Source organism: Artibeus jamaicensis, unplaced genomic scaffold, assembly GCF_021234435.1.
Source record: "Artibeus jamaicensis isolate MK-2021 breed Jamaican fruit bat unplaced genomic scaffold, CSHL_Jam_final contig_311, whole genome shotgun sequence".
In the NCBI taxonomy this organism is placed as follows: domain Eukaryota; kingdom Metazoa; phylum Chordata; class Mammalia; order Chiroptera; family Phyllostomidae; genus Artibeus; species Artibeus jamaicensis.
The window spans coordinates 1,194,376-1,336,961 of record NW_026521717.1 but is presented as its reverse complement, the minus strand read 5'-3'; the positions used below and the strand labels follow the sequence as shown (position 1 = coordinate 1,336,961).

Sequence of the window (142,586 nt, the reverse complement as noted above, 5' to 3'; positions counted from 1 at the left end):
TACAGATTCAAAAGCATTAGAAATAGACTCCACTTATGTAATAACACAGAACGTGACAGGAGATAACATTGTGGCCATCTGCGCAAAACACAATCTTTCATAGTCTTCCCTATGGCCACAATTCATATTCCTTTTACATGCAAAACAAACAAACAAATAAAAAACCAAAAACAAAAAACATGTCACTGTTGCCCACAAACTCCCTAAAGTCTTATTCCAATATGATTATTGGCTTGAAGTCTAGGACCTTGTCATATAAATCAATTCCAAGTGCAGATAAAGCTCCTCAGTGCTAAATCAAAAACATACATGAAAATCCAACAGGCTTAGAATAGTCACAAGAATTTTGCCAAGCTGAAATATTTACACTATAAGATATCAACTTACTTAATATAAATCTATAATAGTTAAGGCAAGAGGATATATTTGTGAATAGTCAAGTAGACTAAATGTAATACAGGGTCCAAAAACAGACCCCTATATATAGCTCCAACTTGATTTTTCAGCAAAGATGCAAAGCAAATGAATGGAGATGAAACGTTCTTTCAATATTTGGCAAGAGAATAAATAAATTCCTGAATGGACAAAATTTAATCTTAAGCCATCTATCTCAGCAAGTGTTCAATTTGCTTTTGTTGTGTAATACATAGGTTAAAACAACCACCAAAATTTAGACACTTAATATAATGGTCATGTATTAACTCACTATTCTGTGGATCAGCAATTTAAAGAGAATTCAGCTGGGCATTTTTTCTGCTAGTCTCAAGTGGGATCATGTATACTTTATTAATCAATCAATCAATCAATTAATCAATCTATTCTCACCTGAGGACCTTTTCTTCATTGCTTTTAGAGAGAGTGAGAAGGGAGAGAGAGAAACATCCATGTGAGGGAGAAACATCAATTGGTTGCCTCCCTAATGTTCTGGACCAGGAATCAAATCTACATCCTAGGTGTGTGCCCTGACTGGGAATTGAACCCACAAACCTTTAGTAATGGGACAATGTTCCAACCACCTAGCCACACTGGCCAGGACAAGGGTCATCCACATTTGATAGCCTCATTCACACGTCTATATACTAGAATGAGGGATAACTAAGCTCTGTTTATCTTATCATGTATTATATTATCCTACACTTGTTCATGTGACAGAAGATTAGAAAAGTAGAAAATTACAATGCATAATCATTATTCAAGCCTTTGCTTGCATCACATTTGCTAATGTTCCATTGGCAAAAAAACAAAAACAAAATAAAACAAAACAAAACAAAAGTCACTTGGTCAATCTGGATACAGGGGTTAGGAAAGAGACTCCACCTTTTTGATGGACATGCTATCCCATTGCAAAAGCATGGATGCAGGGCAGAAAAAGTTCTGTGGATATATTTTTATAATCTGTACACTGATAGAACAAGAAGACAAAATTATTAAGGCTATAAGATTTGAATAATACAGAAATATTGCATTCATGACTAATATTTGGAAAATTTGTACTGAATTTAAAAATATGAAATCTTTTAAAGAAAATGTGATACACTTATAAAAATTGATCACATGCAAAGTTACAAATCTAGTCTCATCAAAAAAAAAAAAAGAACTGCTCTTTTATAAACCTTGTTTTCAGGTAAAAATGCAATAAGCAATATTTTCCAAGGACATTTTTAGAGATTTTTAAATGTTTCTAAATAATTCATTGGTTAAAGAATAATTCATAAAATTAGAAAGTGCTTTGAATGGAATACCAAATACTATGATATAACTCATGTGATGTAGCTAGAGTGATATTTAGATGAAAACTTTAGAATTAAATGCATATATTAATAAAAGAAGAATGATGATTAAGTAATGATCTGTATCAATGCCCTCAAATAAGTAAAAGGAGGAAAAATTTATCAAGAAAAGGACAAGGAAGGAAAAAGAACAGAAATTAATGAAATAGAAAACACAGATTCATTAGAAAGGTTCAACAGAAACAAATATTAGTTCCATAAAAATATTATAAAGTAGATAAGTTTCTTTCAAGGTGGACTCCCCCCAAAAAGACAAAAGCATACACTATTTAGGAAAAAGTTGAAATAATTACAGCTTTACTAAGATTTAAAAAATGGAGAACTATGACTCATTTTTATGTAGCAACTGTAACCTTGATAATAAAATGAGACAGGAGTAATACAAGAAAGGAATTAATGTAAATATCCCTTATGAATATATATGTAATCATCTTAAGTAAAATATTAAAATGTGTCTGTGAATCATAACCAATAAATGCAAGAATACTTTGATATTTAAAAAACTATCAGTGTAATTAACCATATAAACAAACATATGAAATGGAAAATATAGGATTATCCCAAAATAGGTAGAAAAAATATATTCTAAATTTCAACCATTGACATGAATTATATTGAAAAAAACTGTTTTACACAAGAGCAGTAAAATTTTCTTAACTAATTGAAAGGAATCTAATAGACCTACAGTAAATATATTATAATCAATAATGAAATAGTAGTAACCCCCAAAGTAACAAAACAAGAACACCCATTATCACTATTATTAACCTAAGGTCCTAAATGTTCTGATAAGATAAGGAAATAAGGAGTCTAGGAAGTGGAAATGGAAACAGATAAATTTTTTTTTATTATTTTCAGATCAATGCAGAATTTTACATGGATTCAAGAGCAAATATAGGGACTTCTGGCCAAGATGGAGGCATAGATAGACACACTGTGCCTCCTCACACAACCAAAATAAGGACAACAACGATTTAGAAACAACCAGTTTCTAACAGAAACAACCAGTACTGACAGAAAACTTAACTGTATGGAAGTCTGACAACCAAGGAGTTAAAGTAGACACTTTCATCCAGATCAGTAGGAGGGGCAGAGTTAGGCAGCTGGTGGAAATGGGTTGTGGCAATCGGTGGCTGGCAAACCCAGGCATGCAGGCGGTGGAGATGGCAGATTGTGGAGGGGCACAGTGCACAAGGCAGCTGGTGGACCAAGGCGGTCCCTCATTCACATGCAGATAAACCAGGAAAAACTGGGGAGCAAGACAGACTGTGCAACCCAGGGTCCCAGAGCAGGGAAATAAAACCTCAAAGCACTGATTGAAACACCTGTGGGGGTTGAGGTGCTGGGAGAGACTCCCAGCCTCACAGGAGAGTTTGTTGGAGAGACCCACAGTGTCCTAGAACGTACACAAACCCATCCACATGGGAATCTGCACCAGAAGGGCCCAATTTGCCTGTAGGTAGTGGGGGAAGTGACCGCAATCTGACAGAGAGTGGATCGAGCACCATTGTTCCCTCTGGAACCCAGGCCCCACATACAGTATCACAACACAGCCACTGGGTTGCCCCCCCTAGTGAACACCTAAGGCTTGCCCCTCACTATGTACCAGGCACGTCAAGACAAAAAAAAATGGCCTAAATGAAAGAACAGATCAAAGTTCCAGAAAAAAATACAACTAAGCAATGAAGAGATAGCCAACCTATCAGATGGCACAATGGCAATCAGGATGCTCACAGAACTGGTTGAATTTGGTTGCAAATTAGATGAAAAAAAATAAAGGCTATGCTAAGTGAAATAAAGGATAATGTACAGAGTACCAATAGTGATGGGAAGGAAACTGGGACTAAAATCAATGGAATGGACCAGCAGGAAGAAAGAAACATCCAATCAGAAAAGAATGAAGGAACAAGAATTCAAAAAAAATCAGGAGAGGCTTAGGAACCTACAGGATATCTTTAAATATTCCAATATCAAAATTATAGGGGTACCAGAAAGAGACCAGGAAGAGCAACAAATGAAATAGTTATTTGAACAAATAATAAAGAAGAACTTCCCCAATCTAGCAAAGGAAATAGACTTCCAGGAAGTCCAGGAAGCTCATAGAGTCCCAAAGAAGTTGGACCTAAAGAGGAACACACCAAGGCACATCATAATTACATTACCCAAGATTAAACAGAAGGAGAAAATCTTAAAAGCACCAAGTCAAAAGGAGACAGTTACCTATAAAGGAGTGCCCATAAAACTGTCAGCTGATTTCTCAAAAGAGAACTTATAGGCAAGAAGGGGCTGGAAAGAAGTATTCCAAGTCATGGAAGGCAAGGACTTACATCCAAGATTACTCTATCCAGCAAAGCTTTCATTTAGAATGGAAAGGCAGATAAAGTGCTTCTCAGATAAGGTCAAGTTCAAAGAGTTCATCATCACCAAGCCCTTATTATATGAAATGTTAAAGGAATTTGTCTAAGAAAAAGAAGATAAAAAACATGTACAATAAAATTACAGCAAAGTCATTATTATTAACAACCACATCCAAAACAAAAACAAAAACACACTAAGCAAACAACTAGAACAAGAACAGAACCATAGAAATGAAGATCACATGGAGGTTTAGTAACAGGGGAGTGGGAGGAGGAGAGAGGGGGAAAGGATACAGAAAATGAGTAGCATAGGTGGTAGGTAGAAAATAGAGGGGGGGCAAGAATAGTATGGAAAATGCAGAAGCTAAAGAACTTATAAATATGACACATGGACATGAACTAAAGGGCAGGAATTGGGTGGGAGGGTGTTGTGTGCAGGGTGGAGGGGAGTGAAGGGGGAAAATGGGACAACTGTAATAGCATAATCAATAACATATATATTTTTAAAAGACCAAATACAGAATTAACTTACATTTCTAAGTCAGCAAAAAACATATTAAAGCACAATAGCAAATTATTATTATGCTACTGGACATACAGTGAAGTCCAAGTATTTGTAACAATGATGAATGGAATAGAACATAAAATGCAGATCCATAAAGTCATTAAAAAATAGGCATGAAAATATGGGACTTTTAAAATAAATAAAAAATAGATTGTTCAATAATGGTGCTGCACAAGTTGGTTCGTTATAAGGAAAGAAATGCTATTAGACTCCTATTTTACACTGTATAAAAGCAATTTTGAAGTATATTAAGGACCAAAGTATGAAAACTAAAACTTTAAAACAGAAGAATATATAGGTAGATTTTTTGAATGTTTGGGCAACAAAGAACACCATTGAAAAATGCAGTAGGTAGGAGTCAATCACGTTACAGGTAAAGGATTAGTATTTCAAATATTTAAAGGACTATAAGCTAAGAAAAAGATGATCTAGTAGAAGAACAGGGGACTTCTGGTCAAGATGGAGGTGTAGGTAAATATGGCTTGCTTCCTTGTACAACCACATCAAAATTACAACTAAAATGCAGAACAACCATCACTCAGAACTGTCAGAGATCAAGTTGAATAAAAGTCCAACAACTATGGAATGAAAGAAACCACATCCATCCAGACTAGTAGGAGGGGTGGAGAAACAGAGAGGCAGAGACATGGAATGGGCTGTTTCCACAGCCATGTGTGGTGGATAAATATCAGGAGAGATATCTCAGGATTGAGGGGCCTTGGCCCACACCAGAACCCCCAGTCCAGGGTTCCAGTGCCAGATAGGTAAGTATATAACTTCTAGCTGCCAAAACCAGCAGAGATTGAGTGTGTGAAAGAAACTGCTCAATTCCTGAGCAGTTCCTCTTAAAAGGGTCTGCACACATACTTTCTGACTCATTCCCTCTGAGCTCCAGCACCAAGGCAGCAGCTTGAAAGGCACCAGTGGCACAAGGGGAAGTGTCTGGCATCAGGGCAAGAGCTGGGGGACACCTTTCTTTCAGACAGAACTGCAAGCAGGAGCCATTGTTCCTTTTCAGAGTCCTACTCCTACAGAGCCACAGAACTGTTAGGTGGGTACCATTTCTAAAACTTCATCAACCTGGCTCTCACTTCATGCACTGTCCTAGTGATTCCCTGAGGTCCTGTGCCAACCAACTTGCAGGCCTATCCAAGCTGTTAACAGTGGCTTTTCCATATGAATGGCTTGTCCTGGCTCATGTATCAGATCTTCCTAAATCCTCTCAAACTAGCAACAGCAAGCCTCAATGAGCCCCCATCCCTCACACCTCTTGCTAAGTGGCCACAGGCCCAATACTAGTGGCAACTGGCCTCAGTTTGCAGCCTGTTCTTGCTTGGGTACTTCAAAGATCTTCACAAGTAGCAACCATCTGAAGATCACTTTATAGCTTATGCCATGTGGCCCCAAATAATGAAGCTGACCCTGGCATCACCTGGAACCCTAGAGACTGCACACCCAGTGGACAGCTACAGATCACATCAGAGCACCACCACCCAGCCACCTCCAAAAGTGACACATTCAAGGGGCAGACTCAGCAGGCTCCAGAGCTCTGCTGAAGTTATGTACTGTTCCATGGAGTGGGCTCTCGTATAGCTGATCCTCCATGGAAGGCAGAGGTTGGTGGTCAGTGGTCCTTGCAGCTGACTGGCCTGGGTAAATCCCTCCCATAGACCTGCCAAAAGCAATCAAGGCTCAACTACAAGAGATGTATTTAGCCCACTTGGGGGCACACTCGAGGACCCAACTTGGGTGATAGGGGAGGCAGTGAAACTGGACACCACAGGACACCTACTACATTAGGCCTTGCTACCAAGACAGGGAGTAATAGCAGCTCTACCTAATACACAGAAACAAACACAGGGAGGCTGCAAAAATGAGCAGACAAAGAAACATGGCTCAAATGAAAGAACAGATCAAAAGTCCAGAAAAAGAACTAAACAAAGTGAAGATAAGCAATCTATCAGATACAGAGTTCAGAACACTGGTTATAAGGGTGTTCAAGGAACTTAGTACCTCGACAGCATAAAAAAGATCCAACCAGAAATGAAGGATATACTTACTGAAATAAAGAATCCATGGGCCACATGAAGCTCAGAATGGCTATGAATGCAGCCCAACACAAAATCATAAATTTACTTAAAACATTATGAGATTTTTTTGTGATTGTGTGTCACAGTGTATTGAATGTGTGGCCCAAGAAAACTCTCCTTCTTCCAGTGTGGCCCAGACACACCAAAAGTTTGGACACCCCTGATTTACAGTGAATTAACAGTAGAGTAGTAAATGATGCTGAGAATCACATCAATGATTTGGAAAATAAGAACTCAAAATAACAGCCAATCAGAAGAACAAGAAGGAAAAACAATCCAAATAAATGAGGATAGTGAAAGGCACTTATGGGACAACTTTGAGCTTACCAATATTCTCATCATGGGGTGCCAAAAGGAGAAGAGAAAGAGCAAGACATTGGAAATGTACTTGCAAAAATGGTGAAAGAAAGCTTTCCTAATTTGGTAAAGAAAATAGACGTGCAAGTCCAGGAAACACAGAGTCCCAAACAAGTTGTACACAAACAGGCTCACCCAAAAACACATCATAATTAAAATGCCAAAGGGTAGGGATAAAGAGGCTCTGAAAATGAGCAGGAGAAAAGCAGTTAGTTACCTACAGGGAAGTACCTATGAGACTGTCTGCTGAATTCTCAAAATAATTTTGCAGGCTAGAAGGCATATGCAAGGAATATTCAAAGTGATGAAAAGTAGGGACCTAGGGAGATTGCTCTACCCAGCAAAGCTATCATCTAGAATTGAAGGGCAGATAGAGAGTTTCCCAGACAAGAAAAAAATAAAGGGGTTCATCATCACTAAACCATTATTATATGGAATGTTAAAAGGACTGAAGAGAATGATGAAGTCTCTGAATAAAATGGAAATAAATACATATCTATCAACAGCTGAATCTAAAAAACTATGCAAACAAGAACAAAGACAGAATCGTGGATATGGAGAGCATTTTGATGGTTGCCAAATGGCAAGGGAGTTTGGGAAAATGGGTGAAGAGGTGAGATTATTAAGTACAAATAGGTAGTTACAGAATAGCCATGGGGATATAAAGTACAGTATAGGAAATGAAGGAGCTAAGGAACTTATATGCATGACCTATGGGCATGAACAAAGGTGTGGAATTGCCTGAGGGAGTAGTAGCTGCTTGGTAGAGGGATACAAAGGGGAAAAAACTGGGACAACTGTAATAGCATAATCAATAAAATAAAATTTAAAAAAAAGAAGAAAAAGAAAAATAGGGAGATGATAGTAAAAAACGATCAGGGAGAAAGTTTTTCTCAAGGGAGATAAAATGGTCCATAAACATCAACAGGTGCTCAATTTCCCTAGTTATCAAAGAAGTACAAAATAAAATCAAAACAACCAATTCCACTGAATCCATTAGATAAGAGAAAATGTACATCAGGTACTATTAAGTGTTGGTTCTGGCTGTGGGGTAATGAACACTCATGTACTGCTGACAGATTTGTAGACTCATGGAGGCTCCTGAGAGAGCAGGAAGCAGTGATGCAGTCAGGCTGTCACCTGGAAAAAGATGGCAGGAAATTCAAGGAGTTTTGATTTACAAGAAGACTATTTTTGGAGGTATGGGCAGAGGAGGTGTTACCTATCCCCCCAAAAACAGGAAGGACAGGGAGAGGGAGTGTAGGTTGCTGGGACCCAGAATAAATGAACCTTGTAGAGGTTGTCTTGAGGAGCTGTGTCTTTCAGTTGAGGAACAACAATACCAATCTTACACAAAGTAGAGCCAGGTGAATACCTGGACCTCACTCTCCCTCAGGTGTTCTGCTGGGGTTCCCTGTTAGACATACTTATCAGGAGCTGAAGGGTCCACTGCTGTCATACCTATTTTTAGCTTCCCGGGGAGAGGTTTGGGTGGAGAAAGTACCAGGTGGGGGATGACAAACAGACATACCTTGCAACATAAATAGTTAGTGAAACTGAAAATATTTGTGCCTTAAAAGTATGTACAGTGCAAAATTACTGAGAATAAATCAGAAATAACTCAAAATTTTATTAATGGGACAACAGGTAAGAAAAACATGCAAATGGACATATGATGGAATATTATAGATTAGTTAAAAGAACTAATTATATCTTCATTTTTTAACATTAATGCATCTCAAAACAGGGTTAAAGGAAGAACAAATTACAAATGAGGCAACATAAGTATTAACTCTATTACTTGGGAATGCCTTTGGCACTATAAACAGAAACCACAACCCAACCACAAACCCAACCACAGTGGTTTACAGGAAATAGGGGTTTATTTTCTCACACAGCACAGTTAGACCATCCAGAGCTGGTGCAGCTGTTCCAGGACATACACAAACAGGGTTCTCTCACTGTTCTTGGTCTATGGCTCCACCTTGCAGGTAGATACCTAGGGCTTGCAGGTTTTTGTAGCAGCCCCTTTTGTGTGCTTAAAATTGGATTACTTCAGGTTATTTAGCAATTCCAAGTTAACCTGACTTTCCATCCATGCCTTTAGTATTAGTTGAAGTATGCATTAAGGAGAACAACATTTTAAAAATCAGATGAATTTAATGAATAAAAAGCTGAAGAAATGTATACCTCCTAGATGGATAAGCTCTGGTGCCCATGTGTTGTGTAAATGTTTCAGGGAGATGAGGTTCTGTGTGGCTGGAGAAGGTGAAAGTGTATTAGGGTAGGTATGAAGCAGACAGTCTGAGAATGAGTCATACACCTCACACCTCCACCAATATTAACCAATGGAACAACAGGAATTCAAACTACAGCTTTCTCCACTATCACATGTGGGTTTAAAAACCCTTTATAGACAAGTGGTTTCTACTTCTAACCTGCAGCTGATTGCACATTTCTGCATTTGATACTGGTGCTCAATCCATTGAGCCACAGCAGCCAGGGAGAATTTAAGCATTTTTTTTCTCATGAGTGAGGTGTTTAATCTTTCACATTTTTATTGTTGTTTAAGTAGAGTTGTCTCCATTTTCCCCCCATCACTCTCCACCCCAGCCATCCCCACCTCCCTCCCTTGATTCTACCCCCCTTGGTTTTGTCCACGTGTCTTTTATACATGTTTCTGAAAACCCTTTCCCCTTTCCCCCCATTATCCCCTCCCTCCTCCCTTCTGGTTACTGTCAGTTTGTTCTTAATTTCAATGTCTCTAGTTATATTTTGCTTGCTTGTTTCTTTTGTTGATTAGGTCCCACTTACAGGTGAGATCATATGGCATTTGTCATTAACTGCTGGGCTTATTTCACTTAGCATATGCTCTCCAGTTCCATCCATGTTGTTGCAAAGGGTAGGAGCTCCCTCTTTCTTTCTGTTGTATAGTGTTCCATCACATAAATGTACCATATTTTTTAATCCATTCATTTACTGATGGGCACTTAGGTTGCTTTCAGTGCTTGGTTATTGTAAAATTGTGTCACTACATGATAGAAAATATTTTCCTTAAAAGAAAATGTATTCTTTTAATAAAATAAACCATAGTGCTGGCAATTAGAAATATCTGACTTCTTTCTTATGTAGAGTACCATTTTTGGTGTAAGGCACTTCAATAAATGCTTTATGGTGAATAACAACAATAGACGTTATAGTGGCTACTATTTATTCAGTATATGCCACATACAACTCAATGTGGAAAACCTTTATTTGCCTTAGTTCTCTTAATCCATATAACAACTTTACAGGTTTAATTAAATTGATTTTTAAAAACAGGTTTTGTTGTCCCCTATGGGGGGAAAGAGATAATGGGGGAAAATAAGGGAAGGGCCATCAAGGAACCTATATAAAGGATACATGGACAAAGACAAAGTGGGTAGGACTGAGGGTGGGAGGGGGATGGGTGAAGCATGAAGTGAGTAAGAGGAGGTAATGGAGACAACTGTACTTGAACAACAATAAAAAAAGAAAAAAAAAGAAAGAAGAAAAACAGGTTTTGTTGAACTAGCTAAATTACTGGCATATAGTAAATGCCCAATTAAAAGTAATTATTTATAGTATGTTTATCATCATCATTCTCATATTATAGATGAAAAGGTGAGACTTAAGAGTGCTTAGGTCTGAAAACTGCATGGCTAATAAATGGCAGAGCTAAAATTGGAACTCAGGTCGGTCTGGCCACAAGTCTGCATTAATTATGAAACTATAACTAACTATAACCATTTCTCTGTCATTGCATTTGACACTTTAACCATAACCCGATCTCAGGTTAATATTTTTTATCTTTCAGCTTAGAATACTGAATTTCAGAGAAAATAATTATTACTAATAGTATTTCATGACTCTTGCAAGATGCTGATGGTCAGTGACAGCTTCCTTAAAAAGCAAATATGGAGGTGAAGATCAGCATGCAGGATATTGATTAGGGAGCCCTCTGGAGAGCAACACCTTTGCAAAGAAAGAGAAGGAAGCAGGTTTGGCCTAGGGGAGATGATGGGCTGTGATATAATCATAATGAAGGCCTCCGCCAGCCCTACCAGGAGCTCTGAAGCAGGATGGTCCTTCAGAGTTATCCTGAATTGGGAAGACGGCTCCTGAAATTGGGACCTTTAAGTTCCTATATTAATTAGTCATTCCTGGGAATAGGACCTGCTAATAGGAAAGGCAGATTTCTTTACTAGAGAAAATACACCAAAAGGGTTATCTGCTAGCTTTCCTTTAAGCAGTGGTGGGAATAAGTCCTTTATTCCTGAACAGAGATCTGGATCCACTTCATAGCATCCACTTAAGTATACAAAACCTTACTAAGAAGAAAATCCACAATTTTTCTTTCAGTCTATGATATTATTCCTGTTTTATGTAGAAACTGATTTAAAGACTTTGCATAACAACTCTAATCTTCATTTCCACATTTTATATCCAATCTTGGTAAACCATAGCTAACTATGAGTGCTACTGTAATAATTCCATTAGCATGACAATTGATTGTAATATTACCACTAACATAATGGTTTATTGTAATATTACCACTAAGTGGATAGTTACAGTATTACTACTAAAGGTTACATTGGGGGTGGGAGATATTGTACATATGCAACTCCCAAAGTTGGATTACCACTAATAAACCTTGAATCCATGTTGAGTAGTTTACTTTAAATCTGGTCTAAATCTCTTCTGTAAGATTTCACACATTAAGAACTTTGTTTATTTTCCTTTCCATAGCTGTTTTTTGTAGGAGGGCATTGGCTAAAGTTGAGCCCTACTCCCACAAGGAAAGATAAATGAATCTATCTCCACATTTTCAACTGTGGAAATTTTTTAAAAGTGCTCAACCACACCCTATCCTATGAAACAGTCTTACCAAATGGTTTTAAAACAAAACAAAACTTATATCCTTAAAACACCAGGGATCCCATTTTCTCTCTTAATACTAGACACAATATTTAGGTTTTCTGATCATATAAAATATATAATGTATGGGTATAGTTTCTTAAATATACCACTGGGCAAAAGTAGGTTTATAGTTATGATTATTCAAGACAGAGTTTATTGTATTAATTTATTTGTATTCTAAATGTAAACTGACTTTTGCCCACCCCTGTATACTAAACACTTAGTAATTGTGTAGAGAGTTGAAATGTCATTACTAGTTTCCCCAAATATCATAAATATTGGCAATAATTGAACATTAAGAACAATTCTCCTATCAGATCACCTGAATGTGAGATCAAACACAAAACTGCTTAATGAGGGATTCAACACTAATGACCACCGATGTGCTCACACTAAGCCCCTAAGGTTTTATTCTAATTTTAGAATTCTAAATTGGACCCATTTCTGAAGATGGCATTATTCTGATTTATTTAGTCTTTAGAGATAATCTTTTTTGCAGACGAGGAAACCTAGACCCAGAGAATGCACAAATTATTGATAACAAGGCCAGAACCCAGCTACCTTCTGCTCCATCTCACTGTCAGCAAAGAGGTGAAGGGCAGGTTAGGGGTTGAGAGGGAAGAGGCAGCATGTTAACAGTACACACATACTCCAAAAGGAAAAAATATAAAGATGATTAAAGTGTTAGAAAGATTCCAGGAAGGAAGGAAGTTCATGGAAACAATTATGAAAGATTAGTTGAGAAAAAAAAGGTGAATAATACTGTCTTTATTGAGATAAGTCCAGAGATGGTGTTACTCTTAAAAATGTCCATATTGTATTTATTCTCCCTCCAGAAATGTGCTACAGTATTAAAACCTTATTCATTTAAAATACTGATAATGTAAACTTACAGGTAGAGAAGTATAATAGAGCATTGCTCAAATGCTTCAGAATTAGTGTTTCTAATAACTAACAAATGTGTCACATAAGTCCAGTATAACATTTTTATTGGCACTTGAAATAAATGTATTACTCACTAGTGTATGTGCCAAAAGGAAAATCCCCACCCTACTTCCACCCTACTAAGCCACAAATGATTATTTATTAAGTAGTGACAGAGTAGCTTGGAGTGCAAAACAGAAGTCATCGTAGTTATCTGTGTTCTCAAATATTAACTTTTGCAGCATTAAGATCAAAAAAAGTTTGGCACTATAAAATCATCCCATTAAAAAAACCCTCAATTTTGATCTGGTACTTAAAATCATAGCTGGCTTCGTTTTTTAAAGATATCCTTTTAGACTTCTAAATATACCATTTCCCATATTTAATAAATATAATTAATTAAAATGAGGTGTCAGCTGAAACACCTTCCACAGGAAAGTTTTCAAAATTAAGAGTGTAGCTTTGCCTTACTCATCATTCATTTAGTCCTAGTATATACTGGTCAAACCTAGGTGATCTTTGCCTTTTGTTTCCAATAGCTTGAGGTAATCTTAGAATTTCAGTATCCTATGATATTAAACTAGAGCCAGGTAAAGTTCATGTGAAAAGTATATACCTAATGTTTCTGGCTTTGAAAAAAATCTTGCACACGGATTTGGGTGAACCACTACACTAAGTACATAGCAGATACCCTCGACATATTGGTTAAGGAGTTTCACTGACAGTATGAAAATGTGAGGAGCTCCATGGTTGTACTCTCTAGAGAAACAAGCAAAACTAAAGAAAGCTATAAAAATACAACCTTTATTTGAAGTCTCTGGAAAGAGTCCTAAGGGGTCAGAAAAGTATGAAGACACAGTTATTCAAAGAAACCTACTAATAATACTGAACCATGACCCATTCCCTCCCTAACTGCCAGCCCTCCACCCCAATCCCAAATCAGCTCCGTTTGGCAGAGTAATTTCATTCTGAGCATAATGTAGCCAAGAATATGGGACGACTCCTCTCAGCTTCCAAACGAGGGCTAACATATCTCACCTGAAGGATAAACTGAGAGTATTTCATAACCCCTCCAACTCTAAGCTTACATGGCTAAATTCTGGTAATTGTGTCTGAGAGGCAGAGGGCTCCTTCCACTGAACCCAGTAGGATGAGGACTACTCAGGAATGGCAGGCCAGAAAATTGAAACTGTGACCTCCCTTGTCCCAGCTCACTCATAGAGCACAAGCAGTGGGAAGCAAACCCAGAGGATCACAGACTAATGCCTTTGCCCACAGGGAGAAGCAGTTCATAAGAGAGCATAAAAGTTCTCCCCAAAGGAACTGACTTTATTTGAAAAAGACTGTGGAGAAAATTAAGCCTAAGGGTATACTTGCAGACAAATCTCTTAATTAGAAGCACAAGCTAAACTGTAGGTCAGCCAGTTTAGCAGAGAAAATCAGGGAATGAGACAGCTAAGAAAGGCCCTCCTCTAGTCAGAATAAACTTCAAAAGGTAGCTTTAAAAACCACCCCTGCCCAGATTTAACTCTAACAGACTGCTGAGCAATTCACACCAAAACAATGTCAAAAACAATAAGACAACCAACCACTAATTGGTGGAACCAGAGGGTGGGGTGTAATATCAAATTAGGCCAACAACTTTCCAGAGGGATCAGGAAAAGAGCTAGTCAAAAAGAACTCTGTTAAAATCACTATCCTCCCAGGGTGACTGTGTGCCAGAGTGTACCCTCTGAGAAGTGACATCGGGGGCTTCCTACTTTAGGGCAAACAAACTTTACTAAATAGTCCTGCCAAATCACTCAAGAAATAAATGAACAAACAACCACAACAAATATTCATTGGGGGGAGGGAAAGAACAACTGTTTTCCAGAATTACTATATTATCTAAAATATTCAGTTTTTAACAAAAAGACATGAGACATGAAAAGAAACAGGAAAGTGTGATCGATGCACAAGAAAAAGAGCAGGCAACTAACTGTAAGCACATCATGTCATATTTTATGAAAACTTCAAAGAAGCCATTATACATATGCTCAAAGACCTAAAGTAAACCTTGCTGAAAGAAGGAAGTATGAAGAAAATGTCTCATCACAACCCTGGCCCAGTGTGGCTCAGTTGGTTGAGCACTGTCCTGTAAACTGAAAATGTCTCATCATAGAGAATATTTATAGATAGAAATCATAAAAAAAGAACCAAATGGAAATTCCAGAGGTGAAAAGTACAATAACTAAAATAAAAATCCACTATAGTGGCTCAACAGTAGATGTGAAATGGCAGAAGAATCACTGAAGATAAAAAGAAAGGAATAGAAAAATACATTCAAAGAAATAATGGCTGAAAACTTTCCACATTTGATGAAAAATCTTAATCTACACACATAAGAAGTTAAATGAAGTCTAAGTAGGATAAATACAGAGATCCATACCCAGACACAGGATAATAAGAATGCTGAAAGGCAAAGACAAAGAGAAGACCTTGAAAGCAGCAAAATGACTTGCTATGTACAAGGGAACCCCAATGAGGCTAACAGGTAAATTATCATTAAAAACAAAACAAAACATGGACTAGAAAGCAGTAGGATGGCATAAAGTACTGAAAGAAAATAAAAACCTGTTAATTTGTAATTTTATAATTAGGAAACCTTTCTTTGAAAAATGAAGGCAAAAATAAATTTTCAGCTAAATAAAAATACAGAATTGCTCTGCCCCTACCCTACCCTGGCCACAGTGGCAAAGGGCACCCAAATGCGCTCGTGACCCCAGTGGTGCACCACCGAACCAGCCAACCCCCCCACCCCCACCCCACCGCCGCAGCAGTGGAGGCCCCTGCACGCTGGCACAGCTGCTCTGGGACTACGTTCCCACTGCAGCAGCAGAGGCCGGGCTCTCACACCCACAGACCCAGGGACAGCACACGCCCAGACCCACAGCCCAGAGGCTGCCCATCTTGCCGCAGAAGCGCAGGCCAAGTGCTCATGCCAGCAACCCTGGGGACACAGTGTGCCAGACATCCACCTGCCAGAGGCACCTTGCACCCTGCCCCACCACCGGGGTGCAGCAGCAGATGTGCGCACCTGCATTCCCTGAGGCAGCCATGGTGGTGCTCCCCACCCTCCTGCGTAGGGCCAACTGGCTCTCTAAGAGGAAGGTGGAGAAGTCTGGGCAGACAGCAGTAGGGCTCTGGGAGTCAGCAATCCCCAGAAAGACTTAACTCAGTGAAGGAGCCAAACTACTCTGAAGAGACTCTGAGTCCCTAGCACCTCGGACAGCAGAGTGAGAAGGTGGTATGTGAGCTGCCCCAAATTGGTGCACCTCAAGGACAGCAAAACTGGTAGACACATGGCATAGGCTGGGCCTAAAGGGCACTGGGAGCCTAGCAGTGAAATTTGGAACTGGGCTGGAGGCTGGGCAACTGCAAAGAGTGTGACTCAGACCTGGGCCCCATCTTCTCAAAACCACAGAAAGGGAGAAAAGCAAAACCAATCCCCCTTCAGCCTGCTGCAGCCAGGAAGACCAGCAGAACTGGCTTGGCTTGTTTAAAGAGAGCAGGAGGCTTCTTTTTTTTTTTTAATTCCTCCCTCCCTCCCTCCCTCCCTCCCTCCCTCCCTCCCTCCCTCCCTCCCTCCCTCCCCCTCCCTCCCTTCCTTCCTTCCTTCCTGTTTTTTAAATTTCCACAAGTGAGACAATAAAACCTAGAGCTGTGAAAGAAATACAGACCCAAAAAGGGGTCATCCTAACAACTGAGACAGTGAGATAAATTTCACTTTGCTACTCCAGAGAACTTGCAAGTTATTGTATATTATATTATTATGTTTTCATTATTTTACATCCTTTATTTTATTAGTATTTTTATTTCTCTTCTGTTTAGTCTTCCCTTGGTTTGTTAAATTGCATCATTTGATTGGTTTACCTTGTTTTCTTTTTAAGAGAGTATTTTTAGTATTCCATCTTTCACTTCACTTGTGTTCCAACAGCACACCACTCTAGGTCCTGTATTTCCTATTCTTGTTTCAGATCACATAGACTCTGTCATATGATTGTCGCTCCATTACTATTGTAAATAATAGCTATTCTATACAATTATAAATACTACACAGCATCCCTCTCAGGTTTTAGCCCACTTCACTGTTTCCAGAACTTTATTACTGTTGTGGTTAACTCTATTCTCCCACACATTACACCTATTTTCTATCCTTTATCCTCACTTTACCTCATAATCTGACCTCCCACAAGCTCACTGCTTTCTAGATCCAACTCACAGTATTCCCCCACTGTAACAAGAGTCTTATCTTTTTCTACCCTTTTAAAAAAGTGGCTAGTTGGGTGAAATATCACAGTTAACACTATACATATCCAAAGGATCTCCTACCTCTTCTCTATAGGTTAGTACTTTAAATACCATAGAACGCACTCCTGCTGTCTTAAACCATTTTGCCTTTCCCCTCCAACTGATCACAAAAAAGAGTAGGTGGGAGCTGTGAACACCAGTATACCTGCTGGAAGAGGAAACTCACCAACAAAGGAACTACCACAGATAACAACAGAAGAAGGTGAAGGAGGAAGTGGAAGCCACACTAACCTCCACCCAGAACCGATCTGGAAATACAACTAAGTGGTGGAAAAATTACCCAGAACAAACAACTGAACAATAGTGAGAGAGAAGCCTCAAAACCTCAGACAGACAGAAGAACCAGCTTCATCACAACCTGTCCACACCTGCACAAAAGAAACAAGACGTAGTGGACAGACTGACCTTCAGTGAACCAGTTGGAAGGAAGGACCCACCAAAGAAAAACCAAACAAAAATCAAAACCCAAAGAGAGCCAACATAAATGACAGTCCAAGACCAGTGAGCTTAGGAGATCAAGAAGACTGCACCACTGAATCTCACAGGTCTTCTACCATAGTAGTTCACACCACAAACCCAGGGATTCAGAAAAGATCAATTTAAGAAGCAAAAGCAACAAGAAGAGTGTCACAAACAATGGAAAGACAAAGAAATAACCCCCAAATGAAAGGAGAGGAGGGAGCCTCAGAAAGAATGGTAAATGAAATAGAGACAAATCAACGATCAGATATTGAGTTCCAAGCCATGATTATCAGGAAGCTCAATGGGCTCACAGAGAATTACCAGAAACTACAGGGAAACTACAATGAACTCACTGCAAACTAAATCAACATGAAAAAGGAAACAGAAACTATCCACAAAGGCCAAGAGGAAATGAAGAATACAATTTCTGAATTGAAGAACACAGTAGAAGGAATCAAAAGCAAGCTTGAATGAAGCAGAGGATCAGATGAGCAAAGTGGAGGACAAGCTAGAAAAACAAACACCCAGAATGAGCAAGAAAAGGAAAAGAGGCTCAGAAAGCATGAAGAGGGGTTAAGGGAAATGCAGGAAAACATGAAACATAATAATATCCTTATAATAGGGATACCAGAAGAAGAAGAAGAGCAAGGGGTAGAAAACCTGTTTGAAAAAGTAATGATGGAAAACTTCCCTAATTTCATCAGAGAAAAAAGTCACACAAATCCAGGAAACATAGAGTCCCAATCAAGAGGAACCCAAAGAGGCCAACCTCAAGATGCATCATAATTAAAATGGCAAAATTTCAAGACAAAGAGAGAATCTTAAAGGCAGCAAAGGAAAAACAGGAAGTAACATATAAAGGATCCCCTGATAATGTTAGCAGCTGACTTCTCAATGGAAATGCTCCAAGCCAAAAGGGAATGGCAAGAAACATTCCAACTAATGAAAGCCAAGGGCCTGCAATTAAGACTACTCTATCCAGCAAGGCTCCGAATTAAAATGATTGGCCAAAATAAGGAGCTTCCCAGACAAAAGAAGCCTCAAAGAATATACCTCCTCTAAACCAGCTCTGCAAGAGATGCTCAAGGGTCTGCTTTAAGAACAGGAAGAAAAACAGTGAGAAAGGAACACAGATACAAAAAAAATGGCAATCAATAAGTACCTATAAATAATAACCTTAAATGTAAATAGATTGAATGCCCCAATCAAAAGACACAGAATAGCTGAATGGAAAAGAAATCATGACCCACACATATGCTGCCTACTAGAGACCCACCTCAGGACAAAGACCTACACAGATTGAAAGTAAAGGGCTGGAAACAAATTTTCCAAGCAAATGGACAGGGAAAAAAAGCTGGGGGAGCAATACTCATATCAGACAAAATAGACTTCAACAAAAGGGCCATAAAGAGAGACCCAGAAGGTCACATCATAATACTCAAGGGAAGAATCCACCAAGAAGACATAAACATTATAAATATATAGACACCCAACATATGAGCACCCAAATACATAAAGAAAATTTTGGAGGACTTCAAAAAAGTTATTGACAGCAACACAATTAGAGTAGGAAATTTTAACACCCCACTGTCAAAAATGGGCAGATCTTCCAAACAAAGTCTCAACAAAGATACTGTGGCACTGAACAATTCCTAGATCAAATGGACTTAACTGATATATATATAGAACATTTCATCTCAAAGACTAAATACACATTCTTTTCAAATACACATGGAAGATTTTCTTTTTTTTTTTTTAAATATTTTCTTTATTTATTTTTCGAGAGAGGGGAAGGGAAGGAGAAAGAGTGGGAGAGAAACATCAATGTGTGGTTGCCTCTCATGCGTCCCCTGCCGGGAACTGGCCTGCAACCCAGGCATGTGCCCTGACTGGGAATCGAACCGCGATACTCTGGTTTGCAGGCCCGCACTCAATCCACTGAGCTACGCCAGCCAGGGCCACATGGAAGATTTTCAAAGATAGACCACATGATAGGAAATAAAACAAGCCTCAACAAATTCAAGAAAACTGAAATCATATCAAGTATTTTCTCCAACCCCAAGGAACTGAAACTAGAAACCAACCTCAAGGAAAAAACTCAAAAACACTCAAAATCAGGGAGATTGAATAGCATGCTATTAATGGGTCAAGAATGAGATTAAGGAAAAAATCAGAAGGCTTCTGCAACAAATGAAAATGAACTCACAACATTCCAAAACTTAAGGGACACAGCAAAGGCAGTCCTGAGAGGGAAATTAAGGTGATAAAGGTCTACCTAAGAAAGATAGAAACATTTCAAATAAACAACCTAACCCTACGCCTACAAGAACTTGAGGAACAACAACAAAGACAGCTCAGAGCAAGTAGAAGCAAGGAAATAACCAAGATCAGAGCAGAATTGAATGACAGAGACTAAAAGTACAATTCTAAGGATCAATAAATACAAGAGCTGGTTCTTTGAAAAGATAAAGAAAATCGACAACCCTTTAAGCAGGTTCATCAAGAAAAAAAAAAAGAGAAGACCCAAATAAACACAATCAGAAATGAAAGAGGAGAGATTACAACTAATACCACAGAAATACAAAGGATTGTAAAAAATTACTATGAAGAACTATATGGCAAGAAATTTGAAAACCTAGGTGAAATGAACAAATTTCTAGAAAAATATGATCTCCCCAAATTGAATGAAGCAGCAAGCCTGAACAGACCAATAATAGCTGATGAAATTGAAGGAGCAATCAAAAAACTTCCAACATACAAAATCCCTGGACCAGTCCACTTTGTATGAGAATTTTACAAAGCATTTAAGGAAGGACTAACCCGTATTTTACATAGATTATTTCAAAAAATTCAAGAAGACAGAAGACTCCCAAACTCTTTATGTTGCCAGCATCATCCTAATCCCCAAACCAGATAAAACCAGAACAAAGAAAGAAAATTTCAGGCCAATATCACCCGTGAAAATAGACACTAAAATCCTCAACAAAATATTGGCAAACTGCATCCAGCAATACCTTAAAAAGATCATACACCATGATCAAGTGGGATTCATCCCAGGGATGCAAGAATAGTGCGATATTAGCAAATCAATAAACATAACACATGACATAAAGAGAAAGACAAAAATCACATGATCATATCAATAGATGTGGAAAAAGCATTTGATAAGGCACAGCACCCATTTGTGATAAAAACACTCAGCAAAGTGGGAACAGAGGGAGAATCCCTCAACATAATAAAGGCCATATACGTGAGACACACAGTCAACATCATACCAATGGGAAAAACCTAAAATCTTTCCCACTAAGATCAGGGACAAGACAAGGGATGCCTGCTTTCACCACTCCTATTCAAGATAGTACTGGAAGTCCTAGGCACAGCAATCAGGCAACAAAAAAAAAAAAAAAGAAAGAAAGAAAAAAAATGCATCTAAAGTGGAAAGGAGGAAGCAAAACTGTTATTGTTTGTAGGTGACATGATAGTGTACATAGAAAATCCTATAGACTCCACCAAAAAAACTATTCGATCTAACAAGAGAATTTGGCAAAACAGCAGGATACAAAGTCAATATTCAGAAATCAAAGGCATTTGTGTATACTAACAATGAAACATCAGAAAAAAATCAGGAAAAATCCCATTTGCCATAGCAACAAGAAAAATAAATTACTTAGGAATAAACCTAACCAAAGATATAAAAAACCTATACTCAGAAAACTATACAACACTGAAGAAAGAAATTAAGGAAAACACAAACAAATGGAAGCATGTACCATGTTCATGGACTGGAAGAATTAACATCATCAACATGTCCATACTACCCAAAGCAATTTATAGATTCATCGCAGTCCTTATTAAAGTACCAATGACATATTTCACAGATATAGAACAAACATTTCATAAATTTATATGGAACTATAAATGACCCTGAATAGCCTCAGCAATTTTGAGAGAGAAGAACAACATAGTTGGGATCATTAATCCCTGATATCAAACTGTATTACAAGGCCACTGTAATCAAAACAGTCTGGTACTGGCATAAGAACAGACACATAGACCAATGGAACAGAATAGAGAGCCTAGAATTAAACCCAAGTCTCTATGGTCAATTAATATTTGCCAAAGGGGACAGCAACATAAAATGGAATAAAAATAGCCTCTTCAACAAATGGTGTTGGGAGATCTGGACTGCTACATACAAAAAATAAAATAAAATAAAACTCGATCACTAACTTACACTATACACAAAAATAAATTCACGGTGGATAAAAGACTAAAACGTAACTTGTGACATGATAAAAATCCTAGAGGAAAACATCGGCAGGGAAATCTTAGACATTCCATGCAGCAACATTTTCACTGATATGTCCCCTAGAGCAAGGGACAATAAAGGAAAGAATAAACACATGGGACCCTACCAAATTAAAAAGCTTCTGCAGGTATAAAGAAAATAGCATTAAAATGAAAAGAAAAGCAACTATGTGGGAAAACATATTTTCCAATGATACCTCAGACAAGGGTTTGATCTCTGAAATATATGAAGAACTCACACAACTCCACTCCAGGAACACAAAAAATGCAATTAAAAAAATGAGCAAAAGACTTGAATACATACTTCTCCAAGGAGGCCATAAAGAGGACTTGGAGACTTGAAAAGATGCTCAGCATCACTAGCCATCAGAGAGATGCAAATTGAAGTCACCTTGACATACCACTTCACACTGGTCAGAATGGCCATCATAAACAAATCAACAAACAACAAGTGTTGGAAAGGATGTGGAGAAAAGAGAACCCTAATGCACTGTTGGTGGGAATGCTGACTAGTACAGCCACTGTGGAAAACAGTATGGAATTTTCTCAGAAAACCTAAAAGTGGAACTGCCTTTTGACTCAGCAATTCCATCGCTGGGAACATATCGTAAGAACCCTGAAACACCAATCCAAAAGAACCTATGCACCCCAATGTTCATAGCAGCACAATTTATAATAGCCAAGTGATGGAAGCAACTTAAGTGCACATCAGTAAATAAGTGAATCAAAAAAATATGGTATATTGACTCAGTGGAATACTACAAAGCAGAAAGAAGAGGCTCTTACCCTTGGCAACAACATGGATGGAACTGGAGAGCATTATACTAAGTGAAATAAGCCCAGCAGTGAATGAGAAATACCATATGATCTCACCTGTAAGTGAAACCTAATCAACAAAAGAAACAAGCAAGCAAAATATAACCAGAGACACTGAAATTAAGAACAAACTGACAGTAACCAGAGGGGAGGTAGGAGGGGATAATGGGGGGAAGCGTTTTCAGGAACTATGATAAAGGACACATGGATAAAACTGAGGGGGAGGGTTGAAGCAAGGGAGGGTAGTGGCTTTGGCTGGGGTGCGGGGGAGTGGTGAAGGGAAAATGCAGAGAATTGTAATTGAACAACAATACAATAATTAACAAAATGTTAGGGTTAGGGTTTAGGGTTACAGTTAGGGTTAGGGTAAGTAAAAAAGAATTGCTAGGAGACCCACCTTACAAGAAATACTAAATAAAGTTCTTTAGACAGAAAGTACACCTAGTTAGAAATCTAAATCCACACATAAAAAACTCCAAAAAGCAGTGGTAAAGGTAATTATGTAATTATGAAAGACAATATAAATGTATCTTTCTTTTCTTAGTGACTATATGTTTATGTGTGTACATATTTATTTGTATGTATTGTTGGTCCTTATAGAAATGTATTATATTTGAATATAATACATCTAGGCACAAAGAGGTAGATAGGAGTAGAGTTGTAGTGGAGTATGAAGATAATACCAGATGTTAATTTGAGCCTACAGGAACAATGGAAGAGAACTAGAATTGGTAAGTAAGAGTGTAAATATAACACTCTACAGGGATAAACTTGATTATTTTTTTCTTTCTAAGATTTATTTATTTTACACTTCCGGCCAAGATGGAGACATAAGTGGAAATACTGTACCTCCTTGCACAACCAAATATAAAGACAACAAAGACTTAGAATAAAAAATACAACCAGAACAGACAGAAGATTGAACTGTACCAAAGTCTGACAACAACGAACCATTCATCCAGACCGGTAAGAGGGGTGGAGTCAGCAGCCAGCAGAGAGGGGTCCCGCTAGGAAAAGGTGGTGGTTAGCAGAACTGGGTGCAGGGAGGAAATAAGCAAACCCAGTGAGGCCCGCAAGGCAGTTGGTCAATTGCAGACACACATTTGTGTGCAGTTAAACCAGGGGAAAAAAAGCAGTGAACCCAGGGCCCCAGCATGGGGAATTAAACCTAAAAACACCGACTGAAAAAACTTTTGGGGGTTGAGGTGACCGGAGAGGCTCCCAGCCTCACAGGAGAGTTCATTGGAGAGACCCACAGGGTAATAGAATGTACACAAGCCCACCCACTCAGGAACCAGAACCAGAAGAGCCCAATTTGCTTGTGGGAATTTGAGAGAAAGTGGAACAAGTGCCATTGCTCCCTCTCTGACCCTTTCCCCACATACAGCATCATAACCCAGCTACTGGATTGATCTGCCCTGGTGAACATCTAAGGCTCCATCCCTCATACATAACAGGTGCAAACAGACCAAAACAATATGGCTCAAACAGAAGAACAAATGAAAGCCCCAGAGCCAATACTTTCAAGCAACCAAGAGATAACCAACCTATCAGATGCACAGTTCAAAACACTGGCAATCAGGATGCTCACAGAACTGGTTGATTTTAGTCACAAATTAGATGAAAAATGAAGGCTACACAAAGTGAAATGAAGCAAAATTCACAGGGAACCAACAGTGATGGAAAGAAAACTGGGACTCAAATCAATGGGGTGGACCAGAAAGAAGAAACAACCAACCAAACAGACAAAAATGAAGAAACAAGAATTCAAAAAAATGAGGAGAGGCTTAGGAACCTCCAGGACATCTTTAAACATTCCAACATTTGAATTGTAAGGGTACCAGAAGGGGAAGAGGAAGAGCAACAGGTGGAAAACTTATTTGAACAAATAATAAAGAAGAACTTCCCCAATCTGGCAAAGGAAATAGACTTCCAGGAAATCCAGGAAGCTCAGAGAGTCCCAAAGAACTTGGACCCAAGGAGGAACATACCAAGGCACATCATAATTACATTACCCAAGATTAAACAGAAAAAGAAAATCTTAAAAACACTAAGACAAAAGGAGACAGTTACCCACAAAAGAGTGCCCATAAAACTGTCAGCTGATTGCTCAAAAGAGACCTTCTAGGCAAGAAGGGCCTGGAAAGAAGTATTCCAAGTCATGAAAGGCAAGGACCTACATCCAAGATTACTCTCTCCAGCAAAGCTTTCATTTAGAATGGAAAGGCAGATAAAGTGCTTCTCAGATAAGGTCAAGTTCAAAGAGTTCATCATCACCAAGCCCTTATTATATGAAATGTTAAAGGGACTTATCTAAGAAAAAGAAGATAAAAAAGATGAACAGTGAAAGGACAGCAAACTCACAGTTATTAACAACCACACCTAAAACAAAAGCAAACTAAGCAGACAGCTAGATCAGGAGTGGAGCCACAGAAATGGAGAGTACATGGAGGGTTAGCAACAGGGGAGTGGGAGAAGGAGAAGGTACAGAGAATAAGTAGCATAAATAGTGGGGAGAAAATAGACAGGGGAGGGCAAAAGTAGTGTGAGAAATGTAGAAGCTAAAGAACTTAAGACACGAACTAACGGAGGACATGAACTAAAGGAGGAGAATGTGGGGGAAGGGGTGTGCAGGGTAGAGGGGAATGAAGGGGAGAAATGGGACAACTGTAATGGCATAATCAATAAAATATATTTGAAAATATTTTATTTATTTTATATTTTAGAGAAGGGAAGGAAGAGACAAAGGGAAAGAAACAATGTGGTTGCCTCTGGCACACTCCCAACTGGGGACCTGGCCTGCAACCCAAGCATGTGCCCTAGACTGGGAATCAAACCAGTGACTCTGATTCGCAGGCTGGCACTCAACCACTGAGTCACACCAGCTCGGGCTTGATCATTTTTCTTGTGTTTAAGACATAATCTCACCTAAATAAAAAACTTTAACACTGTACTGTTTGATTTGTGACATAATTTGCACATTGCTATGGAAATTATGTAATCTGCATAACCATGGTAGTACAAAAAGGTGGAAGACATAATAGAGCTATATAGAAGTTTCTATATCTCATTGGAATTAAGTTAGTATAAATCTAATGTAGATTCTTGTAAATTTAGATGTATATGCTAAGCCCTAGCACAACCACTAAGAAAATAACTCAAACATTTTGGTGAAAAAGATCATGAAAGATATTTTTCTATATGAGCCATATAGAAAACAAACATAAAATGACAGATACTTCTGTCCAATATACCAATAACAATGAATGTGAGTGGATTAAAACAATTCAATCAAAAGGCAGAGTTTGTCAGACAGGATAAAAAATAAAAAAATAACTCATTTTTAACTGTGTGACATTAGGTTAGGGTTGGCAAACTATAGCTTGGTGTGCTGAATCTGGAAAACCACTCATTTGTATAAATAAATTTTATTGTACCACACCTGCATCTATTAATTTATGTACTGTCTACAGGTGCTTTTGTACTACAACAGTGGTAGAAGTTGTGACACAGACTATATGGTCTGGAAAGTGTACAACATTTACTATCTAGCACTTCACACACAAAAGTTTGCTGACTTAACTGAAAGAAACCTTCTGTGGAAGTACCTTAATGGATTCTGTTTTCCAGGACAATAAAAAGCAATGTCCTCATTTAAGAGTGAGAGGAGGAGAAGGCTTTAGAAGTTTGAGGACAGAGAAGCACACATAATTATCCCCTGAAAAGTTAGTGAATATGCCAGGGAAATGTAGTAGATGCCAGAGAGCACTAAACATATCACATAAGAATAGTGCCAAGCAGATGTGGATTGCTTTTGACATGCAAATAAATATATTGAGAACCCCTGAGAAAGAAACCCAGCCACTGTAACAGACAGACTATAAGACTTGTTCCTTCAATTGTCCCCTTATGGCCAATAGCATTTAAATACCTACAATGCTATCTTACAATTTCTGAAATTCCCATACATAGTTGGTCCTTGCCTAAATAACAATTAGAAAGCCCCTCATGTGTGAGAACCTATCAAAGTCTAATGCCTCCCTTTCTTACTTCATAGTGGCGGTATGAATTTTCCTCTAGTTCTCTCTTCATTGGGTGTTTATAGATTCAGTCCACTCTCTTGGCTATATATCATAATTATTAATGTGGGTTGTCTTTTCCTTATGAATATAATAACTGTGAGCAATTATTTTTTTGACTAAACTAAGAAATTCTCCTGGTATCTCCTCTTTATGAGAACACTGTCAAGTCAAAAAAATTCTTGCAACATTTTCTGTAGTAAAAGAAAAAAACTAGTGGCAAGTAAGCATGTTTCTCTTTCAAAGATATGTGCATCCCAATAGGTGCTTTTCATGTATTATTTGACTTCCCAAGCTGGCTGAAAAGCTCTAAGGACATTTCTGATCTCAACCAATTAAAAATTAAATATCAATTAAAAAAATCTACTACTTACAAGTGCATAAAATTGAGACTTCTGCCAAGATGGAGGCATAGGTGGAAACACTTTGCCTTCTCTCACAACCAAATTTAAAAACAACAAAGTTTTAGCAATAAAAACACAGCCAAACCACAGAAAATTGAACTATACGGAAGTCTGACAACAACAAACCCTTCAGCCAAACCAGTAAGAGGGGCAGAGCCAGGAGCAGAGTGAGGTCGGGCAGGAAAGATCCACTGGACCAGGCAGGCGACTCAGGCCACCAGGCCGGCAGGCAGTGGGCAGATCCCAGGTATGGAGTAGCAGCAGGCAGACCCACTGAGGGCTGATTGTGGTCACACATTTGTGTGCAGATAACCCATGAAGGAGCGAGCAGTGAGACTGAGACAGATCATGCAGGCCCCAGTGGTGGGAAGCAGCAGAGGGGGACTGCTATTGTTCCTCTCTGACCCCGCCCCCACATATAGCATCACAACCCAGCCACCTGGGTGACCCCACCCTGGTGAACACCTAAGGCTCCGCTCCTCATACTTAAAGGCCCAAACACAGCAAAACAATATGGCTCAAGGAGAACAGCTCAAAGCCCCAGAGCCAATAACTCTAAGCAATGAAGAAATAGCCAAACTTTCAGATGCACAGTTCAAACACTGGTGATCAGGATGCTCACAGAACTGGTTGAATTTAGTCACAAATTAGAGGAACATATGAAGGCTAAACTAATTGAAATGAAGAGAAACGCACAGGAAACCAATAGTGATGGAAAGGAAACTGAGGCTCAAATCAAGGGAGTGGACCAGAAGGAAGAAAAAAATGACCAAACAGAAAAGGATGAAGAAACAAGAATTCAAAAAAATGAGGAGAGGCTTAGGAACCTTCAGGACATCTTTAAATGTTCCAACATCCCAATTAAAGGAATATCAGAAGGGGAAGAGGAACAGCCACGAGTGGAAAATTTATTTGAACAAATAATAAAGGAGACCTTCCCCAATCTGGCAAAGAAAACAGACTTCCAGGAAGTCCAGGAAGCTCAGAGTCCCAAAGAAGTTGGACCCAAGAAGGAACACACCAAGGCACATCAAAATTACATTAGCCAAGATTAAAATGAAGGAGAGAATCCTAGAAGCAGCAAGAGATAAGGGGACAGTCACCTATAAAGGAGTTCCCATCAGACTGTCAGATGATTTTTTCAAAAGAGACCTTACAGGCAAGAAGGGGCTGGAAAGAGGTATTCCAAGTCATGAAAACCAGAGACCTACAACCAAAATTGATCTATCCAGCAAAGCTTTCATTTAGAATGGAAGGGCAGATAACGTGCTTCTCAGATAAGATCAAATTCAAGGAGTTCATCATCACCAAGCCCTTATTATATGAAATGTTAAAGGGACTTATCGAAGAAAAAGAAGATAAAAAAGATGAACAGTGAAAGGACAGCAAACTCACAGTTATTAATAACCACACCTAAAACAAAAGCAAACTAAGAGGACAACTAGATCAGGAGTGAATCATAGAAATGAAGATCACATGGAGGGGTTAGCAACAGGGGAGTGGGAGAAGGAGTAGTGGGGAGAAGGTACAGAAAATAAGTAGCATAGACGGTAGGTAGAAAATAGGGGGAGGGCAAGAATAGTATGGGAAATATAGAATCTAAAGAACTTGAGACACGTGGTCATAAACTAAAGGGGTGAAGGTGAGGGGGTGCAGGATGGAGGAGAATGAAGGGGGGGAATAGAAAAACTGTAATGGCATAATCAATAAAATATATAAAAAGAAAAAAAACAAGTGCATAAAATTAAAACTTAGTTTACAATATTTCTTTCTGTGGTTTTAGGAAGGTTTCTATGGAATTTGTTTTGAGACAAGAAGAAAAATAATTCGTACTGAGCAATCTTGTAAAAAATTGAAAGTTCTAGGAGAGATACCTTCCTCATAGTAAACTACTGTAATTAAGTCAAATAATCAGAGTGGAAAGACACTTATACACTAGATAAAATAACCACTATCAAATATTTGGATAATATTTACTCTACTGATATTTTACCTATGAAGAAAAATTTAATCACAATAAATGCTGCCCTACCTATTCTCAGTCTATAACCTGAAAATTATAGTGTGTGTCATGGGAATAAAAATGTAGTCAGATATGTAGATGAAATGGACTTTACAGTATATCTTTCCCCATAGTAGCTAATTATATTTGAAGTACATTAGGGAAGATCACTATTTTAAGAAATTCTGTGATAAATCCTTTCAGAAAGCAAATACTCTGTTAATTTTCATTTTAACAGTTTACCCTTGTATTAGAGAGATGTAGCGTTTGGTTTGACTAGAGGAAAAAAATAGTGACCTATGTTGCCAATGGAAGAAATATGATCACCTTCAAGATGAACTGAAGTAGACAAACAGGTAGTGTATCTGTCACTTTCCTACAGTTTTATTAACTAAAATTAACATTTATTAAATACCTTCCATTTACCTATGTACTATGCTAGTAGTGAAACATGTTAAAACAAGTAACTATTCTGTTCATATTCCAGTTTAGTACTAAAACTTGAACCCATTTACATGAGGAATATCAGAAAAAATATGTCCTGCTGTGGCACTTAGGTTAAAATGTCAAGTACCAATTCTTTACAATGAAATATGGTGGAATATATTTTCAGAAAGAGAATGATGATTCACATCTTCCTTCTTCAATATAACCAAGAGCAGAAATGGCTACTAATCATAGTTCCTTATACTGTTTGCCCTTCCTTTCCACAATTTTCTCCCTTTGATTGATGTTTACCTTTCTGTGATTGTAAATCAACTGCATCTTTTCTAAGTATGGTATTAAGTCAAGCAAGATTTAACTATTATAGTCCCTGCTAAATTAGGCCTACCCTTTGAAATACATTAAAATATGAATATTCTGACTTTGAGAAAAAAGAGAAATTGTCTATTACTTATTTAGCTTGATAGGAGAAATTATATGCCAAATGTAATTCATTTTCTTAACATCCTCAAGAATGTCACACCGCAGCACATGCCACTATGTAAAACAGTATGGGATTTCCTCAGAAAACTAAAAATGGAACTGCTTTCTCTAGATTTTTAATCTATGATTTGAAAAATTTACATTTGATCTTTATCCTTTAAATTCTATAGAATACTTTCAAAGCTAGTAATTTATGTTATATAACTACAAAACTAAGTAAGAAATTCCTTATTACATGATAATGAGAGGGAAAAATAAAGACTAACAGAAAGCTGTTGATTAACGAACACTGGAAAATTTGAAAGATCCATTGTGACAAATGAACACACTTTTTTAATGTCAAAGAATATCAGATAACTTTTATTTTGAATGTGATTTAGAGTCATAGAATCAAACTTAAGTATCACTTATAACTTACTGCCTAATCAAAATTAACATAAAATAACACAATGCAATATACATATCATGCATCATGGAAATGTACACTTGGAACCTACATGACCCTGGGAACCAATGTCACTCCAATAAATTTAATTATAAAATTAACATAAAATATAACAAATTACATTTTAACTCAAACTGACAAACACTTTCTAAAGAAAAACTTCCTGTTCTATGTTATCATAATTTTTCCTGTGGAGTATTGGCAAAGAATATAGTTATACTGGGCCACAAATGGTTAAAAGTAACATTTTTTAAGGTAATTTGAATAAAATATACATATATTACTCAAAGCAAATATTAGGATTATTTTCTCTGGAAAGTTAGCTTGCAAATGAAAAGAAGAAATCCAAATCCACATACTGTAATAGCTGTCCTCTTCAAAATTCTACTATTCCTTGTAGATACTTCTTCTATTAATGGCATATGAGTTGGATCATTTTCTCTTTCATTTCGCAGCTAATATTTTATATGAGAAAAATAATTAATGTATGGTATACTAAAAGTAGAAATATATTTGATTTAAAAATGAATATAGTATTTATTATATTTATTTCATCCATATATTTATTAAATTATACATGTTAAAGCATGATTTAAACATAGCCAATGCAAGGTTCTTATGGAAGATTTAAAGTGAACACATGTTTTTAAATAGTCTTTCACCAGGATTCCTTTACAGTAAATCATCAGTTTCACATTAAAACTAATTGCTCTACAGTTACTATGTTTTAATATTTTTATTATCATGATTAATACCATATATTAATATGAGATAATGTTAAAGTTTCTATTACTACCTAAGAAATGACGTGTAATTTTTTCCTTCTGTATTAAATATCAATAGATTTCTTACAAAAAAGTTAACCATTCTTATACCTACACTGTATCTGTAGGTATATTTTTATTTACAAATATAAATACAAATATACTTGTATATATTTGTATTTAACAAAATCTGTTAAGATTTGATGCTAATACTAGAAATTTAATCCCTTATTTAAATATAATTGCAGGAACAAACATCAATATAATCCTAATTGGTTCTTCTAGTACTTTTCTGCAACGAAAGTACATGACCCAGTTTCTTAACTTCTACGCACAGACCTTCCTTGCTAAAGTAGAACCCCAACTCGTGTGTGTGCATGCCCATGAGACAGTGTAAGAGAGGAAGAGGGGAAGGTGGGGGAGAGGGAGGGAGAGGGAGAGGAGACAGTTGTTGAGCAAGAGTAGAAGAGGGAGAATGAACAGAAACCAAAAGATCCTTGAATGATAAAAACAATCAGGCACATTTATAGAGTGATATTTACTAGAAGCATCTGTGCTGGAGTGGTGATAAATACTTTCATCATTAGCAAGAACAACTACTTCTAAAATCTACACTGTAAATATTTAATTTAAAAAGCCTGTAAAATTAACTTTAAATTTATAGTAGATATGGACTTCAGTGCCAATCTCATTAATACTGTATTCTTGGTCTAACTTCCAAATGGCTTCATTCAGCAACAGATTCCTTTTTGACATTGATGCTCCATTTACTGAATCCTGAAACACTCATTCCTTTTATTAACCAATTACTTAGAATGACCCTTTCTGACAGGAGCCTGTCAGTATGTTGGTTTGAAAGAGAGTGATGTGGTGCTAAAGTCCAGCCTTGACCTCTCCCACCCTGTTACCTCCTCCATATACTTATGATAACTCATATGGTTCTTTTAAAAAATTCCCTTCAGTTATTATTGGTAAACTTGGAAATAGCATATAGTAAACAGGCACGATAGCATATTTCCAAATCTGGAAGCCTTCAAATCTCCTATGGTGATTACTATTTATGCAATACTAACCCAGAAAAAAACAATGCACTAGCTTGCTCCAAAATGAATACTTCCCTTCCCAAAGAACTGTGTCTACTATTGTTATAATCCAATAAATGTGTTTTCAAGGCTAGTCCTCACAGAGAAATGTACAGATTCCAGGTAAAGAAGGTTACAGAAAAAGGCCTTCCATTCAGCTAAAGAAAGCTAAAATTTCTGTTTATAGCACACATTATTTAAATAAATGCAAGTACCTGGTTTGATTATTTATGCTTTAGAGTCAAAATCACCCCTTAAAGCAATGTTTCTTAATTTCATTCCCTTAAGAAAAATCTGATCTCTCTAGTTTCATCTCAATCTTCTAACCCCACCCCCAACATGTTTTTAGTTCATCTTGAAGAAACCAAGTAATCAGCAATGTGAGGAAAAGATGTTGGGGAATTCCCCACACTAAACATTAAAGGCTAATGCTCTGCAGAAAACATTTTTATAGAAATCCTTCCCAACTTCCCATGGATTCCCATAAAAAATACCACACTAAATAAAATCAATACTATTTTCCTTAAATGCTTCCACATGATGCAGGGAGTGAAAATGAATAGTGCTATAATTTTAATGTTCTCAGCATATCAGGCTCTCCCTAGCCTGTGTAGCTTAATTTGGCTGACATACAGAAAGCAATTTTGTGTTTGTTGAATGGACAAATGTGAGAAATAATACAATCTCTAAGATGCCCTTCTCTGGAATGGAGTTATCATCTACAACAATTTTGAAATATATTGCTCATTTGCTCCCTTTGAACTAACTTTATTTCCCTATTTTTTTGGTACAATTTGCTTTACAAATTTCTACTCACTTTTTATTTTTTAATATATTTTATTGATTATGCTATTACAGTTGTTCCATTTCCCCACCCTTCCCTCCCCTCCACTCTGCATACCCTCTCTCACCCACATTCCCCTACTTTAGTTCATGTCCAAGGGTCATACTTGTAAGTTTTTGGCTTCTGCATTTCCCATACTATTCTTACAATCCCCCTGTCTATCTTCTATCTACCATCTATGCTACTTATTCTCTGTACCTTTTCCCCATCTCTGCTCCTCCCAGTCCCCTGTTGATAACCCTCCATGAGTCCTCCATTTATGGTTCTGTTCCTGTTCTAGTTGTTTGCTTAGTTTGTTTTTGTTTTTGTTTTAGGTGTGGTTGTTAATAATAATGACTTTGCTGTATTTTATTGTACATGTTTTTTATCTTCTTTTTCCTAGATAAGTCCCTTTAACATTTCACATAATAAGGGCTTGGTGATGATGAACTCCTTGAATTTGATCTTATCTGAGAAGCACTTTATCTGTCCTTCCATTCTAAATGAAAACTTTGCTGGATAGACCAATCTTGGATGTAGGTCCTTGCCTTTCATGACTTGGAATACTTCTTTCCAGCCCCTTCTTGCCTGTAAGGTCTCTTTTGAGAAATCAGCTGACAGTCTTATGGGATCTCCTTTGTAGGGAAGTGTCTCCTTTTGTCTTGCTGCTTTTAAGATTCTCTCCTTCTCTTTAATCTTAGCTAATGTAATGATGATGTGCCTTGGTGTGTTCCTCCTTGGGTCCAACTTCTTTGGGACTCTGAGCTTCCTGGACTTCATTGAGGAAGTTTTTCTTTATTATTTGTTCAAATAAGTTTTCCACTTCTTGCTCTTCCTCTTCCCCTTCTGGTACCCCTATAATTTGGATACTGGAACTTTTAAAGATGTCCTGGAGGTTCCTAAGCCTCTCATTTTTTTGAATTCTTGTTTCTTCACTGTTTTCTGATTGGATGTTTATTTCTTCCTTCTGGTCCACTCCATTGATTTGAGTCCCAATTTCCTTCCCATCACTATTGGTTCCTTGTACATTTTCCTTTATTTCATTTAGTGTAGTTTTCATCTAATTTGTGACCAAATTCAACCAGTTCTGTGAGCATCCTGATTGCCAATGTTTTGAACTGTGCATCTGATAGGTTGGCTATCTCTTTGTTGCTTAGTTGTATTTTTTCTGGAACTTTGGTCTGTTCTTTCATTTGAGCAATTTTTTGGTCTTGATGTGCCTATTACATGTGACAGGCGGAGCCTTAAGTGTTCACTAGGGTGGGTCAACCCAGTAGCTTGGTTGTGATGCTGTATGTGGGGGTGGGGTCTGAGTAGGAACAGCAGCGCTTGCTCTTCTCTCTGCTGGCTTTCAGTTACCCTCCCCTGCTTCCCACAAGTGAATCGGGTCCTTCTGGTGCAGATTCCCATTTGGGTAGGTCTCTCCAATGAACTCTCCTGTGAGGCTGGGAGTGTCTACTGGCACCTTAACCCCCGCAGGTGTTTTCAATTGGTGTTTTGAGGCTTTATTTCTGAGAGTTAGGACCCTGGGTTGCACGGTTGGCCTTGCCCCCCAGTTTTGCCTGGTTTTTCTGCAGGCAAATGTGGGACTGCCTGGTCCACTAGTCCCCTTACATGCTGTGCCCCTCCACAATCTGCCACCTCACTGGGTCCACCAGCTGGTACCTTGTGTGCCTGGGGTCCACCAGCCATCTAGCCTGAAGCCCTCTCCACCCTGCCACCCAACTCTGCCCTGCGGCCCAACTGCACCTCTCCTACTGGTATGGATGAATATGTCTACTTTAACTCCTTGGTTGTCGGACTTCCATACAGTACAACTTTCTGTCAGTACTGTTTTTTTTGTTTTTAAACTGTTGTCCTCATTTTGGTTGTGCTAGGAAGCACAGTGTGTCTACCTATGCCTCCATCTTGGCTGGGAGTCTTCTACTCACTTTTTTAAAAGACTACTTTTAATTGGAATATCTGTTAATAGCTAGAATGACAAATGACCTGGAACATGTATAAAATTTATTTTGAGGAAAATTTTTTTGTTGAAAATAATGAAATACTAAATTAAATAATGAAATATTAATTTTATTGATTTATACTATAAAAATTTAATGTGTAACCTAATGTTCACCTCATATATTTACAAAACTTTATGTATACTAAGCTTATTTATAAATAGTCTTAAAAAACTCAGAAGTAAGTTCTTTAGTCAGGTGAGGGTATTTTTGTTTCTTACTTATCTTCAAAAGAGTTCCTTATTTGAGGACCTTAGATTTTGCTACAGCCTATTTTTATTTATTTATTTATTTATTTACTTATTTATTTATATTTTAACTATTGTTCAAGTACAGTTTTCTGCCTTTTACACCCATCTCAGCTCACCTCCCTCCCATTTCTACCCCTGCCCTTGTTATTGTCCATATGTCCTTTATACTTGTTCCTGCGAACCCTTTCCCTTTCCCCCCATTATCCCTTCCCACCTCCCCTCTGGTTACTGTCAGTTTGTTCTTAATTTCAATGTTTCTGGTTATATTTTGCTTGCTTCTTTGTTTTGTTGATTAGGTTCCTGTTAAAGGTGAGATCTTATGGTATCTGTCTTTCACCACCTGGCTAATTTCAGTTAGCATAATGCTTTCCGGTTCCATCCATGCTGTTGCAAAGGGTAGGAGCTCCTTCTTTTCTTAAAGGGAAAAAAAGTCACCTGTCTTTGAGGCCAGATGTATACTTGTATGTGCATATGAAAACAAGATTTAAAAAGCCCATACTTTAAAAAGTTACATTACGAAAGATACTATATGAGGTCTAAAAAATAGAATATTTTATACACAATCCTACTTCATTAACACAGCTAATAAACTTTCATTTTGGTAATATTTTACCTGCACGTTTACATATAAGTAAAACCTACAAATATAACTTAGTATCTTTAAACAAGTTGATAGCTGATTTTCATTATTTTCTCATCTGGCTGCACATCATTATAGTAAAAAAAAAAAAGGGTACCATAATTTATTTAGTCATTCTGCTAGTATAGGATATTCATGGTATATACAATTTTGAAATCATTTAACTGCTATTGAAAGATACAAATATTTTTATGGTTCTTGGCAGACCTTGTCAAACTGTTTCTGAAAGAGGTTGTGACATTTGTCTCACAGAATGTCAATTTGGTAAACTCTAATAAGAGATGGGTAGAGATACATTTATCCCTGCTAACTTAATAGATGAAAATAATATATCATTGCTCTTCTCATATGCATTTCTTTGATGACTGACAAAGTTTGTTTGCTATGTATATTTCTGCCATTGGAAACTGTCCTCTTTCCAATAGTTTATTGGGAGCTTAAGTTGCTCTTGTTAGAATTACTTCATTATCTAATACACTAGGCTGCAAATCATTTCCCCCCTTTTGATGTTAAATACATACCTTCTGAATTAAGTCTTTTAGTTTGCAGACCTCTTCACTTAAATCTTCAACATTACTAGCCAGTTCCTCACAAACTGAAGTAAAACTCTGGGGAGAAGCCCATTCAAGTACTATCTGTTAAAATTTTAAAAAGTTACAACTTAGAGATGGGAAACAACTTTCAAACATTAAGTCCACAAAAATTAGATGTTAAATTATTTAACTAAAAGGCAGTTTTTGTTCAGGATAAATCCTGACACCAAAATGAAGTCAGTAAATTTACATAAACAGTCAAATCAGTTTCCTGAATGCACTTAGTAAATATATATAGTATATACATATAACTTATATTATATAACTTTATATTATATAACTTTATAACTAATATTAGAGACCAATATTAGTAATAATATTTATGGCAAAAATAAACACATAAAAGTTTAAGAATGACATGATTCCCAAGTCAGTGTTACATAAAAATCACAGGAAAACGAATACATTAAATTTTTTTCGCTATTTATTTATTTTCGCTATTTAGCTATTTATAGCGAATAAATAAATAGCTAAAGCCAAATCACAAGAAAAACTCTCAAAAATCAGTTTGTATTTATGAGTTACTTACATTTTCTCTAATTACAATTTCTGCCCTCCTCCCACAACCACATCAAAATTTGATGGTTGTACAGAACAACCATCATTCACAGCCACCTGAATCTGGCAGAATGGAAGTCCTACAACTAGGGAATTAAAGAAGCCACACTGAAACTGGTAGGAGAGGTGGAGATGCAGAATGAGCTGGTTCCATACCCAATTCAGGGGGACAAAAATCAGGAGGGATCGCAGCTGCAGAGGTCCCTTCTGAGGAGCAAGGTGTGCTACCTCAAACCAGGCCCCCAGCCCAGGGTTCTGGCTGTAAAAACCAGTAGAGATGGAAGCTTAGGGAAACAGAGGGCTTCTAAAGCCCCGGGAAGTCCTTCTAAACAGCCCATTTACAGACTTACTCAGACATACTACCTTTGAGCTCCAGTGCTGGGGCAGCAGCTTGAAAGGTACCTAAGATGTATGATGAGGAACTGAACTGTCTGGCATCAGGATGAGAACTGCAGGGTCAGCTTTCTCCCAGATGAAGTGCTGGTTAGAGGCCACTGTTCCTTTAATAAGCATTCCTCCACACAGAGGCAAGCAGGTGCCATATCTGAGACTCCATAAACCTGGCTAATACTGTTTGCCCTGCCCCGGTGATTCCCTGAGGCCCTGCCCCACCTAAATTTGGGGTCCACCCTAGTGGGGATACACACTGTATACAGCGGCTTTTCCTTATGAATATCCTGTCTTGGTTCATGGTTCAGACTTTCTTAAAATCTCTCAAACGATTAGCATCTGGCCTCAGCACACCCTGTACCTCTCCCTAAGTGGCCCCAGGCCTAGTACTAGCATTAGCTGGTTTGGGTTGACTTCTTGGCCTCACCTGGGCACCTCCAAGTCCAGCACAAGTAGCAGCCATCTGCAGATTGCTTTTCAGCTCATTCTGTGTGGCCCATACCGCACAGAGGCAGTGGCTGACCTTGGCCTGCACTTCCCAGGAGTCCTCAGAGCCAGCACACCTAGGGTCAGCTTCAGACCACATCAAAGCACCACCACCCTACCACCTCCACAAGAGACATGCTCTAGGGGTGGACTCAGCAGGCTCCAGAGCCTTGCTGAAGTAAGTCCTGATCTGTGGGGTGAGCCCCTGTACAACTGATTCTCTATGGTGGTTGGAGGTCAGTGGTTTGCAGCCTGTCCTTACAACAGATTGGCCTGAGGGTAAATTCTTCCCATTGACATGCCAACAACAATAAAGGCTCAGGCTACAAGATGAAGGTGTACACAGCCCACACAGGGGGTGCAACTTGAGTACCCAGCTTGGGTGATGGGGAAGGCTATGCCACTGGATCCTAAAGAACACCTACTATGTTGAGCCATGCTACCAAATCTTGGAAACATAGCAGCTCTACTCAATACATAGAAACAAGCACAGAGAGGCTACAAATATGAGGAGACAAAGAACCATATCCCAAATGAAAGAACAGAACAAAAATCCAGAGAAAGAACAAAATGGAGATAAGCAATTTAATAGATGCAGAGATCAAAACACTGGTTTATAAGAATGCTCAATGAGCTTAGTGAAAACTTCAACAGCATAAAACAGTTAGATACAAAGGATATAGTAATTGAAATAAAGAATAATTTACAGGGACCCAACAGTAGAGTAGTAGATGAAGCCAAGAATCAAATCAGCAATTTGGAATATAAGGAAGCAAGAAACACCCAATCAGAACAGCAAAAGAAACAGTAATCCAAAAAATGGGGAATAGTGTAAGGAGACTTTGAGACAACTTCAAACATACCAACATTCACATCATAGGGGTGCAGGAAGGAGGAGAGACAGCAAGAAACTGAAAACTTATATGAAAAATAATGACAGAAAACTTTCCTAACTTGGTGAAGAAAACAAACATATAGGTCTAGGAACTGCCGAGAATCCCAAACAAGATGAACCCAAAAAGGCCCACATCAAGACACATTATAATAAAAATTTCAAAGGTTAAAGATAAAGAGAGAAGCTGAAAACCAGCAAGACAAAAGCAGTTAGTTACCTACAAGGGAGATCCCATAAAACTGTCAGCTGATTTCTCATCAGAAACTTTGCAGGCTAGAAGGGACTGGAATAAATATCCAAAGTGATAAAAAGTAAGGACCTACAATCAAGATTACTCAATGCAGCAAAGCTACTGTTTAGAATTGAAGGACAGATAAAAATCTTCCCAGACAAGAAGAACCTAGAGTTCATCACCACCAAACCATCATCAATGAAATGTTAAAGAGTCTTCTTTAAGAAGAAAAAACCTGGCTAGTGTAGCTCAGTGGATTGAGCATGGGCCTGTGAAGCAAAGGTTCGCAGTTTGATTCCCAGTCAGGGCACATGCCTGGGTTGCAGGCCAGGTCCCCCCAGTAGGTGACACATGAGAGGCAACCACACATTCATGTTTCTCTCCCACTCTTTCTCCTCCCCTTCCCCCTCCCTAAAAATAAATAAATAAAATATTTTTAAAAAAGAAGTGATGTGAAAACAATTAAGTTCATTTAAAAAAAAGATAAAAATATGAATAATAAAATGGTAATAAATACATACCTATCAACAACTGAATCTAAAAAAAATGAACATGCAGGACAGAAACAGACTCATAGATACAGAGAACACTTTGACAGTTGCCAGATGGAATGGGTGTTGGGGTTATGGTAACATGGTAAGGGGATTAAGAAGTACAAATTGGTTGTTACATAATAGTCATGGTGATGTAAAGTACAGCATAGGAATTATAGTCAATAATATTGTGATAACTATGTATGGTGTCAGATGGGTGTGAGATTTATATAGATGATCACTTAGTAAGTTATACAATGTCTAATTACTGGGGTGTACACCTGAAACTAATAAAATAATGTATGTCAAATGTAATTGAAATGTAAAAAATGATTTAAAAACAAAAGAAAATTTTCCTCATTAAAAATCCTTATATTAATAGGGTTTTTAATAATATTCAACCCTCTGGTTTGTTTCAACTTTCACTTGGGTTTCCTGTCACTTTTTATTTTAAACAATTAATTCCTTTAAGAACAAATGGTAAGTTCAATACACTGATCAATTTAATTTTTAGTGTGACTTTCCTCTTCTTGAGGGATAGAAGACTTTTTTCAATTAATTAGTACATAAAGGAATAATATTAAACATATTTACTTACTTAGAGCTTATGTAATTTTGTAAAGAAAAATACAATTTTACCAGATCACTATTGTTTACTGAATTATCATTGACTATCTGGAATATTCTTCAGCATTCATATTTTTCTCCACTTAGTAAGTTTTGTACAATACCTTGTGAGAATTTACAGGCAACTCAGTAATGATATTCTGTACTGCTGTTATTAAATGGCCACATTGTTTGTTCAGTTTCAGAAGAAAGTTGAGGAACTCATCACCACTTAAAGAGAGGAAACAAAGAGAAATCACTCATAGGAACCATTTACTTCATTCTACCGGGCTACTCAATGTCTACTCATAACATTTATTAGATTCTCTAAAGTGTATTTATAGAATAGCTAATAAATACCGGCAACTGAAATAGACACTGAGCATACAAAGCAAACAAAATTTCTGATCTTGGGCATCTCCAAGTTTGGAATGTGGGGCAAACACACAATTGTATTGTAATATTATTATTCACAGAGTCATATGAGGAAAGAATATTAAAAGTACTGATTTTGAGTATTTTTAAATGTATTTTTTCATCACCATTTATCCCCCATACCCAGTTCCACCTACATCCATCCCCTTTCCCCCCTACAATCACCACACTGTTGTCTGTTAATGAGTTCTTTTTCTTTTTGTTTTTTGTTAAATCCCTCCAAAGATACTGCACTAGTTATTTTACATTTAATTCCTCTTAACAATTCCTTTAAGATAGATGTTGATAACCTAAGTTTATTGTTGAGGCATCAAAAACTCAGAAATAATTAGTTTATTTAGTATAATGGGACTAGAACATTATGAAATACTGAAGAAACTGAAGGAGCTACAAATAAATGAAAGCATATACTATGCTTATGGATAGGAAGAATTAGTATTGTTAAAATGTTCATGCTACCCAAAACAATCTATAGATTCAACAAATTCCTACCAAATACCAATGGAATATTTCATAGAACTAGAACGAATAACCCTAAAATTTATATGGAACCACAAAGACCCTGAACAGCCAAAGAAATACTGAAAAAAGAATAAAATTGCAGGAATCACACTACCTGACATCAAACTACACTACAAAGCCATAATAATCAAACCATCATGTTACTGGCATAAAAATAGATACAGAGATCAATGGAATAGAGCAGAGAGCCTATATCTATATGGTCAATTAATATTTGACAAAAAAGGCAAGAACATACAATGGGATAAAGACAGTCTATTTAATAAATGGTGTTGGGAAAATTAGACAGATAACATGCAGAAAAATAAAACTAGTTTGATGTAGTTCCATTTATTTTTTCTTTTGTTTCCCTTATCCAAGGAGATGTATCAGAAAAAATATTGCTATGAGCAATGTCCTAAATTTTACTGCCTATGTTTTCTTCTAGGATTTTTATGGTTTCAGGTCTAAAATGTAAGTCTTTAATACATTTTGAATTTATTCTTGTGTGTGGCATAAGAAGGTGGTTTAGTTTCATTTTTCTGCACATAACTGTCCAATTTTTCCAACACCATTCATTGAATAAACTATCTTTAGCCCACTGAATGCGTTTGCTTCCTCTGTTGAATATTAATTGAGTATAAAGGTATGGGTTTATTTTGGGTTCTCTATTCTGTTCCAATGATCTGTGCCTGTTTTTATGCCATTGCCATGCTGCTTTGATTACTGTGACCTTATATTGTAGTTTGGTATTAGGTAGGGCGATTCCTCCAACTTTGTCTTCTTTCTCAGATTCACTGTTGCTATGTGGAGTCTTTTGTGGTTCCATATAAATTTTTGAAATAGTTCTGTGAAATATGTTATTGGTATCTTGATAGGAATTGTGTTGAATCTATAGAATGCTTTGGCAAAGGAAATCATCAAGAAAAGAAACAGAATACCCACTAATGGGAGAACATATTTTCTGATACATATGATAAGGGTTTAATATCCAAAATTTATAAAGAACTTATAAAACTCAACACCAAAAGAACAAAAAATCCAACTAAAAATGAGCAAAGGGCTGGAATAGATACTTCTACAAAGAGGTCATACAAATGGCTCAATGTCACTAATCATCAGAGAAGTGCAAATAAAAACCATGATGAGATAGTACCTCACACCAGTCAGAATGGCTATTATCAATAAATCAACAAACAACAAATGCTGGTGAGGATGTGGAAAAAAGAGAACCCTTTGTACTGTTGGTGGGAATGCAGTTTGGTGCAGCAACTGTGGAAAGCATTATGGAAATACCTCAAAAAATTTAAAATGGAACTGCCTTTTGACCCAGTGATCCCACTTCTGGGAATATATCCGAAGAAACCCAAGACACTAATTCAAAAGAACATAAGCACCCCTATGTTCTTTGCAGTGTTACTTACAATTGCCAATAATGGAAACAGCCCAAATATCCATCAGTAGATGAGTGGATTAAACAATTATGAAATATTTACACAATGGAATACTACTTGGCCGTAAAAAAGAAAATTTTATACTTTGCAATGGCATGAATGGACTTGGAGAACATTGTGCTAAGTGAAATAAACCAGTCAGAGGAAGACAAATACCATATGATTTCAGTTATATATGGAAAAAATTGAACCAAGAAGCAAAATAGAGACAGACTCAGAAAGAGCAGGCTAACAGCTCTGGGGAGGGGGGCTAAGGGAGTGGAGAGATTGAACCAAAAAAAAAAAGGACTCATGGACATGACAACAGTGGGGCGACTGTAGGATGGAAGGAGCCATAAGGGTGATAAATAGTAATACAAAAAATTATTTAAAATGAAAACAAAAGTGTATATTTATTTGTTATAAGGAGGAATGTTCAATAAAAGTTGATTAAAAATTAAACTAAACCTTTCCTTACACCATATACAAGGATAAACTCAAAATGAATTAAAGACTTAAATGTAACTAGAAACCATAAAACTCCTAGAGAGAAACAGTAAATCTCAAATATTTCTATCAGTAACATATTTTCTGATATATGTCCTTGGGAAAGAGAAACAAATGGAAAAATAAACAAAAGGACCTACATCAAACTACAGAGTTTTTTGTACAGCAAAGGAAACCATCAATAAGACAAAAATACAACCCACTAATGGGAGAGGATATTTGCCAATGAAACACCTGGTAAGGAGTTAATGTCCAAAATTTATGAAGAACTCATTGAACTCAACATCAAAAATCCAACAATCCAATAAAAAACTGGCAAAGGACTTGAACTGACACTTTTCCAAAGAAGGCATACTGATGGCCCATAGACATATAAAATGATGTTGAGTCACTAATCAGAGAAATGCAAATTAAAACTATAATGAGATACCACCTCACAGCTGTCAGAATGGCCATCATCACCAAATCAACTAACGAAAAGTGTTGGTGAGGATGTGGAGAAAAGGGAATCCTACTGCACTGTTGGTGGGAATGCATATTGGTGCAGCCACTGGGGGAAGCAGTATGGAGGTTCCTCAAAAAAATTAAAATGAAACTGCTTTATGACCCAGCAATTTCACTTCTGCATATGTTATTGGAAGAAGCCCAAAACACAGATTTAAGAATACTGTATATACACTTCTATGTTTACTGCAGCAATATTTACAATAGCTAAGCTATAGCACAACACTAGTGCCCATCAATGAATAAAAATGATGTGGTATGTATATACAACAGAATATTACTCTGCCATAAAAAAGAATGAAATCTTAACATTTCTGACAGCAAGGATGGACCTAGCAGGCATTATTTTAAGTCAGTCAGAGAAAGACAAATACCATATGATTTTACTTATGTGTGAAATCTAAAGAACAATAGAAATCAACAAAAAGAGAATAGAAACAGACTCATAGGTAGAGAGAACAGACTGATGGGTGTCTGTTGGGAACCGCTCTGCCTGGTTTCAGGAGTTGTAACTGCCCCCCATGGCTAAGGCTGAGTGAGCAACCTCTGGACTACGAGCCACTAAGGAGAAAAAGCTTATCTCTGGCAGCAGTGCTGCTTCTGCTTTATCCCCTGTCCCCAACACTTGGTCAATTAGAGACGGGTCAGACCCCACTCAAAGGGGGGGAAACCTAAGCCAGACATGATCACTTGGGAGGCCCTCAAGGAAGGACTCGGGGGCTGCAACAAAGAGGGAGTAATGGACCCTCGCCCCCCAGCTATTCTGACAGCCTGAGTCCCCATTTCTGTCTGGGAGAAGTACTTCCTGGCTCTAATCCACTTAAGGCTCTAAAAACCTATGATGGGGAAGGTGGTGCAGCCCTTTGCCAGCTAGAGCAAGTTCTGGGGTGATCAAGCATAAGAAAGAGTTCCTAAAGTCCTGTAAAGCCTGCTTTGCTAAGAGTGCTTTCATTCATATGATAAGGGTCTGAGCAGAAAATGAGTATGTCTCCCAAAGTTTTTGCAACCCCCTTACCTGACAGACACTGACTCAGACTAAGCCCCCAGATTTCTCTGAAATGTTATCTATTGTTTGATCCTTGCCACCTGACAGTGACTGATGAACTTTACCTGTATTCCTGTGTACTACAACCTAATAAAAGCCATTGAAGAAGAGGTTCTTGGTCCTTCTCCTGTGAGAGATTGAACCACCTCTCCTCCCCAAGCAGATCATGTCTTGGTAGTGTTTACTTTCATCTGTGGCAGACAGGGGGACTTGCTGGCCAAGTTGCCCCCACCAGTTGCCAAAGTGGAGGGAGGTTGGGGGACTGTGAAAAGCTGAGGGAATTAAGAACTACAGACTGGTAGTTTTAAAACAGTCATGGGAATATAAAGTACAGCATAGAAAATGTAGTCAATAATATTATAATAACAGTGTATGCTGCTAGGTGGGTATTGGAAATATCCAGGGAAACATTTGTAAAGTACACGATTGTCTATCCGTTATGCTGTATACCTTAAACTAATATAAAATAATATTAAATATAAACTGTAATTGAAACATATAAATATCAATAAAATATTTTTAAACTTCATGAACATACTATATGTAATCAAGTAACTAACAATCAAAAGTATCTGATGGCTGCTTTATAAAAGCAAGTTAAAATAATAAAAGCCAATTAAAGTTTAAAAATTTAAATAAGATCTTGCTCTACATAGCAAAAGTAGTATTTATAAAGGCATTTTCAAAACAAATATAATTCTTCATTTCACTTTCTTTCTGATCTTTATTCAAAACAATAGTAGTCATGACTTATATCAATTGTTTCCATGTAATATTTAGATAAGGTACACTGAGTGCTCTTTAAATACTCAAATTTCATTTATTATCAATGAAAAGAATGAATAATTACTCAAAGAGCAATTCATTAATATCCTGTGTATTTTTTATTTAATGAGCTCAAGGAAATTAAGATCCATTGAGAACTATCACTCAAAATACCAACTGAGCCCTGGCCAGGTGGCACAGTTAGTTGGAGTGTCATCCCGTACACCAAAAAGCTTGTGAGTTTGGTCCCCAGTCAAGGTAAATACCTAGATTGTTTGTTAAATCCCTGGTCAGGTTGCATATGGGAGGCAACTGTTCAATGTTTCTCAGAGCGATGTTTCTTTCTCTTTCCCTTCCTCTCTAAAATTAATAAACACATCCTCAGGTGAAGATTAAAAAAATATAAACTGAGAGGAATTGTATAATTCTAGATAGGCCCTTTACACATATATATGGAACAGAAACTTATCAGTTCTTATTCAGAAGAAAGAATGGTAAGAACTCAAACACAGTTCAAACAAGCAAGTAGTATTATGAACAAAATTACAATCTTAATAAATAAAAGGAAAACATATACCATTCTCGTAACCTATGATGTTCAGAACCACTGAATATGGATAAGGATAGTTAAGTTTAAAAAAACACAACTTCAACTTCCGCCAAGATGGTGGCGTAGGTGGAAGCACTGCACCTTCTCACACAACCAAGTTTAAAAACAACAAAGTTTTAGCAACAGAAACGCAGCCAAACCACAGAAAATTGAACTACACGAAAGTCTGACAACAACGAACCCTTCAGCCAAACCAGTACGAGGGGCAGAGCCAGGGGCAGAGCCAGGAGCAGAGCGGGGTCGGGCAGGAAAGATCCACCGGACCAACCTGGGTGTGCAACCCAGGTACACCAGCAGCCGTGGGTGGATCCCAGGTGTGGAGAAGCAGGCGGACCCACTGAGGGCTGACCAAAGCCACACAGTCAAGCACAGATAAACCGGTGAAGGAATGAAGCGGTGAGACAGACCATGCAGGCCCCAATGGCGGAAAGTGGCAGAGGGGGCCGCCATTGTCCCTCTCTGACCCCTCCCCCACATACAGCATCACAAACCAGCAATCTGGGTAGCCTCTCTCGGACCCGCCCCCACATATAGCATCACAAACCAGCAACCTGGGTGGTTCTGCCCTGGTGAACATCTCCTCACACATAACAGGCACAAACAGATCAAAACATGGCTCAAGAACAACTCAGAGCCCCAGAGCCCATAAATCTAAGCAATGAAGAAACAGCCAAACTTTCAGATGCACAGTTCAAAACACTGGGGATCAGGATGCTCACAGAACTGGTTGATTATAGTCACAAATTAGAGGAACATATGAAGGCTAAACTAATTGAAATGAATGGAAATGCACAGGAAACCAATACTAATGGAAAGGAAACTGGGACTCAAATCAAAGGAGTGGATCAGAAAGAGGAAAAAAATGACCAAACAGAAAAGGATGAAGAAACAAGAATTCAAAAAAATGAGGAGAGGCTTAGGAACCTCCAGGACATCTTTAAACGCTCCAACATCCAAATTATAGGGGTACCAGAAGGGGAAGAGGAACACCCATGAGTGGAAAACTTATTTGAACAAATAATAAAGGAGACCTTCCCCAATCTGGCAAAGGCAATAGACTTCCAGGAAATCCAGGAAGCTCAGAGAGTCCCAAAGAAGATAGACCCAAGAAGGAACACACCAAGGCACATCAAAATTACATTAGCCAAGATTAAAATGAAGGAGAGAATCCTAGAAGCAGCAAGAGATAAGGGGACAGTCACCTACAAAGGAGTTCCCATCAGACTGTCAATGGATTTCTCAAAAGAGACCTTACAGGCAAGAAGGGGCTGGAAAGAGGTATTCCAAGTCATGAAATCTAAAGACCTACAACCAAGATTGCTCTATCCAGCAAAACTTTCATTTAGAATGGAAGGACAGATAAAGTACTTCTCAGATAAGATCAAATTCAAGGAGTTCATCATCACCAAGCCCTTATTATATGAAATTTAAAAGGGACTTATCTAAGAAAAAGAAGTTAAAGAAACATGAACAGTGAAAGGACAGCAAACTCACAGTTATTAACAACCACACCTAAAACAAAAGCAAATTAAGAGGACAGCTAGATCAGGAGTGAACCAAAGAAATGAAGATCACATGGAAGGTTAGCAAACAGGGGAGTGGGAGAAGGAGAAGTGGGGAGAAGGTACAGAAAATAAGTAGCATAGACGGTAGGTAGAAAATAGATGGGGGGGGGGCAAGAATAGTATGGGAAATATAGAATCTAAAGAACTTGAGACACATGGTCATAAACTAAAGGGGGGAATGGTGGGGGAGGGGTGTACAGGGTGGAGGGGAATTAAGGGGGAAATAGAACTGTAATGGCATAATCAATAAAATATATTAAAAAACCACAACTTTATAGTGATTCATCGTACACTATGTTAATGAATGCCCACCCGAGAGCTGTAGAGGATTTTCCCTATATGCACTTACGTGGCAACAATGATAATTCAGTACCTATTCAAACAATCAAAAATATGCAGATATGGCATAGGTATGGCAGCTTGTACTATTTGATGAAATTATCACGTAGGTTCTACTTAGCCAAATACTCTAAGGGCTCTCTCTGCCAGAGGATAATATTTCCTGCCCCAGTGACATACAGTTGGCCATGTGACTTGCTTTGGCAAATAAAATATGACTGCAAGTGTCTGTTTTGTACAAAAGCTTTAAGAGTGACTGATTGCTTCTGCCAGCAGTCCCTCATAAAGAGGGACCTTAAGAGAATACCTCTCTTTTCCCTTTGATACAAGAGCAGCATGCCTTGGTTGGAGCTGTTTCTCTAGCTTGTTCTCAGAATAATAACAAGGGGGAGGGCCACTGGCAGCTGACATACCATACAGGTGATTAAGAAATAAACTTTGTTACTACTACTCATTTAAATTTAGAAGTTATTTGATACTGCAACATAACATAGTATAAACTGCCTAAAACAACAGTCCATATTTTAAAAATGTGAAGTCAAGTATTAGGATAAAACTTATACTTTAAATAATGGCACTCCAAATAAATGTACTGTGTGCTCATTATAGAATATCTTAAAAAGTTAAAATTACCACTACTCTGATCATCCAAGATAATAATGACTGATAAACATTTTTTCAGAATGTTTTCTTATAATACGTATTTTCTTTCAGTATTTTTCTTATGCACATACACAACTGTCATTATACCTCATACTCTATTTTATATTGTGCCTTTTATATTCATTGTATTTTCCCATGACATTAAGTCTCAAAATAATTTCAATGACAATAAAATAATTATATTGATGCAATGTAATTCAATAATTTCTCTAATGTTAAATATTTAGTTTCTGGTTTTAGAATGTTTATAAACGATAGATGTGAACAACTATATTTTTACATAAAATTTTGTATCTATTCAGACTTTTTCTTTTAAGGGAGAGTTTCCTTAATGGACATAATTCTGAGATGCCTTTGAAACATTCTAGTAGATGTCAGATAGGTTCAGAGAAAAAGTCTGGGCAGAAACTGTTGAAAATGTCGAGACAGGAATGAAAACAACTATTGATATATAAAATATCTCAAAGTTACAACAGAATGGTTATTAATTCTTGTAAATTGCATTCTATAAATCTATAAATATACTAAGGCCAAATGTAGGAAAAAAGTAATGTATGGTGCATGTGGTTCTGTAGAGGAGAGTATTTTAGGAAATTTAACACATAGAAGAAAAGCACCTTAAGAATAAATCAGTAGCTAAACTGTCAAAATCACATTACCAGAAGATTATAATCAATCAGTTCAACTTTTCCTGCTGTTAGTTTTCTTATGACTTAATGACTAATTTCTTCTTTAAAGAACGGCTTTGAACAAATGGGAAGTAAAACCTTTTCCATAACAGCATGTAAACAAAGTCTATGGTTTAATAACAAGGTCAAATTCCTGAAATATATGTCTGCCAGCTTTACTTTTTAAAAAATATATGTCTGCCAGTTTAATAAGTGAACCATTCAGGATTCTGCACATTCTTTAAGTGTATTAAATCCACAAAAAAATTCATACAGGCAATTCTGCCATCATACAATTGAGTTATATTAACACATTTAATTTCTAAGTCAGTATATAAAACTTAGAATAATACTTCATAGAAACAATAAAACAAGAAAATGAACAAAGTAATCAAGGTTTGCTGACTTTTAAGCCCTCACAAAAGAAATCTTTAGAATGTATTCAAATATTTAAGAGCTAATGTTATTTCAAAACAATTATGAGGCATTATTTTAAAAATAGGTCATCTTGCTATAAGCAGATATATTAAGAGAAAGGGAAATAACTGTACTTCGTATTAAGTTTTCTAAAAAATCTGGGTCATCTAAATTATACCCTGAAGACTTCTATAAATTTTAAAATAGTGTGGAAATCTATTTATGTGTTTAATGTTTATTGTAGTTGCAATGTTAGCTTTAGGCAGATTAACTAGTGATGTACTGCTGCAATTTTAAGTATTACATTTTGTAGGATACAACTTTGATGAACCTCAAGGAAATTAGGCTGACTGAAAAAAGCCAATAACAAATACATCCTGTATGACTCCATTTATATAACATTCATTAAATAACAACAAAATAGACAGCAGCCCTGGCTGGTGTGGCTCAGTGGATTGAGTGTCGGCCTGCAAAACAGAGTCACTGGTTCAATTCCCAGTCAAGGCACATGCCCAGGTTGTGAGCCAGGACCCCAGCTGGGGGTGCATGAGAGGCAACCACACATGGATTGGATGTTTCTCTTCTTCTCTTTCTCCCTCCCTTCCCCTCTCTCTGAAAATAAAACAAATAAAATTAAAAAATAGATAATAAGTTATTCACTGCTAGCAGTTAGGGATGAGGGGAAGAAGATGTGTAGCTATAAAGGTGTAGTATGAAGAAAACTTGCAGTAACTGTGATACTGTTTACATGAAGCTACAATATGTAATAAAACTGCAGAGAACTATACATATACAAATAAGTACATATATAAATGATGAAATATGAATGAGCTATGTGGACTGTACCAATATCAGTTTTCTAGTTCTGATATTTTGATACTGTAATATCTTATTAAGCAAGATATTAACACCGGGTGAGATGGGGTGAAGGGTACATGGGACCCTCCTGGTATATACTCCTGTAAAGTATCCTGTGACCCTATAGTCACTTCAAATAAAAAGTTAAAAGTCTTTACTGCTCCATAATATATCAATAAAATAAAAAATTCTTTTCAAAATAGATTTTAAATTATATATTACTAATAATCAATACTTGACAAGTTTATAATATTGAAAGTGAACTTTGTAACACAATGAAACACCAATGAACACCAATGAAATTGGTAACACAATTTCTTACAGAATAAAGCTGAAGACAGAGCTGAGTTACATGAGAAACACTTTCTTATTGCCCTCAGTAAAAATATCACTACTTTGAATTTTCAATTTGACACTTAAAATGATTTAAAGAGTATAAGAGTTATACTATGAAAAACGTGGAATATATATCATTCATTTAACAAAATGCAATTAAAAATAAAACATGTTTTTATGTGAGTTAACATGAAGAGGCATTATTTTTGCTTCTTGGTAAACTAACTTTTTCAAAATTGACTTTAGAAAGTATCTCTCATTTTAGAACATGGTATTGCAATATGAACTGGTTCCCTGGGGAGATGATGGCATCAAGTAAAACAACCGAGACATTATCAAAATTAAACTAAAAAAGAACAGTGTGCTTTAAACAATAATGTAAACCAGTAAGTTCATTTTACCTGATTTCCAACTTTGCCACTTCAGGTAATTCTCCAAAGTTTATCTCTTCTACATCTAATTCTTTAAGAGCAGCCAGAATTTTCTGCTGGTCTCTATTGGTAATTCCATTCTAAATAGAAATAATTTCAAAGTACAATAAGATAGTCATACTTGAATAATATTCAACATTACTGAAGAAATTTTATACTTGATTACTTCACATCTTGAAAAAAGGTACATGTTGAAGAAATAACACTGAAAAATATATGATTTGTTTGTAACTGTGACTAAGAAGCTTACATCATTAAAATATTTAAATATGCAGTAATTTTAAGTAATTTTAATAATACATAATAGTTGTGATAGATTATAAAAACAAATGACTAATTTTCATATATAAACTTTCTGAAAAACCACAGTAATACAAGTTCTCATTCAAAATATCATTTAAATTACCAGTAATTAAGGGATATCTCCTTTTTGTGTGTATTCCACCCTTAGTATCAACTAAATTTGCTACCCAAGATTTGGTGAATTAGTATGTTTATTTTGATTTTTAGAGATACTAAAGATTTTAAGTTTCCACTGTGTTCATGCCAATGTGTTCCCATGTGTCCAGAAAAATCATTACTTTTTAGGTGTCCAATTCATTAAACTATGTCTCATATTTCACAAAGTATTTTCAAATTGTTCCTTAATAACACCATATGATAAAATAACAGGTCTTGATCATTGTGAGAACCAAGCAAAAGGTAGCATTTAGGTAAAATACGTTCATAAAATATGTTCACCTCTTATTTCTAAGTAACCTGTTTTGCAAATTTAATTTATATTTAGAAATGAAGCAAAAGTTTAAGTTGAAATGTCATGACCAAATCTAAACAAGAAAAGAACTCTTGAGGCCTTAAATGTTCTTAAAAAAACTTAGTACTCTAAGAGAAGATTTCAGATATAGTTATCTATAATCATATCTAATCAAGAACCTAGCAAAAGATCATCACTCAGTCTATAGCTCTAGGATTTTCAAAATAGAAAATAAAGGGCTCTACAATTTTAAAAATATGAAAGATAATATCTGTAGTCTTTAAAATAAATACTACCTTTGTAAATTCATCTTTTCTCATGGTCAAAAGATGTCTTAACGTTATATCCCTTTCCTGTAGAAAAGGAAAAAAACAACTTTCAATACAAATAAAATAGTATTAGAGGAAGTAGCCATGTGTACATAGGTTAATCAGTTAGTTACATGCTGCCCTCCTAAACAATTTTCAATGTTCTAGAGGAGACAGGATAAACAGATATTGAATTATACTACTGGTACAAAATAATAAATATTATAATAGGTATAATTACCTTAAAAGTATAAACACAGTATCCCTTATTCAAAGAAAACTATTACAATTTATATTTGCTTACATAAAAAGAAAAACAACTCTATAAAATTGAATAGAAACTGTTTTACAAATATTTAAAATTTCTATTTGCATCACATTAAACCATCCTTAATATTTAGTTTTACTCAATAAATGTCAAATAAGAATTTCAAGATTGTAAAATGAAGTCCAATTCTAAATTACTAAAACATAATGTGCATATTCCTAAGGATAACCTATTTTAAACATTAGCTTCAGTGTGAGCTAATTAGTTGGTAATTGTCATGTACTCAAATCCCATAATGCATGCCTCAAGTACCAATAACAATGCTTGGCATATGAGTTTAATCTTTATGACAACCCTACACTAGGTATCATCATCCTTATGAAAAAAAGTCAGAGATATAAGTAACATATTTCAGTTAACAATCATTAAAGCAAGAATCTGATACCAGGTTTGTTTGCTTTAAAATCATGTTTCTTTGAGTATTTTATACAGTAAGATGCACAACTACAAAAACAAACTAATGACTTAGATGTACAAGCAGGAGTTCCGTGAAGCTAGGCAGTGGGTAAAAGATGCTTAATCAGGCCAATTTCTAATTTAGGAAAATTTCTAGAATAATAAATTTTCAAAATGCATAGAAGTCCACATTGTTGAAACCCTTATAATTACGAATTTACAAAATGCTTATAATTATAAATTACAGAGAAAAGTGCATTTGGGATTCTCTCATAAGCATGTTTATGGATATTTAATGTTATGTTAGCCAACAAATATACATATGTAACTCTTTGTAGCTTATACAATATCTTACCTTTAATAAGTCTGTCATATGTTCAAGTCCAAGACCATGTAAAAATACTTCCAGATCTCCAAATGCTGTATATGAACTATATATTTATAGTAATGTCAATTTCAGAAAGACTACAAATGCACAAACAACAACTATGTAGAGAATAAGAATGATTAAGAATAAATACATGTAAAATATATCTTCATATTTACATACCAAATCTATGTTACATCTGGAATAAGAAAGGTTTCTGGAGTGAAGATGTAAGTAAACATGTGATAGTAAATGGTGATACCAAAATGTAGTTCATTTTTCCTAAGAATGAAAATATCTGCCAATGTGTATCTTTCTTGTGAGATCTCATACATGAAAATCTTTAATTGCAGGAAGTAAGAATTTAATCATTTTAAATGTGAAAAGAGAATAATTATGTGATCTGTACTGAACAGTGTCCAGAGAAAAATATGTATTTTTAATTTCAGTTTATAGAATCAGAAATCTGCTAAAAATGTGTTAAAAATGAACACTAATAAAATATAATCTTAGAACCTTTTAGAAATAAATTTTATTGTGGTTAATTTATTTAAAGTCACAAATATTTTCATTATTTAGTACACATATATAATATTTTCTAGAATTCTAGAGCACAAAGGACTTAATATCCAGACATTTCTAAATGATATTTAAAATTACTTTAAGTTTAAAATATCATATATTTTAAGTGTTATCACATTTACTAGAGGTACTAAAAATAGCAACAATTTCTACTAATTTATAGGTATTTTGTTGAACAAAAAAATGTTACCTAAATATGTGATCTTTTTCTTTATCAGAATCTGTTGCCAGTAGTTTGCAAATAGTCTCTTCTTTAGTTTGCTGCTGAAGCTTTCCTTTCAATGGATTTAAACTCAAAGAAAGCAAGCTGAAGATCTGAAAAAAGTTGAGCCATTTGAGTAAACATTATATACTATCACTTACACTTAAAAAATAAACATGATTTATTTTTACCTAGAAGGAAAATTTTATCTAGAAGGAAAAATTTTCCAAGGTGAGAGGGACAGAACTTTCACAACTTACTACCCTGAGAATAATTTTTGAAAAATCAAATAAATATTTACTTGATTAAAATACTAATCAGAAAAGAAAAAAAGTATATATAATTAAATAAAGTAAAAATTAAAGAAATACAGTAATTATTAGTATTTTCTACATGATATAAAACAAAACAAAAAATTCCATTTTGGTAACTGACTCAGATTAAGTACTAAGGTAACTTTAAATACATTGTTAAGAAGGGAAGAAGTAAGAAGTTTCTTACTAAACGTATACAAATCCCAACTCTACACCTCAAAGAAATAAGGAAGAATTCCTTAGTCTTAAAATCTACCTTTTTAGTAAGTCAAGGTTGGGTTATATACTCAGACAAGATACAAAATTAAGTCTCACTTTAAGAAACAATTTATAATTCAAAATAATCTTTAATGTTCATAAATTTCTTAAAATTTTTAAATTGTTTTGCCATTCTCATTTACCTTCCTTATACCTCCCACAACCCTGCAATCACCACACTGTTGTCTATGTCCATTTGTTCTTTTTCCTCTTTGTTCAATCTCTCCACCCCCTAATCATTCCCCCCAGAGCTGTTAGCCTGATCTCTCTATGAGTCTGTCTCTATTTTGCTTCTTAGTTCAGTTGATTTATTGTATTCCACACATAAGTGAAATCGTATGGTAATTGTTTTTCTCTGACTGACTCATTTCAGTAAGCATAATATTCTCCAGGTACATCCATGCTGTCACAAAAGATAAAATTTTTTTCTTTTTTAAGGCCTACTAGTATTCCATTGTAGAGATGCCTCATAGTTGTTTAATCCACTCATCTACTGATGGACACTGGGGTTGCTTCCATATCTTGGCAATTGTAAGTAATCCTGCAAAGAACATAGGGGTGCTTATGTTCTTTCAAATTAGTGTTTTTGGTTTCCTTGGATATATTCCCACAAATGGGATTACTGGGTCAAGGCAGTTCCATTTTTAATTTTTTGAGGTATCCCCATAGTGCTTTCCACAATGGCTGCATCAATCTGCAGTCCCACCAAAAGTACACAGTGATTCCCTTTTCTCCACATCCACGCCAACAGTTGTTTGCTGATTTATTGATGATAGCCATTCTGGCCAGTGTAAGTGGTATCTCATTGCAGTTTTAATTTGCATTTCTCTGATGATTAGTGACATTGAGCATCTTTTCATATGTCTATTGGCCATTTGTATATGTCCTCTTTAGAGAAGTGTCTATTCAGTTCCTTTGCCCAGTTTTTAATTGTATTGTTTGCTTGTTTTTGGAGTTGAGTTTTGTCAGTTCTTTATAAATTTTGGATATTAACCCCTTATCAGATGTATTGGTGAATATGTTCTCCCATTTAGTGGGTTTTTATTTTGTTGATGGTTTCCTTCGCTGTACTAAACTTTTTTAGTTTGAAGTAGTCCCATTTGTTCAAATTTTTTTTTCCTAGCCTAAGGGGATATATCCAGTAAAACATTGTTATGAGAAATGTCCAAGATTTTACTGCCTGTTTTTCTTTTAGGATTATTATGGTTTTGAATCTAACATTTAAGTTTTATGACTTAACATTTTAAGTTTTAATTAATGATGTTAATTCTTCCTATTCATGAACATGCTATCCTCTTGTATCTTCTTCCACTTGTACCTTCTTCAATTTCTTTCTTCAGTGTCTTATAATTTTCTGAGTACAGGCCTTTTGCATCTTGGTTAGATTTATTCCTATGTTATTTCACCCTTTTTAAAAAGATTTTATTTAATTTTAGAGAGAGGGAAAGGGAGGGAGAAAGAAGGAGAGAGAAACATCAATGTATCATGTCCCCAACTAGGGTATGTGTCCTGACTGGGAATCAAACCAGCAACCATTTGGTTTGCTGGCTGGCACTCAATCCACTGAGCTACACCAGTCAGGGCTATTTTATTTTTTTGAAGCAATTGTTTGAAAGGGATTGTTTTCTCTATGTCCCATTCTGATAGTTCATTATTGGCATATAAAAATGCAACTGATTTCTAGATATTAATTTAATATCCTCCTACTTTACTGAATTCATTTATCAGTTCTAGTAGTTTCTTGTGGAATCATTAGGGTTCTTTACGTGCAGTAGCATATAATATCCAAATAAAGATGGTTTCACTTCTTCCTTTTCAATTTGGATACCTTTTATTTCTTCTTGTCTGATTGCTATGGCTAAGAATGCCACTACTATGTAGACAGAATAAGAGGTGAAAGTGGACATCCCAGACTTATACCTGATCTTAGGGGAACACTGATTTTTGCCAGCTGAGTAGGATGCTGGCAGTAAGTCTATAACATGTTGTCTTTTATGTTTAGTTAGGTTCCCTCTATTTCCACTTTGCTGAGAGTTTTTATCACAAATAGGTGCTGGATTTTATGAAATGCTTGTTTGCATCTACCGATGTGATCATGTAGTTTTTATCCTCTTGTTCATGTGGTATATCACATTTATTGTGTGAATGTTGTACCAACCTTGCGTTCCTGGAATAAATCACAATTGATTGTGGTATATGATCTTTTGATGTATTGCTGTATTTGGACTGCCCATATTTTGTTGAGGATTTTAGCATTTATGTTCATCAGGGTACTTGGCCTATAATTTCTTTTCTTTGTAGTGTCTTTATCTGGTTTTTGGATTAGGGTAATGCTGGTCTCAAAAAAATGAGTTTTGGCATCATCCTTTATCTTGAATTTTTTGAAATAGTTTGAGAAGGAGAGTTGTTAGTTTTTCTCAGAATATTTAGTAAAATTCACATGTGAAGCCATCTGGACCAGGGCTTTTGTATTCCATGAGTTTTTTTATTACTGCTTCAATTTCACTAGATGTAATTGGCCTATTCAGATTGTCTGTTTCTTCCTGATTTAGTTTCGGAAGATTGTATATTTCTAGGAATTTATCCATTTCATCCCGGTTGTCCAAATTGTTGGCATATAATTGCTCATATTTCCTTACAATCCTTTGTATTTTTGTGGTATCAGTTGTTATTTCTCCTCTTTCATTTTTGATTTATTTATTTGGGTCCCCACTGTTTCTTTCTTGATGAGTCTAGTTAAAGGTTTATCAACCTTGTTTATCTGTTCAAAGAATCAGCTCTTGGATTCACTGACCATTTGTATCATTTTTAGACTCCATTTCTTTTATTTTTGTCCTGACCATCATTGTTTCCTTCCTTCCACTCATTTTCAGTTTTGTTGGTTGTTCTTCTTTAAGTTCCTTTAAGTGTAAAGTTAAATTGTTTACTTGAGCTATTTTTGTTTCTTAAGGTGGGTCTGTAATGCTATGAATTTCCCTCTTAGGGTTGCTCCCCTGTGTCCCACAAATTTTTGGATATTGTTTTTTTCATTTTTATAGGTTTCAAAGTATCTTTTGATTTATTCCTTAATGTCATTGATGACCCATTGATTGTTTAATAACATGCTATTTAGCTCCATATCTTTAATATTTCTTCAGTTTTCTTCTTGTGATTGATTTCTAGTTTCATAACATTGTGGTCAAGGAAGATGCTTCATATGTTTTCAATCTACTTAAATTACTGAGACCTGTTTTGTGTCCTATTATGTGGTTTATACTAAAAAATGTTTCATGTGCACTTGAAAAGGATGCATACTATGCTGCTTTGAAGTAAAATGTTCAAATTAAATCCATTTGATCTAGTATGTCCTTTATGACCACTGTCTCCTTGTTGATTTTGTACCTAGAAGATCTATCTGTTGATGTTAATGGTGTATTACATTCCCTACCATGACTGTATTTCTGTCAATCTCTCCTTTTATGTCCACCAATACTTGCTTGGCATATTTAGGTGCTCCTATATTGCGTACATAAATGCTTACTATGGTTTTATCCTTTTGTTGGATTATTATTTTGTATAATTATGTAGTGCATCTTGTCTCTTACTATAGCATTGGTTTTATTTTTTATGTAGGTTTTATTTTTATTTTTGAAATAATACAATTTTGATTATTTTTTATTATTGTTCAAGTACAGTTGTCTCCATTTTACCCCCCACCAATCCCCCCCACCCCAGCCATCCCCACCTTGGTTTTAAAGTCTATTTTGTCATATATAAGAATGGCTACCCTAGCTTTTTTTTCTTTTCATTTGCATGTTATAGCCTTTCCATTCCTTTACTTTTCCATTCCTTCACTTATATCAAGAAAGTGATTCTCGACATATCAGTATTTACTGCCATTTTATTTTTAACTATTTTCCTCTTTTTTTTCTTTCTCTCTTTCCTAAAGCAAGGCCTTTAACAAATATTATGATACTAGTTTGGTGCTAACAAACTCTTTTAGCTTTTTCTTGTCTGGGAAGCTCTTTATTTCTCCTTCAGTTTTAAATAATATCCATAATGGATAAAGTAGCCTTGGCCCTTACTTTTCTTTTTTTTAAAAATTTATTTAATTATTGTTCAAATACAGTTTTCTGTCTTATACTTCCATCCCAGCACACCCCCCAGTGCTCCCCACCTCCCTCCCATGCCCCCCCAGCTTAGTTCTTGTCCATGTGTCCTTTATACTTGTTCCTGTGAATCCTTCCCCTTTTCCCCCGAAATTCTCTCCCCTCTCCCCTCTGGTCCCTGTCAGCCTGTTCTGTATTTCAGTGTCTTTGGTCATGTTCTGCTTGCTTATTTGTTTTGTTGTTTAGGTTCCTGTAAAAGGTGAGATCATATGGTATTTGTCTTTCATTGCCTGGCTTATTTCACTCAGCATGATGCTTTCCAGTTTCATCCATGCTGTTGCAAAGGGTAGGAGCTCCTTCTTTCTTTCTGCTGCATAGAATTCCATTGCGTAAATGTACCATAGTTTTTTTTATCCATTCATTTACTGATGGGCACCTAGGTTGCTTCCAACTCTTGGCTACTGTAAATTGTGCTGCTATGAACATTGGTGTGCATAGATTCTTTTGGATTGGTGATTCAGGGTTCTTAGGACATATTGCTAGCAGTGGACTTACTAAGTCAAAAGGAAGATCCATTTTTAGTTTTCTTAGAAAATTCCATAGTGTTTTCCATAGTGGTTGTACCAGTATGCAATCCCACCAACAGCAAACTAGGGTCCCCTTTTCCCCACAACCTCTCCAACATTTGTTGTTTGTTCCTTTGTTTATGATGGCCATTCTGACTGGTGTAAAGTGGTATCTCATTGTGGTTCTAATTTGCATCTCCCTGATAGCTAGCAATATTGAGCATCTTTTCATGTGTCCTCTGTATGTCCTCCTTGAAGAAGTGTCTGTTCAAGTCCTTTGCTCATTTTTAAATTGGGTTGCTTGTCTTTTTAGAGTAGAGTTGTGTAATTTCTTTGTATATTTTGGAGATTAAACCTATGTCTGAAGTATCATTGGCAAATACGTTTTCCCAAACAGTTGGTTCTCTTTTTATCTTAATACTGTTTTCTTTAGCCATGCAGAAGTTTTTTATTTTTTCATCAACCTGAATATTTCATGCCAATCCTTTCTGGCTTTAAATGTTCCTGTTGAGATAGTAGAACAGTCTAATAGAAGCTTCCTTGTAGTTACCTGTGTTTCTCTTGTGGATTTTAAGATTCTCTCCTTCTCTTTAAGTCTGATCGTTTTAATTATGATGTGTCTTGTTGTGGGCCTCTTTCAGTTCATATTGTTTGGGACTTTCTGCATTTCCTGTACTTGTGTGTCTTTTTCCTTCACCATATCAAGGCAGTTTTCAGTCATTATTTCTCAAATAGGTTCTCAATCCCTTTCTCACTCTCTTTTCCTTCTATTACCATGAAGTGGATGTTGTTACACTTCACAATGTCCCAAAAGCTTCTTAAACTACCACCATTTTTTAAATTATTGTTTTCTTTTTGCTGCTCTGATTGGGTGTTTTTTTCTACTTTGTCTTCTAAATTGCTGATTTGCTCTTCTACTCCATGTCACCTATTATTTATTCCATCCAGTGTATTATTTATTTCAGATATTGTATTCTTTATTTCTAACTGGTCCTTTTTCTATCACTTCTATGTCTTATTTCATGCTGTTGAGCAAGTACCCTTATAATCATTACTCTAAACTCTACAGCTAATAAATTGCTTGCCTCCATTTCATTTAGTTCTTCTTGTGGAGAATTCTTTTGTTTTTTCATTTGGGGCTTGTTTCTTTGTCTTCTCATTTTGGCTGCCACTTGTGTTTGTTTCTAAGAATTAGGTAGATCTACAAAGACTCTGGTGTAGCCCTATGTCAAACATTGCCTTTGGCCCTTGGCAATTTGTCTGGAGCTATCAATGATTCACAGCTTCTGAGTGTGAACAGAAAGAACCAAGCTGCTTACCATGGCTGGCTTTTACAGAGCATTAGCCTGAGGGAGGTCTGCTAAAGTCTTAATGTTCCCAGAGATCCACCTTTGCCTGCAGGGTTTCTGTTAGGCTTATTACTAAAACAGCCTCCATCTGTACTCATCGGCAGCCCAGTTAAACTCCACAGAATGAGCCTATTGCTTCCCCCAAGCTAATGCTGCATGGAGGGGAGTGCTCTGCCTGAGAAAGATGTCTTCTGCAATAATAGGGAAAGGCTCAGCAAAGGGATCATGGTGGCTGACCCTTCAGCTATCTTTCTATAACCACCAACCTCAGACTCTCCTCAATTGTCTCTAGTCCACTTTGCCCTCCCCCTGCTAGAGCCCAGTGTAAGTGGCTGCAAATGAAATCTTGTACATTGGCCTTTTAAGAGGCTTTCTATGTCTCTAGCCATCTCTCCCTTGTGGACAGAAATCCCACTGCTCTTCATAGCCAAATGTTATTTGGGTTCCTTTCCTGGTTCTGGTGCTCTAGGCTGGGGAGACTACCTTCAGGTTTTTACCCCCACACTTCTCAGGGGAACACCCCAGGCTGATGAAATATACCTCCAGAACTTCAGCTTCACCCATGGGATCTGAGCCAGCCCTACTGTGCCTCCACACTTCCTACCAGTCTCATTGTGGTGGTATGGTTTCTTCCATAAGACCTTGGTTGTAAGGCTTCCCTTCAGCTAGTATTCAGTAGATTATTCAGGATGATTTTTCTATAATTTAGTTGCAATTCCAGTTTGGTCCAGGGAGGAGGTTAGTGCAGCTTCCACCTATGCTGCTGCCATCTTGGATCCCTTATAAATTTCTTTAATATGTCAAATTCAAGGTCATCTACCCTAAATTTAATAATGCAGTAAACTAATCAAAAAGTCTTTAAATGCTCAAAGCTTAGAGGAAAAATGGAAAATTTTTCTTGAAGTTTCCCAGGGATTTAATGATCAGCATTTACTCTAGACAAATTTGGGAAATATAGATTTGAGATAGAAAATGATAAGTATAATTATCAGATAGGTATAATGTACCAGTAAGTTATTTTACATGCATTAAAAGTGACAAGGTCTGATTATTATGAAAGAATCTTTGAAAAAGTCAAAGATTCTTAGAAATACTACAGAACTTTGGCCAAAAGTTTTAACGTTCAGAACAAAAGTTTATATCAAGAAGGTAATTTAATGTATGGAAATATTGATTATTGACTTTATTATCTGAATGACAATAGATCACACACCCAATTATGTTATAACTTTATTATATCCCTTGTCATAATATAGGGGTAAATGTAGTTTAAAGGATTTAATTTTTAAATTGTCTAATATGTATTAGTTAAAATTTAAAAAGAATATTTTAATTGCATGTTCAAATTCTGAAAATTTTGTTTGCTTTCTCAAAACACTAATTAAGTTTTCAAAATCCAGACTAGCTTGAAATGTTTAAATAAGCTATTATAATTTTATTTCTAGGACCAGAATATGACTTATTATCCCTTCAAAGAGCTTTTAAATTGCCACATTATAAATACCCCTTATTTAGTACAAGGTGAATATTCTAGCAAAATAAAGTTTTCCTTATCTAACTAAAGAAAAGCTGCACATTTAAATACTTAATAATAGTCAGATACACTATTATTATAGTAGTAAATTCTACAAAACACATATATAAGGACTTCTGGCCAAGATGGAGACATATGTAGGTAGATACACTCTGCCTCCTTCCAAAACCAAAAGAAGGACAACAACAAATTTAAAAACAAAAAATAATCAGAACTTCCAGAAAATTGAACTGTATGGAAATCTGACAACCAAGGAGTTAAAGAAGAAACATTCACTCAGATTGGTAGAAGGTGTGGATATAGGCAGCTGGGGCAGAGAGGCCACCTGGAAAGGTGGCAGCTAGACTGAGTGGTCCAACATTTGCAGATAAACAGAGAGGAACAAATTGGGAGCAAGATAGACCCTGCAACTCAGGGTTCCAGTGTGGAAAAAGAAAGCTTCAAAACATCTGGCTGTAAAAATCTGTGGGGGGTTGCAGGGGTGGGAAAAACTCCCAGTCTCACAGGAGAGTTCACTAGAGAGACCCACAGCATACTAGAATGTACACCAACCCACCCACCCAGGAATCAGCTCTGGAAAGGCCCAATTCCCTTGTGGATAATGAGGGAAGTGACTGAAAGCCGAAGAGAGCCTAGAAAGGGACATTGTTCCCTCTCAGACCCTTCCCCCACATATAGTGCCACAATGCAGTGATATGGGCTGCCCACTCTGGTGAATACCTATGGTTCTGCCCCTTACAACTTAGTAGGCACACCAAAACAAAAAAATATGTTCCCAATGAAAGAACAGATCAAAGCTTCAAAAACAGAACTAAGCAATGAAGAGATAGCCAACCTATCAGACACAGAGCAAAACACTGATAATCAGGATGCTCACAGGAATGGTTGAGTATGGTCATGAAACAGAGGAAGAAGTGAAGGCTATGCAAAGTGAAATAAAGAAAATATACAGGGAACCAACAGTGAAGGGAAGGAAATGGGGACTCAAATCAATGATCTGGAGCAGAAAGAAGTAAACATTCAACTGGAACAGAATGAAGAAACAAGAATTCAAAAAATGAGAAGAGGCTTAGGAACCTCCAGAACAACTTGAAACATTCCAACCTCAAAATTATAGGGGTGCCAGAAGTAGAAGAGCAAGACGATGAAAACTTACCTGAAAAAATAATGGAGGAGAACTTTCCCGATTTGGCAATGGATATAGACTTCTAGGAAGTCCAAGAAGATCAGAGTGCCCCACAGAAGTTGGTTCCAAGGAAGCACCCACCAAAGAACCTCATAATTACATTACCCAAGATTAAAGATAAGGAGAGAATCTTTTTTTTTTAATTAGATTTTATTTATTTATCTTTAGAGGGGAAGGGAAGGAGAGAGGGAGAGAAACATCAATGTATGGTTGCCTTTCCTGCGTCCCCTGCTGGGAACTGGCCTGCAGGGAACAGGCCTGCAACCCCAGTATGTGCCCTGACTGGGAATAGAACTGATTGTCTGCTTCACAGGCCTGAGCTCAATCCACTGAGCTACACCAGCCAGGGCGATAAGGAGAGAATCTTAAAAGCAGTAAGAGAAAAGGAGGTAGTTACCTACAAAGGAGTTCCCCCAAGACTATCAGTTCATTTCTCAAAAGAAAACTTACAGACAAGCAATGGCTGGAAAGAAGTATTTGAAGTCATGAAAGGCAAGGACCTCCATCCAAGATTATTTTATCCAGCAAAGCTACAATTTAGAATGGAAGGGCAGATAAAATGCTTCCCAGATAAGGTCAAGTCAAATGAGTTCATCATCATCACACCATTATTATATGAAATGTTAAAGGAAATTATATAAGAAAAAGAACAAGATCAAAACTATGAATATTAAAATGGCAATAAATTCACAACTATCAACAAGAAAACCTAAAAAAACAAAAACTAAAACAAACTAAGCTAACAACTAGAAAAGGAACAGAATCATAGAAATGGAGATCACACGGAGGGTTATTAGTGGGGAGGGTCTGGAGGTGGATGGGGGAAAAGATACAGGGAATAAGAAGCATAAATGGTCTACAAAATAAAGAGAGTTATCAAGAAACAGGTATAAAGGACACAGGGAGAAGGCCAAAGCGGGGTAGGATCAAGTGTGGGAGGTGGAGATGGCTGCGGTGGCAAGGAGTGGTGGGGGAAAAAATGGAGAGAACTGTACATGAACAGCAATAAAAAAAGATTAAAAACAAGCATAAATGGTAAGTACAAAATAGACAGGGTGAGGTTAACAATAATACAGGAAATAGAGAAGCCAAAGAACACATATGTATTACCCATGGACATGAACTAAGGGGTAGATACTGGTGGAAGGGGGGTGCAGGGTAGAGGGGAAAAATGGGAGAAAAAAATGGGACAACTGTAATAGCATAATTAATATATTTTAAAACGCATATAAAAGCTCTACAAATGACAAGAAAAGATGTCATAGAAAAATTAGTTTAATATATGGAAGAATACCTCTAGATGTTTATTTCTTTTTGCAATCTCGCTTGGTATATTTCCATCTTTCGTTTGTAGCATTTTATCAGCTCCAAGTTCAAGCAACTTCAAAACTACATTTTTATGACCCTGACGTGCTGCCCATGTTAAAGCCTATAAAAATATGAGAAAAGAATATTGTTTAAAAAGGACTCTATATGAGAGAGAGAACCATATTTGTGGCACACTAAAAAAATTAACATAGTTAATTAATACAATGATTCAATCTCTTCATTGCACAATTGAATGTAAACATATTTCGAAAGTTGTAATTGCAAAGCGGACTTTCAGTGCTCATTGATTTTATAAAACCAAGTAGTTTACACACTCAAGTTACATTATATAATAAAATGATTTATCTGCCACTTAATTGTTTTCTATAAAACAGAATTCTAAGTGTATTCTAGAGCCCAGGCTTTGTTTTGTATTATAGGTTCTATAACAATGGTGAGGATAAAGAGAGTCAGATGATTCTTTTTTTCACATTTCAGCTGTTACTTTTCTTTATCAAACAGCAATTATATTCTAACCCTTCTGTAAATTTTATTTCTTAAAAAGATTTGTGTGGTCTACTACTAATAACAACAAGATATCACTGTCTTATAAATAAAAAGAAACATTGTACAATCGATTCTCACAGTGTAACCATTCTCATCCTGGGTATTAACTTCTGCTCCATGAGCAACAAGGAGAGCAACAACCTGCGGGTGACCATCTCGTGCAGCATACATGATTGGGGTCATAAGTCTCCTGAAGAGGAAGAAAAAAAGAAATATTTGTGTTAATGCTGCCGTTAACAGTTACTGAAGTTCATGAACTTTTCCATATACATACCATCAGTACTGTTTTGAAATTAATAAAAAGAAGAAATAAAAGCTTTTAATAAATCGGGTGATTTAAAAATCCAATCTCACAGTAAATAAGAAAATGAACACTTTAGAGTATAGCATGCTTACACAGCACCCTCTAGTGAAGAAATGTGTTTAAGAAATCTAAGGAACTTGAGACACGTGTTCATAAACTAAAGGGGGGGAAATGGTGGGGGAGGGGTGTGGAGGGGAACGGAGGGGGGAACAGAACAAATGTAATGGCATAATCAATAAAAAAAAAATTTCAAAAGCTGGAAAAAAAAGAAATAAACCCACCAAATAAACCACACTATACTTTGTGGTTTCATTAATTTACATATTCATGTAGAAAAATATCAGAGTTCTCACCCTGTGCTTATTCTTGACATATACTGATTAATAATGCAAATAAGGTCCCGGTCCTATGAGGGTTGCTCATACTAAATGCTTACTATATTTTATTTAGCAGTTGGCTGAAATAAAAATGTAAGTTTAAAACTTCCCCTAATTCTTAATATATTCTATTACAATTCTACTTTATGATGAAAAGAATTTTACTGTAATCAAGAACGACATCAATCTGATAGTTTAGCTAGATTCTCTGAGACTATTTTCTGAAAAAGCATAGTGGTTTCTCTCTAGTGTATCACTTTCCAAACTTACAGATTTATCTCTCTACCCCTGGAAGTTAGTCATCTTCTGAATCTATCATGAAGGGCACAGAAAAATTGTATCAGTTCTACTTAGGCTGACCTTGGTATCATGGTCTATTTTAAAGGAGGTCTGGGACCCTGGGCCCAATCTTCTTGAGTCACCTCAAATATCTGATTTAAATTCAAAGAACTTCACAAAACAACAAATTTCTGAATTCTCTATTTTGATCTCATTAGGAAGTTCAACTTGGTTACTCACATTACCTATACTACCTATAAACAGGATACTTTGCTATCCTGACTCTGATCACTCCAAACCAATGTCTTTAGCACAAAAAAGATTCACATATTTACCTGTTTCTTCTATTTCCTAGTATATTACAATTTCAATGTTTTATTAGAAATTATATGCCTCTTTTACCTTAAATATCTCCTATTATTCAATAGGAGACAATCTTTACAAGATAAAGAGTCAATTTCCTGGGTAACTTAAACAAATATATAGAAAATACATGCAGTAGAAAAAAATCATTTGAATCAACTAATTCTTCAAAATTTTCAAGAGTATAAATCAGATCTCTTAATGCCTCTCCTCCACCCCATCTCCCCCACAATAGCCCAAATCTTCTCTTTCAAATATTCCCTATTTCACAAAGCTACCATAATCACATTACTTAGGCCTAAGACTAGTAAGTATCATCCATGTCTACTCTCATCACTACACATAAAAGTCATCAGCAGATTCTACTGGCTTTACCTTCATAATATATGAATCTAACCACTTCTCACTACGTTGCTGGTCATAGGTAGTCAGGGCTATCATTATCTTTCTGATAGATTATTGTAAAAGTCTCATAACTGCTCTCAGTGCTTCCTTTTTGGTCACTTTCAGTTTATTCTCTGTGAAAATGCCAACTTATTTTCCTTTTAGGGAACAGCAAGTGCTGTTCCCTCTACTTTTCCCTAAGTTTTCATATACATTTCTTCATCTTAGGAAGAGGAAAAGATCAGTAAAATTGACAAACTTATAGCCAAATTGATCATGATAAAAAAGACACAAATTATCAATATCATGTATAAGAGAGGTGACATTAGTACAGATTCCCCAGATTTTAAAAGTATAAGGGAATATTATGCACAAATTTATACCAACAAATTAAACAATTTCAATGAAATGGACAAATTTCTGAAGATTCAAACTACCAAAGGACACTCAAAATAATTAGAAATTAAAAACCTTCTGCAAAGAAAACAACAAGCCCAGATAGCTTCACTGGTAAATTCACCAAACAGTTAATGAAAAAAATCATACTAATTCTATACAAACTCTTTCAGTAGATTGAAAAGGAGAGAATGCTTCCCAATTCATTCATTGAGGCAAGAAGTACTCTAATAAACAAAAAGCAGAGAGAGGACATCACGGGAAAGAAAACTATACATCAATAATCTTTACTGAACATACATTCAAAAATTCAAAGTTTGGCACACAGAATTGAAGAATACATAAAAAGGATAATATATCATAACCTAGCATAGTTATCCTTGGATAACTATACAAGGTTAGTTTGACATTTAAACTAAAAAGAAAAACCAAATGATTATCTCAAATGCAGAACAAGTATTTTACAAAATCCGACTCTTATTAAAACAGATGTTAGAACTTCTGGTAAATGTTTCTATGTCTTACTTTTTCCTTTGTAACTCTTAGTATTGTATTTGCAGATTTCCTCACATCTATCTTCCAGTGCACTAATCAGCTCTTCAGTGGAGTCCCCTTCTGCTATTTTTCATATATACTTAGTTTTAATATTCAATAATAGTTTATGTTTTTCATAATTTATTAGCACTTGTTTCATAATTCTTGTTTGTTACTTGGTGGAAGCAAATCCCTCTCTTATTGCTCAGAGAAAGAAAGTTGTGTTTAAATTATTCTCTTTTTCCCCCTATTTCTCTAGGGTAAATTAGTCTTTTGTTGAACTTGCTGTTCTTCTTTTATAATGTTTACATTCTCCATATTCTGGTGACTTGTGGTTGAGCACTCATCTTCTGGCCTATTAAGTCCCTCCAGGCATGGAAGAAGACTCAAGCCAGTAATCTAGGCTGAGACTATCAGTAATACAGTTTTACAGATTGCCAGACAGAGTTCCTATGTTTCTTTCCATAGGAAGTTACTTCTTTTCCATTCTGCAGATAAATAATTCTTTTTCTGTTTCAACAGGATTTATTAAAACTTTATGGATGTCTCTTCCCCCCTTTTTTCTTTTTCAATTCAAATTTTACTTTTTCCCTGCCTCAGCCTGGTTTTTGTTCCTCACTCTTAGTATTCTCTTTCTCTCTATCATCTCAAAATCACTTCCTTTTCCTGTAGACATCTCTTAAGCTTTTCTTTCTTTCATTTTTCCCTCTTATTACCATCCCACATCTAATTAATTTTAGTGCACTTGTTGTAGATAGTGCTGTGGTAGATCTTCTCCAATTTGGTTCTTATTTTTTATTATTTATTTACTTATTTTTTATTTTTCTTTCTTTCTCACTTTATCTTATGTTTTAAATTTCTGTTTAAACCTAATACTATATGCTTTCCTTTTCTTACTTCATTCAACTTTCTTCACTCCCTTCTTTACTTAATGTCAATTTTAGTTTCTTTATTCATATTGCTCCAAATCACTACTGTTATTAGTGCTCCACACTCTATCCACTCAAATCATTTTTCTTTCAGTAGGTCATCTCATATTCAATCTCCTCCCTTATAATTATCTTAATCTCTTTAAACCCATATTAATACTGGTTAATTTGCTATTGATAGCAGGAATGCCTGTGGGAGTTATTCTTGTGGGTATAGGTTTGTTTCCTGGGCTTTATGGTTTTGTTCTAGCAACATCTGCACAACAGCACAGAACACATGGGTAAACTGACACTTAGTCAACCAGCTGGAGAGAACTGCACCAAACAATGATCCAACAACAGTTAAAACTGTTATGCCTAGAGTGAACATAAATGGCATAAAGGGCAGGCCAAAAGTATCCAACTCAGGAGCTCAAGGGGACTGCACCACTGAGTCCAAAAGGTCTCCTACCACAGATTTCACAACATCAAGATAGGAAGTTAAAACAGATCAATAAAAAATGCAGAAACAAACAAGAAGAGTCACCTAAAATGGGGAGACAAAGGAAGGAGTAATCCCTAGAAAGGGTTAAATGAAACAGGTAAATACTTCTATCAGATATTGCATTCAAAACAATGGTTATCAGGAAACTCAATGACTTCATGAAGAATTACCAAAAATTACAGGGAACCTATGAAGAACTTACTGTAAACTGTATCAGCATTAAAAAGTACATAGAAACTATCAATAAGAGCGAGGAAATGAAGAATTTCTGAATTGAAGAACACAGCAGAAGAAATCAAAATCAGGTTAGATGAAGTGGAGTATCAAATCAGTGAGCTGAAGAACAAAGTAGAAAAAACTCCCAGAAAGAGCAAGAAAAGGAAAAAACACTAAAAAAAGAACAAAAAAAACCACAAAGGGGGGTTAATAAAACCGCATGACAAAATTAAACACAATAATATCTCTATAATAGGGATACCAGAAGGAGAAGAAGAGGAGCAAGGGACAGAAAATCTGTTTGAAAAAGTAATAATGAACAACTTCCTTAATTTCACGAGAGAAAAAGTCACAAATCCAGGACACACAGAGGGACCCAATTAAGATGACCTCAAAGAGGCTCACTTCAAGATAAATCATAATTTTAAAAAAAGCAAAATTCAAGGACAAAGAAAGAATCATAAAGGCAGAAAAGGAGAAATAGGAAGTAAAACACAAGGGAGACCCAATAAGGCTAGCAGCTGATTTCTCAACAGAAATACTACAAACAAGAAGGGAATGGCAAGAAATATTCGAAGTAATGAGAAGAAAAGGCCTGCAACCAAGACTGCTCTACCCAGCAAGTCTGTCATTTAAAATGGAAGGCAAAATAAGGAGTTACCCAGACAAAAGAAGGCTAAAAGAATACACTTCCACTAAGCCAGCATTGCAAGATATGCTAAAGTGATTATTACAAGATGATAAAGAAAAAAAGGGAAAGAGAGAAGAACACATGTGCAAAAGGGAAAAATGACAATGAGTAAGTACCTATCAATAATAACCTTAAATGTAAATGGATTAAATGTTCCAATCAAAAGACATAGGGTAGCTCAATCAGTAAGAAAATATGACATGAACATATGCTGCCTAAAAAAAACATACTTCAGAACAAAAGGCCTAAACAGAGTGAAAGTGAAGGATTAGGAAAAAAAATTTCATGCACATGGACAGAAAAAAAAGGTTGTGGTAGCAGTATTTATACCAGAAAAAAACAGACTTCAAAACAAAGGACAATAAAAAGAGACACAGAAGGACACTTCATAATACTCAAGGGAATAATCCATCAAAAAGACATAAACATTGTAAACATGTATGCACTCAATATAGGAGTATCCAAATACATAAGAAAAATCTTACAGGACTTCACAAAATACACAGACAGCAACATACTTGTACTATGGGATTTTAAGACCCCACTATCAATAATGAATAGATCTACCCTGGCTAGTGTGGCTCAGTGGATTGAGCACTGGCCTGTGAAGCAAATGGTCAACTGGTTCAATTCCCATTCAGGGGCATATGACTGAGTTTCGGGCCAGGTCCCCAGTTGGGGGCGCATCAGTGGCAACCACACACTGATGTTCCTCTCCCTTCTGTTTTCCCTCCGTTCTCCTTTCTGTAAAAATAAATAAATATTAAAAAATAATGAATAGGTCTTCCAAACAAAATATAAACAAAGATGTTATAGCACTATATCAAATTAACTTAACTGATATATATATATATATATATATACACATACATATATATATATGTATGTATGTATATATATATATATATATATATACATACATATAATCTTTCATCCCAAAGACACAACGCATGCTTTTCAAATGCACATATAACATTTTCGGACTTCCGCCAAGATGGAGGCATAGGTGGATATCCGTGCCTTCTCACACAACCAAGTTTAGAGACAACTAAATATTAGCAACAGAAAACAGCCAGAACACGGAAAATTAAACTCTTCGGAAGTCCGTTAACAACAAATTCTTCAGCCTGACCGGTAAGGGGCGAAACCAGCGGCTGGTGAAGTGGGGTTGCACAGGAGGACTCGGCCAGACGGACTCAGACACGAGGAATCCAGACGCCCGGAATCCAGGCCCAGGGTTGAACCTAGTGAGCAACCGAGTGAGCGACACAGCGGGGCAGCGGGGCTGCAGGTTGACTGTGGTTGCGCATTTGTGCGCGGATGGACAGGCAAGGGAGTAGGCAGTTGGACCGGGCCCGGCGGGTCCCCGCGGCAAGCGGCAGGGAGAGCGCCGTCATTTCCCTGCTCTGACCCCACCTCCACATACAGCGTCATAACCCAGCAACTCTGAGTGGCCCGGCCCAGGTGAACCACCTAAGGCTCCGCTCCTCACTCAGCTGTGTGAAACAGCAGAGGGGGTCGCCATTTCCCCGCTCTGACCACGCTCCCACATACAACGTCACAACCCAGCGACCTGGGAGTGCAAGGCGCCACTTCTCACACTTAAAGGGCACGAACAGACCAAAAATGGCTCAAGAAGATCTCAAAGCCCCAGAGCCAATAGATCTAAGCGATGAAGAAATAGCAAAACTCTCAGATGCACAGTTTAAAACATTGGTGATCAGGTTCCTCACAGAACTGGTTGATTATAGCCACAAATTAGACAAATATATGAAGGCGAAACTAATTGAAATGAATGGAATTGCACAAGACACCAATAGCAATGAAAAGGAAACTGGGACTCAAATCAATGGAGTGGACCAGAAGAAAGCAAATAATGGCCAAACAGAAAAGAGTCAAGAAGCAAGAATTCAAAGAAATGAGGAGAGACTTAGGAACCTCCAGGACATCTTTAAACGCTCCAACATCCAAATTATAGGGGTACCAGAAGGGGAAGAGGAACACCCATGAGTGGAAAACTTATTTGAACAAATAATAAAGGAGAATTTCCCCAATCTGGCAAAGGAAATAGACTGCCAGGAAATCCAGGAAGCTCAGAGAGTCCCAAAGAAGTTGGACCCAAGAAGGAACACACCAAGGCACATCATAATTATATTAGCCAAAATTAAAATGAAGGAGAGAATCCTAGAAGCAGCAAGAGATAAGGGGACAGTCACCTACAAAGGAGTCCCCATCAGACTGTCAGTCGATTTCTCAAAAGAGATCTCACAGGCAAGAAGGGGCTGGAAAGAGGTATTCCAAGTCATGAAATCCAAAGACCTACCACCAAGATTGCTCTATCCAGCAAAACTTTCATTTAGAATGGAAGGACAGATAAGGTGCTTCTCAGATAAGATCAAATTCAAGGAGTTCATCATCACCAAGCCCTTATTATATGAAATGTTAAAGGGACTTATCGAAGAAAAAGAAGTTAAAGAAACATGAACAGTGAAAGGACAACAAACTCACAGTTATTAACAACCACACCTAAAACAAAAGCAAACTAAAAGGACAGCTAGATCAGGAGTGGAAACATAGAAATGAAGATCTCAAGGAGGGTTAGCAACAGGGGAGTGGGAGGAGGAGAAGGAGAGAGAAGGTACAGAAAATAAGTAGCATAGACAATAGATAGAAAATAGATGGGGGGGGCAAGAATAGCATGGGAAATATAGAATCTAAAGGACTTGAGACACATGGTCATAAACTAAAGGGGGGGTAATGGTGGGGATGGGGGGATAGGGTGGAGGGGAATGAAAGGGGGAACAGAACAACTGTAACAGCATAATCAATAAAAAAATTTTAAAAAAAACAAAGAAAAACAAATGCACATATAACATTTTCAAAGTTAGACCACATGACAGGACACAAAGCAAGCCTTGAGAAACATGAGAAAATTGAAATCATATCAATAATTTTCTCAGACCACAAGGGCTTGAAACTAGAAATCAACCTCAAGGAAAAAATTCAAAAACATTCAAAATCATGGAGACTGAATAACATAATATTAAACAATGAATGGTATAATAATGAGATCAAGAAGGAAATAAAGTTTCTGGTAACAAATGAAAATGAAAACACAACAGTCAAAAAACTATGCAATACAGCAATGGCAGTTTGGAGAGTGAGGTTTATAGCAATACAGGCCCATCTAAAAACACAGAAATATTTCAAATAAACAACCTAAGCCTACTTCTACAGGGACTAGAAAAACAAAAACAAACAATGACTAGAGTGAATAGAAGGAAGGAAATAATCAAGAACATAACATAATTAAATGACAGAGACTAAAAAAAAATTCAAAGGATGAATAAATCCAGTAAAAGGTTGTTTGAAAAGATAAACAAAATTGACAACTTTAACCAGACTCATCAAGCAAAAAGGAGAGAGGACCTAAATAAATAAAATCAGAAATGAAAGAAGAGAAATTATAACTGAGACAACAGAAATACAAAGGATTGTAAGAAATGACTACAAACAACAATATGCCAAGAAATTTGAAAACCTAGGTGAAATGGGCAAATTTTTAGAAATATGCAATCTTCCAAAACTGATTCAAGAGAAGAAGAAAATCTGAACAGATTGGTAACAGCTAGTGAAATTTAAGAAGTAATAAAAAAACTCCTGGCACATAAATGCCCTGGAACAAATTCACAGGAGAATTTTACAAAATATTTAAGGGAGAAGTGACCCCTACACTTCTCAAAATATTCCAAAAATCCAAGATGAGGGAAGATTCCCAAACTCTTTTTATAAGGCCAGAATTATCCTAATCCAAAAACCAGATAAAGACTCAACAAAGAAAGAAAACTTCAGGCCAATATGTTTTATGAACAAAGATGCTAAAATCCTCAACAAAACATGGCAAACCACAACCAGCAATTAAAAAGATCATACACCATGATCAAGTGGGATTCATCCCAAGGATGTAAGGATGGTACAATATTCACAAATCAATAAATGTAATACATCACATAGTAAAGAAAAGACAAAAATTACATGATCATACCAACAGATGCACAAAGAGCATTTGATAAGGTAAAGCATCCATTTATGATAAAACGCTCAGCAAAGTGGGAGTACAGGAAGAATACATCAATATAATAATGGCCATATAGGAGTAACCTACAGCAACATCATACTTAACTGGCAAAAAAATTAAAGTTTTCCCCTTAACATCAGAAATAAGGCAAGTTTCCCTTTTCACCACTTTTATTCAACATAGTCTTGGAAGTCCTAGCCCCAGTGATCAGACAAGAAAAAGAACTAAAAAACATGCAAACTGGAAAGGAGGGAGTAAAACTGTCATTGTTTGCAGATGAGATAATAGTGTACAAAGAAAACCCTATAGACTCCACCAAGAAACCACTTCACCTAACGGGTAATTTTGGCAAAACAGTGGGATACAAAGTAAATATTCAGAAATTGAAGGCATCTGTGTACACCAACAATGAAATATCAAAAAAAGAAACTAGGAAGAAAAATTCCATTTGCTATAGTAACAAGAAAAATAAAGTACCTAGGAATAAACCTAACCAAGGAGGTAAAAGGCCTGTATTCAGAAAACTATACAACACAGAAGAAAGAAATTAAGGAAGATACAAATAAATGGAAGCATATAGCATGTTCATGGGTTGGAAGAATTAACATCATCAAAATGTCCATACTACCCAAAGCAATTTACAGATTCAATGCAATACCTATTAAAGTACCAAAGGCATATTTCACAGACATGGAACACTTCAAAAATTTAAATGGAACCATAAACGACCCCGAATAGCTGTTGCAATTTTGAGAAAGAAGAGCAAATTAGGAGGGATCACAACATCTGATATCAAACTGTATTACGAGGCCACTGTAATCAAAACAGCCTGGTACTGGCATAAAAACAGGCACATAGACCAATGGAACAGAACAGAGAGCCCAGAAATAAACCCAAGTCTCTATGGTCAATTAATATTTGACAAAGGGGGCAACAACATAAAATGGAGTAAAGATAGCCTCTTCAGCAAATGGTGTTGGGAGAACTGGACAGCTACGTGCAAAAAAATGAAACTCGAGCACCAACTTACACCATACACAAAAATAAATTCAAGGTAGATAAGAGATTTAAATGTAAGTCATAACACCATTAAAGTCCTAGAGGAGAACATAGGCAGGAAAATCTGAGATATTTCATGCAGCAACATTTTCACTGATATGTCCCCTAGAGCAAGGGACATAAAGGAAAGAATAAACAAATGGGATCTCATCAAAATAAAAAGCTTCTGCATGGCTAAAGAAAACAGTATTAAATTAGCAAGACAACCAACTGTATGGGGAAACATATTTGCCAATGATACCTCAGATAAAGGTTTAATCTCCAAAATACAGAAAGAACTTACACAACTCCACTCTAAGAAGACAAGCAACCCAATTTAAAAATGGGCAAAGGACTTGAACAGACATTTCTCCAAGAAGGACACACAGAGGATCTAGAGACACATGAAAAGATCCTCAATATCGCTAGCTATCAGAGATGCAAATTAAAACCACTTCACACCAATCAGAATGGTCATCATAAACAATGCAACAAACAACAAGTTTTGGAGAGGTTGGGGAGAAAAGGGGACCTTAGTGAACTGCTGATAGGATTGCAGACTGGTATAACCACTATGGAAAACACTATGGTATTTTCTAAGAAAACTAAAAATGGATCTGCCTTTTGACCCAGCAATTCCACTGCTAGGACGATATACTAAGAACCCTGAAATACCAATCCAAAAAAACCTATGCACTCCAATGTTCATAGCAGCACAATTTATAATAGCCAAGAGTTGGAAGCAACCTAGGTGCCCATCAGTAAATGAATGTATCAAAAAACTATAGTACATTTACACAATGGAATTCTATGCAGCAGAAAGAAAGAAGGAGCTCCTACCCTTTGCAACAGCATGGATGAAACTGGAAAGCATCATTCTGAGTGAAATAAGCCAGGAGGAGAAAGACAAATACCATATTATCCCACCTGTAACAGGAACCTAACCAACAAAACAAACAAGCAAGCAAAATATAACCAAAGACACTGAAATAGAAAACAGGCTGACAGTGACCAAAGGGGAGAGGGGAGGGAATTTCAGGGGAAAAGGGCAAGGGTTTACATGAACAAGTATAAAGGACACATGGACAAAAACTAGGGGAGGTGGAAATGGGAGGGAGGTGGGGAGGACTTGGGGGTGCACTGGAATAGGAGTAAAAGACAGTTTTCTAACTGTATTTGAACAACAATAAAATTTTAAAAAATTAAATTAAATTAATGAAATAATAAAATAAAAATAACAAATATAAAAAAAGAAAAAAAAATAAAGTACTTAGGAATAAACCTAACCAAGGAGGTAAAAGGCCTGTATTCAGAAAACTATACAACACTAAAGAAAGAAATTAAGGAAGATACAAATAAATGGAAGCACATAGCATGTTCATGGGTTGGAAGAATTACATCATAAAAATGTCCATAGTACCCAAAGCAATGTATAAATTCAATGCAATCCTTATTAAAATACCAAATACCAATACCTATGCCATTGGTATTTTCCATTTCACAAATTTTTATGGAACCATAAATGACCCCAAATAGCCTCAGGAATCTTGAGAAATAAGAACAAAATGGTATCTGATATCAAACTGTATTACAAGGTCACTGTAATCAAAACAGTCTGGTACTGGCAATAGAACAGACACATAGATCAATGGAACAGAATGGAGAGCCCAGAAATAAACCCATATCACTATGGTCAATTAATGTTTGACAAAGGCAGCAGGAGAATAAAATTGAGCAAAAATAGCCTCTTCAATAAATGGTGTTGGAGTCCTCGGCAAGTACATGCAAAAAAAAGAAGCTCGGCCACCAACTTACACCATATGCCAGAATAAACTCCAGTTGGATAAAACACTTAAATATAAATCATGACACCATAAAAGTCCTAGAGGAAAGCATAGGCAGAAAAATTTCAGATATCCCACATGTCAGTATTTTCACGGACTTATCTCCTAGGGCAAGAAATTTAGGGAGAAATAAACAAATAGGACTACATCAAATCAAAAAGCTTCTGCATGGCTAAAGAAACCATCCTCAAAATGTAAAGGGAACTGATCATATGGGAAAACATATTTGCCAATGATACCTTGAACAAGGGTTTGACCTCCAAAATATATAAAGAACTCATGTGACTTAACAGCAGGAAGACAAACAATCCAATTAAAAAATGGGCAAAGGACCTGAATAGACAATTCTCCAAGGAGGACATACAGATGGCTCACAGACATATGAAAGGATGCTCAACATTACTAGCCATCAAAGAGATGCAAATTAAAACCACAGTGAGATACCACCTCACACTGGTAGAATGGCCATCATTAATAAATCAACAAACAACAAGTGCTGGCAAGGATGTGGAGAAAAGGAAACCCTAGTGCACTGTTGGTGGGACTGCAGACTGCTGCAGCCACTCTGGAAAAGAGTACGGAATTTCCTCAGAAAACTAAAAATGGAACTGCCTTTTAGGACCCAAAAATTCCACTGCTGGGATTATACCCTAAGCATCCCGAAACACTAATTCAAAAGCACCTATGCACTCGTATGTTCCTAGCAGTGTTATTTACAATAGCCAAGTGCTAGAAATAGCTTAAGTGCCCATTGGTTAATGAGTAGATCAAAAAACTGTGGTACATTTACACAATGGAATACTATGCAGCAGAAAGAAAGAGCTCCTACCTTTGTGACAGCATGGATGAAACAGGAGAGTATTATGGTAAGTGAAATAAGCTGGGCAATGAAAGCCAAATACCATATGATCTCACCTATAAGAATAAACTCATGAATAAAACAAATGAGCCAGAGGCATGGAAACAAGGAACAGACTGACAGTGACCAGAGGGGCTGAGGGAGGGCAGTAAGGGTGGAAGGAAGGGGAAGGGACTAGTTAAAGAACATATATGAATTACTCATGGACATGAATAACGGGGTGGGAATTTATTGTGGAAGGGGTGAGATGGGTGGAAGAGAGAAAAGGAAATAAATGGAACCACTGTGATAAAACAACAATAAAATATTTAATTAAAAATCAATTTTAACAGTAACTAGTATAAAGGACACATGGACAATAACTAAGGAGGGTGGAAATGAGAGGAAGGTGGAAAGCACTGGGGGGGTGGGCTGGGATGGGATGGGAGTAAAAGACAGAAAACTGTACTTGAACAATTGAATAAATAAATTTAAAAAATAAATATATAATGCAAAAAATCAATTTTGAAAATTATCTTGAGGTATCATGTAACTAATTTTCTTCCAATTCAGGCCAAATTACTTGCTATTTTCAATTTTGAATATGTAGTCCATGGCTTTGGTTAGAACAATAGCTTTTTAACTGGACCTTTTGGCTGCAGTTTATTCTCAACCTGGTGTCAGAATAACCTTTATAAAATAATATGTTAGTTTAAAAAAATTTCCAATAGCTTTCAGGATAGAATTAATACTTTTTAGCATAGATTATACATTTTTATGTAGCCAATGCTGAATTCTGCTCATTTTCTACTGCAATACAGTATCATCTGGTTATGTACCTTGTAACTGCCCGAATGAAATGTGCTCTTTCTCTGCTTAAACATGAACCAACACTAAATACTACTTTCTACAATATTTAGTTAGTTAACTTCTATTCATTCTTAAACCTCAGTTCAAAGGTTAAACCTCTAGGAAGCTTCTTCCATGATCTCCATCTAAGTTAAATTCTCATAATATCTATTATTAGAGACATCCTGTACTACCTCTAATCTTATTATGTTGCAAATGCCTTAAAGTTTTGTAATTTCTCCTACTATACTGTTAAATTCTTCAGGCCAGGTCTTTAATCTTGTATCTTCTAGCATTTAGCATATAATCTTTAACCAGTTGAATTTACTAGATAGTAAGTTGTTTTTTTCTTCATCTATCAAATTTCCTCAAAATTGTTCATGACCAATAATTGGTTAAAAAGAATAAGGTTTATGTCAGTTACCATAATTTAAAAATTATTTTTGAATGATACACAGCTGCCTTTCATTCATCTCACTTTCTTATTTCATTTCAATAAAATCTCCACTAGATGGCACAAATGAAAAAGTAGAAAAAGAAACTCTCAATATGACAGGGAAAAAAATGGTTGGTTTGTGTTCATGTCACATTTTCACTGTATAATTTATTACTATCTGCTTTTAGTCTACTTAATCAGCTTTTAGCTGGGAGGTTAAAGAAAATTATGATAAAGAAGATTTTGAGAATGACAAAATGCTATAAATAGGACATCTATTTCCAGCTATCAAAGTAGTTTTGTTAGATCAATCCTTCTACTAAAAAAGGTTGTAAAAGCTGATAAAATACAAACTATGTTTGAGGGCACTGTAGAAAACCCAAGGCAGCCAGTAAATGAGAAACCAAAATCCAGGGTAGAAAAGAAGCATTTGTTGAATTGAGCCCTACATTTTCTTACACTTTTTCCCTTAAGATATTTGCCAGTTCCTGGGCAGCATAAGCAGAAAGCTATCACCTGTACCTAGGCCTTCTTTGAGGCTGGAGACACAAAAATTAGAGTTTAGGGCTACCAACCAAGGACTCAAAGAATTAAGTGTAGAAAAAAGAAATACATATTTCATATACAATAAATAAATACATACAATAAAGTGTAGCAGAAAAGCAATCCTGCAGAGAAGTGACTGTCTATTGGGCTTTTTTTTTAAAACTTAAGGCATCTGCAGATTTCCTAAAATACACAAAATATGTGTGGGGAGGGAGGAAGAAAGACTACAAACTAGTTGCTAAGAAGCTGAAAAGCTAAGAAGGGCTTTCATCACTTCCATAAAGCTGAGGAGACAAATTTTTGGCATTCATGATCCTGAGCAAAGAATGGAGACAGGGAATATATAAAATGGAGTCACTTTAATCAAATTGCTAGAATTAACAATTTAATTAAATTAAGTTAAAAAAAAGAAAATATAAGACCCTAGTAGGCTTTCTAGAGAAGGAAACAAACAATAAATACCTAATATTTATATTGCGTCATGTCGAATTTATTAAATTTTGTAATGTCAGGTAGCAAACAGGGATAGGAATAGAGCAATGCTATCTAGAAGATGTTTTTTCATTTCTAATACTCACATTTAAAATGTAAAAAGAAAGTGGTAGCCCTAGCTGGTGTGGCTTAGTTGGCTGAGTGTTGTCCCAACAGAAAAGTTTGTGGGTTTGATTCCCCAAGGCACATGTCTGGGTTGTGGGTTTGGTTCCCAGTTAGGGTGTGTGTAAGAGGTAACAGATCAACTGAGGATGTTCGGGGCAAAACCTGCTGGGCTAATTTCCATGGCATGGATCTTACCCATGACACTATGTGCTCCATGGTCAAAAAATGGCAGATCATGATCAAAGCCCATGCTGACATCAAGACTAATGATGGGTCTTTGCTTCATCTATTCTGTGTTGGTTCTACTAAAAAACACAATGATCAAATTTAAAAGACCTCTTATACTCAGCACGAACATAAAAAGACTTCTGGATTATGAACATAAAGGTTGCTGGTTGAATTCCCAGTTAGGGCACTTGCCTGGTCCCCAGTTGGGGGTACGCAAGAGGCAACCACACATTGATGTTTCTCTCCTCTTTCTCCCTCCCTTCCCCTCTCTAAAAATAAATAAATAAAATCTTCTTAAAAAACACAATGAAAATATCACTTCCCACCAGATAGAGTGACTATCATAAAAAAAATCAATAAAAAGCAAGTGCTGGCAAGGCTGTGGAGCAAAGGGAACCCTAGTGCACTGTTGGTGGGATTACAGACTGGTGCAGCCACTGTGGAAAGCAGTATGGAATTTCCTCAGAAAACTAAAAATGGAACTGCCTTTTAACCTGGCAATTCCACTCCTGGGAATATACCTTAAGAATCCTGAAACACCAATTCAAAATAACCTATGCAGCCCAATGTTCACAGCAGCACAATTTACAATAGCCAAGTGTTGGAAACAGCTTAAGTGCCCACAAGTAAATGAGTGGATCAAAAAACTGTGGCATATTTACACAATGGCATATTAGGCGGCAGAAAGAAAGATGGAACTCCTACCCTTTGCAATAGCATGGATGGAACTGGAGAATATTATGCTAAGTGAAATAAGCCAGGTAGTGAAAGGCAAACACCACATGATCTCACCTATAAGTGGAACATAAACAGCACAACAAACAAGCAACCAAAATATAAACAGAGACACAGAAATAAAGAACTGACAGTAATCGAAGGGGATAATGGGGCAAAGAAGGAGAAGAGTCATAAGGAACATGTTAAAGGACCCATGGTCAAAGACAATGGGGGAAAAGGACTGAATGTGGGGGTGGGTAGGGCAGAGGAAAGTAATGGGGGGAAATGAGGATAACCATAATTGAACAACAATAAAAAAAGTGAACTAAAAAGTATGTGAAAAGTAACAATTTTTCTTGGTATAAATTTATGTTCAAAATTCAAAAATAGTTATTGCTTTAGGTATACAGTAAAGAGAAAATATTGTGGCTATGGAGGAAATATATTTAGGTGATAAAAAATCAGGGCTGTCCCGCATTATTGCTGATTTCCCTTTTGTGAAAACAGTAACATTAGAATTCCTCATTCCCTTGAAATTAGATATACACATGTGACCACAATTAATCAGAAAAAATTGCACAGGTCTCTTCAAGGTAGAAATATTACTTGCCAGCACACAACTCACCCCTGGTGCCAGACACAAATAAGACAAAGTCAGGTCAGATTGTGAAAGGTAGTTTCGTTTCTTTTTTCTACATTTTAAGTCTTTGCTTCTGTGCCTGTGTCAAGGGCTTCCTTCATTTCCACTCTGTGCCTTCAAAAGGACCAAGCAGATTTCCAAGTATATGAATCGCAATATTAACGTTATGCCCTATTCACACAAGGTAACACTAAGATATTAGTAACCATCTGCATAAAAGTAAAACTGCTAAAAAAATACAATCGGCTTCTACAGGAACAGAAAGAAAAGACAGGTAAGTAAAACAATAAGCATTAGGATATGGAGAGGCAATTATCAAAAAAACAAAAATAAAAACAAGGCATTGGCCAGTGTGGCTCAGTTGGTTGGAGTGTCCTCCTGTAAAATGAGTGGTCACAGGTTCCACTCCTGGTCAGGCCATATGCCTAGGTTGCAAGTTCAGTCCCCAGATGGGGAGTAAATGAGAGGCAACCACTTGATGTTTTTCTCTCACCTGGATCTTTCCTTCCCTCTCTCTCCCCTTCCCATCCCCTCTCTCTAAAATCAATAAGCAAGTTCTTAGGTGAGGATTAAAACAAGAAATACAGGAAGAAAAATAATCAGGAAATAATGACTTCTAGTAATGTTTTCTAAATAAGCTATTAAAAACCACTTTCTAGGCCCTGGCCAGTGTGGCTCAGTTGGCTGGAGCGTCAGCCTATAACCTAAAGGATGCAGGTTCAATTCCTGGATAGGGCACATACCTAGATTGCAGTTTAATCCCCGATCCAGATCCAGGTGCATATGATCCCTGGTCTGGATGTGTAATGGGGGCAACTAATTGATGGTTCTCCCTCATCAATGTTTCTCTTCCTTCCTCTCTCTAAAGGCTATGGGAAAATGTCCTCAGGTGAAGATAAAAAAAAACAACTCTGAAAATATTTTTGTGACCTCAGCAGAGATATGTCACATATTTCCTTATAACTAAAAGCAACTTAATAGCGTAATTCAAAATTACATCTCAATCTACCAAATTGCTTTGCTAACATTTCCAACTAAATTTATATTCTGAGAAAGCAACATTTTTGCCAGAATACTTTCTATTTATTAAAACAGGCAGTAACATTCAATAAGTTATCACATAATGACTATGTCAAAACCTTGGACATTAGTTAATGTGTGCTGTCTTATCCACAGTACTTATCAACAGTAATAGAACAACTATTGAAATTAAAGTACCATATCATTTTATAAAATATTTATCTCATGACTGAGCAATCTAAGTAGAACAAACTCTTCTGCCAGAAAAATTGCCTTCTAAATAAAATGAAAAATTATTTTTAAGAAAATGGTTTTGCAAACTGGGAAAACCCCACATAATCCCTAAAGAGAGAAGTGTTTACTACTGAATATATATACTTTTTAAAGATTTATTAACCTAACAATAAAAATGTCAACTCCAAATTTAAGGCAAGGCAGAAGGTTTCAAATTTTATCATGTATCCAATCATCTGGCACAAACCTTTTAGACTTTCATAATTTATAATATCTTACTGCATAATATGTCACTGCACTATCAATACAAAAAAAAAAAGAAATGTTAAGTCCACAGTTTGGCACAACTGCCAAGTTCCAACTAAGCGATTGTAGGCCATTTGTTCTCAGGGCTAAATATTATTAAGCTGAATCAAAGTGCTTAATATTTTTCTGTTTACGCACTTCCTTTTGCAATCTTAAATCTTTTTGATTTAAAAACTCCACAGTTTTAATATTCAACTACCTACAATAACCTTGGGAAAGAGATGGAAAAAACACAAAGATATAAGACAATTTAACACAAATGTGTTTTACAACAATTGGAAAAGATGTAACTTAATCCTAAATCTAGACGAAATGGAACATATAACTGCATTCCAATGGTAGATCCTGTTCAGAATAAATCTCTGCTACAGCCAAAGTCTTAAATACTTTAGTGTCAATTTTCTGTCTTACACAAATAACATGCCATCTACTTCTAGTTGAAAAAAATATATCAGATAACACATTTAAGTGCAATTAACACAGTAACTAGCATACAGGAAACACCTAATAAATGCTTCCTTTAAAAACAAAATTAAAAACCTCAGCCTAGAAACAAATTCTAAGGGCCAAATAAATAAACAAGTATTAAATTCCCATATTTGTTAGACATACTACAATGTGCTAAGTTTGTCCATAGCCTGATCCAAGAGAAACATAAGGTATGATTTATGTTAATTTTGACATGACTTTCAAGTTGTCATGTTTCGACCATTAGTCCCACAGGAAGAAAAATAAAATGAATTTTTAAAAGTAAGAAAAAATAAAGGACAGGATAGATCTTTATATACTAATATAGAAAGTTAATCATTAAATATTAAATCAATGCTATTTTTCACAGGATTAGAAAAGTCTATATGAAGTACAAAAAATTAAAGAACTAATAGAAACATTAAGTAAAAAGCAGTTTAAAAATTTAGATGATGCTAAGGATACACAGAAGTAGTCATAATCAGACTGATAGAAGGAGCAGAGATGCTCAAAGGGCTAGTCCCACACAGATGTGGTGGTTAAAAATCCAGAAAAATATCTCACCTGCAGACATCCCTCCTTAAGGAGCAAGGGTTTCCAGCCCCATACTAGGTGCCCCCAGCTCAGAGAAGTCACCATAACTTCTAGCTGTGAAAACCATCAGAGATTGGCAATGAGTGACACAGTGGCCTTCTGGAGTCCCAGATATTCCTCTTAAGAGGGGTCCACTCACTTACTTACTGACAAGACTCGCTGGTACTGAGCTCCAGCACTAGGGCAGCAGCTCAAGGCTCCAGAGACATACAGGGAGGAACTGAACTGTCTGCCTCCAGGGCGAGGTCTGTATGGGCAGCTTTCTCAACATTCAGAGGTGTTGGCAGAGGCCATTGTTCCTCTGTTGAACCCTCCCCCAAACCAGCCTACAGACACAGTTGGGCACCACATCTGTTTTAGTCTGCATTAACCTGGTGAACACGTGGCTAGCCAACTCACCCAAGCAAATTGCAGTGGCTTTTCTATACAAATGACCTGTCTTGGCTCATGCACTAGTCTTTCCTAAAATCTCTCAAGGGTTTACAATCCCCAAATAGCAGCATCTGGTCTCAGAGTGCCCTATATCTCTTAATACACATCCCTAAGTCTAGAACTAGAGGCAGCCAGCTTCACTTCACAGCCTAGCCCTCTCCCAGGTTCCTCCAAGCCCAGCATAAGATGGAACCATCTTCAGATCACTGTGTACCTCATACCAAGTGGCTGTGGGCAGGCACAGGCAGCAGCTGACTTTGGCCTGCCCCAGAACTCCTTCCAAGAGGCCACAGAACCAACACACTGGATGGCCAGCTTCAGACCACAACAGAGTACCACCCAACCACCTCAATAAACCACACATGCAAAGGGCAGACTTGGCAGACACTAGAACCCTGCTAAAGCAAATGCTGCCCTGTAGAGTTAGGCCCTGCACAATAGCTCCTCCACTGTAGTAACTGTCAACCCTCACAACCACTCAGCCTGAGTTTCAATCCCTCCCATTAATGTGCCAGCCCGAGTCAAAGAGGGCACACACAACCAACAAAAGAGCAACACCTGGAGCACTCAGAAGTGAAGCTGGCTGCTTCTAGGTGACCAGGGAGACTGTGTCATTGGACCCATAGGATACCTAATACATAAGACCACTCTACCAAGATTGGGAGATGTAGCAGCTGTACCTAATAGAAACAAAACACAGGAAGGCAGCCAGAAAGTGAAGACAAACATGGCCCAAATGAAATAACAGAACAAAACTACAAAAGGAACCAAACAAAATTGAGGCAAGTAATCTACCAGGTACAGAGTTCAAAACACTGCTCAAAAGGATGCTCAGTGAACTTAGGAAAAGAGTAGATAAATTTAGAACTTCAACAAAGGAATAGGAAACATAAAAAAAGATAGAAATATAAAAAAACAGAAATGAAGACTGAAATAACTGAAATGAATTCACTAGATGAAATCAAGAGTACATTAGATGAAGCAGAGGATCAAATTAGAAATTTGGAAGACAAAGCAGTAAAAAACACCCACTTGAAACAGCAAAAACAAACAAACAAAAAAATTTAAAAATTAGGGTAGTTTGAGAGCCTCTGGAACAACATCAAGCCTAACAACACTCATATCAGAGAGAATCAGAAGAAGAGAGAGCAAGAGATTGAATACTTACTTGAAAAAATAATGATGGAAAACTTCCCTAACCTGGTGAAGAAAATAGACATACAAGTGCAGAAAGAGCAGAGTCCCAAACAAGGTGAACACAAAGAGACACACACCAAGACACATAATTTAAGTACTGAAGGTTAAAGGCAAAGAGAGAATCTTAAAACCAGCAAGACAAAGAGCATTACTTACCTACAAGAGAGTTTCCCATGAGAGTGAAAGCTGACTTCTCAACAGAAAATTTTCCAGCCAGAAAGGATTGGCATGAAATATTCAAAGTGATGAGAACTAAGACTTATAGTCAAGATTATATTAACCAGCAAGACTGTCATTTAAGAATAAAAGGAGAGATAAGGCATTTCCCAGACAAGAAAAAGCTAAAGAAGTTTATCACCACCAAACCAGTATTATAACATTAAAGGGAGTTCATTAAGAAGAAAAAAGATAAAAATATAAATGATAAAATGGCAATAACTACATTTCTATCAACAATTACTTTAACTGTAAATGGATTAAGTATTACAATAAAAAGACAAGGGGTGGCTGAATGGCTCACAAAACAAGACCATTACAGATGCTGCCTACAAGAGACTAACTTCAGATCAAAAGACATACAAAGACTGAAAAGTAAAGGGGTAGAAAAAGTATTTCATGAAATGGAAACAAAGAAAAAACAAGAGTAGTAACACTTATATCAGACAAAACAAACTTTAAAAAAAAGGCTATAACAAGAAACAAAGCTTTATGCTGAGTGAAATAGGCCAGGTGTTGAAAGACAAATACCATATGATCTCACCTTTAACAGGAAGCTAAACAACAAAACAAACAAGCAAGCAGAATAAAAACAAAAGATACTGAAATAGAGAATAGGGGGACAGTGACCAGAGGGGAGATGGGAGGGAATTTAAGGGGAAAGAAGGGGAGGGATTTGGAGGAACAAGTATGAAAGACACAAGGACAAGAACTAAGGGGGTGGAAATGGGGGGGAGGTGGGGAGCACGGGGCGGGTTGGGCTGGGATGGGAGAAATAGACAGAAAACTGCACTTTAAAAATAAGTAAATAAAATTTAAAAAAATAATAAAATGAATACCCTGAAAAAAAATTAAAAAAAAAAAGAAACAAAGAAGAACCTAGCAATTCTACTCTGGGTGTTTATATGAAGAAATCCCAGAACTAATTAAAAGACACATATGCACCCATATTTTCAATGTAGCATTATTTACAATAGCCAAGATATGGAAGAAACCTAAGTGCTCCTCAACAGATGCATAAATAAAGAGAAAGTGCAGTGGAATACTGCACATACATACAGTGGAATACTTCTCAACCATTAAAAAGTATGAAATATTGCCTTCTGCAACAACATGAATGTACCTTGGGGGAATTATGCTAAGTGAAATAAGTCAGAGAAAGACAAATAGCACAGAATTTCACTGATATATGAAATCTAAACAACAAAACAAAATATCCTTGATGAATATAGCAGTAATAACCCCTGAGAAATCATTAGCAAACTGAATTCACCAATATATTAAAAAAGATCACACAATGAGTTCAAGTAGAATTTGTTCCTGAGATGCAAGGTTGGCACAATACTGGCAAATCAATTACTGTGACATACCACATAAACAAAATGAAGGCTAAAAATCATATGATCATATAGACTGTAGAAAAAGCATCTGACTAAAATCCAGCAAAGTGGGAATAGAGGGAACATACCTTAACATAATAAAGGGTGTGTGTGTGTGTGTATATATATATATATATATATATATATACATACATACATACACACACATATGACAAACCCACAGCTAATGTCATACTCAGTGAGGGAAAACAAAAGAGCATTTCCCTTAAGACGAGGAACAAAAAAAATACCCATTTTCATCTTTCATACTCAACATAGTACTGAAAGTTCTGGCCACAGCAATCAAACAAAAAGAAGAAATAAAAGGCATGCAAACTGAAAAGGAAGAAGTGAAACTGGCATTATTTGCAGATGACATGACACTATACATAAAGAACCCTAAAGATTCCACCAAAACTGCTAGAATTGATAAATGAATTCAGTAAAGTAGGAGGACAAAAATAGATATTCAGAAATTGGTTGCATTTTTATATAACAATGATGAAATATCAGAAAAAGAAACTAAGAAAACAATCACATTTACAACAGCATGAAAAAATAAAATACCTAGGAATAAATTTAACCAAGGAGGTAAAAGACCCGTACTCAAAAAATTATAAGACGCTGAAGACAGAAATTAAAGAAATACAAATAAATGGAAGTATATATCATGCTACAGATAGGAAGAATTAACATAATTAAAATCTCCATACTACTGAAAGCAATCTATAGATTCAATGCAATTCCTATCAAAATACCAATGGTGCTTATCACAGAACTAGAACAAATATTCCAAAAACCCATAATAGAACCACAAAAAATCCTGAATAGCCACAGCAATCTTGAAAAAGAAGAACAAAGTTGGAGGTATCATGACCTGACATCAACCTATACTACAAGACTACAGTAATCAAAACTGCATGGTACTGCCATAAAAAAGGACACAGAGATCACTGGAACAGAATAGAGAGCCCAGAAATAAACCCACACCTATATGGCCAATTAATATTTGATAAAGGAGACAAGAACATGCAATGAGGTAAACATAGTCTATTCAATAATGGTGTTGGAACAATTGGGCAGATACATGGAAAAAATAAAATTAAACCACTTTCTTACACCATATACAAAGATAAACTCAAAATGGATTAAAGACTTAAATGTAAGACTCAGAACCATTAACTGCTAGAAGAAAATATAGGCAGTAAAATCTTGAACATTTCTCTCAGTAATTTTTTTCCGATATATTTCCTTGGGAGGGGAAACAAAAGGCAAAATAAACAAATGGGACTACATCAAGCAAAGGTTTTTACACAGCATCATCAACAAAAGAAAACCTGAATAGAAGAAGATATTTGCCAATAATACAGCTGATAAGGTTTCATATCAAATTTATTTAAAAAAAACTCATACAACTCAACACCAAAACATTAAACAATCCAATTAAAAAATGGGCAAAAGATCTGAACAGACACTATTCCAAAGAGGACATACAGATGGCCAATAGGCATACGAAAGAATTGTCAATTTCATTAATAATCAAACAATGCAAATTGAAACCACAATGAGATATCACCTCATAACTGTCAGAATGGCTATCATCAATAAATCAACAAACAAGTGCTGGCGAGGATGTGGAGAAAAGGGAACCCTCATGCAATGTTGGTGGGACTGTAATTTTGGCAGCCACTGTGGAAGACAGTATCAAGTTACCTCAACAAATTAAAAATTGAACTGCCTTATGACCCAGCAAATCTACTTCTTGGAATATACCTGAAGAAATTGAAAACACTAATTTGAAAGAATATATGTTCTCCTACTGCAATGGGGGGACTCCCTCCCCCCAGAAATAGGGGAGGGTTTGATATTTGCATGAGTGACTGGAGACCATGCCACCTTGTTAAACATGGTAGCTAGAAGAGGGGAATGGCAACCATGGACAAGACTGCCTTTCACTGGTTCAAATGCTGGACACCCTTGCGGGCTTTTGGTGCACATGGGATTCTAGCAGAGGACTTTTGAAACAGAGAACACCAGGAAGCAAGAATTTAGTTGATTCTTTCCCCTTCCCTGGAAGGGCGAGGCATGGCAATACTTGCCAGCTGGCCTGACAGTGGTGGCCAGGGCCAGTGTGGGCTTGTGAGCAGAGACCTAGGGGCACAGGTGGACAGCAAGTGCAGACCAGCAAAGCCACCTATATTCATGGTACTTTTGTGTGGGAAAAGAGGTTCCTGGCTCAACCTTGAACTGACTGGCAAAGTGACAGGGTGATTTTTTCTTTGGTTGTCTTAGAAGGAGCAGGCTTTGAGGCAGAAACTTATCATGATTTCCAAAGACCTTGGTGATAAGAGTCAGCACTGTGAACAGATTTTTGTACTTGTGTTATTTTCAGTTCTTGAACCAATATAGGAGTTGTAATGACAAATATTTATATGGCTATTTTTGATGTCATACTCTGACTTTTCCTTGTCCTTTACTTTTGTTGCCCAGATATTTTAGTCAGAAACTAGCCATTAATTAAGAGATTCATTTCTTCTCTGCCAAACTCCAACTATGGAGATTTGCGTGGTAGGTGGCAAGTAGTGAGATCCCCCCTACTGTTTGGATTTGGTAACACTATGTTCATTGCAGCATTATTTTCAACAGCCAAGATATGGGAGCAATGCAAGTGCCCCATCAATGGAGGAGTAGATAAAAAAGCAGTGGTACATATATACAACAAAATATTACTTGGCCATAAAAAAGAATGAAATATTACAATTTGAGACAACATGGATGGCCCTAAAGGGTATTATGCTAAATAAAATAAGTCAGCCAGAGAAAGAAAACTGCCATATGATTTCACTTATATATGAATGGACTCTAAAAAACAAAATAAACAAACAAACAAAATAGAAACAGACTCACAGATACAGAGAACAGACTGATGGTTGCCAGATGAGAAGGCGACTGGGGTTCTGAGTGAAAAGGTGAAGGGATCAAGAAATACAAGCTTGTAGTTACAAAACAGTTATAGGGTTGTAATGTAATGCATAGGAAATATAGTCAATAATATTGTAATAATTATGTATGGTCACAGGTGGTACAGTAAATATCAGATGGAACACTTTGTAAAATACATGATTATTAATCCTTATGTTATACACCTGAAATTAATACAAAATAATATTGAATGTAAATAAAACTTTAATTTAAACTGATAATATAAGAAAATATTTTGGTTGGAGAACAATACAAATAAAAAACAAAATAAATGAACAAACAAAACCGAAACAAATTCAGAGACAGAGAACATTTTGATGGTTGCCAGATGGGATGAAGGTTGGAGGGATGGGTGAAAAAGGGGAAGGGATTAAGATGTACAAATGACAGTTACATAGACAATAATATTGCAGTAATTATGTATGGTGTCCGATGGGTACTAGACTTATTGGGGTGGTCACTTTTCTAAGTTATATAAATGCCTAATCACTATGTTATACATCTGAAACTAACACAATGTATGTTAACTATAATTGAACAATAAAAAATATTTAAAAATTTAGACAATGCTGATTTCTACTTTCAGTAATCACAAGCTGGATAATTTGTACTAAATCTATGACGGCATCTAAATCAGCTAAATAAAAAAATTGTTCATTTCTTAAAAACTAAAGAACTAATAACATGAGTATATTGAGGAACTACTTAACCAAAATCTAGATGGCAAAATCCTAAAGTGAAAAATAAACTCAGCATTCTCAGTTGCTTTTGCCTTGAGGGTATTTTTCAGTTATGAGGAACCTGGTGGAAAAACAAGCCATAGCTTTGGCAGTGCTGAATCTCAAGAGGAACAAAATTCAAAGCCTATACAAAGTACAGAGTTAACTAAATCATATGCAAGACATATTAAGTCAGACTCTAAGGCTACACCATCAGAGGCAGAATAAATCAGAGATAAACCAGCTCTTTAGGTTTATATCACAAGAATGGTCCAGGGAACTTCAACCCTGAGCTCAGATTACATTGAGTACTGGACTAATACTATTAGTGTAGTATTAAGGTGCCCCAGGCATCTTTCAGAAATACACAAAATCCTTTCTGATGGAGCAACCTAGGCCTCATATTATTCCTACAAGAAAGTTTTAAAATCTAATGACTAGCACCTAGTCATAAATGAGAAGTATGAGAACCTATTAATAACAAAAACAAACCTACAAAGATTTCAGATATAAATGTTACATCTAGACTGTATGTTTACCATATTAAAGAAGTTTTAATCTGGAGCTTGTAAATATTTTCAGGGAATAAGAACCTACATAAAAAGTGAACCCACCAATTTTAAAAAGAATCAAACACAAATTCTAGAATAAAAGTAACTGAAATTATAAGCTCAATTGATTACTTTAACAATAAATCAGAAGTAGGTGAAGTGAGAGTCAATGACCTAGAAGGTAGATTAGAAACCATTACCCAGAATGTTACACAGTAAAACCAAGAGATGTAAAAGAACAAAGACAATGAAGACACAATGAGATGGTCTAACAGATATACAGAGACCCAGGAAATGGAAGAATAGAACAGAGTTAATATTTGAAGAGATAATGAATGAGACTTCCCCAGAACTGAGGCATCAATTCAAAATTCAGAAGATACTTGTCATAATGATGTTTCACATGGCACAGGGATGCCGTAATGATACCACATTAAACTGATGTTTTTCACTAGTCATTTTCAAGATGAAACAGTAGTAATGTTGGTAAAAAAAAAATGATGTTTTGCAAAAAAACATTGACATCTAAGAATTTAATGGTATTAGCAGACTGAAAATTCTACTTACATATAAAATTTGAGGGCAAAATAAATCTTCAAGCAAATGACAGTTGCTCTATAAATGTTTACTATAATAATGAGCTATAATTGCTAAAGAAGTAGATGAAAGCTGAAAATATAACAGCACTTAGTGATACTGATGTTCAACATATATGTCTTGCTGAAGCAAAACAAACAACAAATACCAAATGGCATTCCCAAAAAACAATTCAGTAGGTAAAACAAAGCAGCAGATAGTTATAGCTACATGTAAAACTTACACAAGGCTCTTGTCTCTATTTAGCTTAACTGGGAACTCAAGCTAGAAAAGTAGGCATTGCTCAAAAAAAAACTGCAAGCCTCAGATGCCTGAGTAAAAAATTTACAATAAAAATACACTAAATTGTACACTTAATAGTGGTTAAAATGGCAAATTTTATGTTACCACAATAAACAAATTCAAAAAAGAAAGGAAGAAAAGAAAGTTAGGGGAGGTAGGGGAAAGGACAGGCAGAACTTAATAGTTTTATGGAAACTTTGGGGGAAATGGCACAAGGAATCTGGGGAGGGTGTGAGAAATGAGTGATATGTAAACCACTGGGGAAGCCAAGCCAAAGTACTGGCTGGCTACAGGTGCTTGGACCTAATAATCAGAGCTGCTAGGGACAGAGAAACATGTACGATGTTGTAGGTACTCACACTGCCTTACCACAGAGCTTTAACATACCTTCATTTCTGCCTACTGAAGTATTTCAACAATTTTATAGCCTTTCATATATTATTGTTTTTCTGGGCTACTGAATTGGCTTTTAATTCCCAAGCCAGTCAGCTCTCTTTCTAAGGTCATAAAGACTTCTTCACATCTCTTAAATTTATTATGTAATATACACACAGTAGAATAGAACTCAGCACTAAAAGTAATGAACTACTGATACAAACAACATGGACAAATCTTTAAAATATTACCCTGAGTGCAAGAAATTACATAACACAAAATACTGTATACATCTCTTTAGACATTTTATACTATCAAAAACTAGTTTATAGTGGTAGAAATAAGGTCCAGAGCACTGGAAAGGGGAATGGGTGAACTTTCCAGGATGACAGAAATATTCTAATTTGGTTATGAGTTACATAAATGTATGCACTCGTCAAAAACAATCTGACTGTAAACTGAATAGAATATTCTACTGTATGTCAATTATGCACAATAAAAAATTATAAATTAAATTTCCAGCCAAGATGGAAGTATAGGTAGATATACTGTGCCTCCTCCCACAACCAAAAGGACAACAAGAAATTTAAAAACAAAAATAACTATAAATGCCAGAAAACCAAACTGTGTGGAAGTCTACAACCCAGGCGTTAAAGAAGAAACATTCATCTAGACCAGCAGGAGGGGAAGAGACAGGCAGCCAGGGCAAAGAGGACTTGTGGCAAGAGGGCAGCTAGCGGACAGGGGTGGGTGTCCAAAACTGGTGGACTGGTAGGTCCCACATTTTTATATGGAAAAACTGGAAGGAACAACTAGGATGCAAGACAGACCAGCAACCCAGGGTGAAAGCCAGGGGAAATAAAGTCTCAAAACCTCTCACTGAAAAAACCTGTGGGGGTTGAGGCAGTGGGAGAAACTCCTAGACTCACAGGAGAGTTTGTTGGAGAGACCTACAGAATCCTAGAATGTACACAAACCCACCCACCTGGGAATTAGCATCAGAAGGGCCCAATTTGCTTGTGGGAAGTGAGGGAAATGACTGAAAAAGGAAGAGAGCTGAGCAAGTGGCATTGTTCCCTCCTGAACCCCTCCCCCACATATTGCACCACGATGCAGCAAGGGTGGGTTGCCCCACCCTAGTGAGTACCTAAGGTTCCACCCCTTACTACTAACAGGCATGCACAGACACACAAAAAATGGCCCAGATGAAGGACAGATCAAAACTCCAGAAAAAGTACAATGAAGTGATGAAGAGACAGCCAACCTATCAGATGCACAGTTCAAAACACTGGTAATCAAAATTCTCACAGAAATGACTGAGTATGGTTCCAAAAATGGAGGAAAGAGTGAAGGCTATGAAAAGTGAAATAAAGAAAAATATACAGGAAACCAACAGTGACAGGAAGGAAACCGGGACTGAAATTAATGGTTTGGAGATGAAGAAATAAATAAACATTCAACCAGAACAGAAAGAAGAAAGAATTAAAAAAAAAAATTAGGAGATGCTTAGGAACCTCCAGGACAACTTGAAACATTCTGACATTCAAATCATTAAGGATGCCTTAAGGAAAAGAGGAAGAGCAAGAAACTGAAAACTTATTTTGAAAAAAATAATGAAGGAGAACTTCCTCAACTTGGCAAAGGAAATAAGATTTCCAAGAAGTCCAGGAAGCTCAGAGTCCCAAAGAGGTTAGACCCAAGGAAGCAAACACCAAAGCACATCATAATTACATTACCCAAGATTAAAGATAAGGAGAGAATCTTAAAAGCAGCAAGAGAAAGGGAGACAGTTACTTACGAAGGAGCTCCCCTAAGACTATCAGCTGATTTCTCAAAAGAATCCTTACAGGTAATAAGGGGCTGGAAAGAAGTATTCGAAGTTCTGAAAGGCAGGGACTTACACCCAAGATTACTCTTCCCAGCAAAGCAATAATTTAGAATGGGAGGGCAATAAAGTATTTCCCAGATAAGGTCAAGTTAAAGGAATTCATCATCACTAATCCCTTACTATACGAAATGTTAATGGTACTTTTCTAAGAAAATGATTACCAAAATGTGAGCACTATAATGATAACAAATTCACAACTATCCACAACTGAAGCTAAAAATAAAACCTCAAAACTAAAAGAAACTAAACAAACAACTAGAACAGCAACAGAATCAGAAATGAAGATCACTAGAGGGTTATCAGGTGGGAAAGGAAGGGAAGAGAATGTGAAAAAAGGTACAGGGAGTAAGAAGCATAGTTGGTATGTACAAAACAGAGAGGAAGAGGTTAAGAATAGTATAGGAAATGGAGAATCCAAAGAACTTATATGTACAACCCATGAATATGAACTAAGGGGGGGAATGTGTGTCGGAGGGATGTTCAGGGTGCAGGGGATAAAGGGGGGGAAATGGGAAAACTGCAATAGCATAATAAATAAAATATATTTAAAAATAAAATAAAATAAGTACAAATTGGCAGTTACAAAATAGTCACAGGATATAAAATACAGCATAGGGCGAACAGTCAATAAATAATACTGTATTAACTTAGGTATGGTGTCAGATGGGCACTTGAAATATCAGAGGGATCACTTCATATGATGGTCTAAACACTATGCTGTATACCTGAAACAAATATAAAATAATATTGAAAGTCAACTATAATTGAAAAATAAAGAATTATTGGGTTGTTCAGAGAAAAATTAAACTATTACAGAATTCTCTCAGTACTTTTCAGCAAGATCTCTAGGTATAGGGAATTCAGAAGTGTTCTCAAAATTTTTCTTCTCTCTTCAGTTTTTCTGCAAACAGAACCAAACCATACATTTGATTAACTGATTCACTTCTATTATAAGAGCTAGAATAATTTGCCTGTTTATGATATAGGTAAAAGCCTCCTTTTCCTTTTCCATTTTATATATAAACTAAGAACCTCTCTTTTCAATTAAGTCTATAAAAACTAGAAGAGTATATATACTAAAACTGAGACTTCTGTCTCTAGTTTAGAGGCTGATCTCCAAGATTTTTCTGTAACTTTCACTTCATGAAACAAGACTACTGATATCATTTTAGTTATAAAAAAAGTCACAGGTTAACTTCCTTTGCAACCGGTAAGCATATGACCATTTAACTTTCATATAACCCAGCCATTTAAGAGTTTTATGGCCAACTCTTCCCTTGTGCTCTTATTCTTGAGAGGTAATTTTTCTAAGCAGAACTATTCAACAAAAGAGGCTATGACAACATGTTGAAAATAAATTCCTCTAAATATGTTTCTCTCCTTTACATCTGAATAGTAGTTTCCTCATGTATCTCTGAATCCTTGGTTTCTTCTGTGCTGGTGCTTTGCAAAAGAAACTAAAACTTAAAATCTTCTAATAGGTTTTGAATTTGGTCACTGCTAATGAATTATCTATAAAATTCCCCTGATCTCATTGCACTCTCCTTGTGTCCTGAGATTTTTTTTTTCTTTTACACTGGCAGCATGGTATCCTTCTATGCCCACTAATGCCATCCAATTTATAAAATATAAAACCTAAAAGCACTATTTGTCATAACTTATTCTCTTTTCAGCTCTATCAAGATCCTCACTTTCTATAAGAAAACAAGATTCAATCATTTCACTGCTTTATGCTTTGACCATAAACATAAAGGCAGCTGAATAGTTTTTAAGGTATTTCTCACATGTGTTAATTAGGTGCAGATTGTTCTGGAACCATGCTATAGAATTCTCTATTTCAGTTGAGTACATACTAATCTAAATCTTTTGTTCTTTCAAATTCAACAGTTTTCTGGGTTTCAGTTTGGAAATTGTGTGGTTGCCTTATAGTTTTAGCTTAAGATGTTAACCTTGTATTATTTTAACTTAAATGAAATGTTTGTTTCAGATATACCCTATGCATCTAAAAGATGCCTTCTAGCTTTAACAGCAGAATAATCTAGAACCTATGACACTGGCTTGTTTGACTTCTTTAGTGTGTTCACAAGAAAATAAGTGATTGGGAGGGTAAAGACTTTGCTATCTATAATATACCTTGTAAAAGTAATGAAAAGAAACATTTTTTTGAAGAGCCCAGAAAAAAAATTCCATTGAACCCACAGAGGCAAATCTTATTATGATAAGCCACTTCTAAAGGTAAAAAATTTATAGCACCCATTAAAGTTTACTTCAGCTAGAGGTCCTGGAGTTAAAAAGTCCAAGGTACAATCAAATCCTAATTACAGATTGGCATGAAAAGAGTTCCTCTGAATAATTTGCTAAGAATTTGAAGGAAGTTCCTTTCCTAAAATAAGTATTTATTTGTTAAACACTGATTATCCACTCTACAAGCCTTGACTTTCCTCACACTCAGTCTCTCAATCTTGGCACTACTGATGTTTTGGGATGGGTAATTTTTTGTTTTGAGGGGTTATTCTGTTTTGTAGGATGTTTAGCAGCAACCCCAGCCTCTAGCCATTAGATGGCAGTAGCTTCTCCCAGGTTGACAAAAATTTCTCCAGACTTGCCCATTGTCCACTGGGAGATAAAATAGACCTGGCTTCAAAACAACTTCACTAAATCAAAATCCATACATCTCAGGTAAGATCTGGGGATTATCTAAAGCTGTATGGTGCCTTCCAAAGCTGCTGTCCAAGTGCTTAGAATGAAAACTTAATTAGAAAAAAATACTTCTAGGCAGTGTGAACATTTTAATGATGTTAATTCTTCCAATCCATGAACACAGTATGTGCTTCCACTTATTTGTATCTTGCTCCATTTCTTTCTTCAGTGTCCTAAAATTCTCTGGAGCACAGGTCTTTTACATACCTGGTTAGGTTTATTCCTAGTTTTAATTCTTTTTGTAGCAATTCTGAATGGGATTGTTTTCTTACTTTCCCTTCTTGTTATTTTTTATTGGCATATAAAAATGTAACTGATTTATGGATATTAATTTTGTATCCTGCTACTTTGCTAAATTAATTTATCAGTTCTAGTAGTTTCTTGGAATTTTTGGAGTTCTCTATGTACAGTATTATGTCATCTGCAAATAAAGGCAGTTTCACTTCTTCCTTTCCAATTTGGATGTCTTTTATTTCTTCTTGTCTGATTGCTGTGGCTAGAACTTTCAGTACTATGTTGAATAAGAGAGGTAAAAGTAGATATCCCTGTCTTGTTCCCAATCTTAAGGGGAACACTTACAATTTTTACCAATTGAGTATGATGCTGGTAGTGTGTTTGTCACATATGGCCTTCATTATGTTTAGGTATATTCCCTCTAATCCCACTTTGCTGAGAGGTTTTTTTTTTGAATCATAAATGGCTGCTGGATTTATCAAATGCTTTTTCTGCATCTACTGATATCATCATGTGGTTCAATGCAATTTTTATCAAGATTCTAATGAGGTATTTCACAGAAGTAGAACAAATATTTCAAAAATTTATATAGAATCACAAAAGGCCCTGCACACCAACAGCTTGCTAATAAAAGAACAAAGCTGGAAGAATCATGCTGCCTAATATCAAGCTACACTATAAAGCCACAATAATAAAAACAAAATGGTACTGGCATAAAAACAAATACATTAGTTCAATGGAACAGAATAGAGAGCCCAGAAACAAACCCACACTTTTACAGTCAATTAATATTTGACAGAGGAAGCAAATACATTCCATGTGTTTATTCATAGAAGTTTATTGAATAAACTTCCATGAATAATGGAAGATAGTTTATTCAATAAATGTTGTTGGGAAAATTGGACAGATACATGCAAAAAAATGAAACTATACTTCTTATACCACACATGAGAATAAATTAAAAATCTATGAAACACATAATGTTAGAGCCCAAAACATAAAAATGATAGAAGAAAACATAGGCAACAAAATCTTGGACATTGCTCATAGAAATATTTTTTGGATATAACTCCCCAGGCAAGGAAAAAAAATAGGACTACATCAGACTAAAAAGTTTTGCACAGCAAAGCAAACCATCAACAGACTAAAAACATAAGCCACAGAATAGAAGAACATATTTGCCAATATATCTGATAGGGGGTTAATATCCAAAATTTATAAATAACTTATAAAACTCAACACCAAAAAAACAAACAACCTAATTAAAAATGGGAAAAATGACTGAATAGACACTTCTGCAAAAAGGACATACAGATGGCCAATAGACATGAAAAGATGCTTCGTATCACTAATCAACAGAGAAATGCAAATTAAAATCACAGTCACCCCACACTGGTCAGAATGGCTATCGTCAATAAATCAACAAACAACAAGTGCTGGTGAGGAGGTGGAGAAAAGGGAACCATTGTGCACTGTTGGTGAAATGCAAATTGGTGCAGCCACTGTGGAAAATGCTATGGAGGTTCCTCAAAAAATTAAAAATGGATCTGCCTCCTGACCCAGTGAACCCACTTCTGGAATATATCTGAAGGTATCCAAAACACTAATTTGAAAGAACATAAGCACCCCTATGTTCACTGCAGCATTATTTACAACCACCAAGATATGGAAACAGCCCAAATGTCCATCAGCAGATAAAACAAATATGAAACATTTACAAAATGGAATACTACTTAGCCATAAAGAAGAAAATTTTACCCTTTGCAACAGTATGGATGGAGCCATTATGCTAAGTGAAGTAAGACAGTCAGAGAAAGACAAGACTATATGATTTCATTCATATGTAGAATCTAATGAACAAACTAAACTAACAAGGAAAATGGGGACAGCCTCATAGATGAAGAATAGGATGACAGCTAAGGGGAGTGGTAGGAGGATGAGGGATTGAGCAAAAAAGAAGAAGGACTCATGCACAACAGTGTGATGATTGCTGGGGGAAGGGAGGTATAAGGGAACTAAATGCTAATGGAAAAAATAAAGATTAAATTTTTCAAAAGGAAAAAAAGAAAAAATACTTCTAATCAAGCGTAGTTATTTCTATATTAAAAATATTTGTTTGAATTATCAATAATAATAATAGATCATTATATTCGAATTAATGAATTATAAACAATTATTCTATTCATGCTAGACATACTTCTGTTAGATGGGCTACTTCCATCTCTTCCTCTCCTCTCTTCACTTTGATTATTAAATAAAACAGGGATTTAACAGGAAAATGGAGCCAGAGATGAAGGAAGTTAATAATAGACATTTTAAGTAATCTGGTTCATTTAAAAAAAATCACTGACATTTCAAAAGATGCAAGGTATATTTACTATTGTTTTCTTTGCATCTAGGCACTATTAAATATATGATAACATAATTGGAAAAGCTGTAGGAAAATGAAAATATTTTGATTTGTTATTTTAGATATATACTTTAGCATTTAAATAAAATTGTTTAGTGAGTTTAAGCATTAGAACACTAAGTTAAGAGGCTTATAGCTCAAATATTCTTTTGAGTATGTGATTCACAGAAAATGATACAGTATATTGTCTTCCTTTCCCTTTCATTTCAAATTCTTAGGACATTGTTCTAAAAATTAAAAACTAAAAGATGACCTTCATAATACACACTTCTTCCTTTGATAATCTTATACAATTGGAACTATGACCTTAAGACCTATTTTCATTCATCAGCTATATGACCAAGTAAAAACACACTGTTTATAATTTTTTTAAAATAATACTATCACATATTTAAGTCTGATAATCAAATAAAAGTATCCATAATTTCTAAACAGATAATAAGGCTCTTACCTACAAGCAGCATTTGGATCAGCATTTCTTGAAAGTAGTAGTTCTACACACTTCACAATCTGTTCCTCTGAGCCACGAGCTGAACATGTGGTTATCAAAATAGTTTGCTTATCTATAGTCAATAAAAAAATGAGAAACTTCCTTCATCAGTAAGTGTATCTAACTGACTTCTTTTACCATTCAAAAGATAATAAAAATTACTGCACTCTTAAAATTCTACAACCTATTCCCAATTCTTTTTATCTTAGTAGACAACTTTTTGTCTTCCTTCATCAAAAAATGAGATTAGGGATGAATTGTTTTAATCTCTAAATTATATCTATAATCCGATTCTTAATTTACTTTCCCTATTCCTATTTATTTTTTAAAAGACTTTATTTATTTATTTTTAGAGAGGAGAAGGGAAGGAGAAAGAGAAGGAGAGAAACAGCAATATGTGGTTGCCTCTCATATACTCCCATCTGGGGACCTGGCCTGCAACCCAGGCATATGCCCTGGCTGGGAATTGAACTGGCCACCCTTTGGTTCACAGGACTGCACTCAATTCACTGAGCTACACCAGCCAGGGCCCTATTCCTATTTCTTAAAGCCAAGAGGGTAGGAGTCTGTATCTCCTACTAAAGACACTAATGTAAACCAAGGCTGCCATGACCTATTTTGAATTTCTGATTTTTACTTAAAAAGTGTTTTGGGTTTTTAAATCTACCCCAATCTCTGCTGATGTTGTAGGAGCCAAGGGAAGAAGTATTATAGTAAATTGGGTGAGCTCAGAGAGATCAAGTAGAAGAGGATTGAGAAGATCATTTTCAGTAGGACAGTTTGGGCATAGCCAGATTTGGGTGAGGGTAGGTTTGAGGGTAGGAGGCAGGGATGGGTGGAGTGGGGGTGCATGATGGGGTGAAAATAAAGATAACTGTACTTGAACAATAAAAAAAAGGATACCTCAGCCATCTTTGAAAATCTTACATATAACAGTAAAGTGTGGAATTTAAAAAATGACATTTTAAACAGCAGAGAGCAGTATGCAAATACATTTTTCAATAAAATCTGATTTTAATACACACACACACAAAGAGAATAGGAAAGTAGGTAAGAGCATGGATTAGGTGTAGAGATATTGCCCACAGTTGAACACTTTTTGGTTGATTAAAATTTGCCTTGCTGCACTCATGTTGAAAAACAATGATTGATATTCTCTGATTTTACTCCTACTTCCCGCTCATTAGACAACTCACTGAAATCTGGCTATGCCCAAACTGTCCTACTGAAAATGATCTTCTCAATCCTCTTCTACTTGATCTTTCTGAGCTCATCCAATTTACTATAATACTTCTTCCCTTGGCTCCTACAACATCAGCAGAGATCGGGGTAGATTTAAAAACCAAAAACACTTTTTAAGTAAAAATCAGGAATTCAAAATAGGTCATGGCAGCCATGGTTTACATTAGTGGTTCAATATTGACCAAGTATAAAGATACACACTTTAGTCTCAGTTCTACCACCAATAAACTGTGACTACAGTAATATCTTAATGTCTCAGTAGACCTGACCTGTAGATAGGAGCTAATATCTGCCCTCTGCATGATGAAGCTGTTGTTGAATAGATAAGAGAATTTATGTGAACATTCTATGAAAAATATAAAACTCTTTCTAAATGTAAGGTATTCCTCTGATTACAAGAAGATAAGAAAATGACTCTATTTTGAGCAGAATACTTTATATAGTTTCAAAAATCTCAGTCCTAAATTTAGCTTTCATTGGGTGATATTTTAAAATAATGTGATAAAAAGAAAAACTCATCACAGCAGCCAGTTAAACATAAAACTGTTAAGATGGGAGAGGGGAGGGAATTTCAGGGGAAAAGGGGAAGGATTTATAGGAACTAGTATAAAGGACACATGGACAACAACTAAGGGGGGGGAATGGGAGGGAGGTGGGGAGCACTGGGGAGGTGGGATGGGATGGGAATAAAAGACAGAAAACTGTACTTGAACAACAATTAAATAAAAACAAATAAATAAATAAAATATATAAAAGAGAAAACTAAATATAAATGGCTTTAGAAATATCTAATGTTGGTACAAATTTGATTGAAAATTAATTTGAAAATAAAACCCATACCTGAATTATAAAATGAATTTAATTGCTCATTTGAAACATATAAAAAACAAAAAAATCAGTTTTTCAATATAATAATTAAACTGGACTTGCACATATACTCTTATTTTTCAAAAGCTCTCAAAGAAATACTCAGTAGAAATCATTTAATAACAAAGAAAAATATGGATTTAATAAACTATGTTTGAAACAACTTCAGAATAATTTAGAGTTAAGTTTTAAATTTCAAGCACTGATTTTCAAGTAGTTTTCCACAAAATTATCAGCTTTTCAATGTTTTCTGCCAATGCATTTTTGCTTTGTAAAAATAACCCAAATCCTTTAGCATAGAAGCTAAAGATATATAATAACACAACCAGTTATAAAAATAATATAAATGCAATCTACCTCTTTGGGAAGGAAGTTTTTCAAAATTTCTATGGCTTTTAATTTGATTTTGTATGTTATTCACCTAATATAACTATACAAAGAGGTTTTTAAAACTGCTTTAATTTTTTCACTTGTGTAAAGCTGCTTGGAAGTCAAGAAAATCACAGTAAACATAATCAGTTACATTATCTCAAACACCTTACCCTTAATATTTTTTTTATGGACAAAGGTTTATTTTCAAGTAAATATATGAAAGCAGAGCATGAAAAGTATATATTACCACACCTTAACAGAATATGATTAGGCTTCTAAACAAGGAATTATACAAAGTAAGTTTTCACATATATTAAATATTCAAAACATCTTACCCTTATCAAAGTTTGCATTAGCACCTCTGTCCAAAAGGACCCGAACCAGCTCTACATTGGAAACACTAGCAGCATACATAAGGGGAGTCCATCCATACCGAAAGCTTGCATCTACACTAATGCCTGTCAAAATAAAAACAAGCTTTTAAAAGCCTCTGCCACACCACACACACACACACACACACACACACACACACACACAGAGTCACCTTAATATGCTTAAAGTACTGGGCATGTGACATGACTATGTACACTTTATAATAGGAAAGAATTTTGTGGTAATAATGTCTTCAAAAATGCAAAATGATTAAAACTACACTTTAATAATTTAGCTAACTTCATTTTCACTTGTAGGTGCTGTGTTTCAAGAGACCTTATCTAACAAATGTTTTTATTCATGTATTATATAATATGTGTATTAATATACACATATTATAACAAGTTTACATGCTATCATTATCTCTCTAAGGAAGTTGGTAAAGGTTTCATAGAGGTAAATTGTCTTTTTAATTAGACTCTTATACATTTCTTCCCTGACCAGTGTGGCTCAGTTGCTTGGGCATCCTACCACAAAGCAAAAGGTGGCCAATTCCATCCTAGTCAGGGCACATGCCTAAGCTGCAGGTTCAGCCCCCAGTAGGGACACCTACTGGAGGTAACCAGTCAATGTTTCTCTTTCACCTCAGTGTTTCTCTCGCTTTCTCCCTCCCTTCCCCTCTTTCTAAAAAAATAAAGAATATTATACATTTTTAAGATGATAAGCACCATGTATATTATTAAAATTTCCTTAACTTCTTTTCTAACACAAAATTTATACACAGGGACCTTGCCAAACATGAAGCTAAAAAGGTAGGTTAGGGTTAGATTATGAAAGCTCTATTAAATGTGAACTGTATATGGGATCCAGGAATTGACACCATTATATTTGTATTATAAAGACAACAAAGGTACCATTAGTAAGAGTGAACAGGAGGCAGGAAGAGTAGTTATGAGATGAGAATCCTATGTATAAGTCACAGCAAGGGCAGTAGGGAGAAAAAGAATGTAATACAAAAGAACATTTCAAAGGTGGGATCATCAGAATTTAAAATTACTTTGAAGAGGAGAAGTGATAGAAAAGAATAAGTCAAAATGACTACAGTGTTTGGCCCTAAACAAATGAATGACAAACAGTGTACCAGAATAAGAAAAGGCCTAGATGAGATTATCAGGCCTGAGGAGCAGGGTTAAGTTTTAAAGCCACTATCCAGAATGGGACAGGAAGGAATAAATAGATAAAAACTAGAAAGAACAAGAGCTAGCTGAGGCAGCTAACTTTAACATCCTCAAGCCATTAGTGGGAAAAACCCTTGGAATCACCTGATTTCATCCCAGATCACTGACTGCATTGATCATATTAAAAAAGAAAAAAATTGTTGTACTGAGCTAGGTTTGGATCTAGGACTGGGGAAGAGCACAGAAAATGTGATACAAGAACAAAGATACAAAAAGGCAGTGAATGAAATCTATTAAAATTAAGTAGTCTTTTCTATAAAGAGATCAGGATTTAAGTAGTTATCTCTCTCTTCAAGATAATAAATATTTGCTAATATTAAGAATAAAAGTAGAATGTTTTTGTTTCAGAGAACACCTATATGTGAAAACCACTGAATATAAGCCTTCCTTTAACACCTTTTAATTTACAGTTTTATAGTCTCTGGCTATCAAGGGTCCCATCCACACAGAGGAAGAGAATATCTACATTAAGTTGTTGAAATATTACTCCCGACTGTCCAACTTTAACTGACATAAAGTGACGATAATTACTGAAAGAAAACAACATAAAACCTTCTTAGTACATACATACACTGTTGGTGCAACCTGTCTTCTCTAGCCAATTTTTCTCTTTAAATGGCTACAACTAAAAGCATATGAATAAGATCAGACAAGCAACTTTTTCTCATTATTGTTTCTTTAATGACATTACTGCTCAAACCATAAAAAGAAACAATGTAAAGAAAAAGATAAGCAAATGCAGCATGTTAGTATAAAAATTCTTAATCATCACCACTTATAATATTCAAAAAGGCATCTATTATGCTCTAGGCATAGTTTACTTTATTTGCTTTTTAATCATCAACTGAGGAGATATTTACTGAATTTAGAGAGTGATGAAGGAGGTTAGGAGAAAGACATTGATGTGAGAAACACCAATTAGCTGGTTTCTGTACACCTCCAACCAGGGACTGAACCTGCAACCTATATTATATGCCCTGACCAGAGATCAACTGTAACCTTTTGGTGCAGAGCACTCCAAACAACTGAGCCACTGGGCCAGAAGGCATAGTATTAAAACATGAAGTTTAAGAAGACTGACACAATAGACATATTGAGTTGGCCAAAAAACCTGTTCAGATTTTTTCCATAAAAGACACAATTTTCATTTTCACCAATAAGTTTATTGATTTGGATATTTTAAGTATGTTGGCTATCTCCCCCATGGTATAATGTTGATTGTTCTCAATTAATGTTTCGATTTGATCCCTATCAACTTCAACTGGTTTACTCAACCATGGAGCATCGTCCAGTTAGAAAACTCCAGCATGAAACTTCACAAACCACTTTTGACATGTTCAACAGGTCACAGTACCTTCTCCATATACTGCACAAATCTTTTTTTTTGCATTTTAGTTGCATTTTTACCTTCCTTGATATAATAAAGCATAACATGCTGAAAATGTTGCATATTTCCTTCCATCTTCAGTATTAAAATGGCTGCACAATAATTTACCAATTTTAAGTTTTTAAATGCATGCTGATATAACAGTGGTCACAATACAATCTAACAAAATTGTTTTAAATGAAGTTAAAGACAACTAAACATTACTAGAACGGTCTTACAGAAAAATTTTTTGACCAGCCTAATATATTTTTAAATAGTTTTAAACATGTGTGTATTGATTTGAGAGAGGGGAGGAGGGGTGATAAAGAAAGAGAGGAACATTGATGTGAGAAAGAACCATCATTTGGTTGCCTCTCAGGGATCCAGCCTCAGCCTAGATATGTGCCCTGACCAGCAATCAAACCCCCAGCCTTTCGGTGCAGAGGACAATGCTTCAACCAACTAAGCCACACCAGCCAAAACAACACAATTTATGTAAATTTATGTAACTCAAAAATATTCAAAATAACAGTATATTGTCTTGGGATGTATACATATAAAGTAAAAATCTGAAGATATGCAAAGGAAAGATAAATACCAACTATAGGCAAGTCGTTATCTCCAGGGAAAAAGAGAGATATCTCCATACCTTTCTGAATGTCTGAAATACTTAATAATTTAAAAAGAACTGAAAATAGTACATGGCAGAATAATAAAAACTGAGACATACTTGACTGAATTGTTAAAAGTGGAGTGGCTGACTCAAAGGAAGCTTTCATTTTTTTAATTAAACTTCTCAACTGGTGCAGAAATATGTATCAACAGGAATGACTCTGAAGGGCTGTTGGGGACCACTCTGCCTGGTTTCAGGAATTGTAACTAACGCCCACGGCTAAAGATGAGTGAGCAACCTCCAGAATGAGAGCCACAGGAGACAAAGCTTGTCTCTGGTAGCAAACGCTGCCTGTTTCCTCCCTGCCCCCAAAGCATGGTCAATGTTGATGACGGGTAAATCTCCTCACAGCGAGGAGCAACCTAAGCCAGACATGATCACTTGGGAGGCCATCGTGGAAGGACTCGGGGGGGGGGGCTGCAACAAAGTGCAAGCAATGGACCCTTGCCCCCCAGCTATGTGACACAGCCCAAGTTCATATGTCCTCTGGGAGAAATGCTTCCTGGCACTAATCCACTTAAGCCTGAATACCTGATGGGGAGGGGTGCAGCTCCTTGCCTTGCTAGAGCGAATCCGGATTCAGGGGTAAAATCTGGGATCACAAAGAATTCCTAAAAAAAACTGTGAAACCTGCTTTGTTAAGAGTGCTTTCATTCACATGTTAAGGGTCCAAGCAGGAAACCCTAAAGTTTCTGCAAAACCCCCTTCCTGACAAACACTGACTCAGACTAAGCCTCAGATTTCTTTGAAATGTTATGTACTGTTTGATCCTTGCCGCCCTGTATTCCTGTGTATTACAACCCAATAAAAGCACCTGGAGGAAGGGGCTCAAGGCCTTTTTGCTCTGAGAAACTGGCCACTGCTCCTGGCCTTTTTCCTCGGAGAAACTGGCCACCTCTCCTCCCCAAGCAGATCATGTCTTAGTAGTGTTTACTTTCATCCATGGTGGGGGACTTGCGGGAAAAGTCACCTCCACAAAAAGGAATATTTAAAAATATTTTCATAAGTGTTAAGTGATGACATCTGGAAGGGAACCAGGAAACACTAAAACTGGAATGACTTGTGAGAGATTTTAGAGGAATGGGGGTGAAAGGTATCTTTCTGTTTATAACTATATATTATTATTGACTTTTTAAAATTTTTTATTGATTATGCTGTTACAGTTGTTCTATTCCCCCCTTCATTCCCCTCCACCCTGCACACCCCCTCCCCACCATTCCCCCCTTTTATGACCATGTGTCTCAAGTCCTTTAGATTCTATATTTCCCATGCTATTCTTGCCCCCCATCTATTTTCTATCTACTGTCTATGCTACTTATTTTCTGTACCTTCTCCCCCCTTCTCCTCCTCCTACTCCCCTGTGCTAACCCTCCTTGAGATCTTCATTTCCATGTTTCCACTCCTGATCTAGCTGTCCTTTTAGTTTGCTTTAGTTTTAGGTGTGGTTGTTAATAACTGTGAGTTTGTTGTCCTTTCACTGTTCATATTTTTTATCTTCTTTTTCTTAGATAAGTCCCTTTAACATTCCATATAATAAGGGCTTGGTGATGATGAACTCCTTGAATTTGATCTTATCCGAGAAGCACCTTATCTGCCTATTATTGACTTTTTTAATGAACTTTTAAAAATTTTGTAATTAAACAGTTATAAAAGGTTGACTAAATTCTTACTTTACCAGTAGGCTCTTTTCAAGTTCTCACCCTTCAGGAGCCTCCTTCACTTTGTTGCACCTAGTCCCACTACTCCTAAGGCAAACTTTCTTTTCTAAACTAATTTCTGCCTATTCTTCTATGCACACTCCTGCATGTGTTTATATTAGGTTTTAAGCCTCTATTATTCAAATTTTATCCAATTTCATTCTTCAATTACGAACTTAAGTTCCACTGTCTACAGTCATACAGATTCTTCTTTTTTTGAACAGCTAATATTTACATAATGCCTATATGGTCTAAAAACTTTATTAATATATTTTCTCATTTTAGTACCCACCCAAGAAAATACCTTTGATATAATGTATCCCATTTAAAAAGGGGTGAAACTGAAGCTTTTGAAGGCTTAGTGATTGGTCAGGATTATAGAGCCATCCGTGGCAGGACTAGTACTCAAATTCAAAATGATTTACTTTCTGCTAAACCACAAAGCATCTCTAGCATAGAAGACAAACATTTTTCTATACACAATATCACTTAACTATTTTGTATGTATATGTTTTGTATCTACAAGTAGATGGCAAACAACTATTATTTATTTGGCTAATTTCAATCATTATTATCAACAACTCACATTTCTATGTCAAGGTAATTTTAAAAAATAATATATTTAATTTGATCCGCAGAAAAATTATTGTGGGACCCAGGCCAGAATTAAGATGCTTTACATGAAGAAACTGAGGTTCTTCAAGTTTAAATGCCTTTTCCAGGGAACCACACTGACTAGCCAAGGGAACACATACCCAGGTATTCTGATTCCAAACTCAGGGCTTATTTTACACACACACATACACACACACCAGAGCACAGGAAAAGAACGTAGCTGAAATGTACATAACTAGAATAAATATTTGAGAAACATATAATAGAACAAGAAAATGCTGAGAAAAATGAGTAATAATTATCATAGTGGGGTACGACTAGTCAGAATAATGCTCTTGAGAATGTGGAAGAACTATGGAAGGTAATAGGGTGGCATTCCAAATTAGAGTAAGAAAAGGCAAAGAGAACTCAGTTGAGAAAGATATGTAAGATACTGCCTGTATTAACACTCACTGTGATTTCATTAGGAAGGCAACTCAAAACTTGAAAAATTAGAAACAGTTGTTAACTTAAGACAATTGGGTTGGGTTGAAACTATCCCTTATTTCTCACCAGAATTTAGGAGCTCTTGGACCAATGAAATATCTCCTGTGGTCAATGCTTTCTTAAATGTTTCATTCTTTTCTTCAGTGGGTAACAGGCCTTTTAACTTCTGAAAAAGCAGAAAGTTTAAAAAAATCATTTTACATATTTTCATTTCCACTTCAGCAGTAAACAACGTTTGGTCTTTGGTAAAATTTTTTTTTTTTTGACGGAGATAGGTTGGGCGACATACAAAGTTCGTAAAGAATTCATTCTAAAATGATCTTTAAAAGGGAACAGGTCAGGACGGGTCCAAACCAAGTGAATAATTACTACACTAATAACTTAAAGAAATTCTGTCGATGTAAAGCACTGGAAGGAAAAACGAAAACTTTGCGGGTTTGTTTGAAATCCAAAAGCCTGTATTTCCACTGGAAAAACGAGTTTGGGGAACGGGTGAGGAAGAAGTTTCACGAAGCCGGGCCTTTGAGAGTCAGGAAGGAAATTTGGGAGAGTGAAGAAAAACCCTCCTCTGCTACCTGAGATGCCCGATCGAGATACCCAATCTCCCAGCCATCATCGTCACTCTCACTACTCTCTCCTCCACCTGCCACTGCCAGGTCACGGAGCCTGCCTGCTGCCATGATCGCCGGCTTCTCCCTACCCACAGAGCTCCAAGCGCCAGTCCTTGCGCATGCGCCTGCGCCTGCGCATTGGGGCTGCACCGAGTGCAGCGTGGAAAGGCGCGATTTGCGGCGTGAGTGTTGGGCCGCCAGGCGTAGGCGCGTGGGGTGGCACTTATCTTTTCCCACAGCCCCATCCCTGTGGGAGGTGGAAATATACACGTCTGGCAAAGCTGGTGGAACTAACAGGGTATGTGTTTCATGGAGTTCTTGCTCTTTAAGGATTGCCCCACTTGAACCAGGAGCAAAATTGGGATTTTCTGCCAAGAAAGACTAAGCTTTCCCCCATCTCCTTTAACTGCCCACCAACCCCCACCAAATCCTCTGTCAAACGGGTACTCTGGGATGTGAAAGGGACTACCGAATCTCTAAGGAGCACAACCCATACATTCAAGAAGGCATCAGACAAATGGGAGGGAGCTCACAAAGGAGCCAGAAGAATTCTTCCTTTAAATTTCATGTCATTTCACATGTCGTAGATTCAGAAACTTAAGAGCATCTAAACACTTTCCCAACTAGACTGGGTAGACGCACTGAAAGAAAAAAAAACAAAAAAACTTTTCAGCCCAGAAAAGGAAGGGGAGAGGCTGGAGCAAAAGAACTGGAAAGAAGAAACTATTTAAATTTTCAGACAGCAAGTAATACAAACAACTCCAGGTGAAAGCAGCCCAAATTCACTTTCCTGTCTCTGTTGTCTATGTGAAACTTTGATTCATTATGTGATTCAGTGATTATTTTGCCACCAAAGAAATGTAGATCCATCAAGGAATAGTGAACATTTATGTACCACAAGCTCATTTAAAAAGAATATAGCCATGCTCCATTCTTTGAAAGTTTTTCAATACTTTTTTTTTCTTAATGAATTCCTCATATAAGAGTTTGGAGTTATTTACATCAGAGATTTTCACAGATAACTATGGTAGTTTGGTTATGTTGGGGGCATGCATGTCTTTCTAAATGCATTTATTCAATAAATGTTATGGATCATCTTCCTGATTGTGTGGCTCAGTGCGTTGGGTGTTACCCCACAAACTGCAAGGTCACTGGTCTGATTCCCAGTCAGGGCATGTACCTGGTTTTCGAGCCAGGTCCCCAGGTTGCGGGTATGTGAGAAACAACCCATGGATGTTTCTCTGGCACATTGGTGTTTTTCTCTCCCCCCCCCCTGTAAAAATAAATAAATAAAATAATTTTTAAAATGTTATGGATTATTGAACACAGCCAATCTAGGCTGGGGAAACAACATCAAAGACAAACTAAGCTGCCTCATGGAGCTCAACATTTTAATGAAGAAAGACAATAAACAAGGATACAAACAAAACTATTGCAGATCATAGATAACTGAAAGGAAATAAGCAGGTGCTCAGTGTCTTTTTTTTTTCATCGTCTCCTGAGGATATGTTCATTGATCTTTGAGAGAGAGAGAGAAACATTGATGTGAGAGAACACTGATCAGTTGCCTTCAGTATACCCCACAACTGAGAACTGAGCCAGCAATCTAAGTGTGTGCCCTGACCTAGAATACAACCCTCAGCCTCTTGGTGTATGGGACAGTGTTCCAACCAACTGAGCCACACTGGCCAGGGCTAAACTTCTTTTTTTCTTTTTTGCATTTTAATCATGATGTCTTGGTGTGGGCTTCTTTGGGTTCATCTTGTATAAAACTTTCTGCACTTCCTGGACTTTAGGTCTATTTCCTTCAACAGGTTAGTGAAGTTTTCAGTCATTTTTTTTTTCAAATAGGTTTTCAATTCCTTGCTCTCTCTCTTCTCCTTCTAGCACCTCCATGATGCAAATATTGATATGATTCAAGTTTTCCCAGAGGCTCCTTAAACTATCCTCATTTTTTTAATTCTTTTTTCTTTTCTTTTCTTTCTTTTTTTTTTTTTGGTCTTAAGAAATACAAATTTAATATTCTACAGCTCAGGAGACCTGATATCCTGAAGTCAAGGTGTCAGCAGGGCCAATTTCTTCTGGAGAGCCTGGGAGAGAATCTGCTTTCTTTTTCTCTTTTTTTAATGTATACTTTATTGCTCTGGCTGGTGTAGCCCAGAGAACTGAGCGGGGGCTCTGAACCAAAGAATCGCTGGTTCAATTCCCAGTTAGGGCACATGCCTAGGTTGCGGGCCAAGTCCCCCAATGGGGGCTGCATGAGAGGCAACCATACATTGATGCTTCTCTCCCTCTCTTTTTCCCGTCCTTCCTCTCTCTCTAAAAATAAATAAATAAAGTAAAAAGTACACTTTATTGATCATGCTATTGCAATTGTCCCAATTTTGCCCCTTTACCCCCTATTCCAGTGCCCACCTTCCTTCCAGCAATCTACCCACTTAGTTCATGTCCATGGGTCATATGTAAGTTCTTTGGGTTCTCCATTTCCTATACTTTCCTAACATCTCCCTATTTTGTTCCTACCAATTATGTTTCCTAATCCCTGCACCCATCCTCTCTCTTCCCCCTCCTAGCTGATAATCCTTCAAATGATCTCTATACCTATGATTTTGTTCCTGTTCTGGTTGTTTGCTTACTTTTTTTTCTCATTCAGTTGATAGTTGTGAATTTGTTGCCTTTTTAATGTTCATGGTTTTGATCTTTTTTTTCCTTAAATATATCCCATTAACATTTCATGGAGTAAAGGCTTTGTGATGATGAACTCCTTTAGCTTTATCTTGTCTGGGAAGCACTTTATCTGCTCTTCCATTCTAAATGATAGCTGTGCTGGCCAGAGTAATCTTGGTTGTAGGTCCTTGCTTTTCATGACTCTGAATACTTCTTGCCAGTCCCTTCTAGTCTGCAAAATTTCTTTTGAGAAATCAACTGTCAGTCTTATGGAAACTCCTTTGTAGGTAACTCTGGTCTTCTCTTGCTATTTTTAAGACTCTCGCTTTATCTTTAACCTTTGGCATTTTAATTATGATGTGTCTTGGTGTGGTCCTCTTTGTGTCCATCTTGTTTGGGACTCTGTGTGCCTCCTGGACTTGTATGTCTGTTTCCTTTGCCAGATTAGGGAAGTTTTCTTTCATTATTTTTTCCAACAAGTTTTCAATTTCTTGCTCTTCTTCTTCCTCTGGTACCCCTATGATTCAGATGTTGGTATGTTAAAGTTATCCTAGAGGTTCCTAAGTCTCCCCTCAGTTTTTTGAATTCTTGTTTCTTCTTCCTTTTCTGCGTGAATGTTTATTTCTTCCTTATGTTCCAAATCATTGATTTGAACCCTGGTTTCCTCCCAGGAAACTGTTGGTTCCATGTAGATTTTTTTTTTATTTCACATAGTGTAACCTTCATTTCTTCCTTTTTGTTTTTGCCATACTCGGTGAGTTCTCTGAATGTCCTGATCAGCAGTGTTTTGAACTCTGCATCTGATAGGTTGACTCTTTCTGTTTCATTTAGTTCTTTTTCCAGGGTTCTGTTCTGTCCTTTCATTTGGGCCATATTTCTTTGTCTTTTCTATTTAGGAGCCTCCCTGTGTCTGTTTCTGTGTATTAGGTTGAGCTGCTTTGACTCTCTGCTTAGTGCTTGTTAAGTGTTATGGGGCAGAGCCTTAGTATTTACCAGGGTAAAGTGACCCACTTCCCCGCTTTCTGGCTCTGTGTATGGGGAGGGCTTGGAGAGGACACAGTGCTGCTTCCTGGCTTCTGGAGGTTTGACCGGCACTCACCCTATTTGCAGTTACTTCACTCATTTCCCATATGCTACTGGTGCCCTTCCCACTGTTACCCCATTGGTAAATCCCAAAGTGGGTGGGTTTGCATACATTCTAAGTGTGTGCAGGCCTTTTAAGCAATGAAAATCTGGCAGTTTCTTCTACCACCCCAAACCCTGCCCCCATGGTTTTTATATCCAGAGGTAATAGAGATTTATTTTCCTGGTGCTGGCATCCTGGGCTATGTGGTCTGGCCTGGGACTGGGATTGCTTGCTCCAAGGTATCCCTCCTGATCTTTATGCATCACAAACATGAATGTGGGACTGTCCATTCCACTGCAGCCACCACTGCCGTCTCTCCATGCCACACTGCATCTCCACCCGTCTCTGTGACTCTGACCCCTTCTACCCACCAGGATTAATGTGGTTTCTTTTAAATCCTTGGTTGCTGGATTTCCATAGAGCTTGATTTTCAGACAGTTCTGGGTGTTTTTTGTTTTATGATCTGGTTGTAATTCCTTCTATGATTGCGAGAGGAGGTGAAGCATATCTGCCTATGCCTCCATCTTGGCTGAAAATCTCTTTTTCTCTTCTGATTAGGTGTTTTTGCTTCCTTATATTATAGATCACTGATTTGATCCTCTGCTTCATCTATTCTACTGTTGATTCCCTGTAATGTATTATTCATTTATTTTAATGTATTTTTTATTTCTTACTATTTCTTTTTTATGTTTTTATCTCCATGTTTATATTTCCTATCTCTTTGTTGAAGTTGTTATTAAGTTCATATATCTTCTAATTTACTGAGCATTCTTATGGCTATTGTTTTGAACTCTTCATCTGGTAGAGTGCTCATCTCCGTTTTATTTAGATTTTTTTTGAAGTTTGTTCTATTATATGTTTTTTTGTCTCATTTTGGCCACCTCCTTGTGTATGTTTCTATGAATTGGGTAGAGCTGCTATGTCTCCTAGTCTTGGTATAGTGGTTGTATGTAGTTGGTGTCCTGTGGCACTTGCAGCTTCCCTAGTCAACTAAACTAGATGCTTCAGGGGCACACCCTGTGTAGGTGTTGTGCACCTTCCTGTTGTAGTTGAGCCTTGGTTGCTGTTGGAAAGTCAGTGGAAGGTATCTACCCTCAGATCAATTGGGTTTGAGAAGTAGCCAAAACTGCAGCAGATGAGCTGGTGTTTAAGGACCAACTCCACAGAACAGGTCTCACTACAGAGGGGCTCTGGTGCCCAATGAGTTTATCCCTTGAGTATGTCATTCACAGAGATGGTTGGCTGGTGCTCTGGTGTGATCTGAAGCTGTCTACCAATGTGCTGGCTCTATGACCTTCCCGTAAGTATAAACCAAGATCAGCTACCACCTGTGCCCCATTCAGCATGAGCTGCAGAGCAATCTGCAGATGAATGCTACTTGCGTTGGGCTTGTAGGTACTGGGGAGATGCCAACCTGTGAAACAAGACCAGCTGCCCAGATGCTGGCCCTGGGAGCACTTAGTAAGAGTATGGCATGCTGAGACCAGATGCTACTTGTTTGGGGTTTGTGGACCTTCAGAAAATTTTAGAAAAGTTTGTATGGAATATCCACTGAAAATGGCTTGATTGGACCAAAATATTGGTTGGAGCAGGGTCTCAGGGTGTCACTAGGGTGGGGCAAACAGTGTTAGCCAGATTGATGGAGACTCAGATATGGCAACTACTCTTTGGGGTGAAGGGTCAGCAAAGGAATAATGGCCTCTGCCAGCACTTTTTTTCTGGGAGAAAACTGCCCCTCCAACCATTGTCCCAAAACCTCTTGAGCTGCTACTCCCCACACGCTGGAGCTCAGAACAAGTAAGTCTGAGTAAATCCAGTCATGGGCATTTAAGAGGAATACCTGGGACTCTAGAAGCCTTCCATTTCACTCATCCACAATTCCTGGTGGTTTTCACAGCCTGAAGTTATGGGCACTTTTTTTCCTGGCCGTGAAACCCTGGGCTGGGGAACCTGATATAGGGCTGGGACCCCTCGCTCCTCAACTCCCCATGGGGTACCTTAACACTGAAATATCCCTCACAGTTTTTACCACTACACATGGGTGTGGGACCAGCATGCTTTGCTTCTGTGCCCCCTCATTGCAGTGTTGATGTGCCTTCTTCTCTATCTCCTTAGTTATAGGTCTTTTGTTCATCTATATTTCAGGCACTTCTGAATGATAATTGTTGCAGAGTTTAGTTATTATTTTTATGTGGTTGTGGGGGATTATGAGTACTGCATTTACCTGCTCTGCCAACTTGACTGAAACCTTGCAATGTTTTTAAACCAATGAGAGACATGTTCAGCTGTGTGTGTTTGTATTTAAAGACACTCAAACTTTCTTTAAGAGAAGATGGGTTTTATTGAACATCTGGTTAAATAGTGGTGCCATTTACTAAGATGGAGGAAGACTAGATGATAAACTTGAAGGTAAAATGAGCATCTCAGAATTAGCATATCTGAAACAAAATACTCAAGTATAGGTGTGAAATGGTTAGTCAGGTGTTCAAGAATGAATCTTAGGAGAAAGGCTGGTCTTGGAGATATAAATATGGCAGTTATCCATACATAATTGATTTTTAAGACTTTGGAATTTACCCAGCAAGGTATTTTTGTAAATACAGATGCTGTAGACTGAATGTCTGTGTTCCCACCAAAAAAATATTTCATCTCTTGAAACCTAATCCCTAAAATGTTATTTCGAGGTGGAACCTTTGTTAGATTCCAGAGCTTTCTTATGAATGTGATTAGTGCTCTTATGAAAGAGACTCCAGAGAGCTCCCTTGCCCCTTCCACCACCATGTTAGGACATAACAAGAAGATACCCCATGAACCAGGAAGTGAACTCTCAGTAGACACCAAATCTGCCAGCATCTTGATCTTGGACTTCCCATACTCCAGAACTAAGAAAAATTTTTGTTATTTATAAGCCACCCAATCTATTATATAATCTTATAAGCAGCCCCAACGGACTATGACAGTAGATTATTCTAAGATTTATGTGGAAAAGCAAAGAAACTAGATAGCTAAAACAATTTTGAGAAAGAAGAATCAAGTAGGAGAAATTCCTCTACTTGATTTTAAGACTTATTGTGTGTCTATAGTAATGAGGACTGGGTTGTATTGGAGAAGGAATATGTAGGTGAAGGGAACAGGATAGAGAGCCTAGAAATAGACCCATACAAGTATATCCAAATGATTTTGTCAAAAATTTCAGAGTAGTTCAATGGAGGTTGGGTCATCTGCAACAAATGATGCTGAACCAGCCCTGACTGGAGTGGTTCAGCAGGTTGGGCATCATCATGCAAACTGATAGGTTGCTGGTTTGACACCCAGCCAGGGGACATGCCTGGGTTGCAATTCAGGTCCTCAGTTGGGGATGTGCAAGAGGCAAATAATCGAGGTTCCTCACTGACATTGATGTTTCTCTCCCTCTTTCTCCCTTCTCCTCTCTCTAAAACTAAATAAATGAAATCTAAAAAAAAAAAAAAAACTAATGATGCTGGACCAACTGAATGCCCATAGATTTAAAAAAAAGGACCTATTAAATGCTCATGTCTTTTCAAAAATTAAGTCAAAATGGATCACAGATGTGCACAAATGCTCACAGCAGTGTTACTAGCCACAAAGTGGAAGCAACCCAAAAGTTCATCAACTGATGAATGGATTACAAAATGTGGTATATCCAAATCATTTATATTAGTTTCCTGGGACTACCATAAGAATTACTAAAAAGTATGTGGCTTTTAGCCATAGAAATTTATTTTCTCACCATTCTGGAGGCTTGAAGTCTGAAATCAGGATGTCAACAGCACCATGCACCCTCTGAAAACTTTAGGGGAGTATGCTTTCTTGCCTTTTCATAGCTGCTGTTGATTGCCAAAAATCCTTGGCATTCTGTGGTCATAAAGGTATCACTTTAATCTTCGTCTCTCTATTTAGGGCTCACCCTAATTCAGTATGAGCTCCTCTAAACTTGTCTTCAGAAACCCTCTTTCCAAGAATGCTGGGAAGATGGCGACGGAGTAAGAGGGAGCTGATACTAGCTCCTGTACTCATGGGTGAAAATCCTGGCAGATCTATAGAGAAACAGCACAATAAACCATTGGTTGCCCAGCATTTATGAAATTAAAAGACCAGAGATTGTGACTGACGCTGAAACACCAGACGGCGGCAGAGTCAGCTACTGGAGCTAGGTCTCAGGCGGCCCCTGTGCTGCCCCCAGAGCAACAGGCCTGGGAGCCGGGGAGTCAGGTACGGAAGCCGGACACTCCAAGCCCCTGTGACGGTCCTGGAAGACAGAGGAGTCAGGAACCAGAGGAGGGACATTCTCGGCCCTTGTGCCGATGCCATAGCTACCGGCCTGGGCAACGGAAGGGTCAGTTACAGGAGCTGGGACACCAAAGGCCCCTGTGATGCTGTCATAGAGACAGGCCTGGGCCCTGAGGAGCCAGCTACGGGAGCAGGGATGTTCTCAGATCCTGTGCCGCTGCCATAGCGACGGGACTGGACACCGGGGAGTCAGGTACAGAAGCCGGGACTCTCCAAACCCCTGTGATGCAGCAGAGGAGCCAGCTACGGGAGCCAGGAAGTTCTCAGCTCTTGCGCCGCTGCCATAGTGACGGGACTGGCTGCCGAGGAGTGAGGTACAAAAGCCGGGACACTCCAAACCCCTGAGACAGCCATGGGCGGCAGAGGAGCCCTCTACGGGAACTGGGACATTCTCAGCCCCTGTGCTGCTGCCATAGCGACGGGACTGGACACTGGGGAATCAGGTACGGGAGTTGGGACATTCTAAGCCTCTGTGCCACTGCCATAGAGACAGGACTAGATGCCTGGGAGTCAGGTATGGAAACCAGGACACTCCAAACCCCTGTGACGGCCCTGGGCGGCAGAGAGAGCCAGATACGGGAGCTGGGACATTCCCAGCCTCTGTGCCGCTGCCATAGTAATGGGCCTGGGTGCTTGAGGAGGCGGCTACTAGAGCCGGGACATTCAGCAGTGGTAGGCGACCGACAAGGGACCAGCGCGAGGACCAGCGTGAGTGCAGGTGGAGACTAAGAACATCAAGAAACTTCAAGGAGTCTGCACCATTGAACTTCACAAGGATCATACCACAGAAGGTTACACCATAAAACCAGGGTTTCAGAACAGATCAATTTTAGAAGCAGAGACTAACAAGAAGAGTCTCAAACAATAGGAAGACAAAGAAACAATCCCCAAATGAAAGAAAAAGCAGAAACTTCAGAAAGAATGTTAGATGAAATAGAGGCTGATCAACTATCAGACAGTGAATTCAAAGCACTGGTTATTACGAAGTTTAAAGAGCTCACAGTGAACTACCAGAAACTACAGGGGAACTATAATGATCTCTCTGCAAACTACAGCAACATCAAAAAGGAAATGGAAACTATCAGCAAGAGACAAGAGGAAATGAAGAACACAATTTCCGAATTGAAGTACACAGTAGAAAGTTTCCAAAGTAGGATAGATGAAGCAGAGGATAGGATTAGTGAGTTGGAGTAAAAGGTAGAAAGCATCTCACAGAAAGAGCAAGAAAATGAAAAGAGGCTCAGAAAGAATGAAGAGGGATTAAGAGAAATGCAAGATAATATGAAACGTAATAATATCCGAATAATAGGAATACCAGAAGGAGAAGAAGAAGAACAAGGGATAGAAAACGTATTTGAACAAGTAATGAGAGAAAATTTTCCTAATTTGATAAGAGAAAAAGTCTCACAAATCCAGGGATCACAGAGAGTCCCAACCAAGAGGAACCCAAGGAGGCCCACTTCAAGACACATCATCATCAAAATGGCAAAATTCCAAGACAAAGAGAGAATCTTAAAGGCAGCAAGGGAGAAAAAAGAAATAACATACAAGGGAGCCCCAATAAGGTTAGCTACTGACTTCTCAATGGAAACACTCCAAGCAAGAAGAGAATGGCAAGAAATATTCCAAGTAATGAGAACCAGAGGCCTACAACCAAGGCTACTTTACCCAGCAAGGCTCTCAATCAAGATAGATGGCCAAATAAAGAGCTTCCCAGACAAAAGAAGCCTAAAAGAATATGACTCCACCAAACCAGCTCTACAAGAAATACTAAAAGGACTGCTTTAAGGGAGGAAGGATAAGAGGGAGACACAGAGGAACACTGGTACAAAAATGGCAATGAATAAGTACCTATCAATAATAACCTTAAACGTAAATGGATTAAATGCTCCAATCAAAAGACACAGAATAGCTGAATGGATAAGAAAGCATGACCCACACATATGCTGCCTACAGGAGACCCACCTCAGGACAAAAGTCCATCACAGACTAAAAGTGAAAGGCTGGAAACAAGTTTTCCAAGCAAAATTGGACAAGAAAAAAAGGCTGGGGTAGCAATTCTAACGTCGGACAAAATAGACTTCAAAAAAAAAGGCTATAAAGAGAGACCCAGAAGGTCACTTCATTATACTCAAGGGAAGAATCCACCAAGAAGACATAACATTGTAAACATATATGCACCGAACATAGGGGCACCCAAATATATCAAGAAAATCTTAGAGGATTTCAAGAAAGATATTGACAGCAACACAATTATAGTAGGGGATTTTAACACCCCACTATCAAAAATGGACAGATCTTCCAAACAAATTATCAACAAAGATATTGTGGCATTAAACAACACCCTAGATGAAATGGACTTAACTGATATATATAGAGCCCTTCATCCCAAAGAAGCTAAATACACATTCTTTTCAAATGCACATGGAACATTTTCAAAGATAGACCACATGATAAGACACAAAACGAGCCTCAAAAAATTCAAGAAAACTGAAATCATACCAGGCATCTTCTCTGACCACAAGGGACTGAAATTAGAAACCGACTCCAAAGAAAAAAACCCAAAGCACCCAAAAACATGGAGACTGAATGGTATGCTATTAAACAACAAATGGGTCAAGAATGAAATTAGGGAAGAAATCAAATCATTTCTGGAAACAAATGAAAATGATCTCACAACAACCCAAAACTTATGGGACACAGTGAAGGCAGTCCTGAGAGGGAAGTTTATAGCAATGCAGGCCTACCTAAAGAAAATAGAAACATTTCAAACAAACAACCTAACCCTACGCCTGCAAGAACTCGAGGAACAACAACAAAGACAGCCCAGAGCAAGCAGAAGGAAGGAAATAACCAAGATTAGAGCAGAATTAAATGACATAGAAACTAAAAGCACAATTTTAAGGATCAATGAGTCCAGGAGTTGGTTCTTTGAGAAGATAAACAAAATAGACAAGCCTTTAAGTAGGCTCATCAAGAAAAGAAGAGAGAGGACACAAATAAACACAATCAGAAATGAAAGAGGAGAGATTACAACTGATACCACAGAAATAGAAGGGATTGTAAGAAATTACTATGAAGAACTGTATGCCAAGAAATTTGAGAACCTAGGGGAAATGGACACATTTCTAGAAAAATACAATCTTCCAAAACTCACTGAAAAAGAAGCAGAAAATCTAAACACACCAATAACAGCTAAAGAAATTGAAGCAGTAATCAAAAAAACTCCCATCACACAAAAGCCCCGGACCAGATGGTTTCACAGGAGAATTCTACAAAGCATTTAAGGAAGAGCTAACCCGTATTCTCCACAGACTATTCCAAAAAATCCAGAAGGATGGAAAACTCCGAAATTCTTTTTATGAAGCTAGCATCATCTTAATTCCAAAACCAGATAGAGACACAACAAAGAAAGATAAGTTCAGGCCAATATCGCTGATGAACATAGATGCTAAAATCCTCAACAAAATATTGGCAAATCGCATCCAACAATATATCAAAAAGATCGTACACCATGATCAAATGGGATTCATCCCAGGGATGCAAGGATGGTTCAATATTCGCAAAATCAGTAAATGTAATACATCACATAAACAAAAGCAAAGACAAAAATCACATGATCATATCAATAGATGCGGAAAAAGCTTTTGATAAGGTACAACACCCATTTATGATAAAAACACTCAGCAAAGTGGGAATACAGGGAGCATTTCTCAAAATAATAAAGGCCATATATGAGAGACCTACAGCCAATATCATACTCAATGGGAAAAAACTAAAAGCTCTTCCACTAAGATCAGGAACAAGACAAGGTTGTCCACTTTCACCACTTCTATTCAATATAGTATTGGAAGTTTTAGCCACAGCGATCAGGCAAGAAAAGGAAATAAAAGGCATCCAAATAGGAAAGGAGGAAGCAAAACTGTCACTGTTTGCAGATGACATGATAGTGTACATGGAAAATCCTATAGACTCTACCCCAAAACTGCTCGAACTAATTAATGAGTTTGGCAAAACAGCGGGTTACAAAGTCAATATCCGGAAATCAAAGGCATTTTTGTATACCAACAGTGAATCAGCAGAAGCAGGAATCAAGGAAAAAATCCCATTTGATATAGCAAAAAGAAAAATAAAATATCTGGGAATAAACCTAACTAAGGAGGTAAAAAACTTGTATGCAGAAAACTACACAGCTCTGAAGAACGAAATCAAGGAAGACACAAACTAATGGAAACATATACCTTGTTCATGGATTGGAAGAATTAACATCATCAAAATGTCCATACTACCCAAAGCAATAGACACATTCAATGCAATACCTATTAAAGTACCAATGGCATATTTTACAGACATAGAATGAACACTTCAAAAATTTATATGGAACCATAAATGAGCCCGAATAGCAGCTGCTCTTTTGAGAAAGAAGAACAAAGTTGGGGGGATCACAATACCTGATATCAAACTGTATTACAAGGCTACTGTAATCAAAACAGCCTGGTACTGGCATAAAAACAGGCACATAGACCAATGGAACAGAACAGAGAGCCCAGAAATCAACCCAACCCTCTACAGTCAATTAATATTCGACAAAGGGGGCAGTAACATAAAATGGAGTAAAGATAGCCTCTTCAACAAATGGTGTTGGGAGAACTGGACAGCTACGTGCAAAAAAATGAAACTTGAGCACAGACTTACACTATACACCAAAATAAATTCAAGATGGATAAAAGACTTAAATGTAAGTCGTGACACCATTAAAGTCCTAGAGGATAACATTGGCAAGAAAATCTCAGATATTTCACGCAGCAACTTCTTTACTGATATGTCCCCTAGAGCAAGGAGTATAAAGGAAAGAATAAACAAATGGGATCTCATCAAAATAAAAAGCTTCTGCGTGGCTAAAGAAAACAGTATTAAATTAGCAAGACAACCAACTGTATGGGAAAACATATTTGCTAATGATACCTCAGACAAAGGTTTAATCTCCAAAATATACAAAGAACTTACACAACTCCACTCTAAGAAGACACCCAACCCAATTAAAAAATGGGAAAAGGACTTGAATAGACACTTCTCCAAGGAGGACATACAGAACATTCAGAGACACATGAAGAGATGCTCAATATCGTTAGCTATCAGAGAGATGCAAATTAAAACCACAATGAGATACCACTTTACACCAGTCAGGATGGCTATCATAGACAAAGCAACAAACAACAAATGTTGGAGAGGTTGTGGAGAAAAGGGATCCTTAGTCCACTGTTGGTGGGATTGCAGACTGGTACAACCATTATGGAAAACAGTATGGAATTTTCTCAGAAAAATAAAAATTGACCTGCCTTTTGACCCAGCAATTCCACTGCTGGGATTATATCCTACGAATCCTAAAACATCAATATCAAAGAACCTATGCACCACAATGTTCATAGCAGCACAATTTACAATAGCCAAGAGTTGGAAGCAACCTAGGTGCCCATCAGTAAATGAATGGATCCAAAAATTGTGGTACATATACACAATGGAATTCTATGCTGCAGAGAGAAAGAAGGAGCTACTACCCTTTGCAACAACATGGATGGAACTGGAACGCATTATGCCGAGTGAAATAAGCCAGGGGTTGAAAGACAAATACCATATGATCTCACCTTTAACAGGAAGCTAAACAACAAAACAAACAAGCAAGCAGGAAAAAAAAAAGACACTGAAATAGAGAACAAGGGGATAGTGACCAGAGGGGAGAAGGAAGGGAAGTTAAGGGGAAAAAGGGGGAGGGATTTGGAGGAACAAATAGGAAGGACACAGGGACGAGAACTGAGGGGTGTGGAAATGGGAGGGAGGTGGGGAGCAAGGGGCAGGGGAGGCTGAGATGGGAAAAATAGACAAAAAACTGTACTTGAAAAATAACTAAATAAAATTTTAAAAAAAGTAATTTAAAGTTACTACTTGGAGTACACATACAGTGTATTTCTGTGGCTGGGATTGTATACACATCTGAGAAAATGGAATTGAGTATAATGGCAATAGATTAATTGATGTCATAGATGATGGCATCTAGGCTGGATAAAAAATAAAGAGAAGTTTGAAGTGAAATAACATATAGAAAAGGAATTGAAGATCTTGATGAAATTGAATTGGCTGTTGATATTGAGAGGGTAATAGAACAGCAGAAATAGGAGACCATGTTCAAAGACTAAAATATGGATTTCAGAGCTAAAATTTTTCAAAAAATAAAATCTGGGTTGAGACCATATGGCTAGGAGGTTGCTAAACTGACATCAGAATACAGATCATTCTAATTTAACTGAGATTTATGAAAGGTTTTTTTTGTCTTTTCTAGGCTAGTCAAAGTTTAACCCATGTTATAATGAAATGGGTTTATGATTGTGGGACAGACAATTTGATCTAGCCCTACATTCCTTGAACTTTGTGATTTAGAAAATGTAGAAGTGATTGTTGATGACACAAAATCCCTAATCCCAGTGTTTAAAATTTTATTCATGTTTATAATAACTCACCCACTCATTTTTAAAAATTATATTAAGGACCTCTAAAAAAAAAAAAAGAAACCCTGTTTCCAAACAAGGATATAATCACAGATTCTGGGCGGACAAAAATCTTGTGGGGACATTGTTCAACCCAGGATATCATACATGTCTCTTAGCACAATATTTTCAAAATCCACATTGTAGCATATTTCATTTCTTTTTGTACTAAATAATGTGTTGCATTGATTTTAGAAGGGGATTTCAGGAGGACACAGGACCCACTAAAGGGCTAATGTGATTGTGAGTTAGAAACATAGCAGGAAAAACGGAGAGGAGAGCATGCATTTAAACTTTCTTATGAATTAGAATCAATAGTATTTGGTGACAGTGTATGAAGGATAAAAGGAAGAGGTGTCAAAGGCAATGTGACAAGAACACCAGAAAAGGAAAACATTTGGAGGAAACAGAGATAAGCTTTGTTCTGCACAGAGACAGCCTGAAATGTCTGAGGAACATCCATGTTCAGATAAGGTATGGAGCTCCTAGAGAGACCTGGGCTGTCAATTCATCTTGGAAAATCATCTTTCTAAGAGTTAATAAGGGATATATTAAAGCAATGATATTGCCAATGGAGAAAGGATAGGATGAGGAGATCAGAGGGTCAGGAATGTATCCTTAGGGAATAACTATTTTACAAAGCCAGCAAAGGAGAAGCAACAAAACGGCCCAAGAAATAGAGATTAAAGAAGCAGGAGACCTGGAACACATCAATATCTCAAAAATCTTGCACTGAATTGTAACCTAAGATAATAATACTAGCAATAATAATGATAGTAAATTCATTTTATAGTACTTCCTACATTCCAGCCACTGTTCTAAGGGCTTAACCTTTATTAAGTCATTTAATACTCACACAACCCCATTGAGGTAAATACTATCTCAGTTTTACAGAAGGGGAAATGGAGACACAGAAAGCTAAAGTCATCTGCTCAAGGCTACCTACCTGGCAGGGCTGGAATTCTAAGGCAGGAAACAGCCCTTATAGTCCATGCCCTTAGTCATTAGTATCTAACACTTATGTAGCATTTCCCTAATCACCTTACATCCATTAATTCACAAAATATTCACTGTAACTTTTTGAGGTAATTGTTAAAATTATTATCTGTATCTTAGAGGTGAGGAAACTGAAGTCCAGAAAGGTTATATAAACACTCAAGATAATACAGTTGCTAAGTGGGATGGTACTACAGGATTTCTGGTTCTGGAGTGGGTCTTGGGTCTAACTCAGAAAGTGTGACACTCACAAAAGCATGCTCTGTGTTTGAAAAATACTGTCTCTGGAGCATTCTTTTACAAAGCAGATATCATCTTCTAACCAGTAAACCAGACTTAAACTAAACCTTGACTCATTTATAGGTTAATCACAAGCTTCATTCCTGGCCATGTAAGAAATCGGTAATTTGGGTTTGTCTGAAGAGATTTGGGAATTTCCCCAGTATGATTTCCTGGAGTAGTAGATCAGAAAGTCACCCACACACGTTGTTAATGAGTACAGTGTTCTGCTTGGTTCACTGATGACAGGAGACTGGTAAAACAAAGAGGACAAGAAACCAGACGAACATGAGTAATAAATATTACTTGAATTTAGGCAGCCCCTATTTCCTGGATTTTTTTTAACTTTTAAACTTTGTCTCATAAATTTCTTATGACTACCTAATACAGTTCATTTTACCATTACACATGATAATACTGTATTTTTTTTGGGGGGGACTTGATTTAAATTTAATGTTAATCACATTTTTATAATTCTTATTTTCTATCATAAGTGTGGTAGTACTTTGAGGAATTTGAAGAAATTCTGTTGATATTCTTAATTCTGTCTGGGATTTAGTTGGGTTAACTGCCTCTTTAAAAGATAGTTTTGTAGGCATAAGGGGACAGTCACCTACAAAGGAGTTCCCATCAGACTGTCAGCTGATTTCTCAAAAGAGACCTTACAGGCAAGAAGGGGCTGGAAAGAAGTATTCCAAGTCATGAAAACCAAAGACCTACAACCAAGATTGCTCTATCCAGCAAAGCTTTCATTTAGAATGGAAGGACAGATAAAGTGCTTCTCAGATAAGATCAAATTCAAGGAGTTCATCATCACCAAGCCCTTACTATGTGAAATCTTAAAGGGACTTATCTAAGAAAAATGAGTTAAAAATATAAACAGTGAAAGGACAGCAAACTCACAATTATTAACGACCACACCTAAAACAAAAGCAAACTAAGCAGACAGCTATATCAGGAGCAAAACCATAGAAATGAAGATCACATGGAGGGTTAGTAATGGGAGTGGGAGGAGGGGGGGAGAAGGTACAGAAAATAAGTAGCATAGATGGTAGGTAGAAAATAGGGAAAGGGCAAGAATAGTATGGGAAATGTAGAAGCTAAAGAACTTGTGACACATGGACAGGAACTAAAGGGGGGAATGAGGGGAGGGATGTGCAGGGTGGAGGGGAATGAAAGTGGGTAAATGAGACAACTGTAATGGCATAATCAATAAAATATATTAAAAAAGAAAAAATGGTAAACAGATTTTTTCAATACTTAAAATTTATGTGCATAAAACAGTCAGTGGGGGAGTCAAGCAATTTTTTTTTATTATCTAGCATTAATTGATTCCACAAATACTGTATGTTCTCCAACTATATTTTCTAGGCATGGAGGATGAAGTTGTAAAGAAGACATGTGAGATTCTTGATCTCAGAATGTTTATTGTCTAGCCAGAGAAACAAATAAATAAATATATAATTAATATTAGGTAAGGATAAGTTCTATAAGGAGAAATTAACCAGGTGAAGGAAGGGGATAGAGGGAAGAAAATGGGAATGTGAAATAGGAATTTCAGAGAAAGCTTCTCTGAAGTGTTATTCTTAGTGTGATAGAAATTAAAAGGATTTGATTCTTCATTTTGAAAGCTCATTCTGGCTACAAAAAGAAAATATTTTACAAGAGCAAGAGTAGAATGAGGAAGACCAGTTAAGCATCCTAATATTATAACAGTCTAGGTCCTCAACCCTGCCTGTATACTGGAATCCTCTGGAGATGATTCTAGCTAGCCCCAAATGAAATCAATTATAACAAAATTTCAAGGATTAGAGTCTAGGAGCTGATATTTCTCAAGACTTCTTTGATGATTTTAATAGGTATCCAGGGTTGGAAAAGGTTGTGGAAGAAAGATGTTGGGGTCATGTCTAGGCAGTTATCTGTTGAGTTGGCCAAAAACTTTGTTTTTTCTATACAATGGTTCTAGTAGGACTTAATTGTCTTCAACTTAATTCAAAACAATTTTGTTAGGTTGTATTGTGCCCGCTGTCATATCAGTGTGCATTTAAAGAAAAATTTATAAAAATTGGTGAATTTTTGTGTAACTATTTTAATACTGAAGATGGAAGAAAATAAGCAACGTTTTTGGCTATGATGCTTTATTATTTCAAGGAAGGTTAAAAACACAACTGAAACACAAAAAGTGATTTGTGCCTTGTATGGAGAAGGTGCTGTGACTGATTGAAAATGTCAAAAGTGGTTTGCGAAGTTTCATGCTAAAGATTTTTCACTGGACAATGCTCCACAGTTGGGTAGACAAGTTAAAGTTGATAACAATAAAATTGAGACATTAATTGAGAACAATCAGTATTATACCATGCAGGAGATAGCCGACATGCTAAATATATCCAAATCAATAAAGTCATTGGTGAAAAGGAAAAATGTGTCTTTTATTTTATAGAAAAAAACAACACAAACTTTTTGGCCAACTCAGTATATCTGGTAGGTGAATAAAGGACCAGAATGTTGAAGTTAAGCCAGTAAGCAAAAATATATTCTTATTTGGACTTGTAATCTTCTTTAAGGAATGTGGTTGGATCAGAGAACAAAAATCTTGAAGAGGAAAAATAATCATCAGGAAATGATGCAAATGGTTATCAGTTAAAAAGCTTTAACCAATAAAATGCCAGGAAGTAATGGTTAATTAAACATTTGTTTGTGTTATGTTTATTTCTTCAGGTAGTCTAATATGTAGTCCAGATTTGAAAATCATTGTAGAAGAAGGATCTGTGAAGCCAGGTCTGGAGCAGTTATCTTTGGAGGTGGCTGGGTACCAGATTCAGGAGAATATATATACACAATGTTTTGTGGAGACAGCACAGATAGATGGGAAGTGGAATAAAATGAAAGAGGAGCTCAGAGATAACAGCCAAATTTTAGGATTCAAATATTGGGTGAATGGTGGTTGATTTACTCTAGGGGGGGAAATAGGTAGAAGAGCAGAGGCGTAGGTATGTGGGTGTATTGAAAGCAAGAGTATTGGCTTACACTTCATGTAGAGAATGTTAATAAACTCTGAAATAGGACATTGTGGGGGTGACTTTCCTAGAAAGTTCCCCTGTGTGTCATGGATGAGAGTAAATATGACTGAGACATGATCTGCTTGGGGAGAAGTAGCCAGTTTCCCAGAGGAAAAAGGCGTTGAGCCTCTTCCTCCAAAGGCTTTTATTGGGTTGTAATACACAGGACTACAGGGCGGCAAGGAGCAAACAGTAGGTAACATTTCAAAGAAATCTGAGGGCTTAGTTTGAATCAGAGTCTGTCAGGAACAGAGTTTTAGGGTTTCCTGCTCAAACCCTTAACATATGAATGAAAGCACTCTCAGCAGAGCAGATTTCACAGGTTTTTTAGGAAGTCTTTGTGATGCCATATTTTTCCCCAGGACAACGCTCTAGGGAGCTGCGCCTCTCCCCAACAGGTGTTCAGGCTTAAGGGGATTAGAGCCAGGAAGCGCTTCTCCCAGAGGACTTGGGGACTCTGGGCTATGTGACATAGCCTGGGGGCATGGGTCTATTGCTCACTGTTTGTTGCAGGCCCCTGAGTCCTTCCATGAATGACCTCCCATGTGATGGTGTCTGGCCTAGGTTGCCCCTGCTCTGAGGGGTCTTACCCTTCTGACCATGCTTTGGGAGCAGGGAGGAAACTGAAGCAGCATTTGCTACCAGAGACAAGCTTTGTCTCCTGCAGCTCGTATTCCAGAGTTCCTTAGCCACAGGGAATAGTTACAATTCCTAGAACCTGGTAAAGCGGTCCACAACAGGATATTAAATAGAGAATTAGATATAGGTTCACAACTGAATGGTTAGTTTCCTAGAATAATTTCCTTTGATTTTATATTTTCTTGTTTACATTAACTAGTAAATTTACTCAGTTATTTACTTCACTTGTAAAGGCATCCTTTTTAGATTTTCTTATCACCCATATAATTTTATTTTTTTCTTCCTAGATTTTTAATGTATACTCATAAAGCTACAGCACTGCAGATAGGCATGGCAGAGGAGAGTGCCTTAAAAGTATATTAATCCTTACTTCCAACAAAACATTATAGTTGTAGGCTCCATAAATGTCTGAACATTTTTATGTTAAAAATATTGCAAAAAATACAAGCAAAAAATGTATGGAAAGGTAGCTAATGGTGAAATTTCAGAGTATCACTTCCAAAACTTACTTAACTAAAGAGTGCTTTTAAATAAGTAACCTATTAATGAACAACAAGAAGAGCCCAACAGATATAAGAGGCTCTTGATTTAAGTAGATATCAAAAATGGGATTTAAGATACATTAATTGCTACAAGAAATTATCAGATTTATCATGTGTTTAAAATATAATGAATTTTAAATAATATTATAACTATGTTTAAAATTATAAGATGTGATACATAAACCAGAAAATTATGTATCACATATTTAGCAAATATCAAGTTGATGACACACAACATGTGATTAACTGGAAAATAATACTTGGAGATAAAATTTATTGAGCATTTACTATGGCTAGGAACTATTTCAAACATTCTACATGCATTAACTCTATTAGAAATACTTTTTGCTGCAAGAAACAATATTCAGTATCAGGCATGTAAAAACACATGGTTCATTTTTTTTTAATGTTAAAAGGAGTGTGCCAGCTGGTGTTAGTTCAGTTACACAATGGTTTCTGGTGACATGTATCCCAAGCTCTTGTCCTTGTCCTCACAGTTGTAAGATGTCTGTCCCAGGTCCAAGCAGCATGTTCGTATTGAAGTCAAGGAAAAAAGAAGTAAAGGATGGCTTCAGTGATATTTGTCTCATTTTTTCAGGAATTCAAAGATTTCCTAGAATTTCCAACACATAGTTGTGCTTTTGTCTCCTTTGATAGCATTGTCACTTAACATCCCAAGTTGCAAAGGAGATCAGAGAATCAAGTATTACACTTTCTCAGATTTTATAATGGAGGAGGAGAAGGAAAAAGAAGGTTGAGAGTTGGCATTGTTAGGTGACTGCCACGAATCCATGCCATCCTTACAAGAACCCTACCAAATTGGTATTATTTATCACCATTTCACAATGAGGAACTAAGACATAGAGAAGTTATGAGATTTACCAGGATCCAACAACTGAAAGATGACAGAACCAAGAGTCAGCATTGGTGGTCTGTCTTCAGAACTCACTCTCTTCTTAACCAGTCCACTACAGCATGAAAATTAAGCCCTAGACTTAACATTATGCCCTCTTCTGTGAATGACCTTTTCTTAACTTCTTTATTTAATGTAACTTCTTAACATTCTCATGGATGGCACATTGTGTGCTATAATAGGCAAACTACTATATTAAAAACAAATGTTTGCTATAGCTCTCTCATTTTATTATTTAGTCAATAATAAATAAAAATAGTTAACTCAAATTTTGTAAAACCACTCAAACAATTCTAAGTATTTTCACCTGTCATTTCTTCATAAACGTGTGGCAAAGAGAGGTAAATATTATGTTCTGCATTTGATAATTGGGAAACAAAACAAGCCTCAATCCAGTAAAATTGAAGACAAAGAATCTTCTCAGACCTTCTGGGCTTGAAACTAGAAACTGACATCAAGGAAAAAATTTAAAAAAACATTCAAAATCATGGAGACTGAATAGCATGCTATTAAACAATGAATGAGATAATAAAGGTCCCTTCTACTTTGTTCTTTCTCAAAAATTTTGAGGCTGTCCATGGTCATTTATGGTTCCATATAAATTTTTGCAGTGTTTGTTCTTTATCTGTGAAATATGTCATTAGTACTTTAATAGGGATTACATTGAATCTATAAATTGCTTTCGGTAGTATGGACATTTTGATGATATTAATTCTTTCGATCCATGAACATGGTACGTGCTTCCATTTGTTTGTGTCAACCTTAATTTGTTTCTTCATTGTTGTGTAGTTTTCTGAATACAGGTTTTTTACCTCCTAGGTTAGCTGTATTCCTAGGTAATTTATTTTTCTTATTGCTACAGCAAATGGGATTTTTTTCCTTTAATTTTTGTTTCTGATGTTTCATTGTTAGTGTACAAAAATACCTTCAATTTCTGGATATTGGCTTTGTATCCTGCTGTTTTGCCAAAGTCACTTATTAGGTTGAATAGTGTTTTGGTAGAGTCTATAGGGTCTTCTATGTATACTATCATGACATCTGCAGACAACGACAGTTTGTCTTCCTTCTTTCCAATTTGGATGCCTTTTATTTCTTTTTCTTGTCTGATTGCTGTGGCTAGAACTTCCAATACTATGTTGAATAACAGTGGTGAAAGTGTACACATTTGTATTGTTTCTGATTTAGTGGGAAAGCTTTTAGTTTGTGCCAACTGAGTATGATGTTGGTGGTAGGTTTCTCATATATGGCCTTTATAACATTGAGGTATGCTCCCTCTACTCCCACTTTGCTGAGTGTTTTTTTATCATAAATGGATGCTATACCTTATCAAGCACTTTTTATGCATCTATTGATGTGACTGTGTGATTTTTGTCTCTCTTTTTGTTTATGTGGTGTATTACATTTATTGATTTGTGAATATTGTACCATCCTTGCATCCCTGGCATGAATCCCACTTGATCATGGAGTATTATCTTTATAATGTATTGCTGGATGTGGTTTGCTATATTTTGTTGAGGATTATAATGTCTGTATTCATCAGCGATACTAGCCTGTAGTTTTCTTTCTTTGTTGTGTCTTTATATGGTTTTGGGTTTAGGATGATGCTGGCCACATGAAAAGAGTTTGGGAGTCATCCCTCTTTTTGGATTTTTTGGAATAATTTGAGAAGGACTGGGGTTAGCTCTTCCTTAGATGTCTTGTAAAATTCTCTTGTGAAACCATCTATTCTAGGGTGGGTGGGAGTGTGATGGGAGTTCTCTGATTACTGCTTTAATTTCACTAGCTGTTATTGGTCTTTTCAGGCTTTCTACTTCTTCTTGGTTCAGTTTTAAAAGATTATATGTTTCTAGGAAATTGTCCATTTTATCCAGGTTTTCAAATGTCTTGGCAGGTAGTTGTTTGTAGTAATTTCTTATGATCCTTTGTGTTTCTGTTGTATCAGTTGTCTGATTTTGATTATTTGGGTCTTCTCTCTTCTTTTCTTGATGATTCTGGATAAAACCTTGTCAATTTTATTTATCTTTTCAAAGAACCAGCTCCTAGATTTATTGATCCTTTGAATTGTTCTTTTAGCCGCTATGCCATTTAATTCTGCTCTGATCTGGATTATTTCCTTCCTTCTACTCACTCTGGGCTTTGTTTGTTGTTGTTCCTCCAGTTCCTATAGATGTAGGGCTAGGTTGTTTATTTGAAAAATTTCTGTGTTTTTTAGGTAGGCCTGTATTGCTATGAACTTCTCTCTCAGGAAAGTTGCCTTCACTGTGTCCCATAAGTTTTTGGCCATTGTGTGTTCATTTTCATTTGTTTCCAGAAGCTTTTTGATTCCTTCCTTGACCTCATTCTTTTTTTAAAGATTTTATTTATTTATTTTTAGAAAGAGGGGAAGGGAGGGAGAAAGAGAGGGAGAGAAATAACAATGTATGGTTGCCTCTCGCTTGGCCCCCACTGGGGACCTGGACCACAACCCAGCCATGTGCCCTTACTGGAAATCAAACCAGTGACCCTTTGGTTCACTGCCCATGCTCAGTCCATGGAGCTACACCAGCCAGGACCCCTTGATCTAATTCTTAACCCATTCATTGTTTAATAGCATTCTATTCAGTCTCCAAGAATTTGAGTGTGTTTGAGTTTTTCCATTAGGTTGGCTTCTAGCTTCAAGCCCTTGTGGTCAGAGAAAATGCATAATGTGATTTAAATTTTATTGAATTTGTAGATGCTTGCTTTGTATCCTATCATATGTTCTATCTTTGAAAATATTCTATGTGTATGTTGCTTCTTTAGGCTGAAAGTTTTGATATATATAAGTTATGTCCATTTGTTGTAGTGTGTAACTCAGAGCCTTTATATCCTTGTTGATATTTTGTTTGGAAGAGCTATCCTTGTTGACAGTGGGGTGTTAAAATACCCTAGTATGCATGAGTTGCTATCTATATCTTCCTTGAAGTCCTCCAAAATTTTCTTTTTTTAATTTTATATATATATATATATTTTAAATTTTATTTAGTTATTTTTCAAGTACAGTTTTTTTGTCTATTTCTCCCATCCCAGCCTCCCCCGCCCCTTGCTCCCCACCTCCCTCCCATTTTCACCCCCCTTAGTTCTCGTCCCTGTGTCCTTCCTATTTGTTCCTCCAAATCCCTCCCCCCTTTTTCCCCTTAACTTCCCTTCCTTCTCCCCTCTGGTCACTATCCCCTTGTTCTCTATTTCAGTGTCTTTGTTTTTTTTTTTTTCTGCTTGCTTCTTTGTTTTGTTGTTTAGCTTCCTGTTAAAGGTGAGATCATATGGTATTTGTCTTTCAGCACCTGGCCTATTTCACTTAGCATAATGCTTTCCAGTTCCATCCATGTTGTTGCAAAAGGTAGTAGCTCCTTCTTTCTCTCTGCAGCATAGAATTCCATTGTGTATATGTACCACAATTTTTTGATCCATTCATTTACTGATGGGCACCTAGGTTGCTTCCAATTCTTGGCCATTGTAAATTGTGCTGCTATGAACATTGTGGTGCATAGGTTCTTTGATATTGATGTTTTAGGATTCTTAGGATATAATCCTAGCAGTGGAATTGCTGGGTCAAAAGGCAGGTCGATTTTTATTTTTCTGAGAAAATTCCATACTGTTTTCCACAATGGTTGTACCAGTCTGCAATCCCACCAACAGTGGACTAAGGACCCCTTTTCCCCACACCCTCTCCAACATTTGTTGTTTGTTGATTTGTTTACGATAGCCATCCTAACCAGTGTAAAGTGGTATCTCATTGTGGTTTTAATTTGCATCTCTCTGATAGCTAACGATATTGAGCATCTCTTCATGTGACTCTGGATGTTCTGTATGTCCTTGGAGAAGTGTCTGTTCAAGTCCTTTTCCCATTTTTTAATTGGGTTGGGTGTCTTCTTAGAGTGGAGTCATGTAAGTTCTTTGTACATTTTGGAGATTAAAACTTTGTCCGAGGTATCATTGGCAAATATGTTTTCCCATACAGTTGGTTGTCTTGCTAATTTAATACTGTTTTCTTTAGCCACGCAGAAGCTTTTTATTTTGATGAGATCCCATTTGTTTATTCTTTCCTTTACACTCCTTGCTCTAGGGGACATATCAGTAAAGAAGCTGCGTGAAATATCTGAGATTTTCTTGCCAATGTTTTCCTCTAGGACTTTAATGGTGTCACGACTTATATTTAAGTCTTTTATCCATCTTGAATTTATTTTGGTATATGGTGTAAGTCTGTGGTCAAGTTTCATTTTTTTGCACGTAGCTGTCCAGTTCTCCCAACACCATTTGTTGAAGAGGCTATCTTTACTCCATTTTATGTTACTGCCGCCTTTGTCGAATATTAATTGACTGTAGAGAGTTGGGTTTATTTCTGGGCTCTCTGTTCTGTTCCATTGGTCTATGTGCCTGTTTTTATGCCAATACCAGGCTGTTTTGATTACAGTAGCCTTGTAATACAGTTTGATATCAGGTATTGTGATCCCTCCTACTTTGTTCTTCTTTCTCAAAAGTGCAGCAGCTATTCTGGGTCCTTTATGGTTCCATATAAATTTTTGAAGTGTTTGTTCTATGTCTGTGAAATATGCCATCGGTATTTTAATAGGTATTGCATTGAATGTGTATATTGCTTTGGGTAGTATGGACATTTTGATGATGTTAATTCTTCCAATCCATGAAGAAGGGATATGTTTCCATTTGTTTGTGTCTTTCTTGATTTCTTTCTTCAGGGCTGTGTAGTTTTCTGCATACAGGTTTTTTACCTCCTTAGTTAGGTTTATTCCCAGATATTTTATTTTTCTTTTTGCTATATCAAATGGGATTTTTTCCTTGATTTCTGCTTCTGCTGATTCATTTTTGGTATACAAAAATGCCTTTGTTTTCTGGATATTGACTTTGTAACCCACTGTTTTGCCAAATTCATTAATTAGTTTGAGCAGTTTTTGGGTAGAGTCTATGGGATTTTCCATGTACACTATCATGTCATCTGCAAACAGTGACAGTTTTGCTTCCTCCTTTCCTATTTGGATGCCTTTTATTTCCTTTTCTTGCCTGATCGCTGTGGCTAAAACTTCCAATACTATATTGAATAGAAGTGGTGAAAGTGGACATCCTTGTCTTGTTCCTGATCTTAGTGGAAAAGCTTTTAGTTTTTTCCCATTGAGTATGATATTGGCTGTAGGTCTCTCATATATGGCCTTTATTATATTAAGGAATGCTCCCTGTATTCCCACTTTGCTGAGTGTTTTTTATCATAAATGGGTGTTGTACCTTATCAAAAGCTTTTTCTGCATCTATTGATATGATCATGTGATTTTTCTCTTTTGTTTTGTTTATGTGATGTATTACATTTACTGATTTTGTGAATATTGAACCATCCTTGCATCCCTGGGATGAATCCCACTTGGTCTTGGTGTATGATCTTTTTGATATATTGTTGGATGTGATTTGCCAATATTTTGTTGAGGATTTTAGCATCTGTGTTCATCAGCAATATTGGCCTGAAGTTATCTTTCTTTGTTGTGTCTCTATCTGGTTTTGGAATTAAGATGATGCTAGCTTCATAAAAAGAATTTCGGAGTTTTCCATCCTTCTGGAATTTTTGGAATAGTCTGTGAAGGGTAGGGGTTAGCTCTTCCTTAAATGCTTTGTAGAATTCTCCTGTGAAACCATCTGGTCCAGGGCTTTGGTGTGATGGGAGTTTTTTTTTATTACTGCTTCAATTCCTTTTGCTGTTATTGGTGTATTTAGATTTTCTGCTTCTTTTTCACTGAGTTTTGGAAGATTGTATTTTTCTAGAAATGTGTCCATTTCCCCTAGGTTCTCAAATTTCTTGGCATACAGTTCTTCATAGTAATTTCCTACAATCCCTTCTATTTCTGTGGTATCAGTTGTAATCTCTCCTCTTTCATTTCTGATTGTGTTTATTTGAGTCCTCTCTCTTCTTTTCTTGATGAGCCTACTTAAAGGCTTGTCTATTTTGTTTATCTTCTCAAAGAACCAACTCCTGGATTCATTGATCCTTAGAATTGTGCTTTTAGTTTCTATGTCATTTAATTCTGTTCTAATCTTGGTAATTTCCTTCCTTCTGTTTACTCTGGGCTATCTTTGTTGTTGTTCCTTGAGTTCTTGCAGGCATAGGGTTAGGTTGTTTGTTTGAAATGTTTCTATCTTCTTTAGGTAGCCCTGCATTGCTATAAACTTCCCTCTCAGGACTGCCTTCACTGTGTCCCATAAGTTTTGGGTTGTTGTGAGACCATTTTCATTTGTTTCCAGAAACGTTTTGATTTCTTCCCTAATTTCATTCTTGACCCATTTGTTGTTTAATAGCATACCATTCAGTCTCCATGATTTTGGGTGCTTTGGTTTTTTTTCTTTGGGGTTGGTTTCCAATTTCAGTCCCTTGTGGTCAGAGAAGATGCTTGGTATGATTTCAATTTTCTTGAATTTGTTGAGGCTCCTTTTGTGTCCTATCATGTGGTCTATCTTTGAGAATGTTCCATGTGCATTTGAAAAGAATGTGTAGTTAGCTTCTTTGGGATGAAGGGCTCTATATATATCAGTTAAGTCCATTTCATCTAGGGTGTTGTTTAATGCCACAATATCTTTGTTGATAATTTGTTTGGAAGATCTGTCCATTTTTGATAGTGGGGTGTTCAAATCCCCTACTATGATTGTGTTGCTGTCAATATCTTTCTTGAAATCCTCTAAGATTTTCTTGATTTATTTGGGTGCCCCTATGTTTGGTGCATATATGTTTACGATGTTAATGTCTTCTTGGTGGATTCTTCCCTTGAGTATAATGAAGTGACCTTCTGGGTCTCTCTTTATAGCCTTTTTTTTTGAAGTCTATTTTGTCCGACGTGAGAATTGCTACCCCACCTTTTTTTTCTTGTCTGTTTGCTTGGAAAACTTGTTTCCAGCCTTTCACTTTTAGTCTGTGATGGACTTTTGTCCTGAGGTGGGTCTCATGTAGGCAGCATATGTGTGGGTCATGCTTTCTTATCCATTGAGCTATTCTGTGTCTTTTGATTGGAGCATTTAATCCATTTACATTTAAGGTTATTATTGATAGGTTCTTATTCATTGCCATTTTTGTACCTGTGTTCCTCTCTGTCTCCTTCTTTTTCTTCCTTTCCTTAAAGCAGTCCTTTTAGTATTTCTTGTAGAGCTGGTTTGGTGGAGTCATATTCTTTTAGGCTTCTTTTGTCTGGGAAGCTCTTTATTTGGCCATCTATCTTGATTGAGAGCCTTGCTGGGTAAAGTAGCCTTGGTTGTAGGCCTCTGGTTCTCATTACTTGGAATATTTCTTGCCATTCTCTTCTTGCTTGGAGTGTTTCCATTGAGAAGTCAGTAGCTAACCTTATTGGGGCTCCCTTGTATGTTATTTCTTTTTTCTCCCTTGCTGCCTTTAAGATTCTCTCTTTGTCTTGGAATTTTGCCATTTTGATGATGATGTGTCTTGAAGTGGGCCTCCTTGGGTTCCTCTTGACTGGGCAAATTAGGAAAATGTTCTCTCATTACTCATTCAAATGCATTTTCTATTCCTTGTTCTTCTTCTTCTCCTTCTGGTATTCCTATTATTTGGATATTATTATGTTTCATATTGTCTTGCATTTCTCTTAATCCTTCTTCATTCTTTCTGAGCCTCTTTTCATTTTCTTGTTCTTTCTTTGAGATGCTTTCTACCTTGTCCTCCAACTCACTAATCCTATCCTCCCCTTCATCTATCCTACTTTGGAAACTTTCTACTGTGTACTTCAATTCGGAAATTGTGTTCTTCATTTCCTCTTGTCTCTTGCTGATAATTTCCATTTCCTTTTTCATTTTGATGTAATTTGCAGAGAGATCATTGTAGTTCCCCTGTAGTTTCTGATAGCTCATTGTGAGCTCTTTGAACTTCGTAATAACCAGTGCTTTGAATTCACTGTCTGATAGTTGATTAGCCTCTATTTCATCTAACATTCCTTCTGAAGTTTCTGCTTTTTCTTTCATTTGGGAATTGTTTCTTTGTCTTCCCATTGTTTGAGACTCTTCTTGTTAGTCTCTGCTTCTAAAATTGATCTGTTCTGAAACCCTGGTTTTATGGTGTAAACTTCTTTGGTATGATCCTTGTGAAGTTCAGTGGTGCAGACTCCTTGAAGTTTCTTGATGTTCTCCGTCTCTACCTACTCTCACGCTGGTCCTTGAGCTGGTCCCTGTGTTGGTCGCCTATCACTGCTGAATGTCCCAGCTCTAGTAGCCACCTCCTCAAGAACCCAGGCCTGTTACTATGGCAGTGGCACAGGGGCTGGGAATGTCCCAGCTCAGGTTCCTGACTCCTGTGTCACCCAGGACCGTCACAGGGGCTTGGAGTGTCCGGCTCCCGTACCTGACTCCCCGGCTCCCAGGCCTGTTGCTATGGCAGCGGCACAGGGGCCACGTGTGTCCCAGCTTCAGTAGCTGACTCTGCCGCTGTCTGGTGTTTCAGTGTCGGTCACAATCTCTGGTCTTTTAATTTCATAAATGCTGGATAACCGATGGTTTATTGTGCTGTTTCTCTGTAGATCTGCCAGGATTTTCACCCATGAGTACAGGAGCTAGCATCAGCTCCGTCCTACCCCGATGCCATCTTCCCAGCATCTCAAAATTTTCTTTGTATGTTTGGGTGCTCCTATGTTGGGGGCATATATGTTCATAATGTTTATGTCTTCTTGATGGATTCTTCCCTTCAATATTATGAGATGTCCTTTTGTGTCTCTTTTTATGGCCTTTGTTGTGAAGTCTGTTTAGTCTCATATAAATATTGCTATCCTGGCATTTTTTCATGTCTGTTTGCTTGGAATATTTATTCCAACCCTTCACTTTCAGTCTGTGTAGGTCTTTTGCTCTGAGGTGGGTCTGTTGTAGGCAGCATATCTGCAGGTCATGTTTTCTTATATATTCAGCCTCCCTGTGTGTTTTGATTGGAACATTGAATTCATTTACATTTAAGGTCATTATTGATAGGTATTTATTCATTGCCATTTCCCCCCTTAGTATCTGTATTCTTCTCTCTCTCACTCTTTTCCTTCTTGTTAAAGCAGTCCCTTTAACATGTCTTGCAGGGCTGATTTGGTAGAGGTGCATTGTTTTAACCTGCTTTTTTCTTGGAAACTCCTAATTTCATCTTCCATTTTAAATGATATCCTTGTGGGGTAGAGTAGTCTTGGTTGCAGGCCTTTGCTTTTCATTGCTTGGAATATTTCTTGCCATTACCTTCTAGATTGTAGTGTTTCTGTTGAAAAGTCAGCTGCTAACCTTATCAGGGCTCCCTTGTATGTTAATCCTGTTTCTCCCTTGCTGTTTTTAAGATTCTCTTTGTCTTTAATATTTGGTATTTTATTAAATGTCTTGGAGTGTGCCTTTTTGGGTTCATTTTGGTTGGGACACTCTGTGCTTCCTGCACTTTCATAGCTTTTATCCTCTCCAACTTAGAGAAGTTTTCTGTGATTTATTCAAACACGTTTTCTATCACTTGCTCCTTTTCTTCTCCTTCTGGTATTCCTGTTATTTGAATGTTGTTACATTTTATGTTGTCCTGAAATTCCCTTAAGCACTCCTTTTACTTTTTGAGTCTTTTTTCATATTGCTGCTCTATCTGAGTATTTTTCTCTTCCTTGTCTTCCAGATCACTTAATCAGTCCTCTGTTTTATCCAGCCTGTTTTAATCCCTTCTAGTTTATTTTTCATTTCAGATATTATATTCTTCATTTTTTCCTGGTTCTTTTTTGTAGTTTCTATTTCCTTTTTCATGTTGTTATACTTCCCAATTATTTCCTTGTCATTGAGTTCCTCGAGCATCCTTATGATCATTTAAAAAAAATTTTTGCCTGACAGGTTGCTTGCCTCAAATTCATTTGTCTCTTTTTCTGGGGGTTCTTCCATTCCTTTTGATTGGGGGCTCTTTCTTTGTCTCCTCATAGTTGGTGGCTCTTTTTGGTTATTGCTATGACCCAGGATGCGCTGCTCTGTTATGTCTTCATGTGGTGGTCTTCTGTGATAGGAGTTCTGTGTGACTCGGTGGTGCAATGTCTTTGATCTCCTTGGCTGGATACTGTAGGGTTGCCATTTCTTCCATTAGTGTGGGCTCTCTTGTTGTGCTTGAGTTTTACTTGCTGGTGGCTTCTATTTTGATGGGTTCTCCCTTCTGTGGGTTTACTTGTAGTCACAACTCCCACCTTGTTTTGTGTGCTGTTGTATAGGTGTTAGTTAAGAAAGCAGTATTATCAGGCAAGTGAACCTATACCAGCAAATGGGACTACCCTACTGCA

The 142,586-nt window shown here is 36.8% G+C and overlaps 1 protein-coding gene across 1 annotated transcript; it reads right to left on the bottom strand.

The window, feature by feature from the left end:
• Positions 1-31,116: 31,116 nt before the first annotated feature.
• On the bottom strand, positions 31,117-111,304 carry ASZ1 (ankyrin repeat, SAM and basic leucine zipper domain containing 1). Its single transcript, XM_053662961.1, has 13 exons — positions 111,200-111,304; positions 110,691-110,790; positions 104,513-104,635; positions 101,658-101,769; positions 65,933-66,044; positions 65,274-65,408; positions 54,673-54,797; positions 53,889-53,964; positions 52,798-52,854; positions 51,718-51,827; positions 40,796-40,901; positions 36,899-37,012; positions 31,117-31,269 (listed from the first exon to the last, which is right to left on the bottom strand). Exons 1-13 carry the CDS (start codon positions 111,302-111,304, stop codon positions 31,117-31,119), a joined length of 1,428 nt encoding a protein of 475 aa, XP_053518936.1.
• Between the last annotated feature and the right edge of the window lie 31,282 nt (positions 111,305-142,586).

What these genes read in the sequence shown, in the direction of transcription:
- ASZ1 (XM_053662961.1), bottom strand. Translation starts at nt 111,304, where the DNA reads ATGGCAGCAGGCAGGCTCCGTGACCTGGCAGTGGCAGGTGGAGGAGAG. An exon ending in GATCCAAATGCTGCTTGTAG is followed by an intron (nt 66,045 to 101,657) that starts GTAAGAGCCTTA and finishes CTTCCTCTTCAG; the next exon opens with GAGACTTATGACCCCAATCA. An exon ending in AAAGAAATAAACATCTAGAG is followed by an intron (nt 54,798 to 65,273) that starts GTATTCTTCCAT and finishes AACTTTTTTCAG; the next exon opens with ATCTTCAGCTTGCTTTCTTT.